The 144179-nt window shown below is 46.1% G+C and overlaps 1 protein-coding gene across 14 annotated transcripts; it reads right to left on the bottom strand.

The window, feature by feature from the left end:
• Positions 1 to 39637: 39637 nt before the first annotated feature.
• Positions 39638 to 116015, bottom strand: MFHAS1 (multifunctional ROCO family signaling regulator 1). Of its 14 annotated transcripts, XR_003619403.2 has the most exons (4): positions 112617 to 116011; positions 51695 to 51821; positions 45911 to 46019; positions 42410 to 42494 (listed from the first exon to the last, which is right to left on the bottom strand). XR_003619403.2 is itself a non-coding variant. In XM_008146216.3 (3 exons), the coding sequence occupies exons 1-3, from the start codon at positions 115609 to 115611 to the stop codon at positions 42461 to 42463; spliced, it is 3156 nt and encodes a 1051-aa protein (XP_008144438.2). In that variant the 5' UTR covers positions 115612 to 116006; the 3' UTR covers positions 39638 to 42460. The 14 variants fall into 14 exon arrangements, 10 of the variants coding, with proteins under 10 accessions (XP_008144438.2, XP_028008392.2, XP_054576058.1 ...); XM_008146216.3 differs by lacking the exon at positions 45911 to 46019 and having other exon boundaries at positions 39638 to 42494; positions 112617 to 116006; XM_054720082.1 differs by lacking the exons at positions 42410 to 42494; positions 45911 to 46019; positions 51695 to 51821 and adding exons at positions 90163 to 90216; positions 90451 to 90467 and having other exon boundaries at positions 112617 to 116015.
• Positions 116016 to 144179: the final 28164 nt, after the last annotated feature.

The following is a 144179-nucleotide window of genomic DNA, read 5'->3' as shown; positions in this document are numbered from 1 at the left end:
CTCAGGGGAGTGGCAGCAAGCCTACCTAGCATTGGCGGCAGTAGGCGCAGCAGGGCCAGGATGAGCAGGAGCGGCACAGTGCAGCGCCCAGCCCGGGCTTGGGCTCCTCCATGGCTGCCTGCTGCTTTGGCACTCCTACATCCCTGAGGGGATGTCGGACTGCCAATTTCGGCCGATCACCGCAGGCCAGGCTGAGGGACCCCCACCAGTGCACAAATCCATGCACCATGTCTTCTAGTATGAATATAATTCAGCAGAAACATCAATATAGGGAGCTAGATGTTTGGTTGGTACAGAATACTGATCTATGTTACCCTAGCAACATTCTTGGTTGGGGATGTGTCACTTGTCAGGCCAGCCAGAACTTAATTCAGAATGGCAAGTGTTGGGAACTACTGTGCCATGGGACATCTCATCCAAGATGATGGAAAAGGCTTAAGCCTCACAGGTATAGCTGGCAGAATTTAAATTAGGTATAATTATTTCCTCAAAGCCAGATGGCAGGAACTCTTTAGAGTATGTGTCATAGGACTAGGGTTTTTGGTGTTGTAGTTTTTTTAAGCAGGAAGGAATATGGTTCCTTGAGGGCATTGATAGGGAAAATTATTCCTCCAAAACCACAGGATCCTAAAATAGAATAATGCCTTCCTAGGCCAAGGAAGAATAATCAATATGTAACTACAAGTCAAGCTCAGTGGCTAACCAATCACTACAATGAGCTATAACCCAAGAAGGATGCTGCAGTAGTCTGGGCGTGTATGTAAAACCCAGACCCCTCCAGGGTCATGACCAGATACAGAATTCATACTTCTAATGGAGATTAATAAATTTAGTTGTCTTGTTTAAAATAGGCTCATTGCAATTCTTGATGAGTTCTTAATATAAAAGTAATTGTTGAATATAACTCTGATGCTGTCTAATAAACCAGGGCCTTTCCTCTTACATATTTTCTTCCTAAGTGGGTAGGATTGCAGGTGGAATCCATGAAGAGAGAGGGAGCTATTGAACAGGGGTCATTGACCTGGTTCAGGGTGGCAGGGCTGATCTACCCTTTAGGACAAAACATCAAGACAATAAATCTTCGACCCTCCTAATCACATTTTAGCCTAAAATACTGTCCTATATTTTTATGGACAAGAGCTGCAAAGTAACAGCCATAACTTTTTCAGATTATTAGTGAATTGTGAAGATGCATGACATTTATTTTAGTCATTCTGGCATCATAATCCCATTTTACAAAGGGGGAAAATGAGACTTGAAGGACTAGGTGACTTAGAGAAGGCCAGCTAGGAGGAACAAGAAAGGATAAACACAAAATGGGCTCTCACTTCAGACTCGGTCCTGCTGCCCATGCCATAGACCTTAGGCATGGCCATGAGTGACAAGTATATCTATTCTATGGCAAAAACCCTTAAGTCCCATAAAAGAAAGATGCTAAATGCAATGTTTTTCTATTTGTCAACAATTCCCACAAAAAGAGGATGATGACAAGCATTGGCAAGAATAGAGAAATTGAAATCCTTGTGCATTGCTGGTGAGAATGTCAAACAGTACAGTCACTGTGGAAAACAATTTGATAGTCCCTCAAAAAGTTAAATTAAATCCAGAATTTAGCATATAATCCAGCAGTTCCATTTCTGGTATACACTAAGGAGATTTGAAAGCAGGGACTCAAAACAGATACCTATATACCAATGCTCATAGCAGCATTATCCACAGCAGGCAAAAGGTGGAAACAACCCAAGAGTCGATGAACAGATGAGGAGATAAAAACAAATAAGGGAGTATTTGGCCTTAAAAAAAAAAGTATTCTGATACATACTACACATGGATGAACTTTAAAGACATGCTGCGTGAAATAAGCCAGACACAACAGGACAAATACTGTATGGTTCCACTTATGTGGTGCTAGAATATAAGAAAATTCATAGAGACAGAAAGTCCATTGAGATTATTAGGGGATTGGAAAGGGAGCTTGAGGAGTGATTGTTTAATGGGTAGAGTTTCTACTGGGGATGATGAAAAGTTCTGGAAATGGATATTGGGGATGGTTGCACAACATTGTGAGTGTACTTGATGCCACTGAATTGTACACTTAAAAATGATTAAGTGATAAATTTTATGTTATGTGTATTTTGAACAATAAAAGCTTTTTTTAAAAAAAGATGAGCTGAATAAATCTGACCTCCACAGCTCTGACCATCCGGCTGTAGTTGCCATCCGGCTCCACAGGAACACCGGACACCCCAGCTGGCATCGCTGCACTGCCCCTCGCAGCCCCCGTTGGCCAGAGAGCAGCTTTTACCTGGTGGAGATAGGACAGTGGTCAGTACAGCCCAACGCAGTAAAGAGCAAACACTTTTATAAACCGCATGTGTCATAACCCTCTACGTGTATGCGGACTGGAGACTGGTTAAGGATAACTTTTGTCCTTGACCTCTTACCCAGGAAGGCGGAGGCAGCGGGGCAAGACTGCAGAAAAGGGAAAGTTGGGAATCAGGAAGCAGGGCAAAGAGTTTCTTTCCAGGCAGATGCGCTGGACAAGGTCAAGTGTTGGTGTATTGTCCACCCACGGAGGGGCCAGCAGCCTCTTCTCTATTTTCTCTAGGCTTTGTGGGCAACTGGAAGCCCTTACCTTAGGAAGTGATATGAAAATGCACCAACCCCAGTGAATATCTATACAGGACCAGAAGTCTGTATTTGCCCCATTGTTTTTGTTCTTAGTATCTTTGTTCCTTTAGTAAAAAGCGTCATTTGTAGCCTTTAGCAGGACTAAAGAGCCTTCATCGTCCAGGTCTGAGACAAGATTTGGGGGAAGGGGTGGAGAACATGAAAAAAATGGCAAAGTGACCTGGAGGCAGATGCCCACGCTCTCTCTGCCCAACTCAAAGCAACAGTGATTTCTACAGTGAGAAGCAGAGGTTTAAAGACTGGAGCTGCGTGCTCAGTAGCCTCCTCCCCTGGAAAGAGCCTTCCTCAGTCTTTTCTTTGTTAAACCCTTAGAGATTTGCCATTTTTTTTTTCTTGAACAAATGACTTGCTTCTCAATACCACAGTCATCAATGAGAGAGAAACATGGGAGTAACTCAGGTAGCATTTGCTCACACTCAGGAGACCAAAGCCAAGGAGGGGAATTTGTGAAATGCAAGGGATCCATCGCTGAAGGGTAATTGCTTGTGTCGGAGTTTCAGTCCCAGCATTCTCTCAGAGAGTGGACCCCGATGATGACTAAGGCACTGATCCTTCATCTCAATCTCCCCTCTCTCCTATAAAGCCAAGCAATTGGTTTCTTACCACATGTAGTGGGCTCATCAGTTCCGTCAGCACAGTCTGCTTCCCCATCACACACCAGGGATTCCAGGATGCATTTCCCTTTATCACAGCCAACCATGCCTTCTGGGCAGGAAGCTGTGAAGGAAGTGAGGCATTCTTGTTCACTGATCATTGTGGGGGAATAGAAACAGAGACCTCTTACACTGGGTAAGATGGCAACATGCCTACACCCCAAAGCAAGTCTAGGTAGAAAAGAAAGTTTTCTTTTTTAAAGCAAAGTTGCCAGGGAATTGGGGCTTAAGACTCAATAACAAAGATGTTAAGACCTCTAGGCATCAGATTGAAATAGTATTAAAACTGAACTGAACTAGTATTAAACACTCCTAGTTAAAATGGAATTAAAGCCAGGCAACACTAGCCCTAAAAGATATATTATCTTAAGAAACCAAGTCCATACTTTATTATAGAAATGTTAGAATCTGCATATATTTGATACTGCAGATTTAGCTCTAGAAAGGAAAGACGGGATGGGATTGAGGTTTCTCGAGAAGTCAGAGGTTCCACCACATTGTGCATGTGGTCTATGAAAAGGACTAGGGCCCTCGCCAAGTGGTTTGGGGGTTTTCCCCTTTAATGAGGGTTTTTCCCTTCCATAATTTACTACACAGGATGTGGGGCACCTGTTAGGGGCTCTGGGAATTGGCCATAACTGAATCGTGGAAACATTCCAGGCAATGCTTTGAGTGTCCATTGCAGAGTTACTGTTCAAGTACAGCTCAACGTTTCTATGGGCAACTACATCTAGGTTATTGCTAGGAAACATCCTGTTTTTAAATATGGGATTTTAGTCTCGGTCACAGAAATTAAAACACAACTTACAGAAAGCAGCCCCACCCCTACCCCCCACCCCCACACAGAACAACCTTCCCTTTAAGCAAAAGTGGGAGGGCAAGGCTCACCGCAGACGTCCTCGTCCGAGGAGTCACCACAGTCGTTGATGCCGTCACACGTCCGGGTCTCCATGACACACACCTTGTTCTTGCACTGCCACTGCCCGGCCAGGCAATGGTCCCGGGGGCAGTGTGCTTTGTCAGACCCAACTGCACAGTCCTCAGCGCCATCACAGAGTTCCCAAGCATCGCGGCACTCAGAGCTTCCTGGACACCGGATTTTTTGATCTGGACATGCTGTCAATCTCTCTAAAGGCAGGAGTTGGCTCTGTGAGACAGCACTGCTGTACTGCAGCCTTGTTTCTTTAGGTATTTATGCTTTGCTCATGGATTTTGTTTATAGAAAACCAAGAATCAAAATGGATGTTAATCATTGGAGATTTGGCCACAGCTTTGTATACACCCCAAAAAAGTTAGACAAAAAAGCCAATAAGTCTAATAATCTTTTTTTATTTTATTTCAGGTGATTTTGAAAAATGAAGAAGTGGGTAAAAAGTCACCTGTAACCCCAGAGACAAATTAACACCTGGGTTTAGCACATATGGTTTAAGGCTATTTAGTGACTTGCTTGTTCCACCCAATACTATGGATATTAATCAATGATGAGAATAAACAAAGAATATGACTTAAAGATAAGGCTTAAAGATAAGACTAAGTTGTACCTACCACAGTCAACCTCATCGGAGCCATCTAAGCAGTCCCCAGCACCGTCACAAAGCCAGCTGAGAGAAATGCACTTCCCGTCGTCACACTGCCAGGCTCCGGGATGTCCCCGGCATATTTCCTCTGCGGGCCAGAGGAGGTGTTAAGAAGAGGCAGGAGAGAAGAGGTGTTTGTCAGGACACTAAATCTGTGCTTCATCTTAACTATTTCCATCAGCTGAAAAAATCAATCCCTGCTTTGTCACTGGAGTCAACCCCAAACTTGCCTGCCCTTTTCATGTGACCCCTGACAATGTCGCTGTGCCCTTACCTTAACTGTCCCCTAGCCAGTTAATAAAGCATTTCTCCCATCATTCTCCCAGAACACTGATGTCCAGTAGAACTTTCTGTGACAATGGAAGCCTTTTATAGCTGTGCTGTCCAGAATGATGGCCATTAGTCACATGAGGCTATTGAGCACTTAAAATTGGCTAGGATGACAAAAGAACTGAATTTTATTTTATTTTATTTTATTTATTTAAATAAATGTAAATCATCACAGGTGGCTAGTGGTCAGCTTTTATAGGTTGACTTCTTTGAACTCCTTTGTTGTTTGAGACTACCATATTTTCTGGCGTATAAGACGACTGGGCATATAAGATTTTCCTGGGTTAAAAAGTCGTTTTATACGCCAGAAAATACAGTAGTCCAATATATCTAATCCATTATATCTAATCCCATCAATATAGTCCAATATATCATATTTTCCAGCATATGAAACGACTTTTTAACCCAGGAAAATCTTATATGCCCAGTCGTCTTATACGCCGGAAAGTACGGTATATTAAAATCTAAGACAGCATGTGAACTGTTTGTTTTTTATTTTATTAGATCCTTAAATATTTCCACCTAAGTATGCCTACTGGCAGAAGCTGGTGTGTGTACTAATAAAAGGGTAATTTGCTAATTAGACCAGGAGACCTTCCGGACGTCCTTTCAGACAAAGCCATGGTGGCAGGGCCAAGGCAGAGGCGGTTAGGGGCGATCAGGCCAGGAGGGGAGGGCAGTTGGGGGTGATCAGGCCAGCAGGGGGGCCAGTTGGGGGTAAGCAGGCTGGTGGGGGGGCAGTTAGGGACAAGCAGATTGGCAGTTGGGGGCAGTTGGGGGCAATCAGTCTGGCAGGGGGGGCAGCTGGGGGTGAGCAGGCCAGCAGGGGGGGCAGTTGGGGGCAAGCAGGCCAGCAGGCAGAGTGTTTAGGGGCGATCACGCAGGCAGGCAGGTGAACAGTTAGGAGCCAGTGGTCCCGGATTGCCTAAACTGAGGTGTCCCAGATTGGAGAGGGTGCAGGCTGGGCTGAGGGACACATCCCCCCATGCACGAATTTTGTGCACTGGTCCACTAGTATATAATAAAAGGCTAATATACAAATTGACCAAATGGTGGGACAACTGGTCGCTATGATGTACACTGACCACCAGGGGGCAGACGCTCAACTCAGGAGCTGCCCCCTGGTGGTCAGTGCGCTCCCACATGGGGAGCGCCGCTCAGCCAAAAGCTGGGTGAGCGCAGCAGTGGTGGCAGGAGCCTCTCCTGCCTCCATGGCAGCGCTAAGGACCCCTTGGGGGATGTCCCCGTGGGGAACGGGCCTAAGCCGGCAGTCAGACATCCCCCGAGGAGTCCCAAACTGCAAGAGGGCGCAGGCTGGGCTGAGGGACCCCCCTCCAGTGCATGAATGTCGTGCACCAGGCCTCTAATATATAATAAATATAAACTTGGGGAACTGGGTGAAGTGTGTGGGGGGCATAGCACAAAGCATTTCTGCAAGTATAACTTTTATTCTAACCTGTAATATTACTCATCTTTATATCAAAGGTTTTGTGTTAAATTATTACAGTAAGTAACCACCAGAAATGTGTGCATGGGGAATAGCAAAGGAATGTAACCCTCACCAAGTACTTTGGTGGGAGGTTTGCTCCTTTAAGGAGGGATTTTCTCCCTCCATATTCACTGCACAGGTTGTGAGGCATCTGTTAGGAGGCTCTCCTTGTACATAGGTGCACATATGTCCCTTCTGGGCTTTGAGCACTTTCAGCACAGAAGTATTTGGGCCTTATTTCAGCAAGACATTTACCAAGTGGTTAATTGGACTTCCATGATGTTGTAGCTTTCTTTGTACTTATTTTGCAAAGTTGTTTTTTAGTTGTATAAAATTTCTAAGCACATAAAAGTTGAGCTAGTTTATCATATATCAAAGTGATTGTGGACGCCCTCCCTCCTGGGAACATGCCCACCCTGTTCTTCCCCCATAGCCATGCATCTCCTAAATGCTAAGGGTCCCCATGAGACTTGCAACCAGGGGAGCAATGGGCAGTGGCAGCTCATCCCAGGCTAACCCCCCAAACCTGTCCCCAAGAACCCCTTTTCTCTGACTGCCCAGTGAGTTAAGGTAGCCCCGCCTAGGGTCATTTCTTCCCAATAACATTTTTAAAGAACCAAAGCAGCCCCACCTAGGCTCTCTCCTGTAGCTTCTTCTCTCCTAGGCCCTTCCTTGTTTCACTGTCCCCAGCTTCAACAAATGTACCCTGAATGTAAAAATAATTTTTAAAAGTAATTGTGTACACTAGGATTGGCAAGGGTTTCTAGTATGAGTAACTGCCACAGTTGTGTAAGCCTGAATTTAAGGTAAGGAACCAGGTTTTTGCTGGATTTTCCCATCCCAGCTAGCCTTCTATTTATTTTGATAACAGTGGTATCAACACTTAAAGAGACATCCCTGGCTTTACCCACTGAAAGCCTGCAACAACCCAGAAGACCCAATGTTTACAAATACCCCCTAAGAGGGTAAAACTATGAGGACTGACAGCGTCGCTGTTGGCCAGGTATGTAGTAGTAAGGGCCAGACATGGACGAGTACATGACCCAACAGAGGAAGGTGCTTACCACACTGCTCATCGGTCCCATCGGGGCACTCTCGCTCTCCGTTGCAGAGCCAGGCCACAGGAATACATCTGTCACCACATGCAGCTTGCCTCGTCATGTTACACTGGGCTTCATCTGCATTGGGTGACCAAGAAGCAACACCATGAGGTCCTGGCTTCCTTGGGTACAAGAGAGCACCTCTTCATGATCAGCTGCAGTCAAAGGAGGTTTTGGAAGATCTTCCTTCAGCTGATGCCTAGGACAAGAGGGGGTCCAGTGCCCTAAAACCCACACGAGTTCAGCAGTGTTGATCCTTGGGAACCATGCTTTCTGGTGTTTTGGTGTTGTTGCTGAGTACTCCCATTTGCCTCCCTGTTTTCCTATTAGATTGGGGTGGATTTACACTTATTTAAGGAGATACGAATATTTCCAGCTCTGGTTCCATCTTAAAGACTCAGAGTATGAATAGTTGCAAGTTTAGAGGTCTAGGCTTAAAGTACTTGACTCTAACTTACTTTTAGACCTGTGCAGATATGTCCTTTTTTAAAATTAAATTTTTATTGTTGCAAGTATTACATATGTCCCCTTTTTCCCCTAATTGACCCCCTTCTAGCCCACCCCCACCCCCCACCCCAGGCCTTCACCACCCTATTGTCTGTGTCCATGGATTATGCATATATGCATACAAGTTCTTTGGTTGACCACTTCCCACTCACTCCCCCTCCCTCTCCATTTCCTCCCCCTGCATTCCCTCTGAGATTCCACAGTCTAGCTTACTTCTAGACATGTGTAGGTACATCTTAAAATAAGATTAGAGTTTTAGGTCCTATATACCATCTTTATAAGAATGTCTCTAATAGCCTGGTGACAAAATTTGTAAGTTTTCAGTTATTTGCCTGCGATTGATTTACACTATCAGCTTTATTCGAGTCATGAATTTATGTTTATCAACCCTGAATGATTAATGGTCCAAATAAGCCTGTCTGGAATGTGGTCCTCAGAGGAAAGCCCAGGAAAGCCTGGCTGTACTTAATTTACTACACTGCCCTAACTTTCAAAGAGCAAAAGGCACTCCTTGGTCCCCAGAAAACATAAGCCGCATGCCCCATGCTAGTAGGAGTCTCTGCAAGATGCAGTGAAGCCCAGCAGTTCTTCTCCCAGGGATACTTCATGCACATGGGATGGAAAGTGGTACCCAAAGCAATGCCATGGTCATTGACAATGGGAGGCCATTCCTTAGATATATCTCCTTGGATAACAGGCCATCTTAGTCTTGCATGTATCCCGCTAAGACAGTGCTTTTAGCATAGTTAGTCAATGTTTGACTTTTTAAAGGCTAGCTTATAAAAAACATTTTAAATAGAAGATTCAGGAAGTAGTGGCTATTAAAGGGTAGCTGATAACTTTGTCAGCTACTCACACATCACCCAGGCAATCTCACCTAACCTGACCGAGACCATGACACTGAGAGCAGCTGATGTTACCAACCACTAATATGGGAGCACGGGCTCAGTCATCAGGCTACCCAGGTTGGGGTTGGGGTTAGACCACCCACTAACACCAGGACCTTGGGTGAGTTACTTCCTCTCTCTGGACCTCGGTTTTCTTGTCTGTAAAATGAGGCTAGTAAATAAGTACTCCTAAAAGGAAGATGCAAGGATTAAATAGGCACAAGGCCACTTGCACAGTATCCACCACACACACACTGACAAAGCATCAATTCTTTTGCTCCCTCTTCCCGCAGATCTTTCTAGAAGGACCCCCATTCGGATTGCAGTCAGCCCTCAAAGATTCACACTGCTAGGTGGGTCACGCCTTGAACAATATCTTGCCCTGGTGACTTTCAGTCTGGAAACCAAATGTGCATATAGATTCTACACATTCTCTGCAGATGGCTCTCAAATATTACTTTGCAAATTTAGGTAGATGCTTGCTGTGAAAAAAACAACAAACTTATTTATAGACATAGTAATTGATGTTATTAAGTTTATGGTGGCTTTCTCATAGTCTGTCAGTATACAAAGCACAGTGGTCAGCTGCGGTTCCAAATCAGACATTATAAAGATGTCTTCACGCCGGAAGGCATTGGAAAGCACCACCTAGTCATCATCACCTCATGGAACCCCTTTTCAGGAGGGTGCACACAGACACACACCCCCCCCTCCCCCAGAGCAAGGGCTCCTGCCACCGCTGAGCTGCTCCGCCAGGCGGGGCCCAGGTCTGATGGTTAGCCAGCGCCCCTCCTGGAAAACAAGCCACTCGGGTGCTCAGTGGCACCTCCTCCTTCCATCCAGGGGCCGCCCAGGAGCACCTGTCAGGAGAGATGGGCGAGTCTGCACACGCTGGGCACCTCCTACACTCGGCCAAAGCCGCCAGCCGAGACCTTTGGGACTGTGGGTGCGCAGTCCCGCTGGGACTGGGACTCGGCTCTCCTCTGCATCGGGCTCTGCCTACACCTGCGTACCGAGTGCCGCAGGAAGGGGCTTTCTAACACACCTCCCCCTGGGGTTTCCGGGAGGGAGGCACCGCTTCCCGGGTCCCGGCCTCCTCCGGGGACCTGGGGACACGTAGTGACAGGCAGCCCCGATCCATTCATTCGCGGTCTGGTTTCAGGGTGCGGCCTGGGAGACCTCCAGGGCGAACCCATGGGAGACCAGGGCCGGAGGGCGAATCCACTGCGCCTGGACGTTGGGGACGGGCAGAGCGAGGGTGCGCCCCCACTCGGGTGTGCGTGAGCTCCCTTTCCCTCCGCTTGAGGACGGAGGAGGGGACGGCACCGACACCGAATTCGTCCCCTGAGCCCCCCTAGGTCCCCCGCCCCCGCCTCCCACCCGCGGGCAGGCGTGCAAAGGAGCAAAGGGCTTAGAAACGGGGCCACATGACTCACCTGGCGGCCCCTCCGACGGCCAGCCTCGCCCTCCCAGATAAAGGTCTCAGCAGACACATCCAGCGAGGGTCCCCCAAGCTCCCCTCCACCTCCGCCCCTGCAGCGCCCCGCACCCGCGCCCCCTGCACCCTGCACCCTGCAGAACCGGGTGCGATCCCTCCCGGTGGCCCCACTCACCGGCCCGGGAGCCCTCGAGGCCGCCCAGCGCGGCCAGCACCGGCGGCAGGAGCAGCAGGAGCGCCCGGCGACCCGTGGCCATGGCCGGGGAGGGGACAGGACGCGGGGCACCCCGCGCTGGGCGCCGCTGCCTCGGGGCAGGAGCCGCGCTCGTCTGAGGACACCCCAGCCCGGGAGGAGCGCGGGGGCGCCCGGGGCGGGCTTCCTTCCCGCTGCCGCCGCTCACTGGGGGCCGCTGGGCGGGGTGGGGGTCTGAGAGGCTTGGCGTGCAGCCCCCGGGGAGCGTCGCCGGGAAGGAGCGGGGGCTGCGGGGACGCGCTGAGTCTCCCGTCTGTCTCCCCAGGCTCCGGGTGGCAGGGAGGGGCAGGGAGGGGCAGGGATGCGAGTCCCTCCCGCCGTGGGACAGCAGACTCTCCGCTAATTCAGGGCCCCTGTCAGCGACACTTACCTGAAGGCGTCTCAAACTTTTATGTGCCCAGGAATCACCCAGAAATCTTCATTCGTAAAACGCAGGCTCCACTCCTGCAGATCGGGGGGGGGGGGGGAGAGAGAGGAGGTCTGAGATGCTAACAGGTTCACAGGCGAGGCCTCTGTTGCTGGTCCTCAGACCTCCCTTTGAAAAGCCAGGGTTTAATAGCTTCCAGACCGAGGGCACCGCTGGGACGGCGGGTCCCTGGGGACTCCCCTGCCTCCTGTCCTCCCAGCCACCCAGGCGGAATGCAGCCGTCCTGACGCTGGGTCTGCAGGGACGGCGCTAGGACATCAGCCCTCTTGGTGATCAGCACACTAAGGACATCATCACCACAGCCCTGGGACACACCGTCTCCTTTCGGTGGGGCAGAAACTGAATAGTGGGGACTAGCGATAGCAAATATTCATCATGCTGTGAAACTGCGTGGTTCTGTTCTGATTAGAGAAAGCGCATTCCGAGCTGGCTGGGAGGTGTACGCCCCAGGACATGGGAGGTAACCTCGGAATGCGGTCCAGTCTCCTTTTCTGAAAACTGCCTCTCATCCTGGAAAGATTTACAACCTTGTTGCCAGTCCCAGAGGTGCCCGTCTGTTGTGACTCGCGGCCCACATTGCCTGTAACCTGTAGCCATCACACCTTGCCTACTTCCCATGTCTGTAATTCCTACTTTCCCATGTAACCTTGCCTACTTCCCATGTCTGTAATTCCTACTTTCCCATGTAGCCTTCTACCCAATATAAGTAGCTGGCTTATGGGGCCAGGGGTCAGGGGTAGAGGGCAGGGGGTTGAGCAGATTTTTGTGGATGACCTGCTGCTCTCCCATACTGCTGGCAGTATTGCAATAAACTCTCATATGTGACTCAACCCTGTCTCTGCTTAATGGGCACAAGTAGTGACAGGCAGCCCTGATCCATTCGTTGTCTGGTTTCAGTCGGAATCACTGCCTGGACTGGGATGCTTTAATCAACAATTGGACATGGACATGGGTCGAACCTGATGGATCCAAACCAGAGCCAAACGCAATCGCAGCAGGACCGGAAGGATGTAGAGGTCATTTGATCCCAGTGCTGCCCTTTAGGGATGAGATGATGGATAAAAATGCGAGTGTGTGACACATTTGCACAGGTGCAGACCACCCTCCCACCCGCTCACTTACCTTCTTTCCCATGCACCGGGAGAAGTAGGTGTCAGATTCTTGGAGAGAACACGATGGCGTTAGGATTTAGAATGTAAAGCTGGCAAGGAACATTTATAGTGTTTGGGAATGAAAGGCAGCAATACAGCACCGGGAAAAAATAGAAACAGAGAAGTGAATTGCAAAGTGCCTGCTTAGATTTTATTTGCAACACACTACTCCAACAGCTTCCTTTTAAATCATGCCTCCTCTTCATTGCACTGCCGGTCCCATCCAACCACCCTCTGAAGGCGGCAGGATGCCATATGCTCTGAAGTTTTCTTGAAATTCCTTGTTGTTGGTGGTTTTTTCTAGATAAATGTCTTTGACGTGGATACCTCAGCAACCAAAAGTTCAATGTCAGGCACTTACAATCAAAAAAGTTAATTGTCAGGAGTTTATGATACAGTCAACCTTGCATTCCTGAGATACATCCATCCCACTTGGTCATACACATAAATTTGTACTAAAAAATAGAGCATGGTTAATAGAATACACACAAAAATTGACTCGTGAGAACATGAGCGTGTAGTTAGCACAGCACATACATCTGAACAGTAATCTAATGAACACTGTGATCTTGTGAATGCTGTGGGCAGGCAGAAATTCCAAAGTGTTCAATTCATAATAAGTAAGCTAATAACAAATGATGGGGTAAATTGCTATAAAGCTTTATATCAATGATAGATACTAAAATTATTTTTTGGGTGTTATATGCATTTCATTTTCTTACTCTGTGAAATTTGCTAATTTATGGGTGTTTAAGCACCGTGAGTCTCCATTAGTGAGTTGATTCACCAACACCTTATTCTCTCTCTCGGGTGGATAGCAGAGAATTGTGTGGGTGTCCATGTGTGTATCGAAGAGCTGCAGGGAATAAACGCTGAATGGTGATATGCCAAGAGATGTTATCCGGGAAATATTTCACAGAAGAGGTAAAATGCAGGCAGCAATTAGAAAAAAGAAAAACGCTGCAGAAGGTCATTTATGTAGTAAGTCAAGTCTGTTAATTTTCCTAGCTGTTGCTTTGACAATGTGGCCACCTGAATCATGCTGGAAAAAATCCATCTGTTTGAACATAAATACCAGAAAATCACCTTTCCCCAGCCCAGCTTGCTGGTGGCCGTCTGTGCTACCTGATGAACAGATTGCTCATGTAATCTGGTGCGACAGGAGACATTCGGGAAACTGCTGTGCCCGTCCCATCCTGAGTGACAGCCCCCTCCTTCCCCAATGACTAGCCATGTGTCTGGGGGACTCTCCATTCCATGGACCCATTTGCTTTCACTCCCTGCCCAAATCTGTGTCATTTATGATTTCAATTTAAACATTGCACTTTCCATTTCTCAAAAGCCATTAAAAAGTTTTGTCACGGGTAAAAACCAGTCATCCTACCTCCTTTCGGTGTGTTTCTCCAAAGAGTGTGTCCCAGGAACTTCACCTGAGCTTCAGAGTTAAAGATCGTGAAGTTATAGAGCAGGAAAAATAGTCAGCACCTTATCAGTGTTTCATGTGTAGCAGTGTTAGCCTTGACTTTTAAAAGAGAAGCAGCAGCCGAAACCGGTTTGGCTCAGTGGATAGAGCGTCAGCCTGCAGACTGAAAAGTCCCGGGTTTGATTCCGGTCAAGGACATGTACCTTGGTTGCGGGCACATCCCCAGCAGGGGGTGTGCAGGAAGCAGCTGATCGATGTTTCTCATTGATGTTTCTAACTCTCTATCCCTCTCTCTTCCTCTCTGTAAAAAATCAATAAAATACATTTTTTTAAAAATATAAAAGAGCAGCGGCAAATGTCAGCATGAAATCATCACAAGCAGGGGCCACACGTGGGGCAGACCTAGAAAGACTTCAGAGCCACAGCCAAACGTGTGGGACAGCGCCTGTGTCCGGGTGTTGTATTTACATATTCAGTGTCTAACGAGGAAAACAGCTCTTAGTGCGTGTCCTCTGAACTGCACTAACCGCGGAATCCTTTGTTCAGTCCAACCCGCACCTGTAATCTCGCCTTCTACCTGCTTTCTCTCTCTCCCATCTCCCCTCCCGCTTTGCCCACTGCCCCGCCCCAGTGCCAGCCTCAGTGCCCCTCACACACCCGCCTCAGCAGTCTGTGCTCAGTGTCTGTGCTCAGCGCCAAAAGGTTTGTGAGCCATTTATTTCTCTGTAGCTGGTCTCAGATGTGGTCACAAGTCGGCTTATATTCCACTTCACCCAATTAAGGATAGATGTTGGTTTACTTGGCACCTTTCTTTCTCTGATTCTTTTTACCAAATGCTGCAAAATTGTGACTAAGAAAAAGATAGAGCTGTCTGACTTTATACGTGTTTGGAAAGTATGGTTTGAACATTTATTTACCAGATTTTTTTTTCCCCTCCATCCCCACTACCCCACTTCTTTTCTTTTCTTTATCTTTTCTGGTGGTCATTTTTGTTGTTTTGATTTAGTTCTGGTTTAGGTTTGTCCTGGTAATACTTCAAGATCAGTATTCATTTGTTGACAGAGCAATAACAAAAACCACTGCCCTGGAAGATCCGAGCCATGAAGTGGAGAAAGAAAGCAGGGGTCTAGAAATGAGGAGACCTGAGTTACTTTTCTTGCCTTCCGACTTATTAGCTCTATAACATTTATTAAGCTTTATAGCCTCTCTGGACTTTATATATAAAATTGGAAGGTGGACATTGGTCCTCTTTCAGATCTTTTGAGAAAAGTAAGGACCATTGGGGCTCGCTGCGGGGGCGGTGGGGAGATTGAAAATAAGTCCTGAACCCTTTTTAGTGGTTTGCTTATATTAGCAGCATAGAAAAGTAACTTGGAACCAATTTTAGGTTTATTAAAGGATTGAGAAATAGCTAAACATGTTGATATTGCTGGGAACCAAGTTTTCTTTCTTTCTTTTTTTAAAATATATTTTACTGATTTTTTTACAGAGAGGAAGGGAGCGGGACATCGAGTTAGAAACATCGATGAGAGAGAAACATTGATCAGCTGCCTCCTGCACGCCCCCCACTGGGTATGCGCCCGCAACCAAGGTACATGCCCTTGACCAGAATCCAACCTGGAACCTCTGAGTCCACAGGCTAACTTTCTATCCACTGAGCCAAACAGGTCAGGGTGGGGACCAAATTTTCACTGTGGAAGGAGGGACACACAAAAATGACTTTCACCGTTAAATCTGGGACAATTTACGTACCAAATCATTAAGTACAGTACTGAATTACAAACCATTGAAATTCAGATTAATGAGTCCATGCCAATAGATTAGATAGATAATAGATAGGTAGATGATAGATAGATAGATAGATAGATAGATAGATAGATAGATAGATAGGTAGGTAGATAGATGATATATGAAAATAGGTAGATATAGATGGATAGATAGATGATAGATATGATATGATATGATATGATATGATATGATATGATATGATATGTGAGGGCTCTTGCTTACAATAAGATGCCAAGATCTGCCTGGCAAATGTGCAGGGAGTGATAGAGCTGAAAAATCACTATTTTGCAAGATCATAAGTAATGATTGGATCAGGGAAGAATCATCAATGGATGGTACATCAAGGGGGAATGCTGATAAGGAACACAATAGTTGCATGGCAACAAGGTATATCAACAGATGCTTATTAGTTGCAAGGGAGAAAAACAAAACCAGAATGATAGAGTGGAGAGCCAGCCAGCAGCCTGCGTAGGGGCTCGAACCTGGCATCCCCAGCGGAGGGCAGGTAGGCATCGTGTGAGGGCTGCGGGGAGACCCTGAGGGAAGCACAGCCTCCCCGGCCAGCCGTGAGCGGAGCGTGCATGAGCTGAATCTCAGCACCGTGGACTCGTCGGAAAACACAAATCAAGCATCGTTCTGTTCTTTAAATGTCAGGGGGCTACTGTTAGAAAATGTTAATGTCATAAAACACCAAGAAAGGCTGTGAGCATTCCAGACTAAAGGAGGCTAAAGAAACAACTAAATGTGAGACTCACCCCGAGACTGGGTCCTGCGCTGGAGAGGGGTCGGGGTGCTGCAAAAGGCATTAAGTCAACTGACAAAATGTGAATGTGGATTATACATTAGATAAAACACATAACAATTTGAACTTGTGAAACTGGTAACTGTGCTGTGGGCATGCAAGAGAATATCATTCTTCTTAGGAAACATACACTAACGTGTTTTGGGATCTGAGTAAATATAAGTGTGTATATGCAATTTACCTTTAAATGGTTCAGAAAAGAATTATCTCTCTCTCTCTCTCTGTGTGTGTGTGTGTGTGTGTGTGTGTGTGTGTGTGTGTGTGTGTATGTACACAGAGAAAAAGAAAATGATAGAATTGGGGCAAAATGTTAGCAATAGGTAAATCTGAGTAACAGGCATTACAAATGTTCCTTGTACTATTTTTATGTTTCTAATTGTAAAATAAGTTTAAAAAGTTTTTAAAAGTCATAACTACAAATTCTTATTTTATGAACAAAATATAGGTATTAGGAATGGAGAATGAATAAGTAAGAAAGCAAAAGAATTACATCTGTGTGTGTGTGTGTGTGTGTGTGTGTGTGTGTGTGTACGTAAGTCCCAATTTGGTGGGGAGGAGGGTTGAGAATGTTAAAATTTTAGGGAGTCAAAGTGACTGCGTGATCTTTAATATATTGATAGAGACTTCTAACTTCAAATATGAGTTACAATAGAAGCGTGATGCAGTAACGTGTGTGTGGCTTGAGAGGAGGAGGGCAGAGAGGAGAGTTTGGAAAATAAACATCCTGATTAACTGGAAGACATTAGAAAAGCGAAGAGCATGAACAGTAGATACAGTCCATCGTGAACATAAAGCGAGGAGGGAGGCAGGGAATCGATCTGTCAGGAACATGCACAGGCACCCTCCCGTCTCAGACGATGGGGACTCTCAGGCTGGGCTAGGAAATAACATCAAGCCACATGCTCCCCACAAGAAACATATCTTTAAACGTTCACAGAAAAATTAAAAATTAAGGGGTGGGTAAAAATAAACCAGGCATATGCAAGCCCAATTAATATCTGATGAAATGAAATTCAGAAGCGATGATGTTGACATCATCCATAGGAGAGGGGTGGGGGTTGACTGTGATGAGAATCATTTCGTACCCCTCCCCCAGCTTCCGTTTACCTCTAGGAGGGTCTGCACTGTTTCCTTGGCAACCCAGTCAAAAGGGGAGAATTTGTTCCAGAGTAAATAGCATTCATGATGGATGATGGCTGTCACAGGCCCTAATTTCAAAGCTTTATCTCATGAAATGTTGATTAATAATAACATCCTAATACTGAGAAAGACATTCTAATTTTTTTTTAGTATATAAAGAAACATGAACCCTTGATTCTTTAGAGTGCATACTCGTGCTCTCAGATCCCTTCATTCATGCAGAAGAACAGACAGGATGGTTTCAGAGGGTGTGTTGAATCCACTGAAATTATGGCTGCTAAAATCTCCCAGGTCCTTTTCTAAGTCACGGAAGGCAAGTAGAGGGCCCCCTGCCATCCAGTTCCACAGAAGGCTTTGTGCGTGGGCCTTTTTCCACGCCTGAGTTTCTGCTGCCCCCTACAGTCTCTGTCTGGGCACTGCACTTTCCCCTTAACTTGTTTTCTACACCTGCTCCTCCCTGCCTCATTCATTCATGCCAACATGTTCCTGGAGCTGCGTTAGCCCCATAGATCAGACCACAGTGCAGTGCAGCGGCTGCATAAGCGGTGGTGTGAGGGCGCCCCAAGCACAGTGTGATACATTAGAATCTAACACACGGATCGGAAGTCCGTTACTGCTCTTCCCTCGTCAGATCCCGTCTTCACCAAACTTGTCTGATGTCTTCCTCAGACTACAAAGAATACCAATGACGGTGCTCACCTTTCTTTTTATTGCTATTTGCTTCAAAGTTTACGTCTTCTTGTTTTTTCTATTTAAGTGATGTAATGTTAAATGTGTTCATGTGATTATGTCACACACATTGAGGGACTTTTTGATGCATTTTTTCCTCTTTTCTTTTGTTTGGCTTCACCCTGTCTGCTTCCTACAGACACACACACATACATATAGGATGGAGCAAAATTAGGTTTACAGTTGTTCATATGGAAAATAATACAATAATTTATAAATAACTAGAGGCCCGGTGCACGGATTCATGCACCGATGGGGTCCCTCAGCCTGGCCTGCGCCCTCTCACAATCCAGAACCTCTCAGGGGATGTCCGACTGCCGGTTTCAGCCTGGCCTGAAGGGATCGGGCCAAAACCGGCAGTCCAACACTGCCTGCCTGCCGCTGCCACTCATCCTGGTCCTGCTGCGCTTGCCATGGGCTTGTGCCCTGTCAGTCCCCATCGGGAGAGGCTCACACCACCACAGGGGAGCTTACCAGCCGTGAGCCCTGCATCTGGTGCCCATTGGTCAGCTGAGCGTGCTCCCACTATGGGTGCGCACTGACCTTTAGGGGGCAGCTCCTGCATTGAGCATCTGCCCCCTGGTGGTCAGTGCACATCATAGCAGCCAGTCGACTGGTCATTCGGTCATTCAGTCACTTAGGCTTTTATATCTATATATAAAAAATGCTAACATGCAAAGTGTCCCCATGGGAGTTCGACCGGGAGTTCGATCACTCGCTATGATGTGCACTGACCACCAGGGGATGGCGTGGAACAAAGGAAGGCCCCAGCCAGCAGCCGGCAACCAGGGAAGGAAGGCCCTGGCCAGCAGCTGGGGAAGGGAGGCTCCAGCCAGTAGCCGGAAGGCCCCAATCGGCCGTGATTGCCGGCCAGGCCTAGGGACCCTACCTGTGCACTAATTTCATGCACCAGGCCTCTAGTATATAGATAATACAAGAATAAACTTATGTCTCATGTACTCACAACTGTAGACCTACTTTTGCCCCACCCTGTGTGTGTGTGTGTGTGTGTGTGTAGTCCCCCAAAAATGTATACACACACTTTGAGTAATTAAAAAGGCAGTGTTTATTAAAATACATTCATTTTCAAAATTGAGCTATCAGCATTTAAAGTGTGTATATATTTTGGGGGGAACACCCATATGTAGATGTAAACATTTAGGGGGGAAACTTTATGTGTGTACCCATCATTATTGTTTGTTGTTCTCCTTCATGCATTCAGCATCCGTGGACTCTTTTGGCTGGAAGTGTCCAGAACCTACCTGCTTTAACCTCTGCCTCTGCATAAGCAATGGACAAAGCCTCTAGGTTAGATGATGCTCATCTTAAAGATCTTCTGGATCTAAGGCCTAGGAGCGGCCACAGGCAGGCCAGAGAACATGTCTGTGTTTTGTCTGCTGGGGCAGATACAAAGATGTGTCCTTATATCTAAATATCTCTCTAGCTCCCATTTAAACCCATTTAAAGAATAAATATTTATCGGATCCTCTGTTCCTGAAATCCTTAAAATTTATTTGAGAAAACAAAACCTGCAGGCTGTGTGGCATTGGGCGAGTCACTTAACCTCTCTGAGCCTCTGTGACTGTCATAGACTTTTTGTTGTAAGACTTGAGATAATATATACAAAGCACTTAGCAAAAGCCAGCCCCTCCTCCCCAGCCCTCCCTCCCCTTCCTTCCCCCCTGGAGCCAGGGCTGCATCTGGTCTGCGGGATCCCCTGTCCACTCCCACTCTCTTCATCCTTCATGGCATTCCCCCAGCAAGTCTTGCTCATTGAATCCTAACTTAGTGTCTACTTCTCAGAGGACCCCAACTAATATAAGATGCCTCATCCCAGTCACTGTGAGCCAAAAGGACATAGATGGCTCCAGTGAAGAAGTCAGGTTGGGGACCAGCAGGAAATAGATGTGACTGGGCAAACAGTAGGGGAATGAGTCCTGCAGACATGTCTGACCCCCAGAGCAGCTAAGGGTGGGGGCTCTGGACCATTCACTCAAGTCCAGGGTCAGATTGCAGACCTGGTCAGAGGATGGGCTTTTGGGGGCAGACGGCGAGGAGCCTCTTGGGGGGCTTTTGCCAGGGGAAAGGGAGAGGTTGGAGGAGCTCAGGAATTTTGCTCTGCAAGCTTTATCTTTCACTGTGGAATGCAAAACCTTGTCGTCTGTCCAGTGAATTCTAAGCTTTAGCAAGTATTCAAGAAAGTTATTGCACCGTACCATATAATCTAAGGACGATCCTAGACACACAAAAGTGTAAATGGTGCAGAGATACCCAACTTAAAAAATAACCTGTGCTGTGAAATGTCTATAAGGTTCAACTGGGGAGAACAGTCCAATTAGTTTACCACCCTGAGCTTTAGAGTAAGGAAACTCAACTAAGAGAAGGCATGAGACCGCTGGGCTCGGATCCACAGCAGCCCTATGAACCTATACTTTTCAGTAACCGAGCCAGGAGTGGTGGCATCATCATTTCAGACGTCCATTTCAATACCTGCGGGTGCTGGGCTCGTTTTATTTGGTCAATTCTTGATATCATGTCACCAAGAAAGATTTATAAACAAAGTTGTCTCTTTTTTTCACATGCGACTTTCTATGTCATCAGATGTAAATAATTGCGGTTGACAGTTTATACTGACGAGCAGTGCCCTTTATTGATTTTTTTTCATTACTTTATATCATGACTAAATTTAAGTGGCTCCGAGTATAGATAATAAATGAGCTCCCTAGTGTGAGGCCCCCCAAGCAGCAGCCTCCCTCTGATGCTTCCCGGCACTGGGGTCCAGGGAATACGGAGCGTGGTGGCACACAAGCTTGGACTGGTCTCTGAATAAGTCACCAAGAACCCGCAGAACAGCCACATGTTTCTTTAGAGACGATTATCAAGATCCCCCCACGGGTAGAATGAGATGCCAAATCAAAATATAAAAGTAAGCTGCCCAGCCAGTGTTGCTCAGTGGTTGAGTGTCAACCCATGAACCAGGAGGTCATGGTTCAATTCCTGGTCAGGGCACATGCATGGGTTTTGGGCTCTATCCTCAGTAGGGGCATGCAGGAGGCAGCCTATTGATGAGAATCTCTCATCATTGATGTTTCTCTCGCTCTCCCTCTCCCACTCTCTAAAATCAATTAAAAATAATAATAATAAAATAAATGTAAGTAAAACTCTATATATTAAACCATGAAACTCCCCCAACTCAGCTCCTTCGTCTACCCAGCTCTGTGCAGCTGCAGCCAGACTTGCGCCCTCTGGCAGGAAATGGGAGACGTGCTTCCTTGTCTGGGGGATATGAACATTAAGAAGTTGCCCAATAAAGCAGAGGGGTCCCTTCCAATCATGTCGAGCCCACCCGACACTAGCCTCACAAGACACATGACTTACCATCAGCTCAGAAAGATGCCTCACTCACTCTTAGTCAGGCTCACCTTGCCAGATACTGGAGGAGTCGATCTAAAATAAAAGTAAAGCAAAGGAGATCAAATCAAACACATGGAAGCCAGAAGTCAGAAGGCACCAAGACTATGCAGGGAGGAGTACAAAAGGCAATGAATGTGGTCAGAGAACTAAGCGACCATGGCATCCTGAAACCAGGACAGTAAAGTATTTTAAAGAACAAAGAACAAGAAGAGCTTTAGAACCTAACAATCGGACAGCCAATGTTTTGTAAAAATCAGTAAAGTGTTGGAGAATAATTTCCCAGATGTTTTTTAAAGATAACAGGAGGTGAAAGACAAATACATGAGAAGATCACTGCAGGACGTGCAACAGCAAAATAGTCAGAATTCCCAAAAGGAGAATGGACAAATGAGTGCAAAGAAAATGACCAACAGCCCACAGAAGCAAACTCCCCAAACTAAAGACACAGTCCTCCAGACTCTGGACCCATTGAGCGCCTGTGACAACAAAGACTCACGACACGACACATCCCCAGTAAACTTCAGAACCATAGATTCAAAGAAAATCTAAGTTTTCCAGAAGAATCAGGACACAGATAATAAAAAAACAACAACCAAGAACCCAAATGGTGTAGAACTTCTTAAATGGGGACCCTGGACACAAGAAAAACAATGGAACAATACCTTTAAAATTCTGAGTGAAAGTGACATTTCACCAGAAATCAAGACCCAGCCAAACTATCAATCTAGCGTGAGGCTAAAGGCATGTTTGCGTGGCCTCAGGCAAGTGCCATAAACAATGAAGTAACACCTGCCTTGCCCGTCTCACAGGGTCCTTGTGGAGGTGAAATAAAGCATAGCTTCTCTCCACAGAGCACTGACTCCCTTATAAATCACAAACTCGAGGTCAGTGTCTAATCATGATTCATTTTGGGACCCTTTAAATTACACAGGCCAGCCGAAACCGGTTTGGCTCAGTGGATAGAGCGTCGGCCTGTGGACTGAAAGGTCCCAGATTCGATTCTGGTCAAGGGCATGTACCTTGGTTGCGGGCACATCCCCAGTAGGGGGTGTGCAGGAGGCAGCTGATGGATGTTTCTCTCCCATCGATGTTTCTAACTCTATCCCTCTCCCTTCCTCTCTGTAAAAAATCAATTAAATATATTTTTTAAATAAATAAATAAATAAATTACCCGGGCCAGTGACTCACACTGTAGATATCAATAAATATCCATAGATATCAATAAATAGGTTTTGAATAAATAAATAAGATTTGTAGAAAGACTTTCTAAAGTTTGAGATGTGTGGCATCTTACCTTATAATAGACAAATATTCAAATTGACCGCACCTTTGCTACGCCCAAGCCACGCCCACCAACCAAGCCACGCCCACCAACCACGCCCACCAGGAAACCGTTGCAGGGACATTGTGGTGTGGCGGAGCCTGCACGGATCGCAGGCAATGACCAGCGGATTGGCTCCTACGATCCGTAGCAGGGATGCTGGGTGTGGCCGAGCCCCAGGCCAGGAAAGCCGCCCGAGGCTTTCCCGGCCTTGGGCACCAGTGGGGAGCCTGCACGGATTGCAGGAAACCACTGGGGGTCGGCTCCTGCGATCCTTAGCAGGGATGTTGGGTGCGGCCGAGCCCAAGGCCATCTCCCGGGGCCAAGCCCCGACCCTGAAAGAAGGCAGAAGGCGGTGGCCACAGCCAAGGCCTGGGTCCCCAGTGCCGGCAGAAAACTGGTGCAGGCAGCCAGGTGAATGAAGGTCTATTGCACGAATCTTCGTGCAAACGGGCTACTAGTTTAATATATAACTAGAGTCCTGGTGCATGAAAATTTGTGTACTGGGGGTGGGGTCCCTCAGCCTGGCCTGCTCCCTCTCACAGTCCGGGATCCCTCAGGGGATGTCCTACTGATGGCTTAGGCCCACTCCCCACGGGCCTAAGCTGCAGTCTGGCCTCCCTCTGCAGGAGGTGACCTGGCCGATCAGGGGAGGGCGCCACTCCCATCACCCCACTGCTGCTGCCACTGCCAGCCACCACAGCTGCCAGCCCTTGGCCCTCGCTTCTTAGCGCTCATCCCGGCCTCTGCCCATTGGTGGGTGGGGGGCAATCTGGGGCCAGGCCGGCTGGGGGAGAGGCTATGGGGGGTTGAGGCACAGCAGGTCACACCCCATCCAGCCTCTGTGGAGGCGTGGCACTGGGACCGAGCCCATGCCACTGCCTCTGTGGCTGCCTCTGCGGAAGGGGCAGCACTGGGACTGAGAAAGGGGTCGCGGCGCTGGACCAGCCAGCGGCACCGCCTCTCCCACACTGTGGGTCCTCGGCCCTCACAGCCACTGTGGACTTTATCTGGAAGAATGTCCGGAAGATGTCCGGTCTATCCGGTCTAATTAGCATATTACCCTTTTATTAGTATAGATAATAATAATTTAGACATTACAACATTAGAGAAAAATAAAGGATAGCATAGCTAAGAAATAGGATATTGTGTATTCACTAAGCTAAGTGGCTACGTGTGGGGACATTGGATATCCTGATGAACATTTAGGAGACAAGCCTGGGAAACCCCCCCACTATTCGGGAGTTGGGGTCTCAGTGGACAAAAATTTTGCTAATTTGTTAGGCAAATGCTGTTTGGCCCAATGCCTGGGAATTTATCCTAAAGGCACAGGAGACTGTAAGCCAGAAGAGTGGAATTACCCATTGGAACCCCAATTAGTAGCTGAAAATGCTAGTGAGTAAAGAATGCTCCCCACCTGAGAAGAGCCCTGAAGGAAGACAGCAGCCGGGAATGTAGCTATGTCCAATTCCAACCACCAGGTGGCGCAGCAGACAGCAAAACGCTCAGCAGTCGATGGCAAACCCATTCCTTGGCTGTCATCTCGGAAATAGGAGTTTGGGAAGCCCAGAAATTTGTCTGCAGGGGAGTTCAATGTCAGACATCATTGAGATAGTAACCCCATACTTTCATTTCACCCTTCTCCCACTTTTACGCTAAAAAGTACTTTCAGGAAATGTATTATTTGATAGAACTGGCCCTTGAGCGCCGAATGCTGTATTTTCAGGAATTAAATTTTTTAAAATTAGAATTACATTATATAAATTTATAATTAACTAGATTACATTTAAAACAAAGATAATAATCACTCAAAGCTCATTGTTACCTAATTATTTTATTACACTTTTTTATTTCCTGTGCTCTTGGGTGCATTTATACATCCACTGTATCCATACGATAGAAATCCTATATAATGGGGTTCTACTGCACATCTCTTCCCAGCTCCAGGTCCAGTGACATCAAGTTGGAAATCTAAAATTGGCCACTTGGGCCCTAGCCGGTTTGACTCAGTGGATAGAGCTTCGGCCTGCAAACTGAAGGGTCCCAGGTTTGATTTGGTCAAGGGCACGTACCTCTGTTGCAGGCTCAGTTTGCGACAGCAGTGCATGCGGAGGCAATCAATGAATGTGTCTCTCTCACATAGATGTTCCCCTCTCTCTCTGTCTCTCCCCCTTCCACTCTCTCCGCAAATCAATGGAAAAATAACCTCGGGTGAGGGTTAACAACAACAAAAATAAATAAATAAATAAGTAAATAAATAAATAAATAAATGCACAAATCTTTTTTTCTTTTTTAATTAAAATAAAATTGGCCACTAGGAACCTGGCCATGGAAACTGACAAATGATCAGCTCTTTGGGGGCTGGCTGTTGAACGTGTACCAAATACCAGTGAGCAGGAGGAGAAGGAGAGTCCACCCATAAATGATGCTGGAAGTATATTTTGCCTTCTCTAAGTCAAACAGAGAGGTTGCTCAGAAATGGGGTTAATAGAAACGTGATGTCTCATTCCTCTAAATGAGGGATTAGGAAGTTTCCTCCCCATTTGGGTGGCTGTCTTTGAGGATACATTCAGGGAATTCTCTCTTGTAGTGACGGGAATGAGAAGAATCTAGACTAAATAAACAAATCCCAAGTTAAAGACTGGGTTCTGTGATATGAAGAGCTTGGTCCGTTAGATCTGGGTTATGAGGGATACAGAACTTAGGATGTCTGCTGGCATCGAGCTGTGAAATCCCTGCGGAGCCTGCTGGAGCACAGCCGACCCTCGGGAGCCGGGCCTGCACACAGCCTGTCTGGGCCAGCGGCAAGCTCAGCGAGCCCCTGCAGGCGCTTCCAACTGGCAGAGACTGGACAGCTGTGGAATGAATTGGACGAGACTGTCAAACCCGTTGCATAATCCGAACTTCAAAACCCAGACTGCTGAGTTTTCTCACACCTTTTAGATTCACTTTTCGATGAGCTCATCCGACGAGTATGTATTGGCTCTCTAGCACTTATGCCAACACTGAGAAGTGCTGTTTCAATTTTTATTTTTAAGAGCTATAACTATAAAGAGAAAAGAGTACTTTTCCAAGGCACCCAAAATGTTCCATGCACTATAACAAATAATACTTTGCTTTTTAAAAAATCAATGATACTTGCCTGGCCAGAATCAGTGTTTGTGCATTGACCTATGAACCGGGAGGTCAGGGTTCAATTCCCTGTCAGGGCACATGTCCAGGTTGCGGGCTCAATCCCCAGTGTGGGGCGTGCAGGAAGCAGCGGATAGGTGATTCTCTCTCATCATTGATGTTTCTATCTTTTTCTCCCTCTCCTTGCCTCTCTGAAATCAATAAAAAATATATTTAAAAAAACACACATATACATTTATTAAAAAAGAAAAAAGAGGGGGAAAAAATCAATGACACTTTAGCAAGTGCCTCACTCTGGAACTTGGATGCCACCAAAAAAGGGCAGGGTGTTTCCTCACCAGAGTGTGCACACTGTCATTTTTAGAATTCCTTCTGTCATACGATGTCCTCATCGCCTCGGGGGAGAAAGATGTCATGTCGGAGTCATCTGAGACTCCAGCTGTCTTGCTGTCACGAGCCCTCTCCGAACTATTTCGGCACTGCCACAGCTGCGGTACAGCCCAGGGTGTGACCAGGCCTGGGGACAGCAGCGACAAGCACAGCGGACGCTGACAGGGTGCCATCGTAACCCATCGGGGCCCCGGCCCCTGCCGGTGCCTTTACAATTTTAGCTATATGCACATTAAGAAGGATATCCCATGCTCATGCTTGAGTATGTGTAAAATAGAAAAGCATAAAGATGAATTTCACTTTAAAAATTTCCTCCCAGCTTTATGGAGATATAATTGACCTATAACATGGTATAACAACAGAATGATTTGATACAAGCATGTACTGTGAGGCCTTTACCAGATGAGCTAAGTTAGCACCTCCTCCACCTCCCAGTTACCTGTGTGCTTACAGTGAGCACGTCTCCGATGCGTGTCAATCATAGTCGCCATGCTGTACCTTAGATCGCAAGGACTCTTTCACCTTACGGCTGGAAGCTTGTACCTTTTGACCAGCATCTCCCATTCCCTCACCCCACCCCTGGCACCCACTATTCTACTCTGTTTCTATGAGTTTTATTTTTATTATTTGTTTGTTTTTAAAATATACTTTTATTGATTTCAGAGAAGAAGGGAGAGGGAGGGAGAGAGAGAGAGAGGAACATCAATGATGGGAGAGAATCATCAATCAGCTGCCTCCTGCACACCTCTGACTGGGAATTGAACCATGACCTCCTGGTTCATAGGTCAATGCTCAACCCACTGAGCCACGCTGGCCAGGCTATTTATTTACTTTTAAATCTTTATTTTTGAGAGTATTACAGATGCCCCCCTTCCCCCCCACCCATTGTCTCCCTCCACCGGTTCCCACCCTGCCCCAGGCCTTCACCACCCTATTGTCTGTGTCCATAGGTAATGCACATCTGCATATATATATATAAAAGCCTAAGCAACCGTTAGGACAGAATGACCAGAACAACCAGTCAACCAGTCGCTATGACGCACACTGAACACCAGGGGGGCAGACGATCAATGCAGGCGCTGCCCCTTGGTGGTCAGTGCAGTCCCACAGCCAACCTCCCATGGCTGGCCAACCTCCCGCAGCCCCCTCCCCCTGCCCGGTCGGCCCCCACATCGGCCCTGATCAACGTGGGGGAGGGAGGGGCAGCCGGCCAACCTCCCACAGCCACACCCCGGCCAGCCAACCTCCCGAGGCCCATGGCCACTCCCCCGGCTGGCCAACCTCCCACAGTCCCTCCTCCCTGCTGGCTGCCCCCCCCCCCCCATAGGCCCCGATCCAGGGGCCGGCCGGCCAACCTCCCAGGCTCCCTCCCCTCAGCCAGCCGGCTCCCCAATAGGCCTCAATCGCCAGCCATGCCGAGGGACCACACCCATGCACGATTTGTGCAGCAGGCCTCTAGTAGGCATACGAGATCTTTGGTTAATCTCTTCCTGCCTTTCCCTGTCCCCTTCCCTCTGAGATTCATCAATCTGTTCCATGTTTCCATGCCTCGGGTTCTATTTTATTCATCAGCTTATTTTGTTCATTATGGTCCTTGTTCATTTATTTTGGGGTTTTAAGCCACTGTGAGGAAGTGCTCTCCCTCCTCCCCATCTATTTATTCACTTACTTATATCAGTATCGATGCTCGTGGATTCTCATTTTAGTTTGAATTATAATCTATTGCTCTCTCTCTCTCTTTATTTTGAGACTTGGTCAGTGGAACTCCCATAATCTGGCTCCTATGTCCTTTGGGTATGTCCCACCATTCTTTGAGCACATCCTTACTTATTTGCACAGCGAGCTGCTCCAGCCCCCAAACCAGTGAATTCTCCAAGGAATTCTAGCTTTTTTTTAGTAGAGCATGGTATTTAAAAACCCATATCTGGGCACTAACTGTGTTCACTGATACTGGGATATCATTGCTTGTAGTCTCTCTCAGCAAACAGCCAGGAATATATGTTTATGTCCTGAGATTCACATTGACTTGTGTACCTGTGCATTTAGAAACCATATGTTTATACTGATACTTCGCATTCCAGTACAGTAAGCACCACAGGGTGCATTCTAGCCTTCTCCTTTCATGTATTTGAAATTCTCTTCTCTGGTAGTTAAAAATCTGGATCCTGTTATTTACTCACTCCGAGAGTATCCATAAAGTAGTTTCAGAATGGTATACCACTGAGAAAAAAACAAACTTAATAACTACCATAATTGCCAAGTTTTTGCCTTTAGCCTGAGGGTGTAAAATCAAATTACTGTGTTCAGAAATTACTTGATTGATTCCCTATGCTCCCTTTCTGTGTGGTTGTTGTTTATTTAAATACTATTAGGATTATTTGTTTCTGCTCATTTATATTTGCAGTTTTTATCCCACATCCTCAGTGATTCTATTTACTAATGCTTTTATTTATCCTTTGAGTATGTAAACCATAAACATAGTCTTACTAGTAAAAGTCATTGCTTTGTTCGTTTAACAGTATATCCTGGAAATCACTCTATTTAAGTTTATGCTAAGACCTTCATTCATTTTCATAGCTGCATAGTACTTCATTGTGTGTATATACAATCATTTATTCAACCTCTCCTCTATGTATAGGCTCGCAGCTTATTTCCAACAATTCGAAATTACAAATAATGCTGCAATGAATAACCTTGTACATATGTATTTTTGTTTTTCTGGAGTTGCACCTTCAGAAGTGGAGTTGCTGGGTCAAAAGGTAGTTTTAAGTAGATATGTAGTTATTTACTGCCAAAATTCCCTCCAAAGGTGTTGTACCAGTTCCAACCAGCAATGTATGAGAATGCCCATTTTCCACAATTTCTCTAGTAGAATGTGTTGTCATACTTTTTCATTTTCACCAACCTGGTAGGTAAGAAATAGTGTGGTTGACCATTTTTCACATTTAAGCTATTCTAGATTTTTTGATGAATTGTTATTAGTATCTTTTCCTCTTTTTTCCTATCTAGTTTTTTTTATCTTCCTTCCTTTAATTTAAAAAAAAGTTTTTATATATCAGGGACATTATCCTTTTATCTGTGATAAATGTTGCAAATATTTTCTCCCAGTTTTATCAGGTATATTTTTATTTTGTTTATTTTTTTGGCAAAGATTTTTTCATCTTCATCAATCTTTTCTTTCTTTTATTTTTTGCTTCTGTATGTTCTTAGAAAACCTTTCTTGGCATACAAGTTATAATATAATCCACCCCTGCTTTCTTCTAGTGCTTCTATGATTTTGTTTTTACAAAATTCAAATAGTGAATTTTGTATCCTTTTTTTAAAAGGCAACATTATATATGAAAGCTTTCCTGTGTCAATAAAAATTCTATAACAATATGGTTTTATAAATACTGCATTTTCTTTGAGTGGATTTAATATAATTGATTTATCTTTATTATTGGATATATGAAAAACTATTTTTATAACATAAATAATGTTATTATGATATCTTTATGCATAAATCTTTGAACAAATCTCTAATTATTTTCTTAGAATAAGTATCTAGAAAAATATGGCAGGTAATTTTCTGCCTATAGACAGGCGAATGGATAAATGAAATAAGTGATTGTAAACCCATACCATAAAGTACCACTCAGCAATAAACAGAAACTTTCTAGATACACAAAACAACATGGATAAATCTCACAATAATCATGATGTGTGAAAAAATAGAGACCAAAAAAATAGGATGTGCTGTACTATTTAATTGACATAAAATTAACTTAGAGTGACAGAAAGCTCAGCAGTGGTTACTTGGGAACGGAGGTGGAAAGCTGAGTAGCTTACAAAGAAACACAAGATTGCCCAGGACCAAACCAGAGAGGGTCGGACCTGCATTACCACCATTTGTCCACCACCCAGAACTGAAATATCATTGCTGACATGTGCACATAAGGAACTGTTTGACATTGAAATTGGGTTGCAAAAGAACTGTTGGCCCAGAAAGAAACTCAAAAAAAAAAAAAAAGAAACACAAGACACCTTTGGGGGGGTCATTCTCGTGATTGTGATGATAGTTTCATGGGTGTATATGTGAATTAACTTATTAAATTGTGTGCTTTAAATATGAGCAGTTCATTGTATACCAATTATACCTCAATAAAACTCTACAACCAAAAAGATATAAGGCCAAGTGGACCTGGAGGGAAAAGTTAACAGGCACCTTTAAGATTCATAATACTTACTGCCAACTGCCCAGCAGGCCAGCTGTGCCATCTTACACTCTACATAGTACAGGTGTATGACCACTTCTCCACACTCATTGCTAGTTTGGTCTGCACAGTCACAAGATTGTTCTAATGTGCACTTTGTTAATAAGGCAGCCCAACATTTTTACATGTGTACTGGCTACTTGTATTTCTTCTTGTATGAACTGTCCAGGTTCATTGATCATTTTGCTACATTTAATTAGCTTTTAAGATTTCTTTTTATAGTATGCCATCTCTTTAGTTTTGCATGTTGCAAATATTTCTTTAAATTTGTCTTTTACTGTCTTATTTTGTCCATGGTATTTTTAGATGGGCAGAACATTTAAAAGATGCGTATCATCAAGATGTGGTGACCTCCTTAAAATCCAGTAAACATTCACTCTACTTTCTTAATTTTTTTTTAATTTCAATTTTTACATTGAATCTCCTTATTCCCCTTGGGAATTTATTTAGGTGTATGCTAAGAAAAAATATCTAACATTTTTACCTCACACGTGATAAAACATACATAACAAGACATACATATCAATTTTTGTGATATTTCCAAAGAATAGATGACCATTAAAAAGTAAGGATTTCCATTTCCATTGTCCTGGTTTTCCTGTCTGCAAACCGGGTATAATGATTTCCATCTCATCATTGAATCACACATGGGAGACATCAGCCCGCATCCCACCAAGCTACTAGTCCTTATGTGTGAGGTAAGCATTTTGAAAAGAGGATGTGAAACCCCGATGCCCTGAATTAATGTACCAACAAGGGCTTTATTAGCTATGTCTGTGGTCCATCTGAGCCTAAATGAAGCACTTTGAGGGAAAAGTCCTCACTGGTGGCATTCTCAGTGCTATTCCTGAGCATCTTGTTTTTCTCTCTTTTCCAGTCCCTGGATGGACCATTCATCAGATACAGAGGAAGGTAAATCACATCTGCTGCAAGGCAAGGAGAGGGCAAGAAGGAAGCAAATGGGTAGTAAAATTCACCAGGTTAACAAAGAAACCTACAAATAATTTCAGCTACACGAATTTGACTCCAGATTTCCCCCTCTGTATGCTATTCTCATATTTATTCCTCAAACACACACTTTTTTAAAAAATGATGTAGTGGCATACTGACTCCCACCTATATAGACTTATTAACTACTATAGGCCTGATGCATGAATTTGTGCACAGGTGGGGTCTCTCAGCCTGGCCAGCGATCGGGGTTGATCGGGGCTGGCCAGGGGAAGGGACCGCGGGAGGTTGGCAGGCATGGGAGGTTGGCTATGCGAGCGCACTGACCACCAGGGGGCAGCTCCTGCCTCAAGCATCTGCCCCCTGGTGGTCAGTACACATCCTAGTGACCGGTCAACTGGTCATTCAGTCAACTGGTCATAATGGTCGCTTAGGCTTTTATATATATAGATTGCAGATATAACCCCTAATTTTGCACCTAATATGCAAAATTCCAAATTTATATAAAATATAAATTAGAAAGTAAATGAGCTACTGCAAAATTATGTACTCTAAGGAACTTTTCAAAGAGTTAGTTCTCCTGATACATTTAAACCCCCACCCAGTAAACAAAAGACAATGAAGCTCATGTCATTTGCTTGGCTTTTAGTCTAAAAGTAGTTGAACTTCTACCCAGGGAACACTGCAGTCATCTTTTTGACCTTTATCCAGAAAGCATCAGGTCAGTGGCCTTACTGTTTTAATAATATAGGAGCCCTTTCTAACATGTTATGATCACAGGCTTGGATAAACCCCTGATTGCATTATGCTTTTATGAAATATAGTCACAAACAGGGTCACTGCCTCCACAGCAGAGGCACACAGTCAGCTTTGTTAGCATGTGCAGCCTTGTGGATACTGGTCCTTTGCTTCCTCCCATGCCCACGTTTGGAAGTCTCTGCAGGGGCTAATGGTGCTGCTATTACCAGTGGCATTTGCAACTGTGAACAACAGAAGTGAATTCTGTGGCTTTTTCTCATATGCAGTGTGTCTGCAGGGAGCAAGGCATGGCTGTACTAAACGGGGAGACCAAGCAATCTCAGGTAAGGGGGGAGGGTGATCACCTAAGGGACTCGGTTTTCTGTGGTGAAGTTATAATTTCAAGGTAAAGCTTATTGTGGGTAACCTGGAAAGCAAAGTGAAGTATAAAGGAGGAGGGAAAAGAAACCACCCATCCTCCCAAACCTAAAGTAATCTCTGTTAGCATTTTAGGTGCTTTATAATATTAAGAACCAAACAGGGAAACCACTTTTAAACTGAGGTGCCTTCTTACCGCAAATCTTGAGAAGTCGCAGCCACGGGTCTTCTTGGAGCAGAGCCGGTATCTGGGTGCTGTCATTTCAGCAAAGTATTCATGCGGGAAACCTTCATTTTTCCTCCTAATTGGCCACATAGAATTTTTTTTTTCATATATAAGCTTTTTAAGGGAGGTGGGAAGTTCGCATTTGAGAATGGGGACCTGTCATGTCCTCTGGAGAGACTTGCTGTCAGGAGGCCTTGGAGAGAGCTGTGTGACAGGAGCCCAGTCTGTCTCTGAGTGTCAGCTCTCCTGTATTTGGTGGGCTCTCCGCAGAGGGGGAGGGGCCTTCGGTGGCACTCTCATTGGTGCATTCATCCTTACATGTGTTGACAATACATTAGATATAGCCCAGCCGGTGTGGCTCAATGGTTGAGCATCAACCTATGAACCAGGAGGTCACAGTTAGATTGCCATTCAGGGCACATGCCTGGGTTGCAGGCTTGGTCCCCTGTGTAGGGTGTGCAGGAGGCAGCTGACCACATCATTGATGTTTCTCTCTCATCATTGATGTTTCTGTTTCTCTCTCCTTCTGCCTTCCTCTCTGAAATCAATAAAATAGATTTTTAAAATAAATGAATAAATGAGAAAATACATTGTATATAAAACTTATAACCTTTTTCTTTCGCATAAAATTGTAGCAAAGCCTTTTGTATATTATTGTAAACCATTCTTCAGAAGCATCATTCTAGTGACATTTCCCATCACATACTTCATCACGTTCCCATTGTTGCTTTTTATGTTTATGAGAAACATCCATATACATATACCTTTGGCCATATCTCTATGATGTTGGGATAGAGCCCTGAGAGGGGTTAAATTTGGGCACATTGACAGCTTTTGAGAGCTATTCCTGCTCCCCCGAGAGTCCCACTCTTCTGCCATGCCTCAGGCCCTGAGTGCCGACGAGGGGACATCAAAAGGCACCTTATTTGGGGAAGTCCTAGTGGCAGATGGCACAAGGTGACAAAAATAAGGTGGTTTACTGGCACGATCCCTCTCAGTATCTTCACTTTACAGTCCTAATAATGGAGCACAATTCCGTTTGGGATTCCATCTGGGGAGTTTGGCCTCAGAAACGCCTCACATTATAGTCCGGTCAGTCCATGCTTTAAAAACTTGGGTTCCAAGAACAGCATTCCAGAGGTGCCCCAGGGTGAAAACAGACGCACTGTTTTCCTTAAGCTGTGTTGAATGTCCTCCTCGTTTTTACAAGGGAGCACCCCTGCATAGAAATGTACCACTCCTCCAACCTGTCCACTTCAGAACTTGAACACCGAGTTCTTTTCACTTGCGTTTGGAAAGAACATTGTGACCAAAGCCTTGAAGGCTGGTGATCACATGAACCGCTTCATTAACTATCTGTTGGTCTCTGCGGCTAAGGAGACTGCAGTCCTAGAGGCTGTTCCCGAGAGTAAGAGGAAAAGTGCCTCAGCACCAGCCAGATCCAGCTCTTCAAGGCCACTGCATGACAGACACAAGAAGAACCAGGTCAGAACGTGTGTGTGGATCCGTGCAATTAGAAAAATGACCAAATGTTGACAGGCCAGCGGCAGTAATTTTGTGGCTGCGGGACAACAGCCTTATGAACTGACATAGATTCTGTTCAAACTGTGGAGGGGACCGTAAGCAAGCACTAGGAATACAGATGAACAACCTGTGGCCTAAAGAAGTCCCATCACATGTACAAGATCCCATGGCTAGTTAGAGGCTACCCGGGTCTTTATCCACGCTCAGTGCTCCTTCTGGTCCTGCATCAGCTGTATCTCTGGCCATGTCCATGGGGACTTGGCAAGGCCAATGGTGCTTGGCAGAACTGGTTGAGAGAGAAGCCTGGGTAGGTGAGAAGACATCCCTTTTTATTATGTTGCTGTCACCTGCACAGAAGTAGTGGAATTTTCTGATGCAGCCCGGCTACTGACAGCCATCCACTTGTCTTCATTTGCATCTCTTAGGAGGAAATAACATTCATTTAAGAATTCCAGCCCCTTATTTATATACAAGCTCCTTCCTTATGCACGAAGGAATAGCTCCAAATCAAGATTCTTTCTCGATGACATGTAAACCAGTCTGCAGTGAAACATGTAACCAGAGAGCTGTAATTTCCTGACCTCAGCATCATTAAACCTCATCAATAGCATGCCACTAGCTGGTTTCCATGTAATGGCATAAACACAGTTTTGCCAGTTCAAAGCACATGGAAGTATTTCATGATGCCTTCTTCCACGCTGGATGACACTGACATATGCCAAGTCTGAAAAAATAACTAGCTTGTCCATCAACTAGTGATGTTTTGGATTTGTAAGAAGGCAGCTGGACCACACAAAGTCTTTAGATATATGCCATCATTTAAATTTTGCTCTAGGAGCCAGGGCGATAATGAGGGACTCATGCCCGTATGCTTAGATGCGGAAGCTGGGGATTAGGGGAAAGGGTGAATGTCCTCCTCATTTTCCCTGGCTCCTCAGAGGTTGAATGTAGTTCAGTGGAACCACTACACACTAAAGGATGGAACATGGAAGGTGTTCCCAAAGAGTTCAAGCTCCTGAAGATAAGATATAAATAACTTCAACTCTGAGCCAGAATGGCAGAAGTGCCATTTGGTCTGGGTGAGGCAATGGAGGCAACTCTAGGGACCCCTGATTGTCTCCAGACCAATAGCATCACAGGGGTGTGGCCTTTGGCCTCATTGTTGAGCTCTCTTCTCTTCTGCCAGCTTCCTGGGCTTCACCCAGGTCTCTACTCCATCTTTACTTTGGTCTGGAAGTGGCCCTAATGGCCCCTCTGACCCCTCTCTCCATATCACGGCATTCTTCCTACTTCTGCTGTTGGTTGGTTTCTATTCTAGGAGTGGGAAACTTATTTGTCTGGACAGTTTTCGCATACCAGGCCACCAGATGCCCATGCCTACTTTAGCCAGCATTGCAGAACTGGCAGAGGGGCATTGGGAGCTGTGGGCAAGGTGTTACCATTACACTTGGGTGTGGTTGCACTGATACTCTCAAGTACACCTCTAGAGGGAATGGAGTTTAGATTTATGCCAATTGACCAAGGAATTGACCTATATGCAGGAGGCACATGTTGTGAAAGGCTTTTATCTGGGATAGGCCGCTGGCTCTATATCCTTTCATCGTCTCAGACTCTACCATGCCATTGGCAAGCAGCCTAACAACTCACTGCCTCCAAATATTTTCCTTTATTTCAATTTTGTGTCTTCATTTGAAAGACTCATCATTCCATTCTCAACTTGGCTCTATCTTTGTCCTCCGAGGCTTTCTCAGAGAAACATGTGCCCTCAGCTTTCATAACTACAGACTGACCTCCATCAGATGAGTGGGCCTCACCCAACCAGTTGAAGGCATGAACAGAACAAAAGGCTGACCTTCCCTCAGAAAGTCAGAATTCTCCTGCCAAACAGGACATCAGCTCTGCAGAGACTGGACTTGCTAGGCTCCCTAATCAATGAGCCAATTTCCTATAATAAATCTGTTCCCAATGTAGGCTATTGGTTCTCTCTCTGGAGAATCCTAATACACTCCCCTAAAAGAAACCCTGCCCCCCTTAGCAGTCATTGCCAACCCCTCCTCTTCCAGAGCAACCACTATATATTTGCCTATTCTGGATATTTTATAGAAATGAAATCATACACTATGTGATCTTCTGTGACTTGTTTCTTTTACCTAGAATAATGTTTTTAAGGTTTCTCCAAGTGGTAGCATGTATCACTACTTCATTTCTTTTTATTGCCAGATAGTATTCCATTGTATGAACAACATTTTAGTTCTCCCTTCATCAGTAGATGCACATCTGGGTTGTTTCCATTTTTTGGCCATTATGAATTGTACTGCCACTAATATTTATTGACAAGATTTTTTGGATAGACACATGCCTTTATTTCTCTTGGGTATAGACTGAAAGTGGAGGAATGGAATGTTTAACGTTTTGAAGAACTGCCAAACCGTTTGCCAAAGTATCTTGATCATTTTAGCAGCAATGTCCAAGAGTCCCAATTTCTCCACATCCTAGTCAACACTTACATTGTCTGTCTTTGTTACGATCGCCATCACAGTAGTTGTGAAGTGGTATCTTACTGAAGTCTTTATTTCCCTCATGTTTTCTACTCACCCTTTTAGGTTTCTTCTTTGACCCATTGGTGATTTAGCACTGTACTGTTGAATCTTTATATTTTTGTGCATGTCCTAAGTTTCCTTTCCTCCCTGACCGATTGACCTCTTTTCATAATGAAATATCCCTCTTTACCCCTCATTTTTTTTATTTTAATGACTATTTTTATCTAATATTATTGCAGTCAGTCCAGCTCCATTATGGCATTTGTTGTTTTTTTTTTTGTTTTTGTGTTTTTATTGGCCTGGCATATCTTTGCCCAACCTATATTTTTAAATTAAAATCTGTGTCCAGTAGAAAGCATAAATTTTTAGTCCAATCACAAAAATCTGTCTTTTAATTGAGCTGTTGAAGCCATTCACATTTAATGTTCTTTGTGATGTTGTTAGTGCAAACCTCTCGGGTTGCAATGTGGGAACGCTGGTCTCAGAGGATGTCCACAGACAACTCTGGGGAAAGGCTTCCTTCCACGCTCAGATACACGTGAAAACGCTGCATTCTATCCCCTTTGTGTCTTCATTTGAAAGACTCATCACTCCATTCTCAACTTGGCTCTATCTTTGTCCTCCGAGGCTTTCTCAGAGAAACACGTGCCCTCAGCTTTCATAACTACAGACTGACCTCCATCAAATGGACACTCACCATTTAAATCGGCATCTAAAAGCTTCTGAGTCTCGCAGCAATAACTCCTAAGCTTTGTTTAATGCAGCATTTCTCCAATTTACTTGATCTCAGAACTCTTTTGCAGAAGAACAAATATCTCAGGAGACACGGATGTTTCATGGAGCAGTTGGGGAAACAGTGTTTAGAATGAAATTAATTTCATTCAAAAATCTTTCTTGTAAAAAAAAAATCTTTCTTGTAAAAAAAATATATTTCTTGTATATCAAGATGAAGAAGGTATTTCTTGTGCGTAAAGATTCAAACAGGGTGTTACCAGGTGAATTTTCTCATGTCATCAAACCCAGGTAACTTCAAAGGGTCACCTGCTTTCTAGAACCTCTTCCAGGTCCCCTCCCTGCAGCAGCAGCAGGTTCTACCAGGGGATGTCCCTTCTGGCGCTCAAGACCAGTGGGCGACACAAGCAGACACAGTCAAAGGCAAACCTGGGCTTTTGAATTCACCACCTGAGCAACCACCTGTGGTACTCAAAGCAAATCTGGAATCTATTTCAAAAAGCTCACAATTAAGTAGGAGAAATAGACTTGGGAGGGAGTGATCAATGCGATAAATCAGGAACTTCTTATTGTCACCACGGACACCTGCTGGCCACGTGTGAAGAACTCGAGGTCCTTGGTAAAGAAAAACCACGCCCACAGCGATGACTGCTCTCCTGCCCCGTTCACCAGGAGGGACAGAGGGCTGAGCACGGGGCCTCACTCACCTGGACCAGCTTGTCAGAGCAAAACCGTCCATGCTGCTCTTTTGAAAATTCTGCCAGCCTCATGGTTTCACCTTTTCCACTGGCAGAGGTACGTTTGGATTCAGGGCTCCCGGTGGCTCCACCTACCTTCTCAGGGGTCTCACGTGAAGCCTCCCGGCTGAGGGGGCCCCTTCTTCCCTGTGCCCCCAGGTTGGGGCTTCCCTGCCTTGGTCCTTCTCTAGAGGCGGTGGCTTCTACAGGAAGCAGCCTCATTCTTTTTCTTTCCTTAGCTTCTCAACGGTCCTTTCAAACAAACAGGGAGAATAGGGCCTTGGTCCTCCTACCTGGTCCCAGCCTGAAATATGCACCCTCCCTCCCCGATAGTTACAAGGTGGTGGCAGGCTGCTAAGAGCCCAGGGAGAGGGAACTTGCAAGCTTATCACACATTCATAAGCTCCGATTCAGGAGTAGAGCAGATCACTGGAAAAGGATCTGATTTAGGAGACCAGAGCCGATATTCAAGAGTTGAATCTCCAGCCTAAAAACAGAGGACAGAGTGGGTTTTGTTGTTGTTGTTGTTGTTTTAAATATGTTTTTTATTGATCTTTAGAGAGAGGAAGGGAGAGGGATACAGCGATAGAAACATCATCAATCAGCTGCCTCCTGCACACCCCTCCACTGTAGATTGTGCCTGAGCATATGCCCTGACCTGGATCGAACCAGAGACCTCTTGGTTCCTGGGTCGGTGCTCAACCACTGCGCCACACTGGCCTGGCCAGAGGGCAGGGTTTAAACAGTCTTCTTCTTTGGGACTCAATCCCCAAACAGAGCTGCCACTGCCCATCTCCCATAGCTCAAAAGTGACTTACCTAAAAGTATAAAAGTTATTTCTTAAATGATAAAATCAAAACTAAAAACAAATTAAAAAAAAAAAAACACCCATAGAAATAACTAAACTCTGGAAATATAGTTGCTTAAACATTTATATCTTTATTGAAATTTTTTAAAATTTCTGTCCGGTTACGACAATTAAATAGGAAACCGCAATTACAATTCACAAACTGTGGCATGAAAAATAACACACATCCCATCACCCATCAGGAATGACACCAAGCCCTTTCCATGTTTTTCAGTCATGGGAGTCCATCACACACGTGTCAAGTACGAGCACTGTCATTTTTTTCTTGGAAGGGGAAGAACATTAATCCTGGCAGCACATTACAATTCCAGGAAGTGGTTCTGATACCGCGAGTTGCAGGGATAGAAACCATAACCAACGTGGAGGGTGTTTCTTTGGGGGGCCAGGGACTGCTTGGCGGGAAGACTCCCCGTGTGCTTAGTGACCTGCCTGTCGCCGCAGCTGGCTGAGTCCTCCCAGGTGCTGACAGAGGAAAGGGCTTCCAGCCAGATGGTGACAGTTCCCGGAGAGCAGAGTGATTTCTGGATCTTCACCCCTCCCCCACCCTGAGGCAAGGTCTCAAGCTTTTCTGGAGCTGCTTTCGGTCACATGACCCTCGAGTGCATGGTCTTTTTACTGAAACACATGTGACCCCAAGATTTCTTCTTACTCTGCTTCTCTAGGGTTCGGATGACAGCACAAAACATCACTTGTTGAAAAATAGATATTAAGAACGTGGGCATTTATGTTCATAATAACAGCACACACTTTGCAGTGTATGTCACCCAAAGGGGCATTTTTTTTTTCCCATTTAATATGGTCCCCTGGAGAATTAGCTCAAAGTCACACACTTAAGAGTTTTTACAAAAGACGGGTCAAAATCCATGAATTTGACAGTTGAAGAACTGTCTCGTGCCAATTGAAAACTTCTACGATTCAATGGTCCATAAAGCAATTAAACATTAGCATTCAGTTGACACTTACACACGCACACACGCCCATGCACACACACGAGAACTGTGACAAAAGGCTCAACCGGACTAATTTTGTGACTGTTCTAAAGAGAGCAAAATCTCAATTTTGAGGTGTCATATTCAAGTATTTAAAAATGGAGAAACAGTCTGATTCCACGTGGTTTTCTGATCCTAAGAAATCACCCTTGTTTAACTGCAGATTCTGGAGTTGGTAAAGTTAACTCCTGGGGCACAAAATAGTCTACAAAAATTGATTTGTGATTTTTCTGTGATGCAGCCGCTTGCCTGTTGAGACTTTGTGGACTGTGGCATTCCAAGAGTTAATACTTTATGAAGGAATACGACCAGCTGACTCCCTTTTCCTGCCTCGCACTGGTGAGAACAGTCTTACACATTTTCGATCAACATGCAGAGGAGGCAGATGTAAATGGTCCCTCACATCCCTCAGACAGGAAGGTGTTACTACTGCAGCAGATGCTGCTTGGCCCTAATTAGGAATCGAAGGGAAAGCAATTTGTTTGGTTTGCTTTTTTAAGTTTTGCTTCCTGGAGATTTTAAAACAAGTTTTACTAGTTCTTGGCAGAAGACCGGCCAATCAGAGGCTCTGTATTTATAAGTAACCAATGGGGGATTATGCTCTCCAATTAGGCCACTGACTCTCCGAAGGCCTGACAGCCAGGTGTGGAGGCTTGCCAAGTGCTCTGCTCAGTCTCACAGACTCTGTTCTAGAAAAAAGAGCTCTCATTCTGAGAGTTCTCTGCGTGTTTCAGAACTGACTCTTGATTATCTTAAGCTATTGAAAGACTCAGGCCCTGCCAGTGTGGCCCAGTGGCTGAGCGTCAACCCATGAACCAGGAGGTCATGGGTCTATTCCCGAGCAGAGCACATGCCCGGGTTGTGGGCTTCCTCCCTAGTAGGGGGAATGCAGGAGGCAGCAGATCAATGATTCTGTTGCATCATTGTTGTTTCTCTCTCTCTCTCTCCCTTCCTCTCTGAAATCAATAAAAAAATTTTTTTTTAAATTTTGTAAAGAAAGTCTCAGGTTTTCAATGGACTCGCTAACGCTTTGGCCTCCTCTGCTAAAGAACCCTGATCCCAGATCCCAGACCTCCATCGGCGAATCACCAGTGACCACACGTGGTCAGCGAGGAACACTGTGCTCGGCAGTAGTGACACGTGGCGGCTCGCAGGCAGGACCTTTCGTTAGAAGGAGAGGAGTCAGTGCCTGCGTGCACCTGGCAGACTATTGGCAACCTCTACGAACCAACCCTTAACCCATGGCAGACAGGTATCCTTTTTTTTTTTTTTTAAATCTGCAAAGGATTACAGAATAAAGAATGACCAGAAAGGTCTTACGCTAAAATAAGAAGTCAGCCCCATCTTGGCACAGTTCTCATGCGAATATTGCACCCAGTGTTAACTAATGCTAGAAGCTTCCAACTGTATAAATTTAAATGTATTTGCATATTATAAAAATAAAGATAAACATGTACATATTTTACACTCGTTACGGAACAGCAATGAATGGTCAGGCGCGCCCTCGTTCACATTGAACAGAACTGAAATCTGAGTGCTCTAAATACTGCCACCTGCGCTGGAACTATGGCTTATATGTGCACAGAAAACAAAATCCCTGAGAAGCCATTCGACTTTTTTTTTTTGTCTTTTCTTTTCTTCAAGTAGCGCTCTCCTTGGAGGATCACAGTTCTGAGGTTCAGGTTGTAAAACACTTGCTCCATATTCTCTCTCCCGACCTCCCCCCGCCCCTCCCCAGCTTGTCGGCAGGCCAGCGGTGCTCCCTCCTCTGAGAGCACCCTGAGCCATGCACTCAAGTTCACGACACACTGGGGGTGTGGAGGGTTACCAGGTACGAAACATGGTCCAGGTGAGTCTCTTCACGGAAATTCCACAGCCATAAAGGTCACTGGTTTCTGTGCTTTTCGCCAACGTTCTTCCTACGTGGGTGGATGAGAAGAAAGCACAGAAATGACAAAAGGCAATGGTGTTCTCAACTATAAACACAGGGAGCGAGGCTCTAAATCTACTTTGCACAGATTTCATTTCTATTTCTAGAGCGCCTTATAGTTGCCTAGTAATGTTCCTACCAAGCAAAGAGTCCTTTCACGAGACACCTGTCGAACATTTCTGTGACATGAGGCTCAGACACAGAGCCTAGACCAATGACATAGAAGCACTTACTCCACCGCAATCGCACAGTTCCCAGGATTTGTGATTAAGAACCCCGAACTCTAAACACATCACTGCCCCCTGACCAGGAACTCACACGGACACACGCTAAATAACCCTCCGGGAGTAGGGATATATATACTAAAGAGTAAGAAGGATTTTACTTAAAGTGTAAACGAGGCTGTTGAACTACACTCAGGAGTTGGGTGAATATAAAATGAAGAAACTGCTGTGTCTTCGGTTAAATGAAGTGACCTTCAATTCAGACAAAAGAGGAAAAAATGGCAAATGTCCCCATCCCTTATTTCAGCTTTCCTACAAAGGCAAGCTGTGATGTCTTAAGAACTGCTTTAGCAACGTTTGAAAAGACATGCACATACATACAGGGGTTAGGACTCCCCTCCCTTACCCTCCACCCTCCATCTCTCCTAAGGCTACTTGATTTTAAGGAAACTGATAATTCAGTATCTTCCTAAGACACCTCTCCAGCCCATACAAGAATCTGCTGAACATAATAGTAATAATAATGTCACCAAAAATAAGACACCTTCCATTTACTAACAACACACTACACGCCGGGAATAGCACCGTTCACTGGAGAGCATTATTTCATGAATCATCAGCTCAGCTCATCCTACCAGGTAAGCACCAGTTTCCCCTGCATTTTACCAAGAAGCAAACCAAGGCTCCAAGTGGTTAAGGAACTTCCCTGAGGGTCCACACCAGAGAGCGGCAGAGCCAGGCCTTCAGAGGCGTTACCTGACCCCAACCCGTGCTGGACGGGTTAGAATATTCAGGACAGTCTCCGGTTTCTATGGCACAAGCCAGGAGGACCCTCTGAAGGCCTGTTAATATGGCAACTTCGCAGTAGAGAAAGATTGGAAGACCGCCTGAAATTCAAGTTAATAATACAATACATCTCACTGTAAAGAGGATGGCCTCGTGAAAACACACGTTTCAACCACGCAGTTAACTTTGGCACTGGAAGACGTGGGTTCGTGCGAGAGAAGTGCTACGTAAATGTTTTGTTCACCGAATCCAAGAACCTGCGGAAATGCCGATAGCTGTGTCTGGCTATCGGCTCCCCTGAGCCACACGTGAGACTGAGAAACACAAGAATCCCTAATCGGGGGCACCTACAGGGAATACTCCAGTGTGGAAGGGAGTAAAAGGAAAAGTGGTGTGAACATTGCCCCACGTGAATACCACTCTTCATGTTCAGGCTCTTAGAGAAAAAAAATCCATCGAGTCACCGCTTCCCCATCTCAGTTTAGCTCGTCCTCACCCATCAATCAAGACCCACTCAAGTTCCTAGAACTTCTCCCAGCTCTGGCTGGTGGTGTTCTTTCTTCCCTGTGCCTACAGGACTTTGCTGGTACACCGGTCAGCAGGTGTCACATTTTGGTTATAATTACTCACAAGACTGCCTGGTTGTAGCTTTGGTTCTCATTCTCCCCAAGGAGGCTATCAGATTCTTGAGGGCAGAGTCTAACGCAGTTATTTCTGCATCAACACCTGGCACAATGCCTAGCAGAGGTTAAACACTCAACAAAGATCTGCTGAATGAATGATGAACAAGATGTGATGAAAAAGTCAGAGGTAAAAAATAGCCACGCTACTGTGAGCTCATCAGAAGGGCTGATGGCTTCTCAGAGGTGACACATGGCCTTGGCCTTAGGAATAATGGGCCTTCACGGGGTGGGAGGGATGGGGGAGGGGCAGCCAGCTGAGGACTGAGACCCAGCCAGGGATGCAGAATGGCTGACCCCTCCCACAGTGAGAGGGTATCACACATGTCTGATTGTGAGTCATGCCCAGGATCTGAACCTGAGACTATAATCACTAGGAAGCCATTCCAAGCTTTTTAATCGGGAGAGAAGGAACAGGGGCTCACACTTGAGTTGAGACTTAATCACAGAAATCTTGGCAAAGACAGGTGGATCTAGAGAATAGCGTGGGTCGAAGAGAAAGTTCCACGGTGGGATTCACTCCAGTTGAGACACGCGGATATGACCGTAGAAGGTCTGCACCTGGAGAAGAGGGACAGCGCCGAGGCTGACAGATTCCTAGCTTCACAGATGGGTGCAAAGCAGAGGCTGATGAAGGGCTCTGGGGGAGAAAGACAGTAATTCACACCCATGAAGCCTACCTCCAAGGGGGTTACCAGGTAGGAAGTTGGAAACAGAAGCCTGGAGAAGAAGGGAGAGATCAACTTGGGGGGGTGGGGGTCTCAGACCCAGCATCCTCTCGGGTTATTGAACACGCATTCCTGGGATATGTGTTATTGAAGGAATTGAAGGCCCAACACTGAAGCCACACCATGACGTAGTAGCCATGCCTTTGACTTCCTGCATTCTGAAGTTTTGACATCGGGATCTTGCTGCCGCTGGAGGGGCTGCCCTCCCAATGTGAGCCAGTTGCCAGAGGTGGTAAACAACTCAAATGTGAGTGTACTTCTCACATGCAAACCAGAACCCACCACCTCCTCACTCTGGGCCACCATCCACCTGCCCCAAACACTGCCAGGGTCCCAGACAACCAGGGACAGTCCTATGCCCCAGAGCCCCCTGAAACTATCCACACTGGCCAGGGCTAAGCCTCTCCCTCTGCCTTCCCACAGAAACCACAATACAGGCCCTTGCCCAGTTCCTCCCTCTCTCTCCGCCTCGTGACCGACCTGGTGATTCCCCATGTAGCTCCCCACCCCGACCCCCCACGGCATGTCTGTCCTCTAAGGAAATGTGAGTAATCAACTATCTTTTCCATGGCAGCCGTTTCCTGATCTGTTGGCCTTACTATATCTCTAATGTTCTATTAATACACTGCTAGTATATTTTGAAACAAATGTGGAAGGAAGAGCTTGCTGTGAAAACAGCACTGAGTGGGAGCCACGATGCGGATTTCAGCCTAGCGGTGCACTGTGTTGTGGGCTCAATGCTCCGGCCCTATGGAACTTATAGGGCTGTTGGGAGGATCTGATGACTGATATATGCCATATTAGAGTGAATTGGGTGAAAGAATCAAGCCTTATCCTTAATTCCCAGATGGGTCTTGATTCCGGAGAAGTAGATTTGTCATCTGTCCTGCTCTATACAATCTTCTCATCCCCAACCCAATCCCCCCTTTTCCCCTAAACTCTCTGAGTCGGCCGTTCAGAAACCCTCTCTGCTTCCCAGAGACTTACCCTTAAACACTGGTGCTCCTAAAGTCAGAGTGGGCACAGTAAAAATGGTGGCATAGGGGAAAGAAGCACTATCTTTTCCACTTAATTTTCCAAGAAAGTATGGAGATACCTAAGCAGAGAGGGAACAAATGCCAGGATCAATGTGGCTGACGGGAGACTAAGTCATCCAAGAAACACGACCGCTCCTCACCTGTAAAAGCTGCAAGGCAAGGAGCTGCCTCCCTCTGGCAAAGAACAGGACACATCACTGCACATCAACCTGCTCCACAGCCCAGGCACACTCCGCTCGCAGCCTTCCCCGCCCCCCGCACTTAAAAAATTCTGTGATCAGTGAAAGTCTCCGCTGTGATAAAGCCAAATCTATCTCATTCCATTGCTTAAGAGAATTTTTTTATCAAGTTCATATTAACGAATCTGAGTGCGATTAAACACACTTTGCCTGTTTATTTGGTGAGATACAGGCCACAGGGTCTTCATCCTACTTTTTATAAAAGGCTATTTCAATTGGTCTTAAATATCCTTATGTCATAACAATATAACTGCCAACATTCCTATGCAAAGTAATCACTATGTTTTTGAGCATACTTACAACAGTGCATAACTGGAATTTCACTGGGATCTTGCTTGAATGGCACGCTACAGTACATACACAATAGCCCATGTTTAAAAGGCAGTTTTGAAATGCGGCACCTCAACCTTGCCTCCTATTATTAGTAGTACTTTCTGGAAAAGGAGGAAGCTCAGCCCATCAATTTTCAAACCGGCCCATTTTTTTTTTTCTCACTCTGTAACACACGACCTGCCAAAACCAGAATGAAGGTCCTTTTTCAGTGCTACCACCCCACAAATGACGGAGCCCAGACAGACAAGTACCAACACGAGAGAGATGGCAACTGTCGGGAAATAAAAATGATAGATTCCCATTTCCTGTACGTTCAAGGGTCAGCCCATTAACAAACCACAGGGAAGAAGCGGGCTGCACTCCAGTACGGAAGGTGAAGCATTTTCATATGCTAACCTGTCGAATTCTACCTTTTACATGAAAATCAGGCTGGGGCGGGGGGCGGGGGGCTGTCCCACCTTTCTTTGGAAACGAGAGAGGGAAATATTCTACAGGGAGCCTAAAAATGAAAGGCACAGGCTTCGCTTTGCTCAAAGTTTGCACCTTCCCTTCAGAGTCGGAATTTTAAGAGGCTCAACGTGCATAGCAACAGGATGGAGACGGGAATTCACACATAAACACTTTTCCAATAAAATTTAACCATTATCCATCTACTTTCTCCTTTCTTTTCTGACTGAAAGTGTATTTTTGTCCCTTATGACCCCTAACATCCAAGGCTCAGCACCCCTTTAAAGCCTGGGGGTTGGCTGGGCTGCCATTCAGGAGCCCCGAAGGGCAAACATATGAGGGGGTGGGTGTGTTCCTTCGCCGGGTGCTGGCCACCTTTTCACAACGTGCGCATGTTCAGTCACCAGGATGCACACTCCAAATGTCTGACAGCTTGCTGAAACCGGTTTGGCTCAGTGGATAGAGCGTCGGCCTGCGGACTCAAGGGTCCCAGGTTCGATTCCGGTCAAGGGCATGCACCTTGGTTGCAGGCACATCCCCAGTAGGGGGTGTGCAAGAGGCAGCTGATCGATGTTTCTCTCTCATCGATGTTTCTAACTCTCTATCCCTCTCTCTTCCTCTCTGTAAAAAATCAATAAAATATAAAAAAATAATAATAATAAATGTCTTACAACTTTATGTGTCACTCACACCTCAATAAAGCTGAAAAGACAAAGATCGGTGTCTACCAAGGGCTAAGGGGGCGGGGCACAGAGAAGTTTTAGGGCAAAAAAATCTTGTGTACGATACTGTAAACATGTATGATACATGTCATTACATACTTGTCCAAACCCACAGAATGCACAACACCGAGTGAACTCCAATATAAACTGTGGACTTGATGATCACGTGTCAACGTAGGTTCATCAACAGTAACAAATGCGCCCTCTGTGGGGGTGAGGGTGGTGGGGAGCCTGTGCATGTGTAGAGGGCAAAGGGCATCTGGGATCTCTCTGTACCTTCGGCTCAATTTTGTTGTGAACCTAAATGGCTCTAAAAAATAAAAATCTATGCTTGAAATTGCTACCTATACTAATAAAAAGACAAAAACTAAAAACAACTTCTGAAGGAGGCTGATCTCCCTCCAAGAAGCTTTAATTCCCCTCTTTGTCCAGTAAACTGGTGTGTGTGTGTAGGGGGGGGGGGGGAGGTCAACTCACTGCCTTTAGACTGAATGGGACCAGGGATAACATGTTTATAAGAATTTCATTAAAACTACAAATCTGTTTAATACCATCACAACCGGCAGCAAAGCCATTCCTGAAAGAGCTACTGAAATGTGTACTGACTGCAGGGAGCTAGGTGTTACATCAACACAAGTGATCACAAATGGGCCGGAAGTTGAAAATGTTCTAAAATTAGACTATGTTGTCGGTTGCAAATATCTTCATAATCTCTGAAGGGGCCAGTTTTATGGTATGAAAGTCTACCTCAATGGAGCTTTAAGAAATGTACCCTTAAGAAGGTCAGAATTTTTTAGAGCAACCCCAGCCAACTTGCTGCTGCATAAATTTTCATCTCATCTCAAATGCAAATCTTTGAAAATCAGCTCCAAAGGGCAAAGTATGGAAATGACTTGGATCTCTATCTGATAATCAGCCCCTCGGTGTCCCCCTGGGGCGTCCCCCTGGAGGCCGAGGTACAGAAACAGAAGCACTTCATTCCCTTCAGGACAGGTAACCTCTCCCCAGGGCCATGTCTGTCCAGACCTCAGCCACCCACCACTGAGATGAGCCAGGAGAGTAAATCAGTCCCTATTCTTTGTTCTCTGTCTCTCCCGACTCAGGAATGGAACGCCTAGAACATTTGTAAATGAGCAACGGAAAAGCTTAGAATTCATAAGGAATATCCGATCAAATAACAGTCCTCAGTGGATTTTCTTCATAAAGCTCACTGAGCACCACCGCTGTACACATACATGGTCAAAGGCAGGCAGCTGGGTGACCAGTCTCTGACCTGGCCTTTAATAAAGGGGAGGAGTAAACTGGTCAAAGAAGAGCTTGGAATGTCTTTTTAAAAACCACCTACGGTCTAGACCAGTGACCCGAGAGCAGGGTGATTACTCTGGTCTGCCTGGGACAGCTCTGGTCGATGCCTGGCACCCAGGTATAATAATTAGGAATAGCCCTCCTGCCACTCTCAATCCTTCCCTGATTTGAACAATAAATTACGTTCAGCTCTAAAGGTGAATTGGAGGTGGAATGGGTGGTGTGCTCATCCAGGCAGCATGGCTCCGTTTTGCTCGGTGAGGCCCCCTGGCACCCTTAGAGCCATCCATCCACCTACCTGCACTGTATGGGATGACAGAAGTCAAAGATTGCTCTACAGCAGTGGTCGGCAAACTGCGGCTCGTGAGCCACATGCGGCTTGCGAGCCGTGGTTTGCCGCTCTGTTCACTAATGAGTTTGCCTACCACTGCTCTACAGTGACCTGCTGCTTAAGTTAACTTGGCTGGAGCTGTAAGACCAGTGCAAGAGCCCCCCACTCCCCCCCTCCACCCCCCCTCCCCCGTCTCCCCGTTTCTCCTGCCCGTTTGGGCCCCAAGTCTAACTCTCAGGCTCAGCCCACAGCTGTAATGGCCATCTCCTATGACAGCTTTCCTCACTGTCTCCTAAATCTCCTGCTTCCACTATATTGTCATCTACTTGTAAGTTAGACCTCCCACTGGGCCTGGCCTGGATGTGTTTTGTTTTCACAGATTTCCTTCATTTAGAATAGAGACCTACACTCCAAACCTGCCATCCACTGTATAAGGCCTTAAAAAAAAAATCCATTTCAAAATAAAACCATTCACAGAGGGAGGCCAACAGCAATTCAGTCCTCAAGGCATTCCCCTCCAGCATCTAGATGTCTGAGGCTAGGGCGGCTCTGATTACTTGGGGCTTTAAAGACCTGTTCATTTAGGTATAATAAACTGTGTGAGAGATGGGGCTGATAGCATTTTTTCAGGTTGGTGTGAGTGTCTTTCTGTGGCAGTACAACAAGAAGCCCCTGGGAAAACACCGATAAAGCTGGCTCCAGGCCACTGCGGTTTCTCCTGCAAATGGATCTGTAAGTCCTAGCTCTCTCCTGCCTATTAAATGCCACGTGGCTGGGGTGAAATAATAGGTTAATGCCTCTCCTGGCTCAGGGAAGCCTACACCAATCTCTCCCTCCCACACCCTGCTGTTTCTGTACTGTCCCCTTGTCCTTACCCCACTGTATCTGCAAGAGAGGGACCACTTCAAAGACCAGGAACATTTCTGTAGTTGGATAGGTTCAGGTCTGGAGATTTTCTGGTTCATATGAAGTTACTGTGTAATTCTACTTAATATTTAAGAGGCACTTCAAGGTCTGACAATGTCTTAGGGGCATATTAGCAAGGCATTACACTCTCTCTATTCATGTTGGCTAAAACAGCATTCTGAATATAACGCTTTAGATACGCGTTTCTTTGATGTTCCTATTTCCCAGGAAAGAGGGGTTGGAGATGTTCTGTCTAATGAGCCAAATGAGCGTGCCACTGCAGGCCCCTCCCTCCGTAGAGAGCCCCCCAAAGGCAGGAGAGCCAACACCCCAGGGACACAGCTCTCCCCAACACAGCCTGACAGCAAGCTTCTCCAGAGGAGATGACCATCCTCAAATTTGAACTTCCCAACCTCCCTGAAAAAGCTTATATATGAAAAAAAAAAAAAATCTATGTGGTCAACTAGGAGGAAAAATGCAGGTTTCCGGCATGAATACTTTGCTGAAATGACAGCAAGGAGACAAGTTTTGTGATAAGAATGCATTTCATCTTAGTTGAAAAGTGGTTTCACTGTTTAGTTCTTAATACTACCAAAAAAAAAAAAAAAAAAGAAAAGAAAAGAAAAAAGGATGAGTTTTATCTATAATACTAAGCTAACATTGTATCCAAAAGTTAATTCAGCCCTAGCTGGTTTGGCTCAGTGGATAGAGAGTCGGCCTGCGGACCAAAGGGTTCGATTCTGGTCAAGGGCAAGTACCTCAGTTTGGTTGCAGGCTCCTCCTGGGCCCGGGCCCTGGTCAGGAGACAACCAATGGATGTGTTTCTCTCACATCAATATTTCTGTCTTTCCCTCTCTCCCCCACTCTCTCTAAAAATCAATGGAGTGCATTCTCTGTCTTTAAGTCCCTTTGGGGGAAGATGAGAACAGACAACACAGCCTCTGACTCCCAAGGACTGATACAGAACCAAAGGCCCAGAGGAAAAGTAACTTACTGTGGCTTTTCCACAAGCTTTTCTTATTTAACGGGCCCTCACTGTTCCTTGAAGCGAGGGCCCACTTACTTCTGCAATGACAGAATTAGGACTACCCATGAAAACAATGCTTTTTTTTTATTGCATTTAGCAGCAAAAATGAATTATACACTTTTGATGAGTGAACAGTATGGCATATAAATGATATCTCAATAAAGCTGTTAAAAACGCTCTGCCCTTTTTTTTTTTCCAGCAAAAGTTAAAAAAAAAATCACAAATAAGAAAAAAAATAAAAGCTCCTAGTTTGCTACATAAGCCACAGTGTTGGTGTCACCTAGATAACTTGGTCTGTTCTGGGGGGTCGGGGGGGACACTTTATAAGGTCTGTTGAGATATACTTCAACTTGGCTTTCTGTCATCACAACTACTGAGGCAGGATCAGGCGTGAGGGGCAGGGGCTACCACGTTCGGAACTCACTTGGAACAGGGGCTGATCACAGTCGGTGTAGGTGGGTAAACCAAGGCAACATTCACTCGCTCACTGCCGTTCTTGGGGCAAATGATCTCGGCCACTCCTTCAGGTCTGGGCTGACTCAGCAGCTCCCCTGCAGGAGGAGAGAGAAAAATGCATGAGTGAGATTTGCCTTAACAACGGGACCAGCTGACAGAGGAACAGAGCTGGGGATGAAGGAAGCAAGGAGAGGGCAGGTAGTGGGGAAGCGCAGGGTCCAGGGCTGATGGGCCCCCAAAACAAAGAAGCGAGGAGAACCGCAGCCCTGGCTCCGCGCCCACCTGCGCTGCCGAAATTCTCATCTGCATCACCACGGGGAGCGTGCTGGCGGTTGTGGCAGGAAGGCCATCGTTCCAGACAAAGACAGCATCTGCCACTCGTCTCCTCACCTTCCTCTTCGCAGACTGACTCCAGGCATCCTTATCTACACGGCAGGCGAACTGAGCCAGGATCCCCAGAGCCCAGAGAAGCGGGCCCTGCCAAGGAGTTGTACACCCTGAGGATGGGGCAGATGGGATGCGGGCAGAGGGAGCAGCCTCTCAACAAAGCCCCACACAAATGACCTGGAAACGCAGCCACCAAAGGCGTTATCAAGGTGAACAGCCCAGCCTCGCACGGGCAGGAGGATTTCCTGGGTGGGTCTGTGTGCGGATTTGTAAAGACCAACACAATACTATCTTATTAGTAATGGGGTCTAGGAAACACAGATAATTAACATAATGGATTCCCACAATACTCAAAGGAAACCTGTGTCCCCAGCACGCCCCGGATACAATTTCTCTCCAACTGGATCATTAAATCCCTAAGAGCAGGATGAAGGCGGCTCTTTAGTCCCCGCCCCCGCCCCCCGCCGGTCCCCGCCCCCATCCAGCAGCCCTTTCTCTGTTGCCACTGCCAGCACAGTGCTCTCACTCAGTACAACCGTACACTCCTAAAGGCATGGTGACAGTATTCTTAGGGTTTAAGAAATGTGCCGAATTGCTAAATTAAGAAAATAACAGAAACAGCCTTTTCATCGACGCCTCCCGCCCCCCGCAAACCTATCTTAATCACGAGTGCCACGAGTGGTTCATAGCATGAGCTATCTACTAAAATAGAAGCTCATCGTCTCAAATGTCTTTAACACAAATTTGATTTTAAACCAAAGTGCAGCCACTCCCTGAATATTTACATAGAGAGGCCGTGTTGTGTGTGAGAAGCTGCAGAAGATGCAGGAGATACAGGAGTCTAAGGCAGGGTCTCTCGCGTGCAGGGTCTCAGCACCCGACAAAGTCAACTTAGCAAAAGGACAGTCCTGCATGATGGGTGCAAGCAGCCCACGTGCCCACCAGCGGCTACAAAGGCTGCGGCACATTTACACCATGGAACACTGCTATCGGCTGTAACAAAAGAAGGAGATCTTACCCTTTGTGACAACATGGAGGGACCTGGAGCGCATCATGCTGAGTGAAAGAAGCCAGTCAGAGAAAGACAAGTACCCTACGATTTCACTCACATGTGGAATCTGATGAACAAAATACACTAGCAAAATAGAAACAGACTCATCGATAGAGAACAGACTGACAGCTGTCAGAGGGGAGGGGGGTTGTGGGGCTGGGTGAAAAAGGTGAAGGGATTGAGGGGAAAAAAAAGCATAAACACTCAGAGACACAGACAAAAGCATGGTGGTGACCAGAGGGGAAGGAGGTTGGGAGGAGGTGGAAGGGAGCTAGGAAGAGGGTATAGGGAGGGGAAATGGTGACTGAAGGAGACTTGGCCTGGGTTGGTGAACACACCATACAACATACAGATGACGTATTATAGAACTGTGCACCTGAAACCTATATAATTGTATTAACCAATGTCACCCCAATAAATTCAGTAAAGAAGTAGGCCTTGCTTTCTGACAAAAATTATACAATGATGACTCACAGCAACACTATTCACTACAGTGAAAACTTGATAACCCTCTCAAATGTCCAACAACGGGGACATGACAAACTATGACCCCCTAATCGGATAGAACTGTCTGTGGTCACTAAAAACTCCGAGACTGACATTTCAATGTGGAAATGTAAACTTGAAAGTACATTCTAATTAGAAACACGAATTGACAAAGCACACACATGAACTTAAGAGCAAAATGGGTCATTCGAGACTAAGAGGCCCTGGGGTTGCTTGCTGGTTTACTTTTACATGTAGAAGAGAACAGAGTCTGCCTCCCACTGAAGGGAGAGGCCAGGGTTAAGGGCCAACGCTTTCTCCTCCGCGGGAAATGGTCTAGTCATGTGCAACGTACAACGAATGCAATCAGTCTTCCTGGAGATGCAGACATTGGGCCTGATAAACAGACCCCTACATTAGCTGAAGCTGTGTTAGGCCACTAAACTGTCTCCTTGTGCCCATTAAAGTTATGAAAAACTATTCTTAATTGCTCTCGCTCAAGATTTCTGGCATGAAAATGCGAGCAAACGCTTATCAACTGTGTTGTCCCTGTGAAAGAGCAGAGCACCACGTTTTATTGTGGTTTTTCTAAGTAAAATCAACAGAAGATAAGTAAAATGAGCTCAGCTTTTTCCGTCCCTCATCAGAACTCTCAAATATTAGGCACGTGATGAAAATACTAAAAATGTATCATACTGACAACCCAAACCACGATATTAAAAAGCCCCAAACCTTGCTTTTTAGTGCAAATAAAACCTACTTCCTGATCCAGGATAATGATGTAGGTTACGAACATCCCTCCAAACAGCAAAAGGAGTCTTGAAATTAAACAAGTATAGAGGTTCTATTAAATAAGGCATAATCTAGATGTCTTGAAGTCCTCTTTCAGCTCCAATGCTGTAACATTCATACCCTCCAGCCCCAAGGCCCACTCCTGTCTTTTAATTAATTTAATTAAGTGAGACTCTGGATGTAGCTATAATGAGATACACGGATGCATGTTTCCCACGTCTCCTCGGGGCAAAGGCGGCATCCGCTGCAACCAGTGAGCAGGCAGGTCCCCCGCTTGGAGAGCCCGGCGTCATCGGGGGCCTCGAGCACTAGAGGACTCCTCGGTCCCTTTTATGTGGAACAGGAAAGCCAGAGATATAAGGACACCTTGTCTGAAGACAAAATAACGCCCAGAAAGCATATACACACGAGGAGTAAACACGGAACGTTAACACGTTCAATTTAAAATGTGCCACTGCATCTGCTGGTTCCAACGTCGCCAACCGTCTACAGAGGGGGCTGCCCCACGCGCTCCAGGGCGGGTCCCAGTGCCCGCACCTCATCGCACCGCCCCGGTGCCTCCCTCAGGACCACGGCTAAATAAGTCAAATAAATAGGCCAGGTTGTACTTTTGCGTAGTCTTGGTTTAAAAAAAAAATATTCCATTGTGTGAAGTGACTTTGGTCTCGGCCCTTGATGATGAACGATAACTTTTTTGGGGAGAGAAAGTGACGGCAGGAAGGAGCGGAGCGAGTCTGTGTAAAGAGCAGAAACAGGTCTGGGCCTTGGTCGCCGAGCCCAGGGCTGTGCCCATCTCTGACAGTCAGAAGTAAAAACTACGCATAATTTGGAAATAACTTGTAAACATTTTTTAAAAAATTAAAACCCAAAAGGATGCAGGTCATGAAATGCCATGTAAAGATATTTTCTATCATACTTACACTAAAGGTGAAGTTTAAAAGAAAATTTTAAATGCAAATGAATTAAGGTAATATAACTTTGGAAGTGTTTTAAGAAATTTTACCATAACCTTTAAGTAAACAGCAGATATCAATAACTTGGAGCCAGGAAGTACTTCACTGGCAAAAGACATCCCTGGTATAAATTAGAGGAGAAATGAAAGAGGAAAAGCCTATGTCCCAGGCCTATGTCCCAGGCCTGGCTCTGCCACTAAATTCACTCATTCATGCAACAGCTGCAAACCAGCCCCTGACAAATGCGAGACAGGCACCAAGGCCGAATGAGCGAAGGGCAGGGAATAAGTACACAAAGATCCCTGATTTCATGGAGCTTACAGTCTACAAAGAACACTAGTAAAAAACAATCTGCATAACTGATAAAAACTTATTATCCAGCCCGGCCGGTATGGCTCAGTGGCTGAGCGCCAACCTCTGAACCAGGAGGTCATGGTTCGATTCCCGGTCAGGGCACATGCCCAGGTTGCGAGTTCCATCCCCAGTAGGGAGTGTGCAGGAGGAAGCAGCCGATCGATGATTCTCTCTCATCATTGATGTCTCTCTCTCTCTCTCTCTCTCTCTCTCTCTCTCTCTCTACCTCTCTCCCTTCCTCTCTGAAATCAATTAAAAAAAAATGTATTTAAAACAAAACAACTGTTACCCAGGTAATTAAAACAGGCTAATGAATTGGAGAGTGACTGGGTGTCTGCTTCCCCGGCATGTCCAGGACAGGATGCCTCTCTGAGGAGGCACCATCAAGCTAAAACCTAAACAATAAGGAGACATGAGCTACAGGAAGAACACTCCAGGCAGAGGGAATCTCTAATGCAAAGACCTGAAACAGGATGATGCTTGGATGCCCAGAGAAGAGCCTTGGTGGTGAGATCATGGGTGAAGGAGAAAGCAGACAAGGGGAGGAAGCGAGGCAGTGAGGGCCAGACCAGGGGCTTGGTTTTCATTCTACGTGGTAGGGAGTCACGTGCAAGATTTTACATGGAGTAACGACATCTGATCTGTTTTAGGAAGGTCACTCTGATGAGGGCAGGGACACTGTTAGGAGGCTTACTCTCCTGCCCAGAGAAGAGATGGTGGAGGCCTGGTTTGGAGAGGTGCTGGTGGAGATGGGGACACTGGGGTGTGTTTTGCAGACAGTCAACAGGACTTGCCAATGAATTGGATGTGCAGGTCAGAGGCAGGGAAGAACCAAGGATAATTCCAAATCTTTGGTTTGAGAAACTGGCAGATGGTAGTGGCTTGTGGGAAAGGGGAGAAATGAAGAGTTTTGTTCTGGCCAAGTTAGATTTGACTGTTAGACACACATGGGACTAGGTATTAAGTGTGTAATTACATAAACAATTCTGATGTGCAGGAAAAAGTTAAGGCTGGAGGTAGGGATCTGGGAGTGATTGGCCAATAGATGATATTTAAAGGCATAAAAGTAGATGACATCACCGAGAAAAGTGAGGAGATAAAGAAGAGAAAGGAACCACAGACAAACTCCTGGGGGGCTGAAAACTTAGAGGCTGGGAAGAAGAGAAGAGCAGCCAGGAGCTGCCAGGAGGCAGAGGGAAAACCAGAATGTGGCGTCACAAAAGAAAACAAACTCCTCAACAAAAGGAAGTGATGGCGGTGCCAAAGTCTGCTGAGAGGACCAGCAAAATAACAGCAGAAAAGGGACCCAGGGTTCGGAGGTCCCTGTGGGCTTTCAGCAGGAAGGTGGGGGTGGATGTGTGCATGAAGAGGGTTTGTCCAAGTAGGTTTGGGAAGCGAAGTGGAGACCACAACCAGAAGCGGTGAATTATGTTGTACGCATCACGTGTAATCTATGAGCCGGACAAACCACATCTGAAAAAAACAATTAGGAAAATGGACTCATCGCTCCTGGTTTCCTCCGAGGCTCCGCGTCGGAACTACCAAAAGGAATGGAAGATCCCAGGGCTTAGGAGACCGAGAAGAGGAAGGAGCCCGGGAGGGGAAGGCACGGGGTTGCTGTTTGGAAAAGATAAGCAGGGACGTCTACTCCTGTTCTGGATGGCTTCCGTGAGAAGGAAGCCATCGGCGCGGTACACGTCTCCGTTCTTAAAAACGATGACCATGAAATAACAACTATGTGCTATTTAAAATAGATTTTTACCAAAAATGTCAACGCAGACTAAAACGCCTTAATCACACTAATCAACTGAACGTATTGGAGATTACTGGTCCTCAAGAAATAATCAAATATAGTCGAATCTGCAGTCAGACAGCCTTAGTTCCCAGCCCGACTAAGACTGATGGCTACAGGGATCAGCCAGGATCTAGTCACGTGACAGAAACCACAGCGTGGGGCTTAATATAAACAATTAGAGACTTTTTACAGGGAATTTATTATCAAGAGGAAAGAGACTTCTAAAGACCACCTTGAGACTGAGGGAGATTATCTAAGGAAGAAAACCTTGGATGTGGGGAGAGCCCTCCCCAGACCTGGTTGGATAAGGTATGGCATAGCCTCCTAGATAGTGGAGAGGTGGGCTGGGTTGCCCTGGGTCAGACTTGCCCACGGTCAGCTGACCAAAGCTAGCAGGGATCTGTCCTCTGAGTGCCAACAAAATTCCCGGGAAAGCTGGATAGGGTACCCGCAGATTCAGCAGGAATCTTCTGCTGGGCCACTGGGAAGTCAGCTGGGTGGCCAAAGATATTGTCCAGCACTTGGTCACATATACTCTTAGGGAGTTCTGGGATTCAGAGAGGTCTCCCAAACCATAGGGATGTGGCATTCTTCTCCCAGTGAGTTCTAGGCAATTGGACGAGGTCCAGTCATTGGTTGAATTCTCAAGTCCAGTTTTGATTCTGAATGCTGGGACTTCTTTAAAAAAAAAAAAAATACTCAGAAATGCACTTCTATGCCTTGACCTTTGAGGACAATTTTATATTATCTTATCAGTAAGGGAGTACAATCTACATGCCAAACAGAAGCAGGCCAGTGGGGTTCTTAAAGATGCCCTTGAACCAGGGGCACAACTCAGTATCTATCTTCTGAGAGTTTGTGTGGCCTGGTCATCAGGCTGCAGGAAACAAACTAAATCTCAGCACTTCACTTCAGCTTCTTCCCAACATTCTCCAAAGTGGCGGCAGTGGTGACAGTTACTGGCAGAAGGAACAACGAAAGTCACACTCCTGAGCACTTCCCTGACGCGCACAATGACCCCAACTTGCGAAGTCCTCCCTCTCCTGGTGAATAATGCAACGGAAGCCCCATGCGGGCCCCACGCTGGGCACAAACGCTTCTTGTTCAGCCCAGTTCCCGACAGAAGGTGACTGTCCTAATTGTAATAATAATCACATAAAGCGTTTCTGTTTGTGTGTTTGAGGGACAGAAGATGACTAAGTAGCTCAGGTGTCTATGCCGAGAAGCGTGGCATCTGGTCCGTGGGGCCCCTTCCCTGATGGGTCATCACTGGGGCTTCTTCCGGATCAGGAGCTGTGACCTCAGGTCACAGCACCTCTTCCTGAGCATTTGACTCTAGTTCAACCAAGGGGAGAAAAATCTGTTGACAAAATTTGTTTTCAAATGTCTGCCTGAGTTCAGTCACATCCCTCATATTACAAGCTAACACTTCCCTTTGCTAATGTCTCTTTGTCTGTCTGTTTGTTTGTTTGTTTTGCACACATCTAACCTGCTTTCCTACCGGCTACCTCATGTCTGGCTATTTGAAATTCTCTCCCCTACATCCTCTCTGCCCCCACCCCCGCCGCCCCACCGCCCCAATTCCATCACCTGCAGTGGAAAAGCCTCATCCCACCTCCACCAGGCTGTTCTGCTAGACCCTCTCCATCTGCTCAATCAGCCTCGGGGTCTCCAAATCTTCAGAGTTCCTGAGAAGTTTCCTAGGACGACATGCCAGGTAGAAACTTCTGGAAGATTCCACTTGGAAGTGAGGCTTCAATGACACAAAATGAATATCCCTGGGGCCAGAACAAACATCCGGGACAGCAGGTGAACTTGGCTCCTTGTGGCATTTATTAATATGTAGGCGAAATTACTCCAGGGAAGCTGCAGGAAGCTAAGGCGCCTACCAGGAAGGGCTTTGCTTTTGGTTCTAAAAAAGTGAACAATAGCAAATAAAGGATTGTTTGATATCAAAGTTCCTTCTACTTGCTGTTCTCAGCATCTTCATCAGTTTCACATCAGGCCAGATAATATACAAACCGCAGTAACACAATGACAAGAGATCCTGTCTTTGGATTCTGTGTGAGATTTTTCTAGAAGGTCTAAAAATGAATCACCCTGCATCCTAGAAACGCAGAACCACAAGGAAACCACATGAAGCTTAAATGGAGTGGTTTCATGACAAGGAAGCTGTCGTATCGATGGCAAGCATACTTTCAAATCACACTACCCAGGAGAAGTAGTAAGGGTTGGCCTAAAAAGGTGTAGACAAATCCATGTGTGTCAATCAACCGTGGGACACACTGTGAGAAGGTCAAGCTTCCTTCTGAGGCTGAGTCAGAGAAAACTAAGGCTTCCACATCACTCTTCTCTTAGTCACAACAAAGAAATGAAGTGACTGGATAATTCATGTTCATACAGGGTGGGGCAAAAGTACGTTTACAGTTGTTTGTATACATATAATAAATAAATAGTAACACAAGAATAAACTCTGCGTTTCACGTACTCACTATTGTTAACCTACTTTTGCCCCACCCTGCACATATAGCTCACTGGCGTCGTGGTCAGGGGTTAATTGACTGGCTGCAGCTTCAGCCTAAGCTGTGCTATAATGGTTAACATATAGGCACGTCGTTCAGAAAATGCATGTGAGGTCTCATACTACCCTCTCCTCGCTGACCCTTAAAAGGTCTGCCACCATCTGACCGACATCGAAGCTGCCTCTTCCCGCCATCCATCCATTCATTCATTCATTCATTCATTCCACCTCGCCTCCCGGTGGACGTGTGTGCCTGCCACTTGGATCCATTTTCATTGCTAAGGGTTTTTATAAATACAAACCCATCCAAGAAAGGAAAAATATTTCCCCTTTTCCTGCTCTGGATAAAGTTCCAGCAGACTTGGCTGAGGATTAGACATGCTTCACAGATCAAAGGGAGTGGGGGGGGGGGGAGGGGGGGGAAGGAGGGAGGGGAGGAGGATCAGAGCCGAGACCCTGCCGGTCTGGCCTTCCCTGTCTCCAAAGGCGAGTGAGGTTGGAGCAAAGCCCTCCCTGCCGCTGCCGGATGAAGTGCTGGCAGAGGCTCCTCTTGATTGGGACGGCCTGTCACCTACTTCTTCCTGGAAGTGGTTCCAGGCTCAGAGAAATGAACGCAGACGGCATCAAAGCGTTCAGACTAAAACCGTCTCCCTCCATCATTAGTCTCCTTTTCAACCAAAAATGGGACGAACTTTTATGACCCGAACTGAAATCTGAAACGCTGGCCCAGAGGTCTTATCAAAACCGACCTGATTCTGAAATACTCTGGGAGCCATTTGAACTCCTTAGCCATGATCAGAAACCGCGTATTTTCTTCCCGTCTCCTAACAAGGAAGAGGACAAGAGTTTCTGCAAATCCATTTCCTTGGAGGAAGGGAAGGTGGGGGAGTGAATGTCGTTGGGCTGGGCAGGGGGAGCCCGGGAGCCTCTGCAGGGCCCGGGAGACAGAAAACCCAGGGAAGTGAGAGTTGGACAGGACCTCGGCGCCTTACGGCTGGAAGGAATCTCGAGGTGGCTGACCTTCTTTTGCACACGAACACGATCTCCCACGCGCATAGCCAGCAGTGCAGGGGATGGGGGCCAGCTGGGCCCTCGCCCAACACGAGCTTTTTTGTATCTACTCCCCTGCCCAAGTTCATTCCCAGCGGATCCAGCCCGGACTCGGGGCCACTTTAACCGAACAAAAGGCATCTCTGATGACCTGAAAAGCAGTAAATTGCACGAACAATCGAAACTGAGCACTCCTCAGCCCCTGCAGCCTCCTAAAGGTTGTAATTATGGACAAGAAAGGCTCTTTATGTGTCCGCTGCGCTCCACCTGCAAAGCCGAGGCAGCTGGCTTCCAGACTGAAGCCCAAACGCAGACAGACCAGGAGGACACAATCAGGGCAGCCACAGCCAGTTACAAAGTGCGGGATCACCACACAGGACCGGCTTCACTGGAGGCAAGGGCGTGCCAGCTCAGCACACAGGGGAACCACCACTAAACTAGGCCACTGGCCTGGCCACGGTCCCAGTTTACCTTCAGTCCTGAACTCTCGCCTGAGTATCAGACTGCGATCAAAATACCCACTAAAGCCCCGGACGGTTTGGCTCAGTGGTTAGAGTGTCGGCCCTTGGACCTAAGGGTCTCAGGTTCGATTTTCGGTCAAGGGCATGTACCTCAGTTGCAGGCTCCATCCCAGGCCTGTGTCAGAGTATGTCTCGCTCACATGGATGTTTCTCTCTCCCTCTCTCCTCCTCTCCCCTCACTTTCACTCTCTAAAAATCAATGGAAAAATATCCTCGGGTGAGAATTTTAAAAAATGAAAATAAACACACACACACACACATATGCATATACATATAAAACATTGCCATTTGGATACTGATGTGTTCAAAGTCAAACTCTTAATGCCCACTGGCCCCATCTCCCAAAGTTACTCCTTTCCCAGACTCCCCCATATAAAAAAATGTCCACTCCGTTCTTGCAGTAACTTTAGAAAAAAAAAAAGTGGAGTCATCTTTGCCTCCCCCTTTCTCTCTCACACACAATGAACCCATCAGCAAGTCCTGTGGCTCTGCCTTCAAACCATCCAGCACCTGACCACTTAGCAGCTCACGAGTCCACACTGTGGTCTCCTCAATCCAGGGGACCTTCTGGGCGCTGCCTCAGCTCCCCCTCTCTGCACCACAGCCTGGACACTTTCGAGGCCCTAGCTGAGGCAATTCTGGGACTTGTCCCATTTCTGTATCTCAGGATACTGTCCTTTGTTGCCTGATGCTCAGGGTCTTGAAGATTATTATTTTACTAGAGGCCTGGTGCACAAAAATTCATGCACTGGGGGAGGGGTTCCTTAGCTCGGCCTGTGCCCTCTCACAGGGAGTCCTCAGGGGATGTCCTACTGATGGCTGATGGCTTAACAGCAGTCTGGCCTCCCTCTGCGGGAGGCAACAGGCCTGCTGATCAGGGGACGGCGCCACCCCCATCACCCCGCCATTGCAACCCAGCCTCCCTCTGCGGGAGGCGACAGGCCTGCTGATCAGGGGACGGCGCCACCCCCATCACCCCGCCATTGCAACCCAGCCTCCCTCTGCGGGAGGCGACCGGACGGGCCAATTAGGGGATGGTGCCAGCCCCCACAATCATCCCTCTGCCGCTACTGGTCGCCGCCCCACCCCCCATTGCCGTTTCCTCTCTCTACCTGCTAGCATGCCTTGGCTGGCTTGGTGCCACCTGCTCACCGGCCCCACCCGCTGCTGACTGGTCATTCTGCCATTCTGTCGAAATGCATGTTACACTTTTATTATATAGGATATATTTTACTTGTTTGGTGGTTTTTTCTGAGTGTGAGAGTAAAGACAGGCTCTGTTACTCTGAGCTGAAAGTGGAAGTGTGGCTATAGGTCTCGGAGTACCTTTGATCCTGTGAATAAAACAGTATCTTTCTGTATGGCAAGCCCATCATCGAAGTGAAAATCCTATACTCTTCCAACGACACTGAATGAAAAGACAAGACACTGGGAGGGAATATTTGTAAAGCACATATTTGACAAAGGTTTGAACCCGGAATATATAAAGAACTCTCAAGAGTCATTAAGAAAAAAAAATTAGCAGCCCAATTAAAAAAAAAAATTGGGGAAAAGTTTGAAAAGACATTTCACCAAAGAAAGCATACTAATGGTAAATAAGCACAGGATAAGATACTCGGCATCATTAATGGTTAGGGAAATGCAAACAAAACCACAGTGAGATACCACTTCACACTTAGGTTGTCTAAATGGCAAAGGCTGACCACACCCAGGGTTAGTGAGTCTGTGGGGGAACTGGAAGGCTCATGCACTGCTGGTGGCATTTCTTGAAAAGATGAAACATACACCTACTCTGTGATACAGCTATTCACTCCTAGATATTTACCCAAAACAAAAGAGTATAAATCCATACTAAGACTTACACATGAATATTTATAGCAGCTTCATTTGAAGTGGCCAAACACTAAAAGCAACCTAAATGACCATTAAAGGTGAGCAGGTAACAAACTGTGGCACATCCATGCAATGAAATACCACTCAGCAATAAAAAAAAAAAAAAAAAGATGAAGCATGGATATGTAGAACATAGATGAATCTGAAAATTACTGTGCTGAGTAAATGAAGCCAGACCAAAGAAGAGTCCGTGTTGTATGATTCCACTGTGTAAAACTCTAGGAGATGCAAACTAATCCATCGTGACAGAAAGAGGATCCGTGGTTGCCTGGGGTAGGGATGGGGACAGAGGGGACAGGAAAGAAGAGGGTGAGCAAGAGAAAACTCCGGAGGGAGATGCATTTGGTCATTATCTTGATCATGGGGATGGTTTCATGGGTCTAGACATAAGTCAAAACCTATCAGATTGTACACTTTCAAACTGGGCATCCTACTATATGCCAATTATATCTCGTCTGTGTCTCCATTAAAAACAAAGCCCTATCGTTAAGCAACAACCTGAACTAGAAACACCAACTGGGGTTTCAGCATGACCACCCTTCCCAAGAAAATGAAAGGCTTGACAGATGTCTGGAAGGACAAATTTTACTTACCATACCCAATGAGTTTCAAGCTAAAAAAAAAAAATCAGGGACTCTCACAGATCAATCCACAGAAGGCAGAAATGCCATGAAAGCATGTGTCTTTTGCTGAGATTCTTTTTTTCAGCTTATACTTATGATTATTTCATTGACGCCTCACTGTGATAGTTATAAATAAAGGGGAAAATACATATTCTATTAGATGAAATTCAAGCTGGAGCTATACTCAATCATGTAGAAAATTCCAATATGAGTAATACTAGATACATACTATCTAATATCTAATAATAATGGGTAGGTGACACTACCTGCTAATGGCTATTAAATTAGCAGGTCCGAGTAGGCAAAGATAACTGGTGGGTGTCCACTGTCAAGGGGCAGCAATCACATGAACATGTTATGGTAGGGTAGGTTACGGGGAACATACTCCCAGCACCTCTAACCAACAAGAGACCACTGAGCGTGGCCTCTTCCTCCTCTCCTTCCTCTTCCACCTCAGGAAGTTACTCCCTGCCTACCGCAAGGTTAAGCGTGTGTATCTTAGAAGTGAAACCTAAGTTTTAGTTCATCCGACACTATCCCACCGAATATCCAGAAGACAGGGCTAAGGGTGAGAGGAGATAAGGACACCGGCTCCCTTCAGTCTGGAAGCAAAAGGTCATCTACTGGCCAACGCACACCATTAGCTCAGAAGCACACCACCTTCTCTCCAGCTAGACTGGAAACTACACCACTTTTGATAAAACGAGTAGGAAAAATGAAAAACCACCATAATAATCCCTGCCACCCATGAGAAAATTTATCCTGGCTTGGATGGGAGGAAAGAAGCTCTTTGTCTCTGGAGCTGAAAAATTACACCAAATTATACCCAAGTTCTTTAACTGAAGCCCATTTGTACCAGAGGTTATTGGCTTAATAAAGTCATGTGGAACAAAAAGCAGAGGCACAGTTGCCAACCTACAAACATCTAACTTTCAAAAACAACAAGTGGCCCCATTCCTTACGCAGCGATGTTGTAGCACCTAAGCCAGCCTCTACTGTCCCGTATCCCTGGTCCCAGCCCCGAGACTCACTGCAGCCAGGCCCCAGGTAATCCAGCTATTTACTCCTAGGGATTTACCCGGAAGAATGTGAGGTCTCTCGCCTCTCCTATGTTCCTCCTTGCTGTGGCTCTGCCTTTATCTATCCATGCATCCTCCCCACGATGGACTGAGCACACCAAGGAATTACGGCCACCACACTCTCAGAACACTGTAGGTTATGTGGGCTTTTGTGGTTCAGCCTGGAAGAGAACCAGCATTCAGAGCATCGCTGCTTTAGGTCTATCTTCTCCGTTAGAGTTAGTAGACAAAAAATAATAATAATATATATATTTTTTGGAACACAGCCCTTTGTAGGTTAAGGACAATCCTTATAACTCAATGGCAAACTTGAGACAGATGTACTGAAAGGGACTTCTGAGGTACAAGCAACGTCACACATTATATAGTTCAATCATAGGTGACATCCACCTTCTATACCTAGTTCATGCTCAATGCATCTCCAGATTTTCTGCAATGCAAGAGCTACAGAGATTTCTAATTTTTTTTTTTTTGGGGGGGGTCAAAGAGAACCACAAAGATCACAAGTTCTTTGCCAAAGTCTGAAATCTGAGTCTCCATGTATCCACTGTGTGACCCTGGGCAAGTTACCTAGCCTCTCTGAGCCTCATTTTTCATCTGTGAACTGTGGATAGTTCACAGGGGTGCGACAAGAATTAAGTGATGATACGTGCAACTGACCTAAGCCTATGCCTGTAACACAACAGCATCTCAGTAAATGTTTATTTCTTCCCCATATGACGGAAGCTAATTCCAGCATGTCATAAATGCAAGAAGTTTCATCAAAAGGCTGATGGAACCTTGAGGACTGCCAGCTGGAAATGGCTAAGGGCATTTCCCCACACCTAAAGATTTGCATAGATGATTGCTTGCTGCCAGACAGCTGAGGGCATGTTATTTAATCTACGTGTTATTGCCTCCTACTGGCCAAACACCTGAACAGCTGTAGGCAGTTCCCCCAATCTGACAATGGATTCTGTATACTAAACCTTGCCTTTGATGTATATCTACTTGGCCTTAGGACAATTTGTGTTAATAACAAGCAAGGGGTCCAGAGAGACAGAGAACTTGGTCCCTTTAGCTAAGTCTTCTCTGGCTCCCCAAAATGCCTTCCAAAATTATGTTTCGTCTCTGGACTCTTTATTTACACACAGCGCCTTCTCCAGATTCCTGAACCCTTCAAGATGCTGGATTAAGACCCTGGCACTCATATCCTTGTTAATCTGAAACATAAAAACTAAGGTCTGAGCAAAGACAACTTCTCCAAAGAAAAGAGCCTATGAGAGGAGCAGCGGAAAGGCCCTGACATTCCCACTGCCTTCCCGGAAGTCCCTGCCGCTCCAAGGCAACACCTGTTCCCTAAAGAATACTGTCATTCATTTCTGAAGGAAGTGTACATTTCACCTCCCCTCTGGAGAGACATCTGACAATTCCACTTCCAGGTATTTACTCGATGGACATACCCGTACATGTCAAATGATACAGTCATAAGTATTTACTTCAGTGCTGTTTCTAAAGTAAAAAACCAAAAACCAACTCAAATGCTCAATAGAAAGCTGGTTAAATAAAACCAGCTTATGCCACAGAATAATATACAACCAATAAAAAAAGAATCAGACAGTTCGATACGTATCCATATGACCAGTACTAGTATATATTTTCAATTTTTAAAAAAGATACTAAACAATGTTTTTCTTTGGGAGAGGGGGGCTCTCTCTACTCCATTTATACATAAAAATATGTACATATTTGTAAAAACATAGAGCATCCTGCAACGACACCCAAGAATCTGGCGAAACTGGCCTCGGGGAGGGGAAACGGATGGCCTCCTTTTCCCCGTAGCGCCATTTGTAGCTTCTGAATTTTTGTGCCACTTACATAGACCACATCTTAAACATAAAACTTAAAATGATCTACTCCAGTACAAATTTCAATATTTTTCTCCCTAAAATGGCTTTCTGGTTTTTCAAATCTTACCTTAAATCTATTTATTTTTAATTACAAAAGTCAGTATGTACTCATTTTAATAAGTAAATTAACAGGAAATGTGTAAAGAAAAGGGTAGAATCACTTCCCCCTTCACCCCTCAGCAAGGATCCAGGGCTGGGCTGAGCTGAGCGCATCCCTCCGTCCCTTTCTCCCGCTCTGACGTACTGAGAAAGCCCAGACACGGACCAGGTTTTTGCTGATTTCCCTTCTCCAGGCAGCAGAATCACACGGTAAGCATAAATGCAACATTCCTTTCTTTCACCTGACAGGATGTTCTCTGACAGCCACGTGAGAACTGTATTTGTCCCCAATTCCTTTATCCATCTGATCTCAATGTCCTCCTCTTCCCTGCCCCTCCTCTGCCCACACAGATATAAACAATCTATAGATATAAAAGGCTAATACGCAAAGTGTCCCCTCAGGAGTTCAACCAGGAGTTCAATCACTCGCTATGATGTGCGCTGACCACCAGGGGGTGGCGCAGAACAAAGGAAGGCCCCAGCTGGCAGCCGGCAGCCAGGGAAGAAAGGCCCCAGTCAGCAGCCAGAAGGCCCCAATCAGCCCTGATCACCAGCCAAGTGGAGGGACCCTGCCCCGTGCACAAATTTCATGCAACGGGCCTCTAGTCCTATATAATAAAAGGCTAATATGCAAATCGACCGACAGGCAGTAAAACCGAACAACCAATCAAAGCGTAATATGCTAATGATATGCTAAGGCTGCTCAACTGCTCGCTATGATGTGCACTGACCACCAGGGGGCAGACAGTCAACCAGTCGCTATGACATGCACTGACCACCAGGGGGCAGATGCTCCAAATGGTAGGTTAGCTTGCTGCTGGGGTCCAGCCAATCGGGACTGAGCGAGATGGGCCGGACACACCCTGGAGCCCTCCTGCGGTTCCCTCCCTGGCCCGATCGTGCACCGCTGGGGTCCCTCAGCCTGGCCTGTGCCCTCTCGCAATCTGGGACCCCTCGGGGGATGTCGGATAGCCAGTTTCAGCCCGATCCTGCCGGCCACTCCCCTTGGGAGGGCTCCAGATGCAGGGCTCATGGCTGGCGAGCGCTGCTGCGGCAGCGAGAGCCTGTCCTAACAGGGACTGATTGGGCGCAAGCCCGCGGCAGGCACAGTGGGGCCGGGATGAGTGGGAGTGGCAGGTAGGAGCTGCAGGCAGCATTGGACTGCAGGTTTCAGCCCGATCCCTGCAAGCCACCCAGAGGGACCCCATTCATGAACGAATTCATGCACCGGGCCTCTAGTTTTATAGAAATGGACTCATGTCACACATGAATTTTTTTAATGGGGTCCTTTCATCTGTCTGATTTTTACCACCACCACCCTGACTCTCTAAACAACCTCGCGCCCCCTGGCAGGTGAGTCTGGTGCCTACATCCCACCTGACCTGTTGGGCCTCCAGGGCCCCCTCTGTGCTGGGGTGGCCTCCTCCTCTGAGGGTGGCTGAGAGTCAAGGATGCCCTGGGCAAACGGTGGCCAGCTGGCCCGTCAGGGAAGCTGGGCTCTGGCCACGTGGGAAGTGTGATTCCAGACTCCAGCCCAGGTGCCACTTGCATCGCAGAATTAAAGAATCTAAAGCGAGAGGCCACAGGCAGCCTTTCCCAGACCGACATCACATATCTGATTGGGAAATAGTAGTACAGGGACAGAGAAAAGCTCTCCAGCAAGTAAAGGCTGCTCGGTTCAGCTTCCTGCCCTACCCTCTTCCTTTAAAGCCAACCGAGATGAGAGAGGCAGCTCTGGACAGCATCCGGGTCTGGCCGCCCACTGGGGTCCCAGGCCACTCCCTGCCCGGCCTTGGCTGTGACAGGGAGCAGCTGTGGAGAGAGAGCCAGAATGAACTGTTGGGAGATTAGTGGCTTCTGTGCAAAGCTCCCGGGATGCCAGGGCCCACGGCAGGAGGTCAGCGCAGGAGGGCCGGGGAGTGGAAGTGAAAGCTCTCTGACCACTAAGCCCATTTCCACCCTGTATTTCTTGGGTCTTAGATTTCATCATGGCAAATTTCACGGAATGTAAAAAGTACTTAAAATCTTTGTTTGCAAGGAAGATAGTGGAGAAATGATCACCTCCCTTCCAAGTATACCTCCAATTCTTACGTCCATATAAAACCTTTACGGATGCCAGGGTTATGAGAATATAGGTTTATTACCCCTGATGAATCAAAATTTGATTTATGCCAGAGCTTCAGATATTCTTTAAAAGGGGGGGGGGGGGGGAGGGTCTTCAAAACCAGCTAGCGATGTTTAAATGTTTAAACCGTACTGGGTGTTTCTATAAGGCCTTGACCTAGATCCAAGAAATCCTCTTCATGCCCTAGCTCAGTGCATAGAGCACTGGCCTGTGAACTGAAGGGTCCCAGGTTCAATTCCGGTCAAGGGCACTGCCTGGGTTGTGGGCTCGATCCCCAGTAGGGGGCGTGCAGGAGGCAGCCAATCAAGGATTCTCATCATTGATGTTTCTCTCTCTCTCCCTCTCCCTTCTTCCCTGAAATCAATAAAAAATATAGTATTAAAAACAAAAAAGAAATCCTCCTCAGGCTCGAAGCATGTGAAGCTGTTAGTAGGTGCCATGCAGGGTTTCAAACAAGGCTTTCACAGAATCCTATTGCTATGGAGCCGATACTGACAGCTCAGGTGCCTTCACAGTAACTTCCACATACAGTAGGTGCACAAGACAGCGGGGTCGTCCAGCATGAGGACACTGTGACTCATTAGCAGTAACTGACTCACTGCAGAAAAGCCGAGCCCCAGGAGGTCAGTGCAGTGCTAACCCCAACACTGGCTCCCAGCTCGACCACCTCCTGGCCGTGGAACCCTGAGATAATGGCTTTAAGGGGGTGAGTGTCCACACCCCTACGGTTGTGGTGAGGACTGAGGGAGATCACACACAATACTTCGCACAAGGCAGCTGCCTTCCTCAGCACTCCTGCGGCCCCCGGGACCCCGCTCCCACCTCGAGCAGGACTGGCCACCTGGCCACGGGCGGCCCATGCCTGAGTGTGGCAGGCACCCAGCCTGGTGAGAAGAGCTGAAGTAGGTGGATCAGGAGGCTCCCCGGGGCACGGGAAATGGGGTGAGAGACAGAATTAGTCTGTGGGAGTCACGGAAACAGAGAGGCTGGTCCGAGGGGAGAAGGAAAAGCAGGGCGAGTCGTTAGGGACAGAAAGAGATGGCACTGAGAGGTGACCACACCTGAGGTGGAAGGACAGAAGCTGGGAGGGGGACAGGGGACTGAGGTAGGCACAGGGGACCAAGAGACAGAGGACCAGGGACCAAGTCAGGGGAATGGAGTTGAGAGTCAGGGTGACTGACAAGTAGAATGACAGACAGCACAAGCAAGGGAGGGGGGGTGGGGGGGGCGGCGGGGAGGGGAGGTACCATCACACAGGAGATCTGAGGCAGGGGACACAGAGAGAAGCTGGGACAGAGGGACAGAGACACAGACCAGTCCCAAGTTCCAATTCCCATCAGGAAAAAAGCCTCTACTTTGCTTCCTTTCCTTGGACTCTGGGGTTCGCTCTACTCCTGACAAATCCTGCTTTCTCCCCCCTTAAATTAGCTCAAGAGTTCTGACTAGGACTTCATAATTAATACATGGCTTTTATTGAGCATATCCATTTCTTTCATTAACTATAAATTATTACTTGCAACTAATTATGTTGCTCTAATGAATTATTATAAAAAACAGCTTTTTAAAAAAACATCCTTTTAAACATTTTTATTAGTTTCATAGAGGAAGGGAGACGGAGAGAGAGAGAGAGAAATATCAATCATCAGCTGCCTCCTGCCTGCTCCCTACTGGGGATCGAGCCCACAACCCAGGCATGTGCCCTCACTGGGAATCAAACCGTGACCTCCTAATTCATGGGTCAATGCTCAACCACTGAGCCACACCGGCCAGGTTATAAAAACAACTTTTAAACCCTTGGTTTTAAGAGTAACAGCGTATTTCTCTGCATTCAGGGAAATGCGTTACAGAGGCTGGGTGAGCATTCCTGCAGGGAGGGAAAGGGCAAGGAGCAGGCTCTGGGTCCTGGGTTCTAGTCCCGGGCTGCCCTAACTCCCTGCGGGGTCCTGACACACCCTCACTCCTCTGGGCCTCAGTCCTGCAGCTGCAAAAGGAAGGAGCTAAACTGGTTTATCTCCAGGGTCTGTTTAGCTCAAAATAGTCTGTTCCGGCTTAACATACTGTGAAAATGTATTTTCTACTGAATTTTCTAGGCTTCTCAAGTTAAACTCCTCGCAAATTCAGCACGATGTAGAGCAATCTCTTAAAGAGGCAAAACCAACATGTCCTGGGCGCTCCCCAGCCACCCTCCTGCTACCTTCCTGGTTCCCGGCCTGGGCCATCCACACGAGGTGCTGCAGCCTCCTGGCACCTAGGAAGGTGTCACCTGATCCACCGCTTATACAAACACCTATCTTCCTATTGGGCTTGTTTTAAGCAAGGCACAGAAACTGGAATACATATGCAAACAGAGTTATTAAAAAGTTTCAATTGTAGGTAATATTTTAAGTGTCTTAAGTTAACCCTGAATAATAATAATAATAATAATAATAATAATAATAAAAACAAAGGACAATTACACCAAGCAAAACTCCCTGATAAAGATCCGCAAACTAAATATGTAACATCTCCTTAAAGATACTTGCAAAAGGTAGTGGTGGCAACTGCACGAAGATCGTTTTCTGGAAATGAACCTACCACATACAAAACACTAACTCACTCCCCTCAAGTAACAATGCAAGAGGCAGTGTGAGCTAGCATTGACCTTGTTGAGAACCCTTACTGGGAAACGGTCACACTCAGGCCCAAAGGGTTTTAAGGTGTTCACTGCAGGCTGCCGGGACGGAACAGGGATAAGAAGTCCCCTGGTCCCGATGGTCTCAGTTCCCCCAAGTCTCCCTGACCCCGACCACCTCATAGCGCTTTGTATTCTCTGCGTGAACAGTACCAAAGCCTTGATCCTACTCCTCTCGTCCTAGAACATATCACCCCTCATGCTGCGCCATAATTTGAGGAAACATACCGTCCTATTTGGGCAACTCTACGTAAGACTTTCTGAATTTAAAGACAGAAAGGAATGTGTTCCGTATTGGTCCTGGAAATAAAAGCCCTCCTGGGTCTCAGCAAGGTGTGCAGTTAAAAATCATCAAAGCCTGACCCTAGCCCATTTGGCTCAGTGGATAGAGCATCAGCCTGCAGGCTGAAGAGTCCCAGGGTTCGATTCCAGTCAAGGGCACATGCCCAGGTTGTGGGCTCAATCCTCAGTGGGGGGCATGCAAGAGGCAGCTGATCAATAATTAGCTCTCATCATCATTGATGTTTCTGTCTCTCTCTCCCTCTCCCTTCCTCTCTGAAATCAATAATAAATATATTTTTTTAAAAAATAAAAAAATCATCAAAGCCTGGCTCTACACTGAAAGGAGGACATGAAGAGCAAAGCCACGTATAAGGTGAGTGTAAATAGGCTTTTCTCTTCTTAATTATTTTTGTATGAACAAAGATTTCATTTACACAGAACAAACATGTCAAACTCTCAGCATGCGGCCCGCCAGCTGCGAGTTTGACATGCTTGACATAGAAGGAAATCTCTAAATTAAGGATTTTAAAGTATGAAATTCGTTTTAAAAGATCTAAAAATACTTATGTGCCTGATCAGGAGTGAGGCTTTCCTGAAGTCGGAAGAACAATAGCTTAAATTTGTAAAAACAAAAATCTCCAATTTTCTATTTTTAAAGTTTTCACTCAATGGTTTTGTTTGTTGGCTTTTCTTTTTTAACTAGAGGCCTGGTGCACAAAATTTGTGCACTCGGGGAAGTCCCTCAGCCCGGCCTGCACCCTCTCGCAGTTTGGGAGCCCTCGGGGGATGTCCGACTGACGGCTTAGGCCCGCTCCCCTAAGCCCACAGTCGGACATCCTTAGCATTGCCACAGAGGCGGGAGAGGCTCCAGCCACCGCCGCTGTGCTCAGCAGCCGTGAGCCCGGCTCAGGACTTCTGGCTGAGCGGCGCTCCCTACGTAGGAGCGCACTGACCACCAGGAGACAGCTCCTGCATTGAGTGTCTGCCCCCTGGTGGTTAGTGTGCGTCATAGAGACCGGCTGTTTGGCCGATTTGCATATTAGCCTTTTATTATAATAGATAAGGGCTGCCCCAGAGAAAGCACTGCCCGCCTCCACGCTTTCTGAGACTATAATCTCAGATACCAAACATTAGATACCAGCACTTCCTCGGTCCACAGAAAAGCATGCAACTCCAAACTGACGTGGGAGACACGTGTAGATCCTCCTAGAAGCCCAAATCCTGCAGCCCTGCTAACAAGCGTGGTCAGCACCAGCAGCACACAGCACCCGGGAGCACGTTAGGAATGCAGAGCATCCACTGGGAAAAGAAGCCCAGGTGACTCGTGTGCACACAAATGTTGGAGGAGCACCGACTTAATTCTGGGAACCACTTGCTTTTCTCAAAAGAAATCCCTGGATGCTGCCTCGCATTTATTCCCAACTGGTGCTTCGGGACATACAGATGCTTGTGACATTCCATATTACCTCTCACCTTCCTCTCTTATATTTTGCAAATTTTGATTTACAGATTAGGAGGATGGTTTTAACCAACATAAAAACAAGAAAGTAGGTGTCTGCTTTGCATGTAGGAATGTGGGAGAGGAAGAAGGGGTCGGTGTGAGAGAGAAAGGGAAAGAGCGAAAGGTGGGTAGGTGCAGGGTAGATAGGGCAAGGCAGAGAAGAAAAAGAGGAGAGAGAAAGGATGGTAGAGGAATGGTCATTCCCCACCCCCTGGACTTCACCTTGTGCCCCCTCCTTCTCCATAAACACTAACAAATTCATCCCATATTTTATAGACTGAAAATAAAACACTAGCATTCCTCTTGAATTTAGCTTTTACACTGATGATGGACCAAAAAATGGAAAGGTAGAAACTAAAGACTTATCTCTCTGTTTTATCATTATCTGGGGCAGGACTAAATTAAACAGCAGAAATCTATTTTATTGTAGGATAATCCTATATAATAAAAGTCTAGTATGCAAATCGGTCGCTATGACGCGCACTGACCACCAGGAGGCAGACGCTCAACACAGAAGCTGCCCCACACAGCGGGCCTAAGCCATCTGTCGGACATCCCTTGAGGGCTCCCAGACTGCAAGAGGGTGCAGGCCAGGCTGAGGGGACCCCCCTCCCCAGTGCACAAATTTCGTGCACCAGGCCTCTAGTCTATAATAATAAAAAGGGTAATCTGCTAATTAGACCGAATGTCCTTCCGGGCGTCATTCTGGATGTCCTTTTGGATGAAGCCGGGGCCGGAGGGAAGCCACCAGGGTCCTGGGTGCCAGAGGGAAGCCAGTGCAGGCAGCCAGGGGAAGGATGGCCTACTCTTGCACGATTTTTGTGCATTGAGCCTCTAGTAAAATATATATATTTTTAAAAATCTACTCTTCTCTGGGACTCTGACGTCATGGATGTCATGCTGAAAGACATGAGACACAGATGCTAATCGTTTGGAAAAGTGGGATGGATGGAGGGGAAAAGAGCCCTGAAGTCAGAGAAGCCTGGGCTGCAGTGCCTGCCCTTCTGCTCACTGGTAGAGTGACCTCGGGCTCAGATTGTCAGGCTCAGCTTTGTCATTCCAAGAAATGGGAGAAATCAGGCCCGATGATTTCCAAAGGTCCCTCCATTTCACCCCTTAAAAAACATGATTCTAAAGCATATACCTATTGTTCCAATATTACTCCGTCTCTTAAAAATGGGGAAAATAATCCACACATGTTCTCACCAGGTGCAGGCTTCAAGAGTGTTATTTGTTCCGTGTGGGAAACAGAACAGCCCTCTTCAAAATACGACTCTTTTCACACTTAACCAGGTTTCTTTACAAAAACACAAATAAACTATGCACGGGCACCTACCTCACTCCTGCCGTTGTTTAAAATGAGCATGCCTTTGCACCAGCTTCTCACCCGGAAAGGTCTACAAGTACACAATTGAGATGCTATGGTTCTGCAGAGACAAGGCTGGCTTCCCTCCACCTTCTCTGTCATAACCCAGGAGGCTGGTGAAGGTCAGATCTCAGCCTCAGACGCCTCCTTCTCAGATCCTCCTCCGCACTGCACGGCCCATGCCTCTCTCACTCCTGTCCAGCCTGCACTCCCAGCCTCTCAAAGGGTGCCTGGCCCATAGAGGTGTGCACAAACACTGCTAAATGAGCAAATTTAAGTTCCAACACTGGTCACGTAAGAAGGCCCAAATACCATCAGCACAAAAGGGCAACACTTGGGTAAAGTTAAAAACCACCACCGCTACAAAAGGTAAAGATGAAAAGCGAAAAGAAAGGAAGTCAAGGAGGACTCTGAGAAGAAAACAGACTAAGCTATACCTTCCCTCGGCATCTTAAATGCGGACGTGTTGTTTTTTCCTTGAAGCTAGGGATAGAGCTTTCAGCTGGCTGCTTTCATCCACAGGCAAGCAAAATAAAGTGGTGCAGTGGATTTTTCTTCTTCCACATTCTGTTTCAACTGCAATTCTTTCTCAGGCTGAATAAGCTGAACAAATAATGAGGTTTTCTAGAGTTAGTCTGTATAGAGTCAGAAACAGTTCCATAAAAAAAAAAGAGAGAGAGAGAGAGAGACCGAAAAAGCTTCTTTCACAGTGATTGCCAATACGGGCAAGATCACAACGGATTCATGAGGCACCAGAAAATCATATTCCTTTTTAGTAATATTTGCCCCATCACACAGCACGTCAGGTAGCCAAGTCCAAAGCTGGGTGCACACCCAGCCAGAGCCAGACACAGGAACAAAAGATCGTAAAAGACATCTGCGAGGCTGTCTGCAAAGAGGTCTCAATTAGAAACCTACAGTTTAATTAAACTACCTTGTAAACCGACCCTCAGGCCGGGCCCAAATCATACTCCTGGAGGTGCCTTCTCCTAACCGGTCTTTTCTGGTCTTTACCTTGAATTTCCTTTCCATCACTTAATGTTTCCATATCTGAAGTTAGTGTTGCCCTGAGATTTATTAATAAAAGCACACTGATCCCTTTGGGAAAGCATTGGGAGGATTAAATACGACAATAATAGGTTTTAATAACAAGCATAATGAAAAAAACTAAGCAGGTTCCACACTCAACTTTTGACTTCTCTCTCAAAATCCCAGCTGTCTTTCCCAGCTCAATAAATGGCAATTCCATCGTTCTGGTTGCTCAGGCCAAAAACCTTATGTCTTCCTTTACTTCTTTCTCTCATAACCCAGAGCCATTCTGTCAACAAACCCTTTAGCTCTACCTTCCCCCAGATCTAAGAAGGTGGGCGCTCCACTGCTCGTATGCAGTCCAAGGGGCCGTGTGTCTTCCTGGACTACGGCACCAGCCCTACCTCCCCTCCCTGCTTCCCCCGGCTACTCACCACACACACACCCTCCAGGGTCTTCGAAAAATATTTAGTTTAAATTTTTCTTAGCCCAGAAACCCCCATCGGCTCTCCAACTCTCATACATAGAGTTGGTGAGATTACAAGTGACTTATTTTCTCCTTTCTAGTTTCATGCATTGTAATTAACAAATTTTATTGTCCCTGAAAGGAACAGCGACAGGGTTTTTGGTTTTTGTTTTCCAATAAACTCATTAGAAATGTCATGAGAGAACAAGGTTCTTGGAAGTGGATAGAACGCATTTAAATCGTAGAAAGAAAATATGGGCTGGGATAGGAATTCATTATTGACAACTAGTGGTTACTCACTAAGAAATAAAAGACAACCTCTATTTTATTTTTTTTTAATTTTTTAATTTCTTTATTGATTAAGGTGTCACATATTTGTCCTCATCCCCCCATTCCCATCCCCCACCCCTCCCCACGGATGCCCCCACCCCCCTGTTGTCCCCAACCATTGGTTAGGCTCCTATGCATGCACACAAGTCCTTTGATTGATCTCTCCCCTCTACCTCCACCCTCCCTTACCCTCCCTCTGAGGCCTGACAGTCCGATCGATGCCTCCTTGTTTCTGGGTCTGTTCTTGTTCATCAGTCTATGTTGTTCATCATTTCCCCTAGATGAGTGAGATCATGTGTTACTAGAAATATACTTATAAGAGCCGAACGTGAGACGAGCAATAATAGTTATGCTGACAGGCAAATGAATCAGTCTGTAGTAAGTTTCTTTCTGGACCAATAGTTCTTTTGAGACCCGATTTCAATGTCCACCAGTTCCTTATGTGTACATATCGGCACTGACTTTTCAGCTCTGGATGGTGGACAAATGGTGGTAATGCAGGTCCGACTCCCTCTGGTTTGGTCTCGCCCGGACCCAGGGGCGCGGCTTCACCCGGACTCAGGGGCGCGTGGCCTCACCCGGACCTGGGACCCAGCATCACCCGGGCCTCGGGGCGCGTGGCCTCACCCGGACCCAGGTGTGCGTGGCCTCACCCGGTCCCAGGATCCAGCCTCACCCGGACCCAGGGGCGCGGCCTCACCTGGACCTGGGACCCAGCCTCACCCGGATCCAGGGGCGCACAGCCTCACCCAGACCCGGGATCCAGCTTCACCCGGACCCAGGGGCGCACAGCCTCACCCAGACCCGGGATCCAGCTTCACCCGGACCTGGGACCCAGCCTCACCCGGACCCAGGGGCGCACGGCCTCACCCGGACCAGGGATCCAGCTACACCCGGACCCAGGGGCGCACGGCCTCATCCGGACCCGGGATCCAGCTTCACCTGGACCTGGGACCCAGCCTCACCCGGACCCAGGGGTGCACGGCCTCACCCGGACCCGGGATCCAGCTACACCCGGATCCAGGGGCACACGGCCTCACCCGGACCCGGGAACCAGCTTCACCCGGACCCTGGGGCGCGTGGCCTGACAACCTCTATTTTAAATTGTCATATATGAACTAAAATGAAGACACCTCATCCTACATGTACAACTAACTTTGCAATCAATTGCTTGCACACCCTAGACCTTCGGAAAACACGTACTGACTAAAATTCTTTCTTACCATAAATGAAGGGGATGATTCCATTTCCAATGACTTCAAATAGCAGGTGCCTAACTCCAATCAGGGCACATGCTGCTTAGTATATACTAAGCATCCTGAGTGGAGTAATATTCGCTGTAGCCACTTAGCTGAATAACCTCAACTTCCCACCACATTCACGCATCAGAAAAATGCTGCAGGTATTTGGTATGGCACGAACAGGTGAGATATAAAGCAGTACACACACATCCATCCCTCTGTGGGGATATTTCGCCATCATGACAAAGGTGAGGAAGGACAAAGCACAACCCAGACGCGGACTTAGCCAAATGTTGGGGAATCCACCCGGGCCACCTACTGATTGACGTTCGGCTAATCCCTTGCTTCCCAGTCTCCTGGGGCTGGACGCAGAGGATGCCCCACCTGACACCACAGGGCTTGAACCGGCCACCGTGTCCTGCTGTACTCTCCTCTTTAATCATTTCCAGCACATTTCTCATAACAGCGCTCCTCCAATACTTCAAAGGAAGGATTATGACCCCAATTTACACACAGCTGAGCACGTTAGCCATTCTGAGGGAGTGGCTCTACTCTTCATTTTATAAAGAACCAGTCAGGCTTAAAAATAAAGAAGTCATCCGATCTTATTCCCTCCGCCATCTCCAGCAAAGGAATCAAAGTGAAAGCCATTAATATAAGGAGACACAAAAATAACAGCAAATGGAGCTCAGGGGGGCTCAAAAGCTCCTCGTCATTAGGTCTGAAACTGAAATATTAAAATATTCATGAGATGAAGGAGGCCCTTTAGGAAGAGAGCGGGATCATCACTCTGAAACAATAGTAAAATATTCAACAGAGAGAACTGAAAAAAGCTTTTTGTACTTACATTGGGACTTTTTTAAAAAGCAAACAAATAAAAAACGCAGACTGCTGTAGCAAGCCACCAGCCCGCAGGCTACGTTAAGTATTAACTTAGAACTGAATGTCTGCAGAAATACTTTTATCAAATACATCGCAATGTCGGTGTCCACACACAAAACTGGTTTGGAGAAAAGTGGTTAAATCAAACCTTTTTTTTTTCTGACGATGAGAGATTTACCTCCGATTTCAAACCACCCTTACACTTACTTTCCTCTTAGTTGCTAACTGATTGAATTTATCATTTCCCCCCAAATATCACAGTGAAGGTACATAGCTAAATGTAATCCAGCTCTCTGAAACAACTCTGAAAGTTAAGAATCCATGGGCTTTTATCTCTTCATCCACCCACGTATATATGTGTGTAAACATACAGACATGTGTGTGTGTGTATACACACATATATACACATATATATGTATGTGTGTATATTGAATACATATTGTCAGTAATGTTTATTACTATTATGATATAGTAAAGTAACATAGAAATATATTTAGCATTGCACATTGCTAAATAGTGAGATTATATACTTCCCTCTGTCAGGAAGAAGAATATGGGTTTATTATAAAAGCATTTATCCAGCTGCACATTTGTACCTTCATGGTTCCCTCAGAATCCAGCCCACCTCTGGCACCAAGAGCCTCCCACGCGTTGGAAACGCGTCTCTGGGACGCGAAAGGAACAGGGAACTGGCTGCTGCACTGTGGTCAAGGAAACCAAGCTTTTGAATAAATAAACGATCCCTTTCTTTAAAGTGCAAACAGGTAGGGGGAGATAAGCTTTACTTTCTAGCAAAAGCAAGTGTTATCTCCTTTCCCTTTCCCTCCAAGGGAACCAAAACTTGAGAGGGTTCATAGCTCAAAGCCTGGCCTGGCCTGACCCAGGAAAACTCCCCTTGGACAAAACGTGCTTTCTTTCCTCCAGCACTGCGAGACACACAGCAGCCGGTCTCTGAAGAAGGCGGGGACTGCCTCAGGATGGCAGACACTTCTGGAAAAGCAATGACATTAAGGTACTTAAGCCTAACAGAGTTTGAAGTCCTTATGAGTAACCCTGATAGCTAATACCATGCCCGCTCTCATGAAGATAATTTTATATGCACCACCTCTGCCTGACTGGGTTTTGAGGCAACACACACTAAAAATCAGATTGTCAACTTTTGCATCCAGCGGCAACTACCAGCTATTAAACTAGTTAGCACTTAGACACTATTAACTCTCAGCTACACCCCTTGGTAAATGTTCCCAGTCACTTAGGGTTCTCTTTCAAGAACTGGAATGCAAATGGTTTAGCATGGGTGTGATAGTGCACACTAATCATTTCCCGCTTTTTATAAGTGTTAATAGCAAGAGTAACTCTCGTTGATACCCAACCAAAAAATACTTCCCACATCAGGGAGGTGGCCTGTGGTGCTGGTATTTTCCTAGTGTGTGTGCAAATGACAGCAGAATTTTTGAACTGAAAGAGACTTTAGAGATCACTTAATCCAACCCCTCCTTTTAAAGATTAAGAGACAGGACCAGTGAGTTGAAATGTCCAAAGTCACAGAGTTTATTAGTAGAAATAATATCAAAAGACCCTGAATTCCCAGGCCATCGCACTACACACCAATCCACACGCTTCACCACTCATGTAATTGCAACAGAACTCTTTTCTCTCGTCCATCTCCAAACTCACCACTGCCTCTTCCAGCGAGTTCCATATACAGCACATCCCAACACAACAGCTCCATCAACGGTTGTACCGCCCTGAGAACCAATCACCTGTAGCCAATCGGCTTTTCCTTAGAGTAAACCTCCTCTTCATAATAAAGAAGGTCTTACCTCAGTTAGGTATGTATGTTTCCCTCGAGGGCTTAGGGGAAAATTCCAAGCTAGATGAATTACCGAAAATTAAAAGTACCAAGTTCGCTTTCCCGTTGTATTAAGCTTGGGTTGTTTTCAGGATGCCCAACTCTGCCAACAGGGGTCTGTGCTTTCCATCTGTGCAATGGTTTAGAGGTGGGTGTCTGCTTACCGGGAGCTAGGTTTAGCCGTCTGATCCCAGATGTTGGTATTTAGTATTCTTCCGGTGCTTACAACTGGCAGTTTCTGTCATTTAAGTGAGAAGTACACCGGCAAGAGGAGAACCCTGACGCTCTCAGGGACGCGGGAAGCCAGCAAGCAGCTGCTCCACGGATGGGTGAGTCAGTGCCGGAGAACCCTCTCCAGCGTGAGGTCTAGGGTCCCCAAAGCAGCCTCTGCAAACTCCACATCTGGAGTCGCTATCTGCACAAGAAGACTGATTCGCTTGGCAGTTTAATCAAATGCACCGTATCACGTAGTCCTACAAAACAGTGTCTGGGGTTTTATATCTATACTAGAGGCCCAGTGCACGAAATTCGTGCACGGAGGGGGGTTGTCCCTCAGCCCAGCCTGTACCCTCTCCAATCTGGGACCCCTCGAGGGATATACGACTGCCCTCTCACAATCCAGGATTGCTGGCTCCCAACTGCTTGCCTGCCTGCCTTCCTGATTGCCCCTAACCACTTCTGCCTGCCAGCCTGATCACCCCCTAACCACTCCGCTGCCAGCCTGTTTGCCCCAACTTCCCTCCTCTGTCGGCCTGGTTACCCCTAACTGCCCTCTCCTGCAGGGTTGATCACCTCCAACTGCCCTTCCTTGCAGGCTTGGTCCCTCTCAACTGCCCTCCCTTGCAGGCCGGGTGCCATCCAACTGCCCTCTCCTGCTGGCCATCTTGTGGTGGCCATCTTGTGTCCACATGGGGGCAGGATCTTTGACCACATGGGGGCAGCTATATTGTGTGTTGCAGTGATGGTCAATCTGCATATTACTCTTTTATTAGATAGGATAGAGGCCTGGTACAGGGGTGGGGGCCAGCTGGTTTGCCCTGAAGGGCGTCCCAGATCAGGTGGGGGTTCCCTTGGGGTGTGGGGCGGCCTGAGCGAAGGGCTTGTGGTGGTTTGCAGGCAGGCCACGCCCCCTGGCAACGCAAGGGGAGGCCCTGGTATCTGGAAATTATTTTCCTTCTACTATTGAAACTTTGTAGCCTGGAACGGAGCCAAGCCTGGGGCTCCCTCCGAGGCCGGTAGCCATTTCTGTTGGGGTTATAATTGAAACTTTGTTGCCTTAAGCGGGTGGGCCCGGCTAGGGTGTGGGGAAAGCTTTGCTTCCCCTGTTGCCAGTGGCAACCCTGGCCTGCTCTCTTAAGCTCCATTCTGCTGCCATTTGTTTGAATTTGTTTACCTTCTATAATTGAAACTTTGTAGCTTGAGTGGAGGCTTAGGCCTGGCAAAGGCAGGTGGAAAGCTTGGCTTCCTCTGTTACCTAGGAAACCTTGCCCTCTGTGGCTGTAGCCATCTTGGTTTGGGTTAATTTGCATACTCGCTCTGATTGGGTGGTGGGCGTGGCTTGTGGGTGTGTCAGAGGTATGGTCAATTTGCATATTTGTCTATTATTAGATAGGACTAGTAGCCCTGCGCACGATTAAATCGTGCGGGTTCCCGAGGCCTAGCTGCAATCAGGGCCATGTCCGCTGCCCAGCGTCACTCCTCCACCTCCGTGGTCCCTGCCCCGTGAACCTCCACGCTAACAGCCCCCACCCCACGAGGCTCCTCGGCCTCTGCTGCCCATGCCCCATGATGCTCTTCTGCCTCAGCAGCCCCGCGAAGCTCCACACTCGTCGCCCCCGCCCTGCCTCCACCACCCCGCAATGCTCCACGCTAACAGCCCCTGCCCTACTCCTCCACCTCACCTCTGCCACCCCGCGATGCTCCATGCTCGCTGCCCCCACCCCGCGAGACTCCTCAGCCTCCGCAGCCCCGCCCTGCCACACCGTGAGAGCCGGACCAGTCCTTTGGTCATTTGGGCCCACAGCTCCCTCCTCCCAGCCACCGCCACCTTGGGTGGCCAGGGGCCCACAGCTCCAGCTCCCTCAGCTCCCTAGCCTGGCGTCCGGTAGAGCCTGCGGTCGTTACTGGTCATTAAAGACCCAGGGTTTTTATATATTAGGACTAGAGGCCAGGTGCATGAATTCATGCATGGGTGGGGTCCAGCTGACCCACCCCAATGGGGGCCGATGGGGCCGGTGGGGGGAGGGGCCACCAGAGGTTGACTGGCCGGCACTGCCCCGTAGGGGTGAGGGGGCCAATCGGGGGCGGGGCCGGCCAGGGTAGGGGGGAGGCCGTGGGAGGTTGGCCGGTTGGCCCTGCCCACGATCGGGGGGAGGAGGGCCAATCGGGGGCTGGGCAGGGCTGGCCAGGGCTGCAGGAGGTTGAGGGGGGGCCGATCGGGCCCTGATCGAGCTGGTTGGCCGTCGCAGTGCATGTCATAGCGACCGGTCATTCCGTCGTCTTGGTCGCTGGGCTTTGATATATAGAGATATATTTTTTTATTGATTTCAGGGTGGAAGGGAGAGGGAGAGAGAGATTGAAACATCAATGATGAGAGAGAATCACTGGTCGGCTGCCTCATGCACACCCCACACTGGGGATCGAGCTCACAACCCAGGCATATGCCCTGCCCGGGAATCGAACCATGACCTCCTGGTTCATAGGTCGACACTCAACCACTGAGCCACACCAGCCAGGCCAAAATGGAGTTTTAATGTGTTGTTAAAGGACCAGAAAACACAAAATTTACAGGACTTATCTACTATTTCAAAACAGATGGAAGCAAAACTGTTGTTTAATATTCTATTCCTGCCCAGTTCACTCAGTGCATCCCTCCCAAGGACTGAGAGCTCCTCCGAACACCTGTGCAGAGCCCAGCTTTAGAGGCATAGGGAGGGGTGGTGCCAGCTTCCTCTCAAGGAGAGCCACACCATGCAGACCCCCATACCTAACCCTCCCCTCCAGGAAGCTGAGGTTTCAGAACTGCCGGGCACATTACGCAGCATTAGTGTGACTCCTTAAAACACACCACACAAGGTTTTGTATCTAGCATCAGCTGGTTTCAATGGCTGCAAAACAGATGGGAACATTGTTTCTTTTCTTTTTTTAAATCTTCACCTGAGGATTCTTTTTCCTTTGATTTTTAGAGAGACCGATAGGAAGAGAGGAAGGGAGAGAGAGGGAAGGAGGGATAGAGGGAGGGAGGGAAGGGGAAGGAAGGAAGGAAGGAAGGGAGGGAGGGAGGGAGGGAAACCTCGATGTGAGAGACACACATGGACTGGTGTGCCTCCCGAATGGGCCCCGACTGGGGTTGGGGATTGAACATGCAACTGAGGTACATGCCCTTGACCAGGAATCAAACCCAAGACCCTTCGGTCTGAGGGCCAACGCTCTAACCCCTGAGCAAACCAGCCAGGGGCGTTTTGTTTCTTTTAAATTCTGTGTTCTCAGGACACCATCAGCCTTCATTAAGGCTGGGGTTCCAACTTCTGTGGCCATCTGCCACCAATGCTCTTAATAACCAGACATTGATCTGGTTCTCAAGTCTGGAGAAAAAGCTTTCTATTTTTGTTTACCCTCACAGGGTTCAGACCACAGGGCGCACCCACCGTGCAAAGCTCTAATTTGGCTGACACAGAACGAAGGCTGTTCAGTGGTCTCTTACAGCAGGCCATAATTGTTTTTAGCCCCAATTAGTCAAATTTACATTCTGGGAAAAGGGCATGGGTTCCCACTTCCAAATACTTACTCTGTGGGCAGGAAGATGACCTAAAAACACCAATGCAACCCAAAGGAGGGGAGTTCCAGTCTGCTCTCAGCAGCAACTGCCTGCCTCAGCCTGTGTCTGCTCTCAGCCTCTGACCTCACCCCTCCCTGCCCCACTTTCTCCTATGATAAACATGGGGGTGTTACCATCCACTCACACTTAGTTACATTATACACTGAGTGGCCAGATTATGATGATCTCTGAACGCATAATAATCTGGCCACTCAGTGTATATCCTATATAATAAAAGGCTAATATGCAAATTGTCCCCTTGACCAGGAGTTCGACCAGCAGGCAAGGCTGGCCAACCGCCCATGTCCCCTCCCCCTGGCCAGCCTGGCCGGACCCCACCCATGCACGAATTCATGTACCAGGCCTCTAATATCCTACCTAATAAAATGGTAATATGTAAATTACCATCATTCCGCTACGCCCATGATTGGGCCAGCGGGAGGCGCAGGGGGCGGGACTCAGGGTGCCCGGGGTAGCCGATTGGGCCAGCGGGACGCTGAGCACGCATCGCCAGCGGCGGCGCAAGCTCAGCGTCTGCACCATGGCTGTGCTGCAAAACAGAAGGGGCCTCTGGGGCAGCGAGCTCACGTCCTGCCGTGGACCATCAAAAGCGGGGGAGCTGGGTGCTGGTCCGCTCAGGCACCAGGAAGCCACGGCAGAGGCTTCCGAAAGGCCTGGTGCACCAGCAGACAGGCACCCAGCTCCCCCGCGATCAAAAGCGAAAGCATGTAGGGGACCCTACATGTGCATGATTCAATCATGCACTGGGCCTCTAGTATATATATATATGTACACTGAGTGGCCAGATTATTATGCGTTCAGAGAACATAATAATCTGGCCACTCAGTGTATAGTTACACTGACACACCCACAGAGACTTACAGTACCCCACGCTGCCACAGCCCACTCTGAAGATATCTCCCCCAGCTCAACAGACGACAGCCCCATCCTGCCTGCCCCTGCCGACCTTCCAGCAAGGGTGGAGAGCACGGGAGAGCTGCACAGGGAGAAAAAGAAACCAGTTCCATAACCAGACAACTACTCTACTAGGTACCATGCACAGTCTCAGGGTGGCTGGTCACAAACATGGAAAACCTGGGTTAGGCGGCCTGGCTCACAGGGGACGGATGCACCCGCAAACCCAGCCATCAGGTCCTCCTGCGCATCCTAGTGGCCAGGCCCAGAGGCCCACGCTGCACCCTGGCCTGCGGTGTCTGGCTGCACTCACCAGGGGCGGGCTGCGACCTCTTGCCGGCTACCTGGGGGCAGGGGTGACGGGGACGGAGGTGCGGTGAGAATGCAGGGTGTCTGCCAAGCTCGCTCTCACTCGCCCTGCTACCCTTCCCTGGGACACCAGGGCTCGTGCACAGGGGAAGCCCCGCCTACCTGGGGGCGGGGGTGACGGGACGGAGGTGTGGTGAGAATGCAGGGTGTCCGTCGGGGAAGCTGTAGCTGCTGTCGGGGAAATAGCCGTCTTCACTAACACTGTTGGTGATGGAGGGCAACCACTCCTATTTGCAATTCCCGTCCTACATCTCATAGAGGAGACCACGCCCAGGGACCACCTTGATTTGCCTTAGGTGTGGATCACAATACAGAATTACTAGAGACCCGGTGCACGAAATTCGTGCATGGGTGCAGTCCCTAGGCCTGGCTGGTGATCGAAGTGTGAGCGTCTGGCATGGAAGGGCAGGTCCCAGCTGACCTCTTGGCCCTGGGCAGGCACCTGGGCCCCCGGGCCCCCGTGCATCCCCCTTCACCTAAGTCACGGCGCCCGAGCCCCCACGCGGAGATGCGGTGAGTGCAGCCGGACACCGCAGGCTGGGGTGAAGCATGGGCCTCTGGGCCGCAGCGGCGCCACATGGAAGCTGGGCGGGCAGCGCCCTCTCTCCTGGCAGGTCTCGCAGACTGGCTCCTGTGTGAACCCATGGGGAGTCCGACCCGCCCCTGCAGGCTCCACAGCTGCGGCCCGGCTCACCCGGAAGAGGCCGCGTGGGTGCGGGGTGGGCTCCTCGTGGGCCCCCGGCACATGAGTGTGGGGCCTTCCCCAGCACACAAGCCCTCGTGTTCGGGGAAGGGTAGCAGGGGGAGGAGAGTGAGCTCGGCAGACACCCCGCCCCCAGGTAGCCAGCTCACTGCACCTCCGTCCTCGTCACCCCACCCCCAGGTAGCCGGCGAGAGGTCGCAGCCCCCTGTGTGGGTGCAGCGGGAGGTTGGTCGCCGCCACCCACTCACAGCCCCCCGTCCCAGACCCAATTGGGCAATCAGGGCCTGCCCGCCGCTGGTCACCGTCTGCAGGGAGATTAGTCAGGACTGAGCCCCCCCCCTGCCTCCCTCAGCACCTGGAAGGCGGGCAGCGGCCCTGCCGCCCACCGCCGCTACCGGTTGCCGTCTGTGGGGTGATCGGGTCCCTGCTCACACCTGCCTTGGCCTGGCGCTGCCCGCTCACCTGCTCCACCATCCCGCCACGATCCCACTCTGGTCAGTGCCCATCAGGGCCGGCAGCGCCTCCACCTCTGCCCACCACCAACACCGCGTCACCGATGCCCGCCATGTTCCGCGCCGCCCCTTGGTGGTCAGCGCATGTCATAGCGAGCGGTCGAACTCCCGGTCTAATAATTTGCATATTAGGCTTTTGTTATATAGGATACCTATTTTGGTTTTCTAAAAAAGTTTCTAAGTAATGAACTTTCTATAGGTTTGCCTGATTTAGCAAGTAAAAACACAGGATGATCAATTACATCTGAAGATTGGATGGCATACATTTATATGAAAAAGTTATTTGTTGCTTATCCAAAATTCAAATTTAACATATGTAGGCACGAGATATATTTAGGATAAAACTTAGTCAATGTTTATCTGAAGTTCAGATTTCACAAAAATAGAGCATCCTCTGTTTTATCTGGCAACCCTACCACGGCTCTAGGACCTGGGAGAAGAAAGGTGAGTGAGACGCGGCAGCTGACTCCCGGGAGCTCACTGTCCAGTGAGAACCAGACCTGGATGAGTACAGTACAGGTTACAATGGAGGTGAGAGGTGTTTTCCAAGTGCTTTCAGGAACACAGGCAAAGGAGCCATTAAATCCTAATTTAGCGCCTCACGTCCCTATCCTTCACCATGACAACGAACGTTATGGAACTTCGCATTCTAGAATTCTCTGTATCCTACAGATTCTATAATCCTGATTCACGACCTTGCTAAGTGTTCCAAATGTCCCTCCATGACAGGACATCACCCCCCTTCAGGAGTAACATCCACAGCAAAAGCATTTTCTGACACGTCCAGGGCTCAGGGAGCTCTCTCCTTAACCCCGGGCTGCGTCGGTACCCTCACAAGAACCCACATAAGAGCCGAGAGCCATGTGGTTTGCACGCGACGGGCGCTCAGTAAGGGTCATCTGGGTAAGAAAACCGAACTTCACTAATGCCACCCCATCTTCATGTGCAACCCCACAGCCTGAACAACTGTGAACGACATTCACTGTGCCTTCGCCATGGTTTCCATCAGAATCACGTGGCTGTCAAGGTCATCTGAAAGGAGCTGGAGAACACCAGCCACAGGACAGATGTGAGAAGACGGGTGAGAAAACACACGGAGTCACATACACTGCCACGTAACCTCCGTCACTCACGTGCTCTGAGAGCGAGCAGGGTTGGAGGGTTGGCCTATTTCAGATCCATCCTCACCATGTCAGCTGAGATGAGGGACTCCCACATACTACTCACGAGCACATTTCTGAAAGTACAATTTTGGGGCCCATATTTGGAAAACGAACTCTCTGGAGCTCTTTTCTGAGCCAGCAGCTAAGGGAGCTGGGCACGGAGTAGACTGGTCAGGTGGGGTCAAGCAAGGACAGTGCCCGAGAGACCTGCCCAGGCTCACGTTATTCTCTCCTCGTGGCCCTCGGGCAGGCGTGATGGGCACAGCCTGGCACTGAAGCGGCTCCAGCCTAAAAATCACCTGAACCGTCTCGTGAAGAGATGCTCCATTTCCCCAAGATTTCAAGATCACAGGAGACAAAGCAACAGAAGGGCAGGATGTGGGGGGAGAAGCAAGGAAGCTAAGAAATAGGTGGTATGTTCCTATTTTCTTCTAGGACTGCCTTAGACCAGTGGTCGGCAAACTCATTAGTCAACAGCCAAATATCAACAGTACAACGATTGAAATCTCTTTTGAGAGCCAAATGTTTTAAACTTAAACTTCTTCTAACGCCACTTCTTCAAAATAGACTCGCCCAGGCCGTGGTATTTTGTGGAAGAGCCACACACAAGGGGCCAAAGAGCCGCATGTGGCTCGCGAGCCGCAGTTTGCCGACCACGGCCTTAGACCACGGAAAAGAGGGCATGATCCAATATTGCCAAGTGCATTCGGTAAGACTTTGGGACCCACGGTGAGAAACCAAGGACATATTTCATGTCAAAGACAACCATTTCAAGACTTAAAATGGGATAATTAGCTGAGTGGTGTTTTACTTACAAGGTCTCAATTTTCCAGTATTAAAAAATAATATTGGTCTTCCATTCCTAGCCTATTCATCTCTGCATCCCCGGCACTGAGTACCTTTACGGCACTAGCAGACATCCCATGGTGTCTGATAAATTGATAAGTTAATGGATGGTGTCCAGGACGTTTTAATCCTGTGATCCAGATCCCCTCGATGGGCATTCGTCAGTTGATTACTGCACCTGGGAAACTGCAGCCACATGGTTTTGTTTATACATTTTTCCCAACAGCCAAGGTGAACCTCCAAGTGATAAAGAGAAACAAGTATACTCAAATTCTCATCTTTCAAGGCCCAACATTAAAACTTACTCAAAATAAGTTACTTTTACAAGTCAGAAAAGTGAAGACACTTTTACAACTTCAATATATCAAAGAAACATCAACTTGTTTATAATTTTGTTTTATTTTTGTTTTTTTAATATATTTTATTGATTTTTTGCAGACAGGAAGGGAGAGGGAAAGAGAGTTAGAAACATCGATGAGAGAGAAATATCGATCATCTGTCTCCTGCACACCCCCTACTGGGGATGTGCCTACAACCAAGGTACATGCCCTTGACCAGAATCGAACCCGGGACCCTTCAGTCCACAGGCAGATGCTCTATCCACTGAGCCAAACTGGTTAGGGCTATAATTTTGTTTTATTTATTTATTTATTTATTTTTGACTAGAAATAAACATATAATAACAAAAAATGTTTGAGTCCCAATTACAATGTCCAACAGTTCTGAGACCCAGTTTCAATGTCAAATAGTTCCTTATGTGTACATGTCAGCAATGATATCTGGATGATGGACAGATGGTGGCAATGCAGGTCCGACCCTCTCTGGTTTGGTCCTGGGCAACCTGCATTGACGCACAGCTGCTGACTGCTAGCGTGGCAAGGCGTCATCTATAATTTTGTTTTAGAGGCAGTGCAGAAGAAAACATTTTTTTTTTAATATATTTTATTGATTTTTTTACAGAGAGGAAGGGAGAGGAATAGAGAGTCAGAAACATCGATGAGAGAGAAACCTCGATCAGCTGCCTCCTGCACACCCCCTACTGGGGATGTGCCCGCAACCAAGGCACATGCCCTTGACCGGAATCGAACCTGGGACCCCTCAGTCCGCAGGCCGACGCTCTATCCACTGAGCCAAACCGGTTTCGGCCAGAAGAAAACATTTTGAAAGCATTGCCAAATTCTAAAAAAATTAAAATAATTTTTACAAATCCCAAATAAATTCAGTCCATTAAAGCAGAAACAAACACACACACACACACACACACACACACACACACAAACTGTTTCAATTCAAGACAGAAAGGTTTAGACAGAAAGGTCATAAAAGATTAACAACTAAATTCCAGATATGGCCCCACGGTTTAACTATTAAACAGCCAACCCAATATAGGACACGTTTGCTTCTAACTCAATATCCCTATTGGATCTCTGACTCTACAGCAGGGTATCTTCCAAGCCAAAATGTGCCAACTACTTCTGCCTTGAAATAAATACTGTCTGTGAACTTCCTGGGCTTAGGTACATCCTTCTCTTTTATCCAGCCACAAACGATCCAGTCATCTCAACCACATTTAATAGTAAGTAATCTATAATAATAAAAGTGTAATATGCTAATTAGACCGGATGTCCTTCCGGACGAAGCCAGGGCTGTGAGGGAAGCCCGGGTCCCGGGTGCCAGAGGGAAGCCAGTGCCGGCAGCCGGGGAAGGAAGGCCTACTCTTGCATGAATTTCGTGCATCGGGCCTCTAGTGTATAAATAAAAACAAACATATGTGTACAGTAGCCTCCCACATCCATGGTACCGCTTTCTATAGTTTCACGTACCTATCGCAGCCAATCGTGGTCTGAAAATAGTAAATGGAAAATTCCAGAAATGAACAATTCATAAGTATGATGAAATCTCAGGGCATCCTGCTCCATCCCACGTGGGACATGAACCATCCCTTTGTCCAGAGTATCCATGCTGTATACACTCCCCACACATTAGTTACTTAGTAGTGGTCTCGCTGTCACAGTGCTGTGTTCAAGTCACTCTCGTTTTACTCAATAACGGCCCAAAAGTGTAACAGGAGTAATGCTGGCAATCTGGATAAGCCTTTAAGTGAAAAAGTGAGTACAGTACATTACGATATTTTAAGGGGGGGGGGGGACATACATATAAATTTTATTGCAATGTGTTGTTGTAATTGTTCTATTTTATCATTAGCTATTATTGTTCATCTCTTACTGTGCCTAATGGGCTAATGGTAATTCAAAACTGTGAACTGATCTTGCAAGGAAAGGAGGATTTTATTGGAAACCTGACTTTCTGCAACAACTGCAAACACTGAACTGCTGGGATCACCAGACCACCGGTCCCCTATCAGCGCAAACATTCGGATTCAAAGAAACTCTTCACTGCACCACGGAAAGGTCAGATTTCGCCTGAAATAAGTGCCTTGTCTGTTGTGCCTGGTTGTGTTGTATTTTATACCTTTAAATCAACGCCAGAGAGAGAAATCTATATAACCAGACATCCGGAGAAGAGAGACCATGAGGAGACAAAGAAATAGCCCCCGGAAAGAGAAGCAGGCATCACCAGAAAAGGAAGTAAACGATTTAGAGGCAAACAACCTATCAGAGAAAGAATTCAGAGAAATGGTCATAAAGTGGCTGAAAAGGATGGAAGACAAATTCGACAATATGAGTAAGAACCAAGAAGAAATGAAGAAGAACCAAGAAGAAATGAAAAATGACATCGCTGCTGTAAAGAACTCAATAGAAAGCATCAAGAGTAGACTAGACGAAGCAGAGGACCGCATAAGTGAGCTAGAAGACAAGATGGAAAAAAATACCCAATTACAACAGCTTCTAGAAACAAAAATTAGAAAGATGGAGGAGAGCCTAAGGGAACTTCGGGACAACACAAAACAAAACAACATCAGGATAATAGGGGTGCCAGAAGGAAAGGAAACTGAGCAAGGAATAGAAAACCTGTTTGAAGAAATAATAACAGAAAACTTCCCTGATATAGGGAAGAAAAAACCCACACAAATCCAAGAAGCTCACAGAGTTCCAAGCAAAATGAACCCCAAAAGACCGACGCCAAGGCACATTATAATTAAGTTGGCAAACACCAACGACAAAGTAAGAATCTTAAAAGCGGCCAGAGAGAGACAGACAGTTACATACAAAGGAACCCCCATCAGACTAGCAACTGATTTCTCAACAGAAACTCATCAGGCCAGAAGGGAATGGAATGAAATATACCAAGTCATGCAAAGGAAGGGTCTAAATCCAAGAATACTGTACCCAGCAAGGCTATCAATCAAAATTGAAGGTGAAATCAGGAGCTTCACAGACAAAAAAGGACTAAGGGAGTTTATCACCACCAAACCAGCAATGAAAGAAATGCTAAAGGGTCTGCTGTAGAAAAAAAAAAAAAAAAGAGAGAAAGAAATAGGAAGCAAAGAAGAAACACAGGGGTAAAGAATAAAAATGGCGTCAAATAAGTACCTATCAATAATAACTTTAAATGTAAATGGATTGAATGCCCCAATCAAAAGACACAGGGTAACAGACTGGATAAGAAAACAAAACCCAGATATCTGCTGTCTACAGGAAACCCACCTCAAAAAAAAGGATGCACACAGACTGAGAGTAAAGGGATGGAAAAAGGTTTTCCAGGCGAATGGAAATGAAAAAAAAGCTGGGGTAGCAATACTTATATCTGACAAATTAGATCTCAAAGTGAAGGATATAACAAGAGATAATGAAGGCCACTTCATAATACTAAAGGGAGAAATCCAACAAGAAGAAATAACTCTGGTAAACATATATGCACCCAATACAGGAGCACCAAGATACATTAAAAAACTCATGGAAGATATCAAAGGAGAGATTGACAGCAATACAATCATAGTAGGAGACTTCAATACCCCACTATCACCATTGGACAAATCCTCTAAACAAAAAATCAGCAAAGAAACATCAATCCTAAATGACTCACTAGAACAGATGGAATTCATCGACATCTTCAGAACATTTCACCCCAAAGCCACAGAATATACATTCTTCTCAAGTGCACATGGGTCATTTTCAAAGATAGACCATATGTTAGGACATAGGCAAAGTCTCTCCAAATTCAAGAAGATAGAAATCATATCAAGTATCTTCTCAGATCACAGTGGCATAAAACTGGAAATCAACTACAATAAAAACAACCCAAAGAAATCAAACACTTGGAGACTAAACAGCATGCTATTAAACCATGACTGGGTTACCAAAGACATCAAGGAAGAAATAAAAAACATCATGGCAACAAATGACAATGAAAACACAACAATCCAAAATCTATGGGACACAGTGAAAGCAGTCCTGAGAGGGAAGTTCATAGCTCTACAAGCCTACTGCAAAAAACAAGAAACAATGGTAATAAATTACCTAACCCAACAACTCAAAGAGTTAGAGAGAGAGCAACAAGATAAGCCCAGTGTAAGCAGAAGGAAAGAAATAATAAAGATCAGAGCGGAGATAAACGACATAGAGACCAAAGAAACAATACAAAAGATCAACAAAACCAAGAGCTGGTTCTTTGAAAGGATAAACAAGATTGATGGACCTCTAGCCAGGCTCACCAAGAAGCAAAGAGAGAGGACCCAAATAAACAAAATCAGAAATGAAAGAGGTGAAATAACAACAGACCCCGACGAAATACAAAGGATTGTTACAAAATACTACGAACAACTCTATTCCAACAAACTGGACAACCTAGAGGAAATCGACATATTCCTAGAAAAATACAACCTTCCAAAACTCAATCAGGAAGAATCTAAACAGCTCAACATGCCAGTAACTATGGAAGAAATTGAAGCAGTCATCAAAAAGCTTCCGGCAAACAAAAGCTCGGGGCCAGATGGCTTCACAGGAGAGTTTTACCAAACTTTCAAGGAAGAACTAAAACCTATCCTCCTCAGACTATTCCAAAAAATTCAAGAGGAAGGAACACTTCCAGGCTCCTTCTATGAAGCCAGCATCACCCTAATACCAAAACCAGATAAAGACAACTCAATGAAAGAGAATTACAGGCCAATATCCCTCATGAACATAGATGCCAAAATCCTCAACAAAATTCTAGCAAATCGGCTCCAGCAGTACATCAGAAAGATCATACACCATGACCAAGTAGGATTTATCCCAGGAATGCAAGGATGGTACAATATCCGCAAATCAATAAACGTGATACATCACATAAACAAACTGAGAGATAAAAATCACATAGTCATATCAATAGATGCAGAAAAAGCATTTGACAAAATCCAACACCCTTTCTTGATAAAAACTCTCAACAAGGTGGGAATAGAAGGCTCATACCTCAACATAATAAAAGCTATATATGATAAACCCACAGCAAACATCATACTCAATGGGCAAAAACTAAAACCATTTCCCCTAAGAACAGGAACAAGACAGGGATGCCCACTCTCACCACTCCTGTTTGACATAGTACTGGAAGTATTAGCTATCGCAATTAGGCAAGAAGAAGAAATAAGAGGCATCCAAATTGGAAAAGAAGAAGTGAAGCTGTCCTTATTTGCAGATGACATGATATTGTACATAAAAAACCCAAAAGATTCCATCAAAAAACTAATAGACTTAATAAATGAATTCGGCAATGTAGCGGGATACAAAATTAACGCCAAGAAATCTATGGCTTTTCTATACACCAATAATGAACTTACAGAAAGAGAGACTAAAAAAGCAATCCCATTTACCATCGCACCAAAAAAATTAAGATACCTAGGAATAAACTTAACTAAGGAGGTAAAAGACCTATACGCAGAAAACTACAGGACACTGAAAAAAGAGATAGAGGAAGACGTAAACAGATGGAAGAACATACCATGTTCATGGATTGGTAGAATCAACATCATTAAAATGTCCATACTACCCAAAGCAATCTACAGATTCAATGCACTCCCCATCAAAATACCAACAGCATATTTCACAGACCTAGAAAGAACTCTCCAAAAATTCATCTGGAATAAAAAAAGACCCCGAATAGCCACAGCAATCCTGAGAAAGAAGAATAAAGTAGGTGGAATCTCAATACCAGATTTCAAGCTGTATTACAAAGCCACTGTTCTCAAAACAGCATGGTACTGGCACAAGAATAGACATATTGATCAATGGAACAGAATAGAGACCCCAGATATCGACCCAAACCACTATGCTCAATTAATATTTGACAAAGGAGGCATGAACATACAATGGAGTCAAGACAGTCTCTTCAATAAATGGTGTTGGGAAAACTGGACAGATACATGCAAAAAAATGAAACTAGATCACCAACTTACACCATACACAAAAATAAACTCAAAATGGATACAGGACTTAAACATAAGACGGGAAACCATAAAAATACTAGAGGAATCCACAGGCAACAAAATCTCAGACATATGCCAAAAGAACTTCTTCACTGACACTGCCCCTAGGGCAATGGAAGCTAAAGAGAAAATTAACAAATGGGACTACATCAAAATAAAAAGCTTTTTCACAGCAAAAGAAACCATCAACAAAACAACAAGAAAGCCCACTGCATGGGAAAACATATTTGCAAATGCTATCACTGATAAAGGTTTAATCTCCAACATCTACAGGCAGCTTATGCAACTTAATAAGAGGAAGATAAATGATCCAATAAAAAAATGGGCAACAGACCTAAACAGAATATTTTCAAAAGAAGACAGAAGGAAGGCCAAGAGACACATGAAAACATGTTCAAAGTCACTTATTATCCGAGAGATGCAAATCAAAACAACAATGAGGTACCATCTCACACCTGTCAGAATGGCTATCATCAACAAATCAACAAACGACAAGTGTTGGCGAGGATGCGGAGAAAAAGGAACCCTCGTGCACTGCTGGTGGGAATGCAGACTGGTGCAGCCACTGTGGAGAACAGTATGGAGTTTCCTCAAAAAACTGAAAATGGAACTCCCATTTGACCCAGTAATCCCACTCCTGGGAATATATCCGAAGAAACTAGAAACACCAATCAGAAAGGATATATGCACCACTATGTTCATAGCAGCACCATTTACAATAGCTAAGATTTGGAAACAGCCTAGGTGCCCATCAGCAGATGACTGGATCGGAAAACTGTGGTACATCTACACAATGGAATACTATGCTGCCATAAAAAAGAAGGAATTCTCATCATTTGCAGCAACCTGGATGGAATTGGAGAACATTATGCTAAGTGAAATAAGCCAGTCAATGAAAGAAAAATACCACATGATCTCACTCATTTAGGGATAGTAAAGATCATTATAAAGTGATGAACAAAAAGATAGATACAGAGACAGTAAAGCATCAAACAGACTTTCAAATTACAGGGGGAAAGTTAGGGAGAGGTGGGGGAGTTATGAAATCAAACAAAGGACTTGTATGCATGCATATAAGCATAAACAATGGACGCAAAACTCGGGGGGGGGCATGTGTGGGTGTGGGATGGGGGGGGTAATGGTAAGATATGTACACATATAATACCTCAATAAAAAAATATTAAAAAAAAAAAACAACAAAACTGTGAACTACTATACTGCACTTTTTTAGTTAACAAGTTAAAAGCCCAGGGATTTAAAAAAAAAATTATTTTTTTTACTGTTTTTTTATTGATTTTAGAGAGAGAGGAAAGGAGAGGGGTTAGAGAGAAACATCCATTGGCCTGCACGCCCCCTACTGGGGATCAAGCCTGCAAGCTGGGCATGTGCCCTGACTGGAAATCACACCTGAGACCTCTTGGTGCATGGGACCTGAGCCACTCCAGCCGGGCCAAAGCCCAGGGATTTGATGTTGGCTCCAGAAGAAAAGGCCATTTGTAACTTCCTTCATTCACAGCCTGCCTTTCCCACCATAATAAACAAAACTCTAGTTCCTCCAAGACCCACTCAGTTGGAAGGAGCCTCTCTCTCCTCTGAACTCGCGTGGTGTTTGTCTAGATTCATTTCACAATGTATTGCAGCTGCGCACAAGCCTCATCTCCCTTTCTGGACCAAGGTCCCCAGGACACCTGCTGACCCTCCCCTGGTGCCCGTGCCGTGCTGGAAGGCTTGAGCCAATCCCTGCTGAACAAAGACAGGATTCGCACATAAATACCCTTACTATGCCTGAATCCTAAATGCTATTCTATTTCTCCGTATTGCATGAGCACTGTGTAGTGCTCTTAGTTAATAATAGAGACAAACTAAGTTAAACGATGTTTCTTGCAAAGATTCTTTTCGTCTAGTGTGAGCTAAACCCATCCTAACCCCTGAGAAGGCAGCCCCAACCTTTTTCAGCTCCTGGGAGCTGGAACTCTGATGGGGGAAGCTGCTCTCGGTAGACATGGACTTCGTAACAGAGGTGGATTCCCCTCATCCGGAGGCACGCCCAGCTGCTGGGACCCCTGCCTCTGATCACCCCACAGACGGCCCTCCTAGAAGGTGAGACAGCTCACCAGCCCACAGTGCAATCCCTGGGAAGCCGGTTCTAATTAATCCGGATGAGCCAGGCAGACACCTGCCCGGGAGGCACCTCCCCACAAAGCAGGTCGTCGCTGTCACAGAGACATAAGCACCGCTTCAAATGACTCAACTAAGCAGCGTTACAAGCGGCTTCCACTGAGAGTCATCATGACTTCATGTATGAACTTTAAATAATACCTTTGATATCATAACGCAGTTCCCAAAGGAATCTTTAGGGGAGGGAGAGGGGGGACAAAGAGCACGCACTAATTCTCCGCTGCTGGCATCGTTTTTAATCCTCTCGTTGCCGCTAGAGGCTAGAGGAAAGCGGTGGGAGAAAAGGTCATGGGCGTGTTCTTTGTATCTTATTCCATTTTACTTTCTCATTACGAGGTTAACAAGTAGGGAAGGCTTAAACTGCTTTTCCTCGGAGCCTGAAGAACTTCGTGGGGGCCACTGCCCTGGAGATGCAGAGGGAGCAGGAAGGAAGAGGAAGGGGCAAGAACAGAGCTGCTTTACAGCTGCAAGGAGCCGGGAGAGGTGTGCCCGCCTTCTGCTGGGTCATTAGACCAAACCTCAGCTGTTAACATCACAGGACGTCTCCTCCCACAGTCCCCCCATCCCGCCCTACCGAGGACCAATTTGATAATGAATAAACAAAGCACAAACAAAAGCCACTAACTGAATAGAATGAACAGCAAAAACAGATCGTCTTACACCAAACAGATTTCTTTCATAGATGTGCTGTGGCCTCTTCTTTTACAAGCGCCACCACCGAAAATAAGCGAGAACAAAAGATGACTCCACAGGCACAGCCATGGAGAACGCCAGGGCGCACGGCATGCATAATTCATGATGCAAAGCAAGCTGCCATCAGCATCAGTTATCCTTCCAATATTTTAAAGTGGTGAGAGGTTACTAGATATTCATAAAGTCTCTTCTTTCTTCTGCACGACCCTTCCAAATTTAAGAACAAATTGGGAACTTTATTATCTGCAAATGACATTACTTACAAACCTGACACTATAAATCTGCTAGAATTTCACTTGGTATCCATCATAGGATGGTGGCTAAGCAACCCTAACAAACCAATTAAGTCAGTAGGCAATATAGATCAGCCCTGTTGGAACTGATCTTATCCAATCACTCCTGCTTTGTTTTAAAATAAAAGCCCCCGATTTCTTCCCACTGCGGTTAAAATTCACCCCATACACTCAAATCAAAGAGACACGTTTTTCCACCTCATAGACGAGGACTCTGGAACCCAGCGAGGTCACCTGGCCTGTCTGAGATCTCACAGCCAGGCACAGAGGCCCAGGACTCGCCGCCGCGGCCCCCGGAATGCCTCCTCCCTTCCCAAGGACCTGCCCGGGGGCCTGCGTCCTGGGCAGTGTTGTCTGAATTAGCCCAGGATTCCATTCACATTCCATCCAAGGCAATGGTCCATGCTGTGGTCCTGAGTGTTCGTAAATACTGTACATTTGACATTTCGCAACATGACCCTCCAATATTTTCCCCCACCCGAGAGGGAAAAAAAATCATCAAATCAAAAACATATTTTAGCTTTATACCAAGCTGCCAAGAGTTCTGTTCTAGTGAGAGAAAAAAAAAAAAAAAGTTAGCTGACAGGATAGAGAGGCTAAAAAAATACTTACAAGGAATGTGCACCTCCAAGGGGAATGGCTGCTTCCCAGTAATGTGCACGACCCTCCTCCCCCCACCTCGACTGCACCGAAGTTCAGTGGCTCTGGTGGTTTGCAGAGGCCCCAGCATCACCTCCGCTTTGCTGGAGACCTGCTCCTATGCATCCAACCCCACCCACCTGGCCCAGCGGGCTCCTGAAGGTCTTTTCATCTCAGCATTTACTACCCAGCCCCGCAACTCTATGTCTACTCTTTGCTCCCCTCCCTAGACTGCAGCTTCCGGGGACCGGGGCCTGCTCGCCCCGACTCTCCATGACCTTCCCAATGCCTCGCCATTGCAGGTTTCCAGTTAATGTGTACACAGAGTTAAACACATGCCTTGCACACACACGATTTTGTTTTTCATTCAACCGACCACCCATGTTTGACAGGCGGAAAGCTATCATTTTCCCAAGAGGCATTATATACAGGGTGGTGGCAGAGAGCGTAGGTTCCGGAGTGGGGAGCCTGGGCCCTGCCACGTTCCGTGGTGCCCAGGCCACGTTACTCGGCCCCCCCGAGCCTCGGTGTTCCTCACCTGTAAACAGGGATCGTGGTGATCAGAGCTACCATTTATTAAACACACGGCAAAAACGACTCTGGGCAGTCGGCATCCACTCCTTCAGTTAATCCCCACGTCATCTGAGGCGGCTGACAGAAGGAGCAAAAGCGATGGAGCTGTTAGAGTGATTCCCTTTGTTCACAGACGAGGAAACTGAGACCAAGCTTCTGGACTCCCTAATCCACTGGATCTCAGAGATAAAAGATGTCAGGCCGCTCTATCTGATGCTGGGTAAGCAGCTCGCAGAAGGCTTCCCGGCAGCGCTCATCTCTGTCCACAGCAGCGGTCGCCAACCTTTCGGACCCCGCGGACCACCGGTTGGCGACTGCCGGTCTAGGGGACATCTGTCCTCTGTCCCCCTCCAGAGAAAAATACGTGGACTCCTTGGGGTGGAGGTGGAGGAGGAGGAAGTGGGAAGTTACTCATATGTGACGATCCGAAGTTACACACTCGGATTCCAAGCATGACACACTTATCTGCGTGACTCCTGCGCCTGCGTCCCTGGAAGGCCAGCGCGTGTCTGTGCTCGGCTGAGAACAAAGCCACCAACACCCCACCAGATCCTTCAAAAGCAAATATTGGTCTGCAACTAAAGACACGGGATTCTTTTCTAACAAAGAGCAACGTGAGGCTTCCTCCCGGTTTTACAGCGGCTCTGCCTTCAATGCAAATCCACCCCCCCCCACCCTCCCCAACCCCGGTGAGTTAACTAATGTGCCTTGAGTCACAAATGGCACCATAAGTCAGGAGATTTATGAGCTGTAAAAAGGGACAGCGGGCGGGCGTATTCCAAGCTTTCTGTGAACACCTGGGGCCGGCTACACTGCACTTTATCACTTCCTGGAAACGGTACCTGTGTTTTTGGCTCAGGCACAGAATTGTAACAGCCCTGCTAATCGACCAGATGCAACCATCCCTGCTATGTGGATCAGCTTCTCTCTCCCTCTTTTTTAAAATATGTTTTTATTGATTTCAGAGAGAGGAAGGGAGAGATATAGAAACATCAATGATGAGAGAGCATCAGCTATGGGCTGCCTCCTGCATGCCCCCTACCGGGGATCCAGCCAGCAACCCAGCAACCCAGGCATATGCCCTGACCTCCTGGTTCATGGGTCGACGCTCAACTACCAAGCCACACAGGCCGAGCTGGGTCTTCTCTTGCTGCCCCATGTCTCACAGACAAGGCTCGGAGGGGCAGAAACAGTCAAGAAGCGGCCAAGAGGCTGGCACAGCCCTCAGAAGCTCGGTCTGGCTGCAGGAAAGCTGGGCCCAACCGTCTCAAATGCCAATTCCTCAAACGACCAAACAGAAGACAAGCGCGCTTTCCTTTTGCCCACACCAAGAAAAAGAGATGGAAATACTGTAGCAACCAGGAAGAATGCACATGACAGGAGAGGAACCAGAGGGTGTGCGCGTGTGTGTTTCTCTTGGGGAGAAGAAAAGGTACACACAGTCACAGAGGCTTAATAAAAGAGAAAACTCAAAAGAAACACCTGCCCCGCACCACCAGGGCCAGCCATCTGGGAGCGAGCGGTGTCAGCAAAGGGGACGGACGCAGCCCACAGGGGCTGTGCGTCCCATTTGTGTTACTGTACCCCGGGCACAAAACGGCCCGGCTCTCAGCAGACCCGTGAGCTGTTCTGGGCATCCCAGCGTTCTGGAAAATTCACGTGTCTCTCTTTAGTTCTTTCTCACGCAATTTATAAGCACCGAGACTCCTGAATCCAAGGCACCGCAGCCATGCCATGCAGACGTGTGGCCCAGGTGAATTAAGAGAAGCCCAGAATAAATACATATTCTTCACGCCGTGCTCGGAAAATGTGGCTGCTCTTTCCTCCTTACCGTCTGCATTGATTTGGACACTTGGTATGAGATGGAGGCTCTATGCGTAGTTCTCTTTCTCCAAGAATCTGACGGGTGATTTTGTTAGCTTTGAATAACATATTTTAAACACAAAAGCCACTCTAACAGGATTTGATTGTTTACCTCTTTTGCAAGTCAAACACGTTTTAGTGGGCTGGGTTAGACCCATCCTTTTTTTACATATATATATTTTTTATATATTATTATTATTATTATTATTATTATTATTGATTTCAGAGAGGAAAGGAGAGGGAGAGAGATAGAAACATCAATGATAAGAGAGAAACACCAATCAGCAGCCTCCTGCACACCCCCTAGTGGGGGACCAAGCCCACAACCCAGGTATATGCCCTGATGGGGTAGCAAACTGTGATCTCCTGGTTCATAGGTTGACGCTCAACCACTGAGCCATGCTGGCTGGGCTAGACCCATTCTTTATTCATTACACTCACTGAAGAGCAAATGGTGCGGATGATCTCTTAAATTATGAACCTCTACTGGTACCAGGATCCACCCAAGGCACATTTCCTGAGCATAACTCCCCAAGCTGAAGTCTAGGTACACAATGGTGTGGACTCTGAAGGCTGGTTGTAGAGCAGGAGAAAAAGCCGCCCCACTGGCTCAGGCAGGTGTTCCCAGGGCCGAAAGCCAGAAACGAGGTTTCCAGTCAGTGAAACACAGCTCATTATCAATTCTTTTTCACTAGTTTCTCACCTCCACACAGTATTAGTCTATCTGCCACTGTCTTGTTGTAATCAGCAGTACATTTGTTTGCAGGCATGTAAGATTTGTAATTATTGCTGTGTCTAAACATTACATCCCGTTATAATGGATGAATTAAGCTGTGAAATGCATAATTATGCTGAAAACAGTGGTATTCCAATATGCATCACAAAAGCCAATTACAAAGATTACTCTTCTTTTAAATCACAAAGGTAAGCTTTTTTATAACTCCCAAGCCCCTTTTTACATCCCACCATTTTGACTCAGTCATTTGTCTTTTTCTAATTGCACCGCAACAGTGTTCTGAGCACAAGGAGGGATTATCAACCCTGAAGGAAATAAGGTTGTTTCTCAAAATTCTGGAAAGTGGAGAGCTTGCTCAGCCTCAAGGAGCAGTCAAGGGGCAGCGGTCATGAGCACAGGCTAAGCCTAGAGACCCTACCTGCGCAAGATTTCGTGCGCTGGGCCTCTAGTTAATACAATAATAGCCCTAAGGCACGAAAAATAAGAATCTTATTGAAACTATAATAAAGTTGATAGTCAAACAGTACCTAGGAGAAATACCATTTTTCTGAATTTATCTCTTCCTTCTCCATTCTTTTTCTTTTTAAATGCCCCTTTTCAAAATCAGAAAGGAAGGGAAGGAGGCTTGCTCTACTAACCCAAATTCACTAGTACCGGAACAATGTATTAATACTACGTTCATTTATATGCATCTCATTTATATGCATCATTTTAGGGGAGGATCTAAGAAAAATTAACTCTTTAATTCTCTCAGCATTTAATATGCTAAGAATGAAAAACCACCTCAACAACGCATCCCTTCATCAAAGAAATCTGTAAGTAGCAGCCATATATTTTCCTGATGACAGGACCCAATTTAATTTATACTGCCTTTGGAGTCAGTGTGCACGCAGTCTTTGGTGTTCAGAATCACTGATGACTTCAACCCCTCTGGATACAAAAGCAAATCCATAAATAACTCTGAGAAATGTAAAGCCTTCTGAAAGAGGAGGTTCCCCCCCCCCCTTCAAAAAGCTGATTAGTTTTGGAAGTTTTTAGAAATCTTCAGATACCATGCATTTTCCTATCTCAGCATCCTGCCTATTTTGAGATCTGCCTGAGATTTCTTGAAAACAAATGATCCGAACTGAAAATCAATGGGAAAGAATGATCTGGGTATTACTTTCCACCTACTCACCTAAGTCAAGCAAATTCAAAGCTGTAGCCAGTCTTTCTCAGTATGATCATATTTTCCCCCCAGAAAATCAAAAGCCAGTTTTTTCAGTAATTACTCAAACATGCAAGTGAATTTCTCTGTATGTGGTCAGATTCCATATATGCAAGAATCAACAATTACATCACCAAAGTCCCTGCTCAGCTTCCCATGGCCAATGCCATGTATTTGTGGACAAAAGGGGCCACATGCTAACCTGCCAAGCTCAGGGAAGGCCTGCATGGCAGTCTTGCAAACTTAAAGACCTAGAGCAGTGGTCGGCAAACTGCGACTCTGTTGACTAATGAGTTTGCTGACCACTGCGTAAGGCATTACCCTTACCCAGAAGTTTTGACTTCAGGTTAAAGACATTAGTACATTATTAAAATGTTTTTTAAGTGTTTTTCCTAAGGCAGTGGTCGGCAAACTCATTAGTCAACAGAGCGGCAAACCGTGGCTCGAGAGCTGCAGTTTGCCGACCACTGACCTAGAGTAACCACAAAGGACTGTCTGAAATTAAAATTTAACTAAAAACAGTTATGGTGGGTAGTCACGCCCTGACAAGGTCAATCTTTACCTTAACTGAGCTTATTGTCTTTTTGCATCTACGATAACGTATCATTGAAAAGTCAGGGTAACTTGTAACATCTCTTTTTTCCAGACCCCTCAGGGCACAACCAACACCACAACAGATACCACAAATTCCTTTATTGTTAGTGTTATCATCTTAATTGTTGACTGTTAACTATCCTGTACCCACCTGAGTAAAAGTATATGTCTATCATTTTATTTTTTTATCCAATCCCAGAGGTTTCCCCCTTAGCTTTCTCCCACCACTCTAACCTATCACCAATGGGTTTCATGTAACCCACCTACATCTCCTCCTTGGATTGTCATGTACAAAAATAAATTTTAAAAACTCCATTTTCTGGGGCATTATCCCAATCCACTGAGATTCTGCTTCCTGGCAACTGCCGACAGTCTGGCTCAAAGAAACTTACAAAAGCCCTCGCTGGTTTGGCTCAGTGGATAGAGCGTCGGCCTGTGGACTGAAGGGTCCTGGGTTTGATTCTAGTCAAGGGCACATGCCTGGGTTGCTGGCTCGATCCATAGAGGAGGCAGCCGATGGATGATTCTCTCTCATCATTGATATTTCTAACTCTCTCTCTCTCTCCTGTTCTCTCCGAAATCAGAAAAAATATTTTTTTTAAAAAATCAAGTGCAGAAAAGCACATACAGATGACAGGAATTGCACAGTACTCACACGTGTTCTTTTCTGGTCCCCCATTAACTCACGAACGCCACAAGCAGACCTTCTGTCCTCTCATCAACACGGAGTAAGAGCACGTCCGTTGCAGCCAGGTTAAAAGATGTTCAACAGCGTGGCATCTCAAGGCCTGGCCTAAAATGCCCTTCTCTCCTTCCGCCATGCCTTAGTGTCTCAAAACTTTGCAAAGGAATTCCCAGTCAATATGAACCCCCCACTCCTGCCCCCAGGCAGAAAGCCAGCAACCGAATCTGCTCCTAGCCTCCAGAAGCACCTGACTTAACGGTGTGGTTGAACAACACTGAATGCACTAAATGCCACGGAACTGCTTCCTTACAAACCGTTACTCGGATGTGATGTGAATTTCCATAAAAGGAGGAGGAGGAGGAGAGAGGAGGAGGAGGAGGGAGCAGCTTGGACTCAGTAAGGCACTCCGCCCAGAAGCAGAAGGGCGCACACAACCAAAGAGCAGTCTTGACACAGCTCGTTTTCCTTTCCTCCTTGCCCTTCTCACAAGTGCCCTTGTGCACAGATTTGCAAAAGCAAAGGAAGCAGCTGGAACAGCCGGGGTGCCTGGGGCTGCCAGTCCAGAGCACGGAGTTCCTTCCTGAGGCCTGTGACACAGCCTCCAGGCTCACCGTGCCCCTGGGAATCCACCGCCGGCCCCGCCAGGACCCGGGACCTCTGTCCTGCTCCAGTCGCCCCCCCCCCCCCGCCCCCAACGTTCTCTCTGCTTCTGTAGCCTTTGCCTTCTGTAAACCTATCGCTAAAGATAAACATTTGATTTTTGTTTTGTTTTGTTTTGGTTTCACTAATTTACTCTCTAAGTAACAATCCGTATTTTCAGCTAAGAGATTATGTTGGGGAAGGAAAATGAAAGAATGTTTTCAAGCACTCAGTGCCAAAAATAAAAAATAACTACAAATGTTCCCTTCTCCCTCTCCACGCAAGTCGGCCTTGCTGGCCAGGGTGTCTGGGAGTCGTTATCCATAGTAAACAGCACATACAGAACCATCTCTGCACTCAATACAGGCAGCAACTTTTCCAGGGGTTTCCGTGAGCTCAAACCAGCAACCTTAACTCCGTCCGGAGCTTCGAAAGCAACGGCACGTGGGAGAAGAGGAAACAGCTGGCACCCACCATGAGGAACTTCCCGCACCACCAGCTTCACCCTCCTCCCCGTCGATAGTTTCCCTCTTTGCAAGGCCAAAGTCAGGGTTGGGGCAGGGTTAGCTGGAAAGAGAAATGAAACAGCAGGCTTGGGGGAGGGGTGTGCTCACTGCCTAAGGAAAGAGAAGGCAAGGTCAGGTGATAGAAGGCAAGGTCAGGTGGTAGAAGGCAAGGTCAGGTAATAGAAGGCAAGGTCAGGTGGTAGAAAGCAAGGTCAGGTGGTAGAAGGCAAGGTCAGGTGGTAGAAGGCGGTCTGTATTTTGGGTGTTGAATGGTTGAAAACATTTTCTCCTTTTCCTTCATTCGCTTTGCATTCTGATAGCTGCCCCTTGCCCACTCTTGCCCCACCACACCTTTCCTGAAAGAATTAGGAGTTGGATACAGAGGGCAGGAATATATGTACCAGAAAAGTCACGTGGGAAAATTATAGATGCTTACCTTAAAGTGCACATTTTAAGACAAAGAGCATAAACAACTTTAAAAAAGCACTTTGCCAGGAATCGATTAGGAAACACCAGAATTTCTTGAGTTCTTTAAAAATAACCAATCCGCTTGGAGCCCCTTCCTACCTGCTCAGCCCTGCACCAGGCACTGTCTAGGGAGTGTGACCTGCCAGCACAGGACACATCAGGTCTCAGAGAAGAGAGTATGTAACTGTAGGGGAGGACTGCCACACTTACAGAGGAGAGAGTCTTCGTGGTTCAACAAAGACATGTCATCATGTGTGTTCCGCGGCTGTCTGGGATGCCTGTCAATCACTCTGGGTTCTATAAGCTGCACAGACATGAGGAGCCAAATGGGGCTCAGAGGGTTGGCCTCATTAATGCAAAAGCAGGACTGGGGAAGGCAGGCCAAAACGGGGCCTCCTCACCTCCCGATGAAGTGAAGGAAAGCAGCCCCCAAAGGAAGGGGAACCTGACCGCCACCGGCAGCTGGTTTTGCAATCAGAGCAGCTGGGCCCGGGAGCACAGACCGGGCCGGGCCTGCCCCCCAGCAGACCCACCTGGTGTGCTTTCCACAGCGCGTAGTAGGACACAAAGCAGCTTAGCTCCCCTCTCCACCCCGGCGCACAGGAGTGCCAAGGCTGCAGAGACAGGAGGGCAAGAAAAGAGGACGGCACCTGCCCCCTGTATTAAAAACAAGGGGCGGGGGGAACTGGGGGGGTCCTGCCAGTGTTGCTCAGGTGATTAGAGCATCGTCCCGTACACCAAAGCACCTTGGGTTCGATTCCCGGTCCAGGCACATACCCAGGTTATGGGCTCGATCCCTGGTTGGGGCACATGCGGGAGGCAACCCATGGATGATTCTGACATCAATCTCTCTCTCTCTCTCTCTCTCTCTCTCTCTCTCTCTCTCTCTCTCTCTCTTCCCCCCCCTCCTCTCTCTAAAATCATAAATAAATAAGTAAATCGGGCCCTAATGGAGGGATAGTCAGGTCCTTAATCCTAACAGGCTCCCATGACGACAAGGGAGTTGATGGGTGGATGGAGACAGCAACCAAGAATGTAAAAATGTTCGCTCCAGTATCAGCCCCACTCCTGCCCCCACCCCCACCCACACTATGGAGCAGAAAGAAGCCCCTCACTTCCTTCCACACACACAGAGAGTAACCATTTCTCAACACGTCCTCTCACCTAATCCCCAAAACCACCTTGGGAAGCACCTGTGAATGTTTTGGGCGTTAAAATGAAGTAAAGGAGTAAGAAGTAAGAGTTAGGTGAGGCTTACTGGGAGGAAGACTAGCAGGTAGCAGACTAGGATACAAACCCTCTGTGAACCAAGAAAAAATACTTTCTCTAGGGAATCTGCGCTGCTCGGGCAGGGACGGGCTTGCGATTTAAAGAGACGGCCACCACTTGATGCGATGGACTCTTGAGGGCCTCCCCAGCCTTTGAACTCGATCAGGCACAGCATGTGTTTCTCCCGCTGCATGACGAAGGTTTTAACTTTTATAGGAAACAAAGCCCAGGAGAGCTCAAAGTGGACCCTTCACAAAAATAAAAGCCAGGAGGCATCCATATTCATAAAGCTAAACTCAAAAGATATTTAACAACCTTTGTGAAATTCAAAACAATGACTAATTCAATCCAAACAACTAGGTCAGCTCAAATTCCAGAGTCGCTCTAAAACTGAGATATAACAAGGCAAGAACTTTGCTTTGCTTCAGTGGTCAAAGTGAAGGGCCTATTCAAGGGAAAGACCAGCAATGCGGCGACCATGGGAACACTTGGGACATCTGCGGCACAGGGGAAGGAAGATGGGACGGGGGACGAAGCAAGAGGATCACTCCAGTACCACCTAGCAGTTTGACAGAATAGGTGACTATCCAAGAAAAAAAGGCATTTCTCACAGAAGACCAAACAGTCATTCAGCCAACATCTGACAGACTCACAGAAGCCACAAAGCCTCAGGCGTGTCTCCTGCTCAGAGAAGCCAACAACCTCATCCAAGAGCAATCAGGGCACATACACAGACACCAGCAGAACAGGCCAAAATGCGCCGAGTGCCTCGGAGAGCTACCCAGTGGGCAGGAACTTGAACTCAGGCAAAAGGCACTTGATGGGAGATGTGCATAGGCGTCGAGTTAACCAGCGAATGAAAGAAACCAAATCTGAAGACCAGGTACCAATGCTCTGTCTACCGGCTTTGGGGTGCTTCCCAATTATCCTTAAAGATAACCTTTAACAATCTGGAGAGTAGGATGTGCAGTGAAAAATTACACTGACCCAAGTTCAACTCATTAAGATGCACTCTTTCAATTTAAAAACACACAGCATTCATTCAACTGCTTAAATGGAATAGCAAAGCACTAGAATCTTGCTGAAGGCCTATGAACTGGCCTCAATAATCCACATACCCAACCCTCAGGAGTGTTCAGCTTTTCTGCCATATTGGTAGAAAAGAACAGAGGATGCCCGGCCAGCGTGGCTCAGTGGTTGAGCATCAACCTAGGAACCAGGAGGTCAACCGTTCGATTCCTGGTCAGGGCACATGCCTGGGTTGTGGGCTTGGTCCCTCGTGGGAGGAGTGCAAGAGGCAGCCAGTGAAGGATTCTTCCTCATCATTGATGTTTCTTCTCTCTCTCTCTCTCTCCCTTTCCCTTCCTCTCTGAAATAAAAAATATTTTTTAAAAAGAACAGAACGAATAAATATCGCACAAGAAGACACTTACTCCAGGACACCCAGACAAGGTGGAGGGGAGCCTGGCTGTCGGAAGCTGGCAGTCCGGTCAGTGCCTGCAGAAAGCAGGGGAAGGCTCCCACACCTGACCGGTAGGCTCATTACTGGCCTCATTCGAACTTCCTGTCACTCAACCCATTTATCTTAAGTGAGATGAATCAGTAATCTCTCTGGCCACATAATTAGATCTCTTTTCTTAAAAAACTTTTAAAACCAAGAGGTAGTCAGATGAGAGTTTTCCAAAACATGGCATTGCTTTCATTAGTCAAAATGAAAAAAGAGAAATACTGTTCTTTCCTAGGCCAACTACATTAGTGCAGCGTAGGCTGGATTTAATGACCTATTGACAATGACAGGGCCAACGCGGACTTTTCACAAAATAAGGTTTAAAACTATTAATTCAACATTTCTTCTCTATAAAAACAAGAGAGACAGTCACTTGCTTTTTACTCGCAATGTCCCAAAACTGAAAAAAAACATTCAAATTCTAGGTTTTTTTTTACATTGTATCAAAATTATCAGTTTACAGGGGTACTTGACACTAATAACATGTAAAACTAAGTAACCAACTTTTTCAATGTTTCTAAAAGCAAAATGACTTCTTAAAAAGACAAAAAGCTACCAACAGAGTCAAAGGTTTCTGCCAAGGTAAAATATATTTTAATAATCTAGGGACTGAATAAACGTATTTTAAATGTATGCCCTAACGGTTAGGGCCTAACCAACTGAACACCCAACATCATAATTCTGTTCCTACAACACCTTCTAATTTCTTATTACTTTAACTCTTCCCAAGTCTTTTTCTTTTCTTTCTTTCTTTCTTAAGCCTCACTTGAGGGCATTTTTTTAACTAATTTCTAGAGAGAACAAAAGGGAGGGCGAGAGACAGAGATAAACACGGATGTGAGAGAGACACATCCCTCATGAGCCCCGACCAGGGAATCAAGCCTGCAACCGAGGTATCTGCCCTTGACCAGAATTAAACCCACAACCCTTCAGACTGCAGGCTGACGCTCTAACCACTGAACAACCGGCTAGGGTATTCCCAAATCTTTTGGAAATGTGGCAAATACTAGCTGATGATGGCTATCACAGAAAAATATGAAAGAGGAAAATGTGTTTTTTCCTTGTTGTCTTAATGTAATGAATGTACTATAATCACCTTTTTCTAGAATAGAAGCTTAAACAAAACAAAAAGATAACTTATTTCTCTGCCCATAAATAAAATAGAAATAGACAGTCTACATTATCAAAACACCTGGTAATTTATTCCTATTCAATATATAAGATAATTTACAATTTTCAGCCATTTCTTTGTTGAGAAAAAAAAAAACATCTCTTCCTTAGAGCCTGGATTGCAAACCAGGTGTGCCTCCTTTAACTGGCAGACAGGCCAAATGATAACAAGAGAATGGACCTGTTTGTGGAATTTTTGACTATCACCAAAAATAAACAGCTGAGGTTAGGGAAAAAAAAAAAATCCAGCCTCATTGTTTACACCTCAAAGTTCTTGGAATTCCTCTGCACAGATCTTTACTTGTTCAATAACCTATGCCTTTCCCTTTGTTGCTAATAACCTCAGCTGTATGAATGTTCCATCTGGATTAAGAATTGGCTTTAGTTAGCTCCTTCAATCAGCTACTCTGTGAATATGTAACTCTCAACCACTTCATTCAATTTAGTTAGACAATAGAGAAGTGTCTGCTTTCGGGAAGAAAATACAATGGCAAATATAAAACGAACTGAAGCATCTACCAAGCCTCGGACTGTGAGAAGACACCAGATAATCATACAGAATGGACAGCTCAGTTGACAGGTAACTGAATACGATGGCTTTTTTTCAAGTTGAAGAATTAAACTCAGCCTAGATCTAGGGCAAAGGGAAGATGTTACCTTCGGAAATATTGGTGTCGGGTTCCTTCCCGATACTATGACGAGCTGCATCAGCCCAGGACAAAGATCACAGTGGTACAGTCTTCTATTTCATCCCCTCTCAGTGTGCTGGGGGTGGGGGACCGAGGGGAGAAACTGGCAATGATACTATCATTAGGTTTGTCCTCAGGACACTTGGAATGTTGTCAGCCAAGCCTGCGCTCCACAAATATCTGAGTTGTTTAAAGAATTGCTCCAAAGAATGCCTTCACATGTGGGAAATGGACATAGTCCAAACTCAACGCTCAGGATGCCAATTAACCAGAATCACAAGTGCCAGACAACTTGTTCTGTGTTCTCCCATTCATTACAATGGTTTAGGTAGGTAGGTAGGTAGGTAGGAAGGAAGGAAGGAAGGAAGGAAGGAAGGAAGGAAGGAAGTGTGCTGGAAAACATTTCCCAGAAGAGAAAAAAATTATTGACAATATTTTATCTCTTCTATCTCTTACAAAGTACTTCCAAAAAGCTCCACTCTCTAACACTTCCCCAAAAAACAAACAAACAAACAAACAAACAAAAAACACCTTAAAACATCTGTAAAGCGCCAAATTGCCAGGAAATACCCGAGGAAAGTCCCCTGAGAGATCTCAGTAGGCTGCGGTTCCTGCCCACGAGTGTGGTGAGTGAAACTGTGATCCCAGGAGTTAGTCATGCATTACAGACTGAAAGTTTTGTTTTCACTAATTCATCATTAATATCAGTATCATTGTCTTCACTAATCCAAACCCGATTACAAAACATCCTTCTCTGGAATTTCTTAGGAAAAGTGAGCTATACTTTCTACTTTATGACTACCCTCTCTAAATTTAAACAAACAAAATGGCAATAGACATGTCAAACTCAGAGCATCTCAAACCCTCCGGATGTGTCTAATAAGCATTAAAGCCCAGGCTCAGCAAGAGACTAACATCAGACACCATCTTCTGCTCAACAACCTGACATTTCCTCCCAGGAAAGGCGGGCTACACTGGGAAGAGGGGAATAGAGGAGATCCACAGGTTTGGACTAGAACCCACTTGGGAAGTCTGAATCTTCCTTGTACGAGAGCATGAGCCTGGGGACTGGATGTCGTATGTGCTCCTGTATTTACTGCCTTTTGCTTGTCCCCAAGCCCCCTTGTATTTACCTTGAGAAGCTTTCCTGGGGGGCCTGTGAGGTTAAACATCTTACAAATGAGAAACAACAATCTTCTAAAGAAATGCACCTCAACACACAGCAGAGAAGACCCACATCCCTCTCTCCACTTACCTGGGAAAGCGTGTGGATTGGGCGACCCTCTCTTAAGGCACTTAGAACAGAGAATGTGCACGGTGTAGTGCAGTCCAGGCCATTCTTGAAGTAGGACATTCAGTTCCTCCACCAAGGGGGTTATGGCTTGCCACGCCGTCCATATATTTGGTAACGATGCATGGCTGGCAATGGACAGAGTATCTGGCTGCAGGACCCCCTTGGCGGGTCGGTAGCTCACCACCACGGGAACCTTCCCTCTATATGCAAAGATCTGAAGTTTCCCGTCCGACCTTTGCACCACGTGGCTGTTGATCTGGACGCTGTAGCGTGCAAACAACCCAGGGGGGAAGGTAAAGGGGAAACTATATTCAATCTGCAACTGCTCAGCCACAAAAGACTGCCCGGCCAGGTTGGTCCCGTTAATCCAGGCCTCTGCATGGGGCACCTCGTTCTGCACGTAGCACGGGAACTTGTACCAGGCCGTGGACCCATTCAGCGGCTTGCCCTTGGGTTTATTGAGGCAGTAGCAGAGTCCCATCTTCTCCAGCAGCTCCAGCAGCAGCTGCAAATCCTGCTGGGCCTGGACGTGAGGCTTAAGCAGCAACCGGATGGCATGGGCCGGCAAGAGCCCGTGAAGCAGAAAGCCCTCCACGTAATGATGGAGCTGGGTGGCCCGGAGCAGGTCCTGGCTCGGCGGTGGCAGTGCCATTACGAGGGGGCTTTCCCCGTCTCCCTCGCCCTCTCCGTTGGTCCCTAGGAGCAGCTTATGCAGCAACAAGGAAGGATCCCTCTGGAAAAAGACATTGAGGATGTCAATGAGGCGGGTGAGGTTGTGGAAGACATGTTCCTTGAGGGCTGGGCTGTCCTCAAAGTAGAGCAGTTTGCCGCTCTCGTGCAGGTAGGACAGGGCGCTCTGCAGCCGGTCCTCGGTCAGACCCGCCTGCAGGCCCAGGCGTGCCGAGTCCCACCAGCTCAGCCAAAGCCGCTGTGCCTGGGGGGGCTGGAAATGCAGCTCCTCCAGCACCTGCCAGGACCGAGGCAGGACTCGGTGTAAGTTGGGGAAGATTTCCCGGTGCTCGGCGACCGAGAGCAGTTTGTCCCGGAGGCGCTGTAACTGGCGGGGGTCCCTGCAGCTCACGGGCAACACAGGGGAGAGGATCTGCAGCCGGTGGTTGAGCAGGTACTGAAAGTGGGCCTTGCGCCGCCGAAGGTTCTTGTCTGAAACACCATAGTAAGCGGCGTGCGGGCTGGCTGAGCGCAGCTCGAAGTCGCGGGCCAGCGCCTCGTCCACCACCTGGGCCAGACGGCTCAGCCCCTCAGCATCGCGCTTCTCCTGCAGGGCGATCTGGCGGTGGATGTCCAGACACTTTTCCTCCAGCTCCCTCTCCGCACACAGGTCTGCGTGCGTGCCCACAATGCACACCACAGCGTGAGGCACACGGGCCCCCACCCGATGCAAGAAGGAGCCCACGGTGCTAGGGAATCGCAGGGGCTCGTAGGTGGCCAAGTTCACCACCAAGACGTAAAGGGCCCCTGGGGAGAGGAAGAAGGGCTGGATCACCTCGTAACTTTCATCTCCAGCTAAGTCGTACACAATGAACCGCAGGCCCCGGGAAGCATCGGCTGTCCAACTGGTCACCTCGATGCCCTTGCTCACGGGAGGCGGTGGGGGCGAGTAGCCCTTCTCCTTGTCCCCTCCTTCACTGGCCTCCACCCTGTCCTCAGTGAGGCAGTGACGGAGCAAGGTCTTCCCTGCAGCCTTATGGCCCATCAGGAGCAGCTTGAGGCGGGGCTGAACCGCCGGCTGGGAATGGGCCAGCTCCTTCTGGTAGGCTGCGATGTAGGGGATCCCCTTCATACAGACCTCGTAGGGGGGCTGGATCAGCGGGTTGTCCTTGATCTTCCACAGGCCCACCCGGGAGAGCTGGCCAAAGTTGTCTGGCAGCACAGCGATCTGGTTGCCCTGCAGCACCAGCTCCTCCAAGCCCGTCAGCTCCACAATGGAGTCCGGCAGGTAGCGGATCCGGTTATTATCCAGCCACAGGGTGAGGAGCCGGCCCAGGCCTGAGATCAGGGATGGCACTGAGGTGAGCTGGTTGCGACTAAGGTAGAGCTCCTCCAGACCAGCCAGGGGCAGCAGCGCGGCAGGGAACTCCTCAAAGAGGTTGGAGGAGAGGTTGAGCATTTTGAGTCTCTGCAGATGGCTGAACTGGGCGGGCAGAGCCTGCAGCCTGTTGTTGTCTAGCATGAGGCTCTCCAGGCTGGCCAGCTCACAGAAGCCCTCAGGCAGGGTGCCAAGCTCGGCCCCACTCAGCCAGAGGATCTTAAGGGCACGCAGGGCACTGATATCCTCCGGTAGGCCTCGGAGCCGGTTACTGGACACGTCCAGCTCCTCGAGGGCAGCCAACCGCAGCAGCTGCCCGGGAAAAGCCGTGAGCTGATTGTGGTCCACATCGAGGGTGCGCAGGCGGCAGAGGCAGGAGAGGGAGTCCGGCAGGTGCGCCAGCCGGTTAAAGCTGACATCCAGCTCCTCCAGGTGGGCCAGAGAGCCCAGCTGGGCGGGCAGGGCGGGCAGCTGGTTGTGGCTGAGGTTCAGCTTGCGCAGCTCGTGCAGGGCGCTCACCACCTCCGCGCCCAGGGTGGTCAGTCGGTTGTGGCTCACGTCCAGCTCGGTGAGGTGGTGGCCCAGCTCGGCCACCGCCGGGGGCAGCCGGGCAAAGCGGTTCCTCCGCAGGACCAGGACGCGCAAGCTGCCCAGCGCCGACCCCAGCCCCTCGGGCACCTCCTCCAGGCCGTTGTTCCCCAGGTTCAGCACCTCAATGTCCCCGATGTTGGCCGGCAGCACGAGCTGGGGAGCGTCGGGGGAGTCGATCTGGTCGGGCCCGACCCCCGAGCAGCCTCCGGCCGCGCTGAGGGTAAGCTGGCGCAGGTTGCTCCGCAGCTTCCTGGCGCGCAGGGCGGCGTCCCGCCACAGCCTCACTGTCTTCAGGTTCCCACTGTCCTTCCCAGCCATGGCGGGGCCCCGGGCCGACACCCTCGCGCGGGCGCGGGAGCTCCCAGCTACATGCCGCGCTGCGCCCGGGCGGGCGCCGGGCTCCCGGTCCCTCTCGCTCCTCTCTCCCCACCAGCCCTCGGCGACCGGCGGCTGTGGGTCCTAGCGCAGCCAGCGGCCGGGCGCCCGCAGCTGGGGGGCGGCGGCGGCGACGCGAGCAGCTCCGGGGGGCGCCGAGCCGGCGGAGCGGGGGGAGGCGGCGGCCGGCGGGGAGTGCCGCTCGCATTCTCCTACCTCCGGGGCCATGGGCGCGCCGCGGAGGATGCCTGCTGCTCCTCCTCCGCTCCGCCCGCCGCGCGCTGCCTCCGTGCCAGCTCCGGCTCCGCTACCGTCGCAGCCGCGGCCCCGCGGCCCGCAGCGCCGTCGCCTCCGCGAGCTCCGGGAGGAGGGCGGCGCTTGGCTCGGCGGCGGGCATGTTGCGAGCACAGGCCCGGGGTGCAGCCGGGAGGAGGGGGCGGCGGCGGCACCTCCTGGGTCTCTGCTTCCCGGGGCCCGGGAGAGAGCGCGAGCGCCGCGTCCCCGGCACTGGGAGGGCGCGATCGGGAAGCGGCAGCGCCGCCCGGCGGCTCGGCCCCCACGTGACCGGCGGAGGCGCCGCGTGTTCCCGGCACCGCCCCAGGGGCGGGCGCCCCGTGCGGGGACCGGGGCGCCTTGCTGGGTGCGGGCCACTTGGCGGGGACCTGCGGGGAGTGGGTCCTGGCTGCGCACCCGAGGCCCCGGGCCCTCGTGTTTGGATTCGTCTGCTCTGGCTCTTTGTTGCCCCCAAACCTCCAAGGATTTCTTTTCTCTCCGGGTGCGTAGGCTTCGCTGTCTCCCTTTACTCATCTTTGACCGTCCCCTCCCTTCCACTCACCCTACATCCACACGGTAATGGAACTGGCAGAATTCAGGGGCCTGGGTTTCATTGTTGCACCTAATAACTACACAAAAGGAGAAATGCAAACAGCCATTCATTCATCTGATATATATTTATTGAGGCCCTATTTTGTGCCAAACCAGCTGAGACAGGTTCTCAGAGCCACTGGGGCAGGCTTTGAGCAGGCTCTCCTCAGGCCTAATTGGGGGTTGGGCTGCGGGGTGGGGGGACGGTGTGCATGGTGAAGCACAGTGTTTTATCTGGGGGGGGGGGGAGGGGGTCCCATTTATCATTACTACAACCCTGGGAGGTAAGTACCATCTCCCCAAACCACAGGACTTGTAGGTTCAAGAAAATGGCAGGCAAACTTAACAGCCCAATGCTCACTCCTAAGGTTGATATTTTCCTTTTTGAGGAAGTTTCCTTGTCATATCTATGCTAAGTAAATAATTTTTTCAGAATTTGCCAGAATCTTAAGACTTCTTGCGTCTCTGGGTATCACCTCCATCACTGCCTCCAGTTTAGTTCATAATGAAGCAAATTCTTTTCGGAGACGCAAAACTGAATTAATTGGTTAAATCCACCACTTAACACTTGTGACTATCCCCCACGCATGACAATGCTGTCCTTTGGGGACCCGTATCCAGGTGAGAGGAGTTAGCTTGACACCCAGGCGGGCAGGGCAGGGGTCCAGTGGAAAACAAAGGCAGGTGGAACAGAGGCGGAGGCAGACAGGGCAGTTTGAGCAAGCCTAATCACAGAAACCAACCATGCAGGAATCACAGACTGTTTTCAGACTCAGAGCCAGAGGCATGTGAAACTAGGGAGGGACTGCAACAATGACGTGAACTGACGCATAGAAACTGGGAAATTTCAGGCGGTTGCTGGGCAAGAACGATTGAGGGAATCTATCAGGTGGTGACAGAGGCTGGTAGCACATATATACACCTAGACCAATTAGCTTCACTGGCAGCCCGTTGTTGGTCCCCCTCCCGGTGCCGGCAGTCTGAATCCGCTTGCAATAAGTTTTCCATGCATTTGCTTAAATCTTCCGAGATCTCATTTTTTAGCTTCGGGACATGACAGGGGGACGACTCAGCTTGCCGTTACAGTTATCACTGGGGCAGTTATTGCAGTTATTTTAGTAGTTATAGTTTGTCTCTTCAAAGAGAGCAACTAAACATCTCAGCTGGAAATCTGCCCCAGGGATGGTTGTCAAGCCTGGCTCCACATCCTAGGCTGTGCCCTCTGACAGGTGGGTCCCAACTATGGGTATGTTACCAGGGATAGCTGAGCGGTGTGCACCTGAAGGATTTCCTGGAAGATCAAATTGCTGGAGTATTGCGTGGCCTCCCACCCCAAGAAAAATTCTAAATCATCTCGACCCGTGGTTGGCAAACTGCGGCTCGCAAGCCACATGCGGCTCTTTGGCTCCTTAAGTGTGGCTCTTCCACAAAATGCCATGGCCTGGGAGAGTCTATTTTGAAGAAGTGGCGTTAGAAGAAGTTTAAGTTTAAAAAATTTGGCTCTCAAAAGAAATTTCAATTGTTGTACTGTTGATATTTGGCTCTGTTGACTAATGAGTTTGCCGACCACTGATCTAGACTGACCTTTTTTTTTTTTTTCACATAGAAGAAAACAGGCCCAAGACATGAAGCAACTTCCCAGCCAGGTAAAGGGTAGAGTCAGGTGCATCAACTCCCCTTGTGGAATGATTACCCTGAAGGCATCACCTTTGTGGTCAGACACCAAATCTCCACCCTTTGGCTTCTTCTGACTCCAATCTGAACCTCAGCCTGCGGCAGGAGCCTGGAGAAGGCATCGGCTTCCTACCTTAAATGGCTAAATTGAAGTCCTAGAGTGGTTTGGATTCTATCTAAGTAACCTGTGCTAAGCTGTTCCCCTTTAGAAGCCATCAGAAAATGACACTTCCATTTTAAATGTCTCTGAAAATTGTGCTCTTGCTCTGCCAGGAGATAATGTGTCATTTGCTTTATCTAATAAAGAGAGCTAGCTAGGACCAGACAACACCCTGTTTGGGGCCACTCCTGCCCTCACGGAAGCACCAAAGCCTGGTGTGCATGAGTTTGCTCAGCAGCAATATTCTTTTTGAGCCCCTTGGCCTGCCGTGTGCTGTTGCCGTCAATGTTGTGGGAAGCCTTGTTGTAAAAAGTCTTGTCCGAGAGTTCGCTCTTTGAAAGTTAGATCAGGAGAATGCAATGTGTCCGCCCTGGGCTACCAACCTGGTCCTTCTCCTGCCACATCCCACCCCTTGTGGTAAAATTTCTGATGGGCTGAGGGGGGCAGGACGGGCAAGCCCCTTCAGCCTTCTAGAACATGCTTGGTGTGAAGGACACTGAAATCCCTGTGCAAACAGCCTCAAGCCTGCTTGTAGGGGGCGGGGCAGTCTTTCAGAGCCATTCAGGAGTTAAGTGGCCATTGGAGGCCTCTGGGGTGTGGGTGGAGTTGACTGTCCCTCTGTGCCCACAGGCTCCTCATGGTGCTGGATGGAGCCCAGGTCAGGATGAGAGGAGGCATGGGCGGACCACATTTGCTAGCCTGGTATAGCACATTTAAACATTTAAACATACGGTATATGGGCCTTCATTTGTAGTCTTGCCCCAGGCCCGTGGCCCTGCACATGTCAGGATCTTCCTAAAAGCATAAACTCATCATCTCAGTTTGGAGAAGAGGGATTCTGATTATTCGACGTTTTCTGGCCTTGGATATCTATCCAATGCCGTGGTCCTAATCTATAAAACTTTCCCAAATCTTTTCAATATATTTTTTATTTATTTCAGAGAGGAAGGAAGAGGGAGAGAGAGATGGACATATCAATGATGAGAATCATTGATCATCTGCCTCTTGCACGCCCCCTACTGAGGATCGAGCCCATCACCCAGGTATGACCAGGAATCGAACAGCAACCTCCTGGTTCATAGGTCTACGCTCAACCACTGAGCAGCCATGCCAGCCAGGCTCCCAAATCTTTTCATTTCTCCTGTTTTTCTTACTCTGAGGCTGTTTTCATTTTAGCCACTGCCCTATGATTGCAGTAATATCCCATGCACATTGGCTTTCTCCCAGAGTGCAGACCCTCTGTTAGGGCACAAGTCTTCTAGGGGAGAACACGCGAGAAGAGGTTGGGTCTTGAGCTATAGGGGAGGATCCTGTGCATTGTGGGCATTAGTCTTCCATTCAAATACCTGTCGATAACAGTGTGGATGGCCCCAGGCAGCCGGGGTACTCTGCTGTCACCCCTTGGTCGGCTAGCAACAAGCTCCAAGGAAGCTTTCATTCCTCATTTATTTTGTTCTGCCTTCAACATACTTGACTTTCTTCCATCTTGACAGATTTTTGTCTTGACCTGGCTAACCTCCTAGCTACTGTCTCATTGCCTTACTTCCTTTCTCTGTCAAATATCTTACATAAGTGGTCTGGGGCCAGTCTGGTTGTCTCCACTGGTTCCCTGCTTGGACCCAGTAATCTGGCTTCTATCCCCAGTAGCCAGCACATTGCTCTCTAGAAGGTTCACTCACGCTTCTTCCTTCCTTGACCTCCCATCATTGAAAATGTTAAGTAACTTCCCTTGGAAACTTTCTCGCCTCCTTGATTTTAACCTTTTTTTGGTTTGTTTGTTTTGATTTTGTTAGATGAAAGTGTAGGAAATCCAGGGAAAGATAGAAAGAGGAGGAGAAAGGCACGTCCCTCTAAAAGGTTTTAGGCCTGTTCCAAAGAAGAGGATTAGAAATAAAAATAAAGCCAAATTTGACACAGGGCAGTTTAACCACAGGGATCTTCAAGGTCATGTCCTCTAAACTCTTGATATGGGGATGGCTGAGCTATCTAAGAATAATCACCAGCAATAACAGCTAACATGCATGAAGGCTTCCTGTGCACTCAGGCTCCGTGCTGTAAGCTTACCGTGCAGTGTTTCATTTAACCTGCACAACAGCCTTGAATAGCAGGTCCCATTATCATCCTGTTTTACAAATGGAGAAAAATGAAGACAGAGCTACTGAGTGGCAGAATCCAGACTCACAACAAGGCAGAGTCCAAACCTCCTGTTTCAATCACTGTGCTATTTCTTGGGGGTGTGGTGGGGGGTGGAGAGGAATGGGTCTAAGTTCATAGTCAGCCAACTGAGTATTTTAAGCTGTAGAGAAGTGGTACCAGCTGAAAGCAGGGAAGACACCCATCTACAGTTAAAGTGAGCACTGCTCTTATATATGAAGAATATTGGGCCACCCAAAGATTTAAATAGCCCCAAACACAAGAACTAGGTTTAACATCTATTATTAAAACAGGATTTCTCTGCCATTTTTGATAAGTTGTTTGATTTGCTTCTTTGTTTGCTTATTTGAAGGAAAAAGGGCTAAAGACAAGTGTCCATAAAAATCTATCCTTCAATTAGAGGGCATTTTAGATTCTGTCTTTTAAGAAGAAGATTTTTTAAAAAATAAAATAAAAAGAAGAAGAAGAAAGAAAGTTTTCCTCATTCTTCTTTCCCAAAATTTAATAAATCTGCCTTGGATTCACTGTCTGATTTGAATGAGAGCCAGTTCGGATCAGCACTGGCTAAGAAGTCTGAGAGTGGTCACTTAACTACCAACAGGGAGCCTAAAACATGTGTGCAAGACACTGACTCCCCCTGAGAGCAAAGGCAATGCTGTGCCAATGTCTGTTGTTTTTTCTTTCCCCTGCTCCACAGAAAACAGATTTATCTTGGACTGGGCAGCATTAGATTTAACATTGGCTCTCTTTGTGTTTCCAGGTCAAGTGGGAACACATATGCTCCCTACCGAGGAAAATAAACTGCAGTGTATTTTTAGCATCCGTTGGAAGTCCTCGCAGCTGAAGCTACGCAGGATCCAGGCCATTCACTGAAGGCCCAAGGATTGGCCACCATGTCACCTAGAATTCCAGACTGTGTCCTGGGGGTCTGTAAGTAACAGTGTCCCCTTGCCCCCCACCTTACCCTCCACCATTCGCAACTCCAATCCTGTGGCAAACATTTTTTTCTCCTGAGAGAGAGAAAACATTCCAGTGAAAGATCAATGAAAAACATCTGTGAAATAGTTATGACGCATGACGCTAACTATAGCACGCTTGGCACTCTGAGCCGGAGCAGGTTCAGGAGGGAAGGGGGAGCAGAGGGAGCAGAGACGATGCCCTCCCTCCCCTTGGTGCCTCACGCTGGAGATAAGCCATGCACAGGGAGCCACCATACGTGTCTTCGTGACAGAGGACAGGTGCCACTCTGGCACACCTGGCCGCTCCGTGGCATGGTGAGCTCGCCCGGATGGTCTCACCCTCATCGGGTGGCATGTGCAGTGTGCAAGGGGGCCCTCGTCTGAAATGGAAGGTTTGCTCATGAGATTGGGTGACAATGAGACATATGGTTTAAGACCTTCCTTCTGCCTGCACAGTTTTGAAAAATATTTTCCATTTTTGAAAACCAATGTAGGCAACTGTGTTAGCGTAAAAACATTCAAACCTATAAAGAATTTTTGCGAGTTTATTTGAGCCAAACTGTCGACAGTTGCCGGGAAGGAGAATATCAACGGATTGGGGTAATGCTCCAGAGAATGGCGGCTTTCATCTATTTTTATACATTGCAATCAAAGGAGGAAACGTAGGTGAGTTACATGAAACCCATTGGTGACAGATTAGAGAGGCGGGAGAAAGCAAAGCAGGGAAACCTCTGGGATTGGACAAAGAGTAAAATGATAGACACATACATAGGTGAGTGCAGGATGGTCAACAGTCAACAACTAACGTAACAACAATAACAATGAAGGAATTTGTGGTATCTGTCCTGGCGCCCAGGGCATTAGGTTGTGCGCTGAGGGGTCCGGGAAAAGGGAAGTTTCAAGTTACCCTGACATTTCAGTGATACTTTTTGTTATCGTAGGTGCAAAAAGACAATAAGTTAAAGTAAAGGTTGACCTTGTCAGGGAAGATACAGGCCTAGGAGGTGACTACCCACCATAAGTGCTTTTAGTTAAAGTTTTAGTTTCAGACCATCCTTTGTGGTTACTCTAGGTCTTTGAGTTTGCAAGACTGCCATGCAGGCCTTCCCTGAGCTTGTCAGGTTAGCATGTGGCCCCTTTCGTCCACAACTGTTAGCTTTTAAATGAAGGACACAGGGATATTGTATCCTTCTTTCAAAAATAAAAACAAAATCTTGAGTCATTTATAAAATAAAAACAAAGTCTTTGGTGACATCATATAACACATATCATAAAGCATAACATAAGATAAAAAATGTGAGGTCTTCCCAAAGAACTATAATTTTGACTAGTATTGTAGTTATTAAAAGACTGGAAAGTCAAAGTTACCATGGAGGTTATTCACGATATTTATTACTCTTGTACCAAAAAAAGAAAACTTTCTGCTTATAATTCTGTAGAATAGAACAATAAAACCTGATTCCCTACCTACTCTACATCCTACGAAATAGCGAGATGGCTTGAGATAATAAGGGTTTATGGTGAGCTGTTATATAAGGATCACGGTTGGTCATGACTTCATTATAAATTCATCTAATCTATAATAATAAAAGTGTAATATGCTAATTAGACCAGACAGCCAGATGACCTTCCAGACGTCCTTCCCGATGACTTTCCAGATGAAGCCAGGGCTGCGAGGGCCGAGGCACAGGCAGCCGCAGCGGCTGTGAGGGCCGAGCCCCTTGCATGAATTTCGTGCATCTGGCCTCTAGTATTTATAGAAGGCCTGTGCAGGGTGCCTGAATACGAGACTACTTGAGAAAGCTTCTATCTCTGTTCTCATCGTCAAGGTGTAAAAATAAAGCATTCATCTGATATTAAGGCAGTCTTCAAAAGCTATGGTCCTCTCCTAAGTTAGAAAGATACTGTCTAGTTCAAAATTGTCAGAGCAGGTTGAATGGAAGTCCTGATCAAGTCGCCAGCGACTCCTCAGCTTTGTTCCTTTGTTCCCTGACTACAGTGGCTCTTCAGGTGTAAAAACAATTTGAGGAAGCCCTTCCCTTCCTGTGTAAGGTAACATTGTTCCGAGGGTGTGGTTGTTCTCAAATACAATTACGCCAACACTTACTTTACATTTTCAAAGCTAAGAATATTAAGTTTATATATTAGGAGTTTGGGTTTTGTTCTAAGTACAGAATATTAAATGTATTACTTTTCCCTTCCTTTGGCTTTTAAAATACTTTAAAAACACACACACAAGTTTAACATGATGTACAAATTAAGTGAAAATATTTCCCAAAGTAACCTGGAAAAATTATAGGAGCCTTATACTAGAAGTTTAGGTTTGTAGGAGAGAAAAAAATAATTTTCCCTCTACCCTTCTGAATTCTTGGCTAAGACCTCTGTAATGAAAGGCAGATCAACAAGAGAAAAACAAACAGAAGTTTATTAACATGTACAACTCATGTCCACATGGGAGAGACCCAGGGATAAGTGACTGGCTCCCCGGGGAGACTTAGAATTCAGGTGAAATACATCCTACTAGGGCAGCAGAGAGAGATACAGGCCTCTTGTGGGAGAGTAAAGATTCTTAGGAGAGATGAATGGGCCCTTAGCAGAACAGATGGGCGGTATGATCCTCTGTGACAGGTGTGTCTCGGTGTGATGTCAATTTCTAGCCTCTTCTCCTGACATGAGTCAGGCCTCCCTGGTTGATGACACTCCTGGGGAGGGATCTGTGACAACCGAGTTCCTTTTGGAAGATCGTTAGGCAGATAAGGGAGCTCAGAGAAAGCCTCTCCCGGCATTTGCTGTTTCTTAAGTGCTTCCAGTTCAGAGAAATCAATATTCCCAAGCAGCAAATTTTGAAGTGGCTCATCCTAAACTCCTACAGTGGCATTCAGCTGCTCTTCAGGTTCCACGTGACACTGGGCATAATCATCTACCCCTCCTGCTTGTCATTGTTGTGTCAGAGGCTTTGTCTCTGCAAAACAATGGAATTAACTAGGACTAGACTCTCAGGTTTTTTCTTAAATGTCAGTAATTACTTTCTTGCAGATGATATTCCTAAAATTGATAGTTTTCATTTATTTTTTAAACTAGAGGACTGGTGCACAAAATTCGTGCACGGGGGGTGGGGTCCCTCAGCCCAACCTGAACCTTCACAATCCGGGACTACTGGCTCCCAACTGCTTGCCTGCCTGCCAGCCTGAACACCCCCTAACCACTCCCCTGCCAGCCTGATCAACACCTAACTGCTCCCCTGCCGACCTGGTCACCCCTAAGTGCCCTCCCCTGCCAGCCTGATTGCCTCTAACAGCCTCTGCCTTGGCCCCCACCACCGTGGCTTTTCCGGAAGGACGTCCGGATGGATGTCTGAAAGATGTCTGGTCTAATTAGCATATTACCCTTTTATTAGTATAGATTTCCTGGCATGTAACATTACATCTATGCTAGAAGTTGTAGGGGATGATTTTTAAAAATACAGTTAATGTGGTGCATACTTTTTGTATCTGTGTAAATTCACAGCAGTCCCTTTAGCTGCCCTCTGTCTACCGAGAAGTGGGTTCCCACAGCCATTTGGACAAGGTGACCTCACACTCTTACTCTCAGTTCATTAGCCCCAAGGTAGGCACTTCATTAAAACTGGATCAAAGTTCCTATCTTAGAATTTTAGATTTAGGATTGTAGGGAAAGAAAAATCTCCCTCTAACCTTCTGACTTCTTGGCTGAGACTCCTGTAATAAAAGACAGATTTATAAGAGAAAAACAAACAGAACTTGATTAACATGCATACCTCAAGTATACATGGAGATAATCAGGGGAAAATGAGTAATTAGAACTCTGGCTTATAGGGCAATTTCAGCTGACACCATAAGAAAGTGTGGGGGAGGCCAGTCTTGGGGCGTGGTGGAGGGTTATACACATAAATTACTGCCTTTGTTAAGGGTCTAAAGTTGCCTCCAGGGATTAAATTTTGTCTTTCCTGGTAGAGAATGAAGGAGAGGGAAACTTTGAAAATGTGTGTCTGCTTTTAGGCAAATAAGAGGAAGGCAGGGTGCTTTTCTTATATCTGCTTCTTCTCAATTGCCTTCAGGCTCAACATAATCCTATGCTAACGTGGCATCTTCTGCAATGGCATGTTCTGTACCCTTCAGGGCTGAGAGTAGGAAAGTCGGGCTTTCTACGTTAAATTGGAGACTATGAGCAGCTATCCCTAGACTATCACAGGGACTTGGGAGCAGAGGAAATCCAGTCCACCAAGAAAGAAAAGGGTGGATATGACATGATAGCAGATATGAGTGTGAGAGCATGTTTCTTGGATTTCCAACATCTTGGTTTCTTGTCTAGTATTCTTGAGTCTTAGCTACATTTTCTGCCCCAGAGACTGATAATAAATCCTCTGCTTTTGCTAGAGCACCCTTGAGTTGGTTTCTCTTCTTTGAAACCAAAAGAATCTTAGCATAGACATTGTATGGAAGTGAGTTTGCAAGTTACAGATCATCAAAGAAAATGGTTATGTCATAGCAGATGAGGTGAGAAGTGGGTAGTCCTGGAAACAAAGAACATACATATGTTAGAGTATGTTTTTGCAGCCTTTCAAGGAAATGCAATATGATCAAGAAAGAGAGAAGCTTCAGGCTAAGGTTGTCTAGCCAAAATCAGACAGAAAAGGAGAGTAAGAATACAATTATGGCCCTGGCCTGGTGGCTCAGTTGGTTGGAACATTGTCCCATACACCAGGTTCCATTCCTGGTCAGGGCACATACCTAAGTTGCTGGTTCAACCCCCAGTATAAGAGGCAACGTATCAATGTTTCTCTCTCATGTTGATGTTTCTTGCTCTCTCTCTAAAATCAATAAGAACGTATCCTCAGGTGAGAATTAAATATATATATTTATATATATATATATATAAACATATATATATACAGTTATGTTCCAGAAGCCTTTCTGACTATAGCCAGCCACCTGAGACTGCTCAAAGTTAGTCCAAGAGACAACTAAAAGGACACAAATAAATACAACCAGATTCTGTATTGTAGCCTTTTTTTAAATGAAAATTGGTGTGTTTATTGAGAAAATGTATCATTTAGGCAATTAGAATGGGAATATCTGGGAGAAACCAGAGGTGCTGAGAACTTCAACTCTAGAACTTCAGCTTTAACACCCCAAAACCTCCATAGGTGTCCCCTCTATTTGTCCCACCAGATAAATGTGATGAGGCCTGCCCCATTCAAGCAGTTCAGTCAAATCTACGGGAGGCACAAATAACATTTCATGATACATTAATGGGGGAAAGTGCCATCAGAAGCTAAAGAAAATAATGGCGGAAATATATCCAATTCCTAAAACATAGAGTTTATACTTAAGTTATATAAGGAATTTTTATAAATCAGCTTGCAAATGATAAGTACCACAATTTTAAAAAAGCATGCATGGAAAACAATTTATAGTAGAAGAAATAGAGATAGATAATAAATATATAAAAAATAGTTCCATTTCAAGAGTAATCAAAGTAATGACCTTAACATAGGCTACCATATTTAGCTCATCAAGTTGGAGTAGATTTTTAAAAAACTTACATTCTTTTTTTTTTTTTTAAGTGATTTATAGACAGAGGAAGGGAGAGAGAGAGAGAAAGAGAAACATCGGTGTGATATGCGACCCATGATCAAACCACACCTGGATATGTGCCCTGACAGGGAATCAAACCCGTTACCTTTTGGTGCATGGGGTGATGCTCAACCAACTGAGCCACGCTGACCAAGGTGGCATCGATTTCTTTATATAGCTACTAAGCTTTATTTTTCCTAGTTATATTGAAATATAATTGACATACATCTCTATTCAACTTTCAGGTGACCAGTGTAATGGTTTGACATATATATAGTGAAATGATGATTGCAAAAAGTTTAGTTAGGATCCATCATCCAATATAGATACAATGAAAAGAAAAAAAATTTAAACATAGAATATTAATAGGAGAATAAGGAAAAGGGGCACTCCCAGGTATTACAGCAGGAATGTATTGGTACAACTCTGTGTAAAGCATCTATAATAATAAAAGCGTAATATGCTAATTAGACCGAACAGCTGAACGACCTTCTGGACGTCATTCCGGACAAAGCCGCCACGGTGGGGGCTGAGGCAGAGGTGATTAGGGGTAATCAGGCAGGCAGGTGAGCAGTTAAGGGCTATCAGGCAGGCAGGCAGAGTGGTTAGGGGTGACCAGGCAGGCAGGCAGAGTGGTTAGGAGCCAGTGGTCCCAGATTGCAAGAGGGATGTCTGACTGCCGGTTTGCAAGAGGGTGCAGGCCGGGCTGAGGGACACCCGCCCCCCTTTCCGTGCACGAATTTCGTGCACCAGGCCTCTAGTTTAATAATAAGCAGGAAAATCCTAAAGAAATGCTTACCCTGGTAATTGTTCCAAAGAAATAGAGATCCATACAGAAGGATATTTGGTGAGGGAAAATGACTTCCACCATCATTTTCTTTAGCTTCTGATGTAAATAGATACATACATTGGGATATGTATGTATATGTGTGTGTTTAAATGTACATTCATAGAAAAGAACCTGAAAATACATGCATCAAATTGTCAGTAGTTTTTATCACTGCTTATTGGAATTACAATTTTTTTTCTTGTTTTCCAGATTTTCTATAATAGGTGTCATCTTTATCATTAGAATAAATCATATTTCAAAAGAAAGTCAAGCAGACAAGTACTCTTTTTGTTCAAGCAATCACAAAAAGCACTTGTTATATTTAATGTTATATTTCTGTATTTCAATTTCTGATTTGTTTGAGGGCAAGGATGTTCAAAAGGAAATCCCATCTTTCCTGGAATATCAGTATAAGCTTCCTTCTTGGCCTTAGACACAGCCCTTATCGAACATGTGCAAGTTTCTCCACGTGAATTGCATGAGACTCATAAAACTGGAGACTTGTAAATACATTCCAACAATGTTGAGAATATGGTTGCCTAGTATTACAATATAAAATATTTCTAGAACTCTGACTTCTAGATGCAAAAATATTCGAAACAGATGAATTTCTGAAAATGCTGCCTTTACTTAACTTTAATCTTGCTAAGGGGAGTTTTCTCCCCCATCCCCCTTTTGTAACACCAGATCTCTCTAATCCCACATCCTTGTTCCACTGAGCTGATGTGGGAAAAGTAGGCAAATACATGAAGGCATCAAGGTCAACAGCAGGTAAGGAGACCCAGAGTCCCAAAGGAGAATTCCCAGAGAAAGAACCGGGGCTAGTGACCCATATCATCCTCTAGTCGGCCTTCTCCTGGCATTTGAATGGAGGCCAGTGCTTAATGTTTTGTTCACGTTAACACAAGTATGCTACCAGAAGACCTCACGTGTGAGAATTGAAGGCACTGTGAGAGGCCAATGGGGTCTCTCACATTAGTCATCTAAGTTAGGTGAGCTCTTATTTAGAAGTTTCATAACCAAGGGGTAGTAAAAATCACTTTGCAATTAGAGTGACCTCTCTACCATACCTCACATGGTGGCTATGGGCACGTTGCATAGCCACCATGATTCTCAGTTCCATCAACCATAAAAGGAAGGGGATGAATTATATCTGATGCTTAATTTGGAGTCTGGCAATGGGCATCAGTGGGTTCAAGAACATGTGAAATTATAAGCAAAATTATATACATTTTTGTAGAGGGAAGATCCATAGCTTTCATCAGGTTCTTAATTCACGAATCCAAGGAAATGATGACCCCCCCTGAATTACATAATGTTTAAATATCAGTCAACATTAATATTCTTTGATTCTCCACTTACGCATTTTTTTTCAGAATTAATTTTTTTTAATTTTTTAAATATTTCTTTATTGATTAAGGTATCACATATTTGTCCTCATCCCCCCATTCCTATCCCACACCCCTCCCCATGCATGCCCCCACCCGCCTGTTGTCCTTAACCACTGGTTAGGCTCATATGCATGCACACAAGTCCTTTGGTTGATCTCTCCCTATATCCCCACCCTTCCCTACCCTCCCACTGAGGCCCGACAGTCTGATCCATGCCTCCTTGTTTCTGGGTCTGTTCTTGTTCATCAGTTTATGTTGTTCATCATTTCCCCTAGATGAGTGAGATCATGTGCTACTAGAAATACACTTATAAGAACCGAAAATGAGACAAAGCAATAATGGTTATGCTGACAGGCAAATGGATCAGTCTGTAGTGAGTTTCTTTCTGGGCCAACAGTTCTTTTGAGACCCAATTTCAATGTCAAACAGTTCCTTATGTGCACATGTCAGCAATGACATTTCAGTTCTGGATGGTGGACAAATGGTGGTAATGCAGGTCTGACCCTCTCTGGTTTGGTCCTGGGCAACCTGCAGTGACGCACAGCTGCTGACTGCTAGTATGGCAAGGCGACATCAGCATCTTCCATCTCTGGACTGCTTCTCTTCTGTCTTCATGGCTGGAGTAGTCCTGTCAATTCCTCTCTGTTGCCGGAATCCACATGGTCTCGGAGTTGTTTTCTAAAAATATACAAACATATTCTCGACCAAAAGTTAATAAAGGAATATTTCCTATAAATTTGACTTGGGATCCTATTTCATTTTTTGCCCAAATGATTTTCCTCTGGCTTGTTTTGACACCATGTGTGTTTTTCATGGGTGTCTTGCTTTTAGCATTACAATTAATTTTCTAAAGTAAAAATTTTCTAGATGTAATTTACTTATAGGATATTTTTTCTTACATGATATTCTTCTACTATCCCCCCCTTTTTTTATTTAAATAGTAGGAGGCTTTTGAAAAATTTTTAATGTAGTCTTGATAGCTTTTAAATTTTAATTTTTTGCACTATAATATGACTGCTTTAGGTTCATTACATGTTATGCAATTTTATCATGAGATGAAATACCAATAAAAATTTTAGTTAACACTTTAGGAACTGCTTTTTGTCCAGTACTATTAATTTTTCTAGAATATTCGCTTGTTTCAATTAGCCAATTTAAATTAGCCTGAAAACTTGACTACTATTTTACTGTCAAATTTATTACTCTGACAACAATCTTATTGTACCCTGTAAATATTAGTGGGAAGGATTATTTGCCTTCTTGAGTAGGTCCTGAGCATTCCTGGTGGTAGGCTGGATTTAGATATCAAAAACCCACTTCCCCACACCATGGGTTCAAGACAACTCACACTTATGCATATTTTGGATAGTGTTTTTTACCTTATTAAAAGACTTTATTTTATACCATGTTAGGTTTACTCAAACTTCAAGTTGTTGAGGTCAGACTCCCAGGTGAAGTAAATATTATGATTTCCTTTCTCATTTACAAGGAGTTTTGCTACAGCAAGGATTTGTGTATGTAGATATGCACAAGAGCTACAAAATGCAGAAAACTTAGTAGTTAACCTAGTACAGCAATTCTCAACCTTTTCCATCTCATGGCACATGTAAACTAATTACTAAAATTCTGCGGCACACCAAAAAATATATTTTTTGTCCATCTGACAAAACATAGGTATAATTTTGATTCATAGGTATAATTTTGATGGCTATTGTTGTGTTGACTGTTGTCATTTTTTTATTTGACAATCTAAAGGAAAAGAGGTCAGTGCCCCTGACTAAATAGTCACGAATTGCATGTTTTAAAATTCTTATAGCACACCAGTGTGCCTGCCATGCACACTGGTTGAAAATCCCTGATCTAGGATATATGATGTCAATGATGGAAATCTTGCCTTTATGTGAAATTTGAAACAATTTACTAGTTTAGTTGATCTAATTAAAATATCTTAAAATGAATATATGTTAAGATTGATTTTACACAGTGTTATCACTATATGATCCTGATACTGACTTTATTTTTAAAGAGTAGGTAGAAAAGAAGTTGGGAGAAGTCATAGAACTATACTTCCAAGACCTCAACCCCATCTATAAAAATAAAAGTGTAATATGCTAATTAGACCAGACAGCCAAATGACCTTCTGGACGTCATTCCGGACATCCTTCCAGATGAAACCTCCATGGCGGGGGCCAAAGTAGAGGCGGTTAAGGGCGATCAGGCAGGCAGGCAGGCAAGCAGTTAGGAGCCAGTGGTCCCGAATTGCTGAGGGACCCTGCCCCCGCCCCCGTGCGAGTTTCGTGCACCAGGTCTCTAGTCAAAATATAACTAACTGTAATAAATTCAAATTCTTCAGATTTTCATTTCCTGTTTGACATCCATAATCAAATTGTTTGTTCACATCAGTCTCTCTGAAATTTGTCTACTCTTTCAAGAGACTGCATTAGAAGTGACTTAATGATGACACACAGCATCTTCTTGCTCCATAAGCTGACTTCAGGTGTATTGGGAAATTCTGTCTGGGAATGAATCCTAGCAGTGTCTGCCAGGGGCACTGAATCAACACGCCAAAACACGGTCCTCTTTCCTGACCAGTCAAGCTGGGCACCTGGAACCCACCTCGTGGTCCTGGGCTCTCAGCAGTGATATCTCACCATTTGACAGACATCACATCCACTACACAAGAACAGCCCAATAACTGTGAAGAACAGTTTGCTTTTATTTTTAAAGTATTTAACTTTGGATTGTTAGAGCTCTGTAAAGGTCTTAAAAGGGGTTTAAATTCTGTCATTTGATTCTTAGATTTCTCGTCTCTTTGAATTTTGACAAATACCACTACCACATATTTTATGTGAAGCTTTGCCTCCAAAGAATTAAGTGGATTTTCAAACAAAGACTGAAATAAAACAGTTAAAAAGAATTATGGGACAATTGGATAAACAAAACGTGGTATATACATACAATGAAATATTATTTGGCCTTAAAAAGAAATGAAGTTCTGATAGATGCTACCATGGATAAACCTTGAAGACATTATGCTAGGGAAATAAGCCAGTTGCAAAAAGAGAGATATTACCTGATTCAGTTTATATAAGGTACCTGGAGTAGCCAGATTCATAGAGACAGAACGTCGAATGGTGATTGTCATACTTACTCTGAAGGAAAAGGGGAGGAATTAGGAGTTGTTTAATGGGTATGAAGTTTCAGTTTGGGAAGATGAAAAAATTCAGGAGGTGAATGATGTGATAATTGTACAACAATGTAAATGTACTAATGCCACTGAACTGCACACTTGAGAATGGTTAAAATGGTAAATTTTATGTTATGTATAGTTTTACCACAATTTTTGAAAATCTGCTTTATTAAAAAAATTATGAAACTATAGAGAAATTGGGACACTGACTGGATAAAGAAAGTATTGTTCTTTATTTTAAGACTACCTTTATCTTTTTAGAGATACATAATGAAGTAGTTATAAACAAAATGATATATCTGTCAGAGGGGAATAGATGAAACAATTTTGGCTGTATATTGATTAAATTTAAAAAGAGAAAGAAAAAAAAAGCAAATCTATAAGCATGTATTGCTGTTAACCTGTTAAATGAAATAAAAATATAGATTGTGGGGTGTTTTTTTTTTAATCAAAATGCATTATCTATTACATTATTATTAATAGTTTTTGGTTTGCCTGAAATATTCAATATTTTTAAATCCTTTTTTATTATTTTGATTATACACATCTCAATATTTACTTGTTCAGTACAATAGTTTGTAAGATGTAAAATTATAGAAAGCATTCACCGTGTTCTTTTGAATGATCTCTCAGCTTAATAAATCTAGTGTCTTATTTGAGATCATAAAGAAAATATAAACTATGCCTTTGGAGTCTCATGCAGCGTCATTATTTTTTAGGAGTCACTTTTTTCTTACTATGCAACTTTGCTGGATTAAAAAAAATTATGTAGCATTGTCATAGAATCTGCCTAAATACTAACACAAATTTAACACTAATTTAATTGAGTTTCCTCATCCAAACTGTTTGATGTTGTCTGTTTCCCACACAAGATTGTAACTTCATGCGGACAAGGAATTTGTTTTCACCACTACACATTGACACATGGCAGATCACAATTGAATATTTGTTGAATCAATGAATAGAGTTTCAAAGAGTTGAAAATGAACATAATGGCTAAAGAGAGTTAAAATTCTAGCTAGAACAATGAACTCAGTCATATCCTCAGCAACCTCTATGGGAACTTTTATGGAATTTCATTACATGTATATTTCATCTTCGAAGTACATTATAAGTAAAATTTTAATACCTCCTTGAAACAGATGCCTATAGTCCATTTTCCAGATGGGAAATCTAAAGCACCAAAAATCTAAATCCTTAAAGAATAATGCATGAGTCAATGTCAGAGATAGATTGAGAGACTATTTTAAATATTTGGTCTTGAACGACTGTCTCCCCAAAGTCATGTATTCATATCTTGTGCTTGTTACAACTCATTTAAAAGTATTTACTATTCCTGAATTTGTAAGTCTCTCAGGTGAGAAATCAGTTTGTTGTGACAGCAGGTGACTCAGTTACTGTAAATGTTTTCTCAAGAACTTGTTCCTCAGTCTGTATCCGGTAATTCACAAAGTAAGTTGCTCTCTTAGCAGAAATATATGGTGTGTAACTAATTTACCAATGAGTTTCCTTAATACTTGTCCCTCATTTACTTTTTAAATGGATTAGACCACCCCAAATCTATTGCAAACATGGGGGAAAACTTGTATGTCGGGTCTATAAAATTAGAATTTAAAAGTCTAATTTTACTGATGTTTCTTCAAACATTACTAGAAATGATATGACCCCAAAAACTACTATGCCAGAAGGATCACACAACCTCATTTTTTTTTTTTTTAATTGAAAAGTCTCTTCTTATGTTGGGAGATTGGTTCTCCAATTTGACTGCATTTTGGAATCACCTGGAAACTTTACAAGTACTGATACCTGGATTCCACCCCTGAGGTACTGATTTATTTGATCTGGGGTGTAGTCTGGGTTTTGTGAGTTTTAGAAGAAGCTTCTAAAGTCCAGCCAAGATGGAAGAGCCTCTTCGGACATGACCTGGGAATGGAATCCAGGAAGGAGGCCAAGCCAGAGGACCGTGGATACAATGGTTTCTAGATTTCTCTTTAAATCCAGATATTTCAAACTATTTCAATACTGTAGTTTTAGTATCTTATGGTATTCTTCACCCTGCGGTCATTTCTTAGAAGGCTCTAGTTTTACATATCTCAGATTTAAGTCAAATGGGGCTAAGGTGAAAAAGATGTCAAGGTGACAACAACTGGGATAAAGTGTGTGAAACACCGCTTAAAATATAAGTAACAGGCTATAAAACTGTGAGATACAATGATTATTAATCAAAATCTTGACATGCTACATAAGCCATACAAGACCAAAGTGGTCATTGGTATGATATGAACTGCCTCTAAAATAATTCTTTTTTAAAAAATATATATTTTATTGACTTTTTTACAGAGAGGAAGGGAGAGGGATAGAGAGCTAGAAACATTGAAGAGAGAGAGACATCGACCAGCTGCCTCCTGCACACCCCCAACCAGGGATGTGCCCGCAACCAAGGCACATGCCCTTGATTGGAATCGAACCTGGGACCTTTCAGTCCGCAGGCCGACGCTCTATCCACTGAGCCAAACCGGTTTCAGCATCTCCAAAATAATTCCTTGTTAACAAACAAAAGTTACTCAAAATGTGTCAATTTTTATTTTGGAGACGTTGTCCTTTCATCACCACCACTTTCACTCGCAGGAAAATGAATTTAGTTTTTCATGCCTGAAAGTTCTAATGCCTACAGCTTAAAGTAAAATAACCCTGTTGCATCACCCTAGTTATTACATTTAACAATTCCGATCCCTCCAGAACAAGACCATTATGAGAGTTACTCCCATGCCTGGTTTTCATTTGTCTTCTATCAACTTCTTAACACTTAGTACTTCCTTGGTTGGCTTGCTTGCTTAATTGTGAATGGTAACTAAGGCAACATAGAAAAACAGATCCAAATGAGGAAAGAATTACAGAAAAAGATATGCTTTTCTAAAAAACCAGCGAGAAAAAAGACGTGAACTCAGCTCTTGGAAAGCAAGGACTAGATACCCTGCCTCTATCCGTGTCTCGCCCTTGGCATCTTGTTGGTTGCTTCCAGAACCCAGTTCTCCTAGAGTCCCCCCTCCCTTCACGGGCTTGGGTTTATAATCACTTGATTACTTAAGCTCTTGGAAAGAGTTATTTTCCCTGCTTTGCTGCAGGCTGTTGGGTTTGCTTTGGGGTAGGTTTTCTGAAGCAAGAGGCTAGTGTCATCATTTAGCACTCCGATTAAAAACCCCCTTAATTCCTCCTGTTTAGTCTGGCTCACTGGGTGTTGCCCATAAAAACAGTTTGGCTTTTGTAATCACAATTAGAGCAGGGTGGTGTGACTAATCAGTCAGTTCACGGCATCTCTGTTATCTTCCATGAAGTGAGTCAGTTTCAGCATTCGCTGCTGCTCATGTGTCACTCCCTACTTTCTGGTGTGCAAGTCTATATTTGTCCAGATGCTAGATGGTTTTTTTGGTTGTTTTTTAAGGCTGTTTGTTTTCTTTCTAAAAACATGTTCTGTACTCCCTCTCAGGAGTGAAACTAACTCCACAGGAATTTGGAAGAATTCCCATAATAGGAGTTCCTATACAGAATTCCCAGGGCAGAGGCCGTTTTGTTCTCTCAGTTTGGGAAATTGTAACAAGAATACAATTAGTTCAGGCCAATACACATGTACTGAATATTTACCAAGTGCCAAGTACTTTCCATATAGCATTGTTTTAAAATAAGGTTTATTTTAGAGCAGTTCTGGATTTACAGAAAAATGATAAAGATAATAGAGTTCCTATATGTCCCATACTCAGTCTCCCCTATTATTAGCATCTTACATTAGCATGTTAGTTACAATCAATGTAATGACACCATAACGTATTAATGTTGATGTATTGTTATTAACTAACATCCATATCATTCATATTTTCTTCGTTTCTACCGAATGTCCTTTTTCTACCCCAAGATCCCTTCCTGGATACATTACAATCATCATGTCTTCTAAGGGTCTGCTGGACTGTGACAGGTTCTCAGACTTTCATTTCAATGAACTCGGCAGTTTTGAGGAGCACTCATCAGGTATTTTGTAGAAAGTCCCTTAATTCGGATTTGATTAATGTTTGTGTCGTCATTAGACTGGAGTTAAATGTTCTTGAGAGGAAGACCACAGAGGAAGAACACCATTTTCATCACATCATGTCAAAGGGTGTGATATATGTATACACTCAACATGACTTAGCATTGTTGATGCTAGCCTTGATCACATGGCTGAGGCAATAAGTGTCAGATTTCTCTACTGCCATTTATTTTACAGCTAGAGGCCCGGTGCACGAAATTTGTGCACTCGAGGGGGTTGGGGCATGTCCCTCAGCCCGGCCTGCGCCCTCTTGCAGTCCAGGAGCCCTTGGGGGATTGCCGACTGACGGCTCAGGGGATGTCTGACTAACAGCTTAGGCCTAAGCCTTTAGTCGGACATCCTTAGTGCTGTGTTGGAGGCAGGAGAGGCTCCTGCCACCGCCGCTGCACTCGCTAGCTGTGAGCCCGGCTTCTGGCTAAGTGGCACTCTCCCTGTGGGAGCACACTGACCACCAGGGGGCAGCTCCTGCATTGAGTGTCTGCTCCCTGGTGATCAGTGCTTATCATAGTGACCAGTTGTTTTGCCATTGGGTTAATTTGCATATCAGCCTTTTATTATATAGGATGACTGCCCTCTCTTACCCTCCCCATCTTTAGAAGGAAGTCACTATGTACTACTCACACGTAAGGAGTAGGGAATTGTGGCTCACCTTCTTGAGGGCAGATATCTACATAGATTGTTTGAAGTTCTTATCTATTCAGTCATTTATATCAGTATAAGTTTAAGGATTTTAAAAACATACTTTGTCTTATACAGTAATCCAATAAATCTTTCTTTGTTTGTTTTCTTGCTAGATTTTCCCAGCTTTGGTCACTGGAAACTCTTTTTGTTGGTTCCTTGTCCCTTTGACATACTCCTTTGTTGTGGATTTTTTTTTTTTTTAGCACTTCCTTAATTTCTGGATTTATAAAATGCTCCAGCCTTATTTTGCATTTTTCTTGTCCAAGGCCTAGAAATCATCCATTTCTCTAAGAAACCCTGGTTCCTTTTATTGGAGAGTGGTATTAGAAATCAAGATCTGGGTAATAGATATGTCCCTTGTTACTGGGGTGGTTTTGCTTCTCAGCTGAAAGGGAAAGGAACTAACCCAGGTATTTACATATGTGCATAAACATTTTTATATATAACCATTGGTATCTATATTAGTCACAGTATGAGTTCATAGAGATGGCTCCAACTCTAATCCATTACCACATGGATCACTCTAGCCACTTTCCCTTGCTCCAACAGTGAGAAACCTGGCTCCCACCACCCACCATTCATTTATTTGATTGTTCAATTCCAGTACACATGGATAGCAGTTGTTAATCTGTACCCAGTGGGAGGCCATTTATCAACTAGAGTAGTTTTCCAGGGAGTCTGGAAGACAGTATTCTGGATGGCCCTGAGCCTGTGTCAATCAATAATTTTGAGGAACAAGAACAGAACCAGAAACAAGGAGGCATCGATCGGACTATCGGGCCTCAGAAGGAGGATAGGGGAGGTTGGGAGAAGGGGGGAGAGATCAACCAAAGGACTTGTGTGCATGCATATGAGCCTATCCGACGGTTGAGTTCAACAGGGTGGGGGCATCCGTGGGGAGGGGTGTGGGATGGGAATGGGGGGATGAGGACAAATATGTGACACTTTAATCAATAAAGAAATTTAAAAAAATCAATAATTTTGTTACCAAGGAAGAAGGGAAGGATCAATTAGGGAAGACAATGGTCTCCACCATAGAATGCACTGGAGTGGCAGGTCAGGGAAGGGGAAAACAGTGGTCTGATTTTGAATTTTAGCTGTGAGTTTCTATGAAAAAGTCAGTTATTTTCTTCTGCAAATGGCAGCCTTTTGACACAATGCTCATTTCCTTCCTCTGCCACAGCACGAGTTCCGTCTTGCTTCAGCCTCTACAGCCATCAGCCATCACCAGCAGAAGTAAGGGGAGAAACCCCATTGAGTACATTGTAAACTCCGAGATGAGAGGGCAGGGTAATGAGGTGGTGGTGAGGGATGGATGGGTGGGAGTATCAACTAGTTGTTGGGCAGCTGAAAGTAGCAGAGATTGCAAATAGCTGCCTGATCCAAGCTATTAATACAACAAGGGGGAAGAAATGTGGGTGATGGGATGGGCTTGTATAGTGGACCATTAGTGATGCCCTATCCACCACTTTGACAAGTCTGTGCCCTTTATTGATCTACTAGAGGCCCGGTGCATGAATTTGTGCAGCGGTGGGGTCCCTAAGCCTGGCCTGCTCCCTCTCGCAATCCGGGACCCCTTGGGGCTGAAACTGGCAGTCTGACGTCCCCGGAGGGATGTAGTAGTGGGGCCGGGCGCCGCACAGCTCCTGCTCATTCCGGCCCTGCTGCGCCTGCCGCCTCCCACCTACCACTGCTTGGTAGCACACTGCCATGGAGGAGGGAGAGGCTCGTGCCACAGGAGAGGCTCATGCTGCCGCAGCTGCCCTCACCAGCCATGAGCCTGGCATCTGGCGCCCATCAGTCAGCTGAGCAGCGCTCCAGCTGAGCAGCCCTCCAGCTGTGGGAGCGCACTGAGCACCAGGGGGCAGCTCTTGTGTTGATCGTCTGCCCCCTGGTGGTCAGTGCATGTCATAGCGACCGGTTGTTCAGTTATTCGGTCGTTCGGTTGTTCAGTCACTTAGGCTTTTATATATATAGATTATCAAATCATTTGTCAATGTGCTATTTTCATCCAATGGAGTTGGCAATTCTAAAACAAACCCTTTCAGATCCACTCTTTAAGCTTGACCTGATATCTAGGAAGTGCTGTGCCAATACATGGGAAAGAGCAAGTGACCCCACACAGGAAATCTAAAGTTCTTCCTATAAAGTGAGAAGACTCAGAGGTTAAGATTCTTTAAAAAATAAAACAGTGAGGTAGAAGGAAAGAGGGCTTTGCAAATCCATTTGTCTGGGTTTGAATCCTAGCTCTGCAATTTAACAGCTTGCAACCCTAAGCAAATTATTTGCTGTTGTTTCTATTAAATATATATTAACATACTAAATTATTAAATACTAGAGGCCCAGTGCACAAAATTTGCACATGGGGGGTCCTTCAGACCGGCCTGCACCCTCTTGCAATCCAGGACCCCTCGGGGGATGTCTAACTGTCGGTTTAGGCCCGACCCCACTATCAGGCCTAAACCGGCAGTCGGACATCCCTCTCGCAATCTGGGATGCTGGCTCCTAACCGCTGGCCTGCCTACCTGATTGCCCCTAACCACTTGCCTGCCTGCCTGGTCACCCCTAACTACTCGCCTGCCTGCATGATCACCCCTAACCACTTGCCTGCCTGCCTGATCACCCCTAACCACCTCTGGCTTGGCCCCCGCCGCAGCGGCTTCGTCCAGAAGGACTTCCGGAATGACGTCCAGAAGGTCGTTCGGCTGTCCGGTCTAATTAGCATATTACACTTTTATTATTATACATCATTTATTAAAGCAATATCACAATGATACAGTTTATTGATGTTTTAAACCAGTGGTCGGCAAACTCATTAGTCAACAGAGCGGTAAACCACGGCTCGCGAGCTGCAGTTTGCCGACCACTGCTTTAAACACTATGTGACAAAACCCACAGAATTTTATAGCACAAAGAGTGAGCCTAATGTGTGCAAATTTAGAAATCATTTAAGAGGTTGAGGGATCCCAGAATGTGACAAAAGTATGTGAATTATAAATGCATGAAACAGCCTCACTGGGGAAAGTGTTGACCTAAACTGTAACGGAGTGGAGTCTGTCAGACTGCAGGCAAAAGAAACTGCACAGAGACACTGCTCTCGCTGGAAGTGAGACGTGATACTTCCAGGAAGTGTCCTTAAACAGAGGGGTGTGTCCTTCTCACTTTCCTCCTTCCTGCTGGGTAGATAGGACGCTCTGCGTGGGTGGAGCACCCGTCTTGGACAAGGTGGGAGACAAGGGTTGAAGAAGATAGAAAAAGAAGACATCTGCCTGTCTTCTTATGATTGTGAAGCCACTACACCAGTTGAATTTGCATGAAAAGAAAAAGAAACTACTGCCTTAACCACTCTTTTTTTTTTTTAAGGTTTTTATTGATTTCAGAGAGAGGAAGAGAGAGATAGAAACATCTATGATAAGAGAGAATCATCAATTGGCTGCCTCCTGCATGCCCCCTACTAGGAATCAACCCTGCTACCCAGAAATGTGCCCTGACTGGGAATCGAACCTTGATGTCCTGATCCATAGGTCAATGTTCAACCACTGAGCAACACCGGCCAGGTTTACCTCACTCTTATTTTGATTTTCCCGTCATGAATGAATCTAATCCCAACTAATATAGATTTTACTTGTATATTTTCCTCATTGCCTTTTACCCCTCCACCAATTCTTCAATTCCCCGCCTTCCTCAAATTATGTTACTTAACTTTCTTAAGTACCTAATTCTAGCCAATGAGAGATATGCAAAAAAAAAAAAAAAAAAGTGGGCTTTTGTTCCTAAAACGATTATGCCTTTTCATGGAATGGTAATAATTATTCAATAGCATAATTTGTATCCTCACAAAAAGAGTTATTTAAATGAGCTAAGCAGTATAAACTTAGCTTTTATTTCCTTTATATCTAAAGTACACATTTACTGAATTTTGGAAGAAATGCCAGAAAGTATAATCTTTAAAAATGTAAAGCAACCCAAAATAAGAACACTAACATGTTGGTTTGTGAAGTAAATTCCATTGACCTAAAACCATGGAAATGTTAAGAAAGTAGTTATTCGTGGGTGGCATGTTAGAAGGCATGTTGCTTTTCTTTTAAGTATTTCCATAAGTAGGCACCAATAGTCTAAGATATCTCTCTCTCTCTCCCCTCCCCACCCCCCGACTTTTGATGTTAAATTGAATTTAGAAATTGCAAGTCCCTTCATGGAATGATAGAACAGAAAAGGAAGATGGCAGTTAGTAGACACTAGGTGTCCATTTCAAAATGGTTACCTAGCAACAGTTCCAGCCCATAGCTACCAGGAATACTGCTAGGGGCTCACAGTTAAAAAGCTTGCTTGAGCTACATACTTGCTCTGCTGACATCTCATCTGCATGGTTCTCAAGATTAGAATCACCTTTTGGTGTCGTGTGGGCTGATGCACAACTAACCATCTGTTTTATCTGTCTTGTCTCACCTTCCAAGTGAATGTGCTCGCTGTGTTTATAGAAAACCACTCAGGTGGTGGAAACACACACACACACACACACACACACACACACACACACACACAAACCCTGACAATATTTGAAGGCAAAACAAAATCTCAAAGTTCCTAGGTGCCAGGGCTAGCAGCTATGTGAATTTATAAATAGATTTAAAAATGCAAAGTCCACTTTCAAGTAAGAAAACGAACAGTTTATTTTGACCTACAGAATAAGTTTGAGAAGTTTAAATAAATATTAAACAAAATAATTTTCACTAAAGTTAAGTATCACGCTAAGAGCACTCTAACTAACCCAGTCTCCCAAGTTTGTGTTCAGTTCCTGGAAACTAGGACAAATATCTATAAAAGAGGAAACGCAGGATGTATTATGGTGATTGTGGTATTTAATATTTAATATCTGGTCATCAAGCTGCTGCACCTGTATTTCCTCTGTGTTAAGCCTCTCTCCTGGTTTAAACCTATTTTCTATCTGTACTTCACAATTGTAAAAATATTTCATTTGTATGAATTCTTTGTAAAGTCTTTGGGGATTTTAAAAATATTTTTTTATTATTTATTTTAGAGAGAGATGGAGAGGGATAGAGAGTTAGGAGCATCAGTGAAGGAGGAACACTGATCAGCTGCCTCCTACATGCCCCCTAATGGGGATCGAGCCCACGACCCGGGCATGTGCCCTGACTGGGAATCGAACCATGACCTTTTGGTTCATGATACTCAACCACTGAACCATACTGGTCGGGCATCTTTGGAGATTTACCTGTCAAAGGGAAAGTCTCTCAAGAAGGTTTAAATACTCATCACACATGATGTATGTGTTAAGACATGAGATTTTTGTTAAAAATCAAATTTGTAGGAACTCAGGTATTAGCACACCAATGTTCATAGTAGCATTGTTCACGAGAACTAAAAGGTGAAATAATCCAAGTGTCCATCAACAGGTGAATGGATAAACAAAATGGGACATTTCCATACAATAGAATATTATTCAGCCCTAAAAAGGAATTAAGTTCTGACTTATGCTCCACATGGATGGAACTTGAGGACATTGTGCTAAATGAAATGACCCAGACACAAAAGGACAAGTATTGTATAATTTTGCTTATATGAAGTACTGATAGTAGGCAAATTTATAAAGACAGAAAGTAGAATGGCAATTGCCAGGAATGGGGTGGGGAATGGGTAATTCTTATTTCAGTGGCAGAAGATGAAAAATTTCTACAAATGGATAGTGGTGATGATTTCACAACATTATAAATATAGTTAATGCCAATCAACTGTATATCCCAAGGGTTAAAATGGTAAATTTCAGTTATATGTATTTTACAATAAAAAATTAAGTGCATTTATTTAGTCCAGACCAGATAATAGTGCTCAGGGTTCTAAAGGGGGATAATTACATGGAGATGAAAATGTGCTGTGGGTATTGTTGTAATGTGCACCCATGTACAGAATAAACCTCATTGTCAAAGATCAAAGTCCTGCCAGATTCTTTCTAGGAATTCTGACATCTGTTAAACCAAAAGTTGTAAAAAAAAAAAAAAAAAGTGAAAGATTGACTCTTTTAAGGGGTGAAAGGGCTGCCAATATGTATTCTAACAAATATATTCATTGTATTGGTTTTCGTTGGCCTTTTTCCTTCTATGGCCAGACATCTCTTAAATTATGTACCCTAAAGAATTAAAGAAAATATATTTAAAAGCGAGCTAGACTTGAGATTAGACATTCTTACTGCTTCCCCTGAGCAGAACTTTCATAACCACACTGGCTTTTATAATTGACTAGGAGTCTGGTGCATGGATTCATGTACTGGTGGGGTCTATCAGCCTGGCCTGTGCCCTCTTGCAATTCGGGACCCCTCAGAGGATGTTGGAGAGCTGGTTTCAGCCTGATCCACGCAGGCCAGGCCAAGGGACCCCGCTGGTGCATGAATTTGTGCCCCAGGCCTCTAGCATGCATATAAGATCTTTGGTTAATCTCTTCCCGCCCTCCCCCCTTCCCTCTGAGATTTATCAGTCTGTTCCATGTTTCCATGCCTGTGTATTGAGCATATGCCCCCTGGTGGTCATTGCACGTCATAGCTACCAGTTGGCCAGTTGCTTAGGCATATATATATATATATATATTTAGACTAGAGGCCCGGTGCACAAGATTCGTGCACTGGCGGGGGTGGGGGGGCAGCAGTCCCTCAACCCGGCCTGCGCCCTCTCACAGTCTAGGGCTCCCAGTGGGCAGTTGGACAGCCTTACCGCTGCCGCAAAGGTGGGGCTCCCACCATTGCCGCTGCACTCACCAGCTGTGAGCCCTGCTTCTGGCTGAGCTGCTCCCCCATTGGGAGCGCACTGACCACCAGGGGGCAGCTCCTGCATTAAGCGTCTGCCCCCTGGTGGTCAGTGCGTGTCATAGTGTCATAGTGACCAGTCGTTCTGCCGTTAGGTTGATTTACATATTAGCCTTT

The sequence above is a fragment of the Eptesicus fuscus genome, chromosome 8, assembly GCF_027574615.1.
Source record: "Eptesicus fuscus isolate TK198812 chromosome 8, DD_ASM_mEF_20220401, whole genome shotgun sequence".
In the NCBI taxonomy this organism is placed as follows: Eukaryota; Metazoa; Chordata; class Mammalia; order Chiroptera; family Vespertilionidae; genus Eptesicus; species Eptesicus fuscus.
Note: the sequence above shows the minus strand (reverse complement) of the source record. Positions and strands in the feature narration are given on the sequence as shown.

Coding starts and splice junctions, on each gene's coding strand:
- MFHAS1 (XM_008146216.3), bottom strand. CDS start 115,611: ATGGCTGGGAAGGACAGTGGGAACCTGAAGACAGTGAGGCTGTGGCGG. Junction 51,822..112,616: donor CAATCCACACGCTTTCCCAG/GTAAGTGGAGAG, acceptor CTCCTCCTGCAG/GGGAGCTGCTGAGTCAGCCC. Junction 42,495..51,694: donor GTGATCAGCCCCTGTTCCAA/GTGAGTTCCGAA, acceptor CCACCCACGTAG/GAAGAACGTTGGCGAAAAGC.